General features: G+C 43.0%; 10 protein-coding genes, 1 long non-coding RNA gene and 1 pseudogene across 14 annotated transcripts in view; 10 read left to right on the top strand and 2 right to left on the bottom strand.

Moving 5' to 3' along the window:
- The window catches only part of cacng4b (calcium channel, voltage-dependent, gamma subunit 4b), a 13,627-nt gene extending 4,136 nt beyond the window's left edge, over window positions 1-9,491 (top strand). Inside the window, exons 2-4 of the mRNA XM_062483320.1 lie at window positions 7,187-7,270; window positions 7,998-8,138; window positions 8,769-9,491. Of these exons, the coding sequence (XP_062339304.1) occupies window positions 7,187-7,270; window positions 7,998-8,138; window positions 8,769-9,307 (764 nt within the window). The 3' untranslated portion in view covers window positions 9,308-9,491. The remainder of the gene's footprint in view (window positions 1-7,186; window positions 7,271-7,997; window positions 8,139-8,768) is intronic.
- A 6,743-nt stretch (window positions 9,492-16,234) lies between these two features.
- LOC134037790 (voltage-dependent calcium channel gamma-1 subunit-like) lies at window positions 16,235-26,413 on the top strand. The gene is made up of 4 exons (XM_062483310.1): window positions 16,235-16,741; window positions 23,854-23,928; window positions 24,622-24,759; window positions 24,861-26,413. Exons 1-4 carry the CDS (start codon window positions 16,501-16,503, stop codon window positions 25,097-25,099), a joined length of 693 nt encoding a protein of 230 aa, XP_062339294.1. The 5' UTR covers window positions 16,235-16,500; the 3' UTR covers window positions 25,100-26,413.
- A 19,836-nt stretch (window positions 26,414-46,249) lies between these two features.
- Window positions 46,250-52,458, top strand: LOC134037782 (hydroperoxide isomerase ALOXE3-like; annotated as a pseudogene).
- Window positions 52,459-59,592: 7,134 nt separating this feature from the next.
- Window positions 59,593-104,616, top strand: LOC134012214 (cytoplasmic phosphatidylinositol transfer protein 1-like). The gene is made up of 9 exons (XM_062451959.1): window positions 59,593-60,257; window positions 90,151-90,299; window positions 92,673-92,761; window positions 93,566-93,573; window positions 96,156-96,227; window positions 98,128-98,223; window positions 100,752-100,907; window positions 101,470-101,533; window positions 103,282-104,616. Exons 1-9 carry the CDS (start codon window positions 60,210-60,212, stop codon window positions 103,590-103,592), a joined length of 993 nt encoding a protein of 330 aa, XP_062307943.1. The 5' UTR covers window positions 59,593-60,209; the 3' UTR covers window positions 103,593-104,616.
- Window positions 64,485-67,500, top strand: LOC134037772 (uncharacterized). Of its 2 annotated transcripts, XR_009932576.1 has the most exons (4): window positions 64,485-64,580; window positions 65,157-65,226; window positions 65,896-65,963; window positions 66,930-67,500. It is a non-coding gene; the product is annotated as an uncharacterized LOC134037772 (long non-coding RNA). The 2 variants fall into 2 exon arrangements; XR_009932575.1 differs by lacking the exon at window positions 64,485-64,580 and having other exon boundaries at window positions 64,805-65,226.
- Window positions 104,617-104,790: 174 nt separating the features above from the next.
- On the top strand, window positions 104,791-107,825 carry slc25a19 (solute carrier family 25 member 19). Its single transcript, XM_062451923.1, has 7 exons — window positions 104,791-104,942; window positions 105,318-105,484; window positions 105,775-105,930; window positions 106,277-106,447; window positions 106,614-106,788; window positions 107,071-107,201; window positions 107,438-107,825. The coding sequence occupies exons 2-7, from the start codon at window positions 105,353-105,355 to the stop codon at window positions 107,615-107,617; spliced, it is 945 nt and encodes a 314-aa protein (XP_062307907.1). The 5' UTR covers window positions 104,791-104,942; window positions 105,318-105,352; the 3' UTR covers window positions 107,618-107,825.
- Window positions 107,826-108,771: 946 nt separating this feature from the next.
- On the top strand, window positions 108,772-112,461 carry mif4gdb (MIF4G domain containing b). Of its 2 annotated transcripts, none has more exons than XM_062451944.1 (6): window positions 108,772-108,911; window positions 109,804-109,933; window positions 110,071-110,180; window positions 110,295-110,450; window positions 110,556-110,648; window positions 110,799-112,461. In XM_062451944.1, exons 2-6 carry the CDS (start codon window positions 109,852-109,854, stop codon window positions 111,024-111,026), a joined length of 669 nt encoding a protein of 222 aa, XP_062307928.1. In that variant the 5' UTR covers window positions 108,772-108,911; window positions 109,804-109,851; the 3' UTR covers window positions 111,027-112,461. The 2 variants fall into 2 exon arrangements, with proteins under 2 accessions (XP_062307928.1, XP_062307935.1); XM_062451951.1 differs by lacking the exon at window positions 108,772-108,911 and adding an exon at window positions 108,943-109,217.
- A 913-nt stretch (window positions 112,462-113,374) lies between these two features.
- mrps7 (mitochondrial ribosomal protein S7) lies at window positions 113,375-114,906 on the bottom strand. The gene is made up of 5 exons (XM_062451935.1): window positions 114,833-114,906; window positions 114,145-114,336; window positions 113,992-114,055; window positions 113,713-113,880; window positions 113,375-113,616 (listed from the first exon to the last, which is right to left on the bottom strand). The coding sequence occupies exons 1-5, from the start codon at window positions 114,874-114,876 to the stop codon at window positions 113,395-113,397; spliced, it is 690 nt and encodes a 229-aa protein (XP_062307919.1). The 5' UTR covers window positions 114,877-114,906; the 3' UTR covers window positions 113,375-113,394.
- Window positions 114,907-115,096: 190 nt separating this feature from the next.
- On the top strand, window positions 115,097-121,388 carry gga3b (golgi associated, gamma adaptin ear containing, ARF binding protein 3b). Its single transcript, XM_062451838.1, has 17 exons — window positions 115,097-115,172; window positions 115,754-115,838; window positions 115,927-116,002; window positions 116,102-116,200; window positions 116,311-116,434; window positions 116,534-116,637; window positions 116,742-116,822; window positions 117,081-117,218; window positions 117,319-117,400; window positions 117,479-117,595; window positions 117,739-118,008; window positions 118,152-118,234; window positions 118,342-118,499; window positions 118,728-119,008; window positions 119,269-119,438; window positions 119,590-119,700; window positions 119,937-121,388. The coding sequence occupies exons 1-17, from the start codon at window positions 115,133-115,135 to the stop codon at window positions 120,045-120,047; spliced, it is 2,130 nt and encodes a 709-aa protein (XP_062307822.1). The 5' UTR covers window positions 115,097-115,132; the 3' UTR covers window positions 120,048-121,388.
- Window positions 121,389-121,487: 99 nt separating this feature from the next.
- nup85 (nucleoporin 85) lies at window positions 121,488-128,510 on the bottom strand. Of its 2 annotated transcripts, none has more exons than XM_062451861.1 (19): window positions 128,295-128,510; window positions 127,305-127,398; window positions 127,062-127,224; window positions 126,913-126,983; window positions 126,786-126,829; window positions 126,617-126,686; window positions 126,381-126,502; window positions 125,643-125,777; window positions 125,328-125,450; window positions 125,088-125,219; window positions 124,767-124,873; window positions 124,585-124,668; window positions 124,389-124,454; window positions 123,428-123,579; window positions 123,093-123,210; window positions 122,709-122,809; window positions 121,998-122,149; window positions 121,775-121,870; window positions 121,488-121,682 (listed from the first exon to the last, which is right to left on the bottom strand). In XM_062451861.1, exons 1-19 carry the CDS (start codon window positions 128,301-128,303, stop codon window positions 121,584-121,586), a joined length of 1,938 nt encoding a protein of 645 aa, XP_062307845.1. In that variant the 5' UTR covers window positions 128,304-128,510; the 3' UTR covers window positions 121,488-121,583. The 2 variants fall into 2 exon arrangements, with proteins under 2 accessions (XP_062307845.1, XP_062307836.1); XM_062451852.1 differs by lacking the exon at window positions 128,295-128,510 and adding an exon at window positions 127,688-127,897.
- Window positions 128,511-128,695: 185 nt separating this feature from the next.
- sumo2b (small ubiquitin like modifier 2b) lies at window positions 128,696-131,699 on the top strand. Its single transcript, XM_062451826.1, has 4 exons — window positions 128,696-128,834; window positions 130,081-130,212; window positions 130,833-130,904; window positions 131,088-131,699. The coding sequence occupies exons 1-4, from the start codon at window positions 128,814-128,816 to the stop codon at window positions 131,148-131,150; spliced, it is 288 nt and encodes a 95-aa protein (XP_062307810.1). The 5' UTR covers window positions 128,696-128,813; the 3' UTR covers window positions 131,151-131,699.
- A 318-nt stretch (window positions 131,700-132,017) lies between these two features.
- On the top strand, window positions 132,018-138,544 carry jpt1b (Jupiter microtubule associated homolog 1b). The gene is made up of 5 exons (XM_062451814.1): window positions 132,018-132,236; window positions 134,323-134,465; window positions 136,779-136,903; window positions 137,104-137,131; window positions 138,039-138,544. Exons 1-5 carry the CDS (start codon window positions 132,181-132,183, stop codon window positions 138,182-138,184), a joined length of 498 nt encoding a protein of 165 aa, XP_062307798.1. The 5' UTR covers window positions 132,018-132,180; the 3' UTR covers window positions 138,185-138,544.
- The last annotated feature ends 3,237 nt before the right edge of the window (window positions 138,545-141,781 follow it).

The following is a 141,781-nucleotide window of genomic DNA, read 5'->3' as shown; positions in this document are numbered from 1 at the left end:
CAGCAGTCCATCCAACACCTATTTGCACATGTCATATTGCACTATGTTGCCCTATTTTATATATTTTGTAAAAATGTTTTTATTCATATCTACCCCAATTCCAAAAAAGTTGGGACGCTGTGTAAATTGTTAATAAAAACGGAATGCAATGATTTGCAAATCTCATAAATTCATGTCATTCACAATGGATGATTGAAAACATATCAAATACATATTTTAGGAAAAAATATGGTCATTTGGAATTTGATAGCCACAACACCTCTGAACCAAGTTGGGACGGGGGTAATAAAAGGATGGAAAAAGTATGTGTTACAAAAAATAAATAGCTGGAGGAACATTTTGCAACTGACTAGGTTCATTGCAAACAGGTCAGTAACATGTTTGGATATAAAAAGAGTATCTTAGAGAGGCAGATTCTCTCAGAAGTAAAGATGAGCAGAGGTTCACCAATCTGTGAAAACCTGCATCTACATATTGTGGAACCATTTCCAATTTTCTGAAAATACGTTCAATGTATCATCATATAGAGTACATCAAATAATACAATTATTCTGAGAATCTGGAGAAATCTCTATGTGTAAGGAACAAGGAGGAAAATAAATTCTGCATGCCTGTGATCTGCAGGCACTCAGCGGCACTGCATAAAAAACAGGCATGATTCTGTAATGGAAATCATTGCATGGGCTCAGAAACACTTCCAGAACTCATTGTCTGTGAACAAAGTGTGCTGTGCCATCTACAAATGCAGGTTAAAGCTCTATCATGCAAAGAAGAACCCACATGTGAACATGATCCAGAAACACTGCCATCTTCTCTGGGCTAAAGCTAATTTAAAATGGACTGAGGCAAAGTGGGAAAACTGTTCTGTGGTCAGACAAATTGAAATGTAATTATTTTGGAAACCTTGGACGCTGCGTCCTCCGGACTAAAGAGGAGAGGGACCAACCAGCTTGTTATCAGCGCTCAGTTGAAAAGCCTGCTGGTATGGGGGTGCATTAGTGCCTACAGAATGGTCAGCTTGCACATCTGGAAAGGCAACATCAATGCTGAAAGGTTTTAGAGCAACAGGTTTTAGAGCAACATTTGCTTGCGTCCAGGCAACATATTTTTCAGGGAAGGCCATGCATATTTTAGCAAGACAATGTTACAACATCCTGCCTTTGTTACAACTGCATGGCTTCGTAATAGAAGAGTCCAGGTGCTGAACTGGCCTGTCTGCAGTCCAGACCTTTCACCAGTTAAAAACATTTGGTGGATCATGAAACTAAAAATATGACAAAGAAGACCCAGGACCGTTGAGCAGCAAGAATCCTGTATCAGACAAAAAAGGGAAAACACTTCTCTCCCACTCCAGCAACTGGTCTCATAAGTTTAAACACTTGACATGTTTTCTATGTTCTATTGTGAATAACGTAATGGGTTTATGAGATTTGTAAATCATTGTATTCTGTTTTGTATTTTATTTTAAACAACGTCCCAACTTCCCAACTACGGTTTAAGATGAAATTAATTATTTTCATGAACAGATTGACAACGTTTAGGCTGTGGCAATGAAGTTCAGGTTAGTAGTTAGATAGACTTTTGATTTAAGTAAGGGGAGTGCCGAACATGTTCTGTCGCCGTTTCACTTCCTACAGTTGTGTAAGCTAGATGTTTTTGTAGTGTGTCTCACGTAAGCTACAGCGTTGCAGTGAGCTACACTGGTTTGAAACCACAGGTAATGGTAATTTCACCAACAAATCGTTTACTAATGTCATAATAAACCCTACAACGAAAATGTATATGTGAGGAATGTTTATTTTAACGATTGAAAATAGATAACGCTACATCATAGACCACTGTAGTATGTGTTGCCCGGGCAACACAGGCTAATGTCATGATGCTAATACTTCAGTGAAATAGTAGACTACTGTTTCCGAAAGTAGATGTACTTCCTTAATAATATCAGCTTATATTGTACATTACACATCACAATTGTGTGTCATATCACAAAGTAAAATTAGTAAATAGTTATCACCTGGCCTCTTTGCTTGTGGCGTTTCTGCAGCTCCCTTGCAGTAAAGCTATAGTTAGCCTAGCTATCTCCCAGAAGTTAACGAGCTGCTAAACTAATATTCTGCTAGAGGTAGTCACGCGAGTTTTCGTGACGTTAGTGACGTAAGTAGCGTCATTGACTGTGGTTAGCAAGTTAGCCACCGTTAGCTTCACTTTTCGACACAAAAACGTAATTTCTACTTAAACCGTGCAACGGAACGTAAATCCCAATACAAGCAACTCAATCGCTACCAAGACGAAACTTTTGACACCTACGTTGTCTATGTAGGCCAAATATTGACTGAGTTTTAGGGGGGCAAAAATAAATAAAAACTAGAGAGGGTACAATTTCTGGGGAAATTGTAGGGTGTGCTTGCTTGCAAAGGGGTCCGTTTTTGAATGACATTTTTACAACTGATATTTCTGTATATGTTATATAAAAATGCATACTTATTATTTATAAAGATTACATAGATTTAAAAGCATATTTTTTTTGCTGCTCATTTACAACTGAAAATACGAGTGAAGTGTAGAATGAAATAGATGTCTTCTCATTTCCCCTGCAAGAGGCAGCCTCATCGTTGAATCAAAACTAATAAATTTGGCAGACCGGTGTAAAAATTTACCTAATCTCTATGATTTAAACGTCATTTTAAGTTTTTCCCTTCTCATGATATTTTCAGGCATTTAGCCTACTCATTGCATTCATTCATTAATAAAGAACCCCCTTTGAAGATTATTCTACGACGTTACCCGGCAGTAGAAGATGGAATCGCGATTCAAACAGTACCATCTGCTAACTGAAAATATGCCCCCAAAACGTAAATAAGCTTGACATTTATTTAGTGGAAAATCGCTCATTTATAAAAAGCTCACTGGTAGCGATCATTGTCAGTAACAACGCAAAATGCGATATAGCCCTGTGTGGAGAAGCTGCCCCGGTAAATTGTACTACTACGGTAAAGTACTAGACTACTGCTGTGTTCGTCTTGGTACTGTAGCGATTGCGTTGGTTGAATTGGATTTAACGTTCCGTTGTACGGTTTAAGCTTAAATTAATTATTTTCATGAACAGATTGACAACGTTTAGGCTGTGGCAATGAAGTTCAGGTTAGTAGTTAGATAGACTTTTGATTTAAGTAAGGGGAGTGCCGAACATGTTCTGTCGCCGTTTGACTTCCTAAACAGCTGTGTAAGTTAGATGTTTTTGTCGTGTGTCTCGCGTAAGCTACAGCGTTGCAGTGAGCTACACGGGTTTGAAACCACAGGTAATGGTAATTTCACCAACAAATCGTTTACTAATGTCAGAATAAATCCTACAACGAAAATGTATATGTGAGGAATGTTTATTTTAACGATTGAAAACAGATAACGCTACATCATAGACCACTGTAGTATGTGTTGCCCGGGCAACACAGGCTAATGTCATGATGCTAATACTTCAGTGAAATAGTAGACTACTGTTTCCGAAAGTAGATGTACTTCCTTAATAATATCAGCTTATACTGTACATTACACATCACAATTGTGTGTCATATCACAAAGTAAAATGAGTAAATAGTTATCACCCTGGCCTCTTTGCTTGTGGCGTTTCTGCAGCTGCCTTGCAGTAAAGCTATAGTTAGCCTAGCTATCCCCCAAGTTAACATATGCGAAACGAATGTTCTGCCAAAGGTAGTCACGCGTGTTTTCGTGACGTTAGTGACGTAGTGACGTTAGTAACGTCAGTGACTGTGGCTAGCAAATTAGCCACCGTTAGCTTCACTTTTCGCCACAAAAACTTAACTTCAGCCTAAACCATGCAACGGAACGTAAATTCCAATAGCTACCAACTCAATCGCTACCAAGACGAAACTTTTGACACCTACGTTGTCTATGTAGGCCAAATATTGACTGAGTTTTAGGGGGGCAAAAAGAAACTAGAAAAGGCTGTTCCTGCGAAACAGCAGTGAGAATGCTGAAAACCTGAATGGGGATAGCTGACCATGCTAAAAAAGATGAAAATAGTGAAAATTTTGTAGAAAGTTATAAGCTGAAGCTTCAAAGCAACCAAAAGGTATTTTTGAAAGGGGCTGGAGCAGCATTCCAACAATGATTTGAAAGGATTTACCATTACTTTTAAAGGGAGAATAATTTGCACAAAAACCTTTATATTTTAAAAAGTATAAAAGTGAGAAATTAGAAAATACCCGCAAGCTGAAATGAATTTCAAAAATGTGTGAGTGACACAAAAGAGGCAGTGTGGAAGCTGAACTGCATCATCTGCATCATCTTAACAAAGCTAAGAGCTAAAATAGCCTACAATGCGGGAGAAGCTGAAAGCTGAACTGTTAAACAGAAGTAGGCTAGCTAGTCGGAACAAGAATATTATCGTTTTAACAGCTGAAAATTATAGTTGGGATAGTAATAGCAGTAGCAGATGTAGCCTACCATTGAGTGCGTTTACTCGGCTTTCTTAGTAGGATTCAATGTGTTGATGGAATGAAACATACAGCAGTAGAGCCGATACAGGAAGACACGGCGACACTTTGTTGCAGAAGGATGATGGTGCAAGTTTTGTCCGTGGAGCATCCAACGATTAATAAAAAAGAATCATGTAGACGCGTTTATTGAGTAATCGCATAACTAATTACACATGTAAACGGAGTAATCGTATTATTGGCATAAACCGACAATTGCTAGTAATCGTGTTTCTCATGGTCAAGTAAACGTACCAATCACCTGTGTGAGAGACTGAGTGGTGCGTGTCTGTCGTTACGGTGATGGTGCAGCTATGATTGCTAACGCGCTGAGGGCAGAGAATAAGAGAAATGTAGCTAGAATCCACACCTCAAACAAGATAACCTAGACGCAAAACTGTACGTCCAATCCAAAATATAAGGATATTTTCCGAGACCCAAGACTCTGCCGAAACCAGAGATATTCTTTATATGTCTGTGCAGTCAGAAATACGACTCTACCTGCAGTTTCAAAAACGTGTTCCTTTTGCTTTCCTGGTGCTTGTTTGTTTGGTTGCCACGGTGATGGCGCAGCTGTGATAGCTAACGAGCTAGGCAGAGAGAAAAACGAACATTTACCTAGCATCCACACCTCAAACAAGTTGACCTAGACGCAAAACTATACGTCCAATCCAAAATATAAGGATATTTTCCGAGACCCAAGACTCTGCCGAAACCAGAGATATTCTTTATATGTCTGTGCAGTCAGAAATACGACTCTACCTGCAGTTTCAAAAACGTGTTCCTTCTGCTTTCCTGGTGCGTGTTTGTTTGGTTGCCACGGCGATGGAGCAGCTATGATTGCTAACGCGCTGAGGGCAGAGAATAAGAGAAATGTAGCTAGAATCCACACCTCAAACAAGATAACCTAGACGCAAAACTGTACGTCCAATCCAAAATATAAGGATATTTTCCGAGACCCAAGACTCTGCCGAAACCAGAGATATTCTTTATATGTCTGTGCAGTCAGAAATACGACTCTACCTGCAGTTTCAAAAACGTGTTCCTTTTGCTTTCCTGGTGCTTGTTTGTTTGGTTGCCACGGTGATGGCGCAGCTGTGATAGCTAACGAGCTAGGCAGAGAGAAAAACGAACATTTACCTAGCATCCACACCTCAAACAAGTTGACCTAGACGCAAAACTATACGTCCAATCCAAAATATAAGGATATTTTCCGAGACCCAAGACTCTGCCGAAACCAGAGATGTCCTTTATATGTCTGTGCGGTCAGAAATACGACTCTATCGGCAGTTTCAAAATCTTGTTCCTTCTTGCTTTCTCTGACTGATTTTACTCACCTCTCCATTGAAGTTAGTGAGAGAACTTGAAAGGCTGCTCTCGCTTCAAGGCTCATAGCTGAAAATCTGTAAATGTGAGCTCTTTAGTAGTTACATTGGCTGAAAGAGGACAATTTTTCCTACATTTTAAGGTATAACTTGTTTCTGTAAGTTAAACTATATGAACGTTAGAGGAATTTGTTTGACAAATTAGTTGAATATCAGAAAAAGAGCAGCAAGCAGAGTGTGCCACTCTGCTTGCTGCTCATTCATAAAAATCAAGAAGGAGCAAACATTTTAATGTATTTCAAACTGTCATAATTCAAAATTGGCTGAACATTTGAAAAAGCTGAATCATTTGGGAATAGCTGAATGTCTTGTGAACATTTTAAAGGTTGAATGGTGTCTCTAGCTGAAAGTAAGCTGAAGTAGTTACGTTTGAAAGAGGAGGAAGCTTTTTAATGATTTGAAAGGATTTACCATTACTTTTAATGGGAGAATAATTTGCACAAAAACCTTAATGTCTTAAAAAGTATAAAAGTGAGAAATACCAAAAGTCATAGCCATCATCTCCTGAAGGAGCTGAACGTTTTGATACAAAAGTTGTAGGAATCGGTTAAAGTATGCAGAACGAGTTAAATGCCAAAAAACGGCGGAAGAACTGAGAAGTTGAAAAGCAATAGTGAGAATGCTTAACAGCATTCTCACAATAAAGAGAAACAGGAAAACAATAGTGAGAATGCTTAACAGCATTCTCACAATAAAGAGAAACAGGAAAACAATAGTGAGAATGCTTAACAGCATTCTCACAATAAAAATAATAATAATAATATATATGTGAGAGAACAAAGGTTGTGCTCTCGCCGAAGGCTTGAGCACACCCAATAATAATAATATATATGTGAGAGAACAAAGGTTGTGCTCTCGCCGAAGGCTTGAGCACACCCAATTAAATTTTGTTCAAGATCGGCTGGCTGAACCAGGAAAGGACAAGCCATGTCTGCCAACTGTATCAGGTTCAGAAGGTGGGAGGGGATAGGTAGAAATGCAGAGTTTGTCATGGAAAACCTGCTAGCGAGCAGGTTAGGTTCACATTGTCAGTTACCATGGAAACTGATCCACAGTTTGCGTTACCTTTCTCTCTGGAACGGAAAACCCAGAGTTTCCTCATCTCAGGGTTACCCAACCTGGTTTCTAGAAAACCCCCCTGGTCAATAAATTCATGTCAATTTAAAAACAAATAGAGCTGATTGAGGAACAGAGTCTAACACCAGAACTCTTGGAGCTATGGAAGAAGAGAGATCTGAAAGAGGTGGGAAGATTTGGATGACAGCCTAAAAAAGAAGAGAACATGATGTTTCCTCTCTTGACCTGTAGGTATCAATCAAGGGAGCTGTTATCGTATCAACCATTTCCCAGATGATAACGACTATGACACAGACAGCTCGGAATATCTCCTGCGTAAGTTCTGTCTTCTTATTTTCTCATCTCTTCTTTCCTCTCCTCTCCTTTCTTTCTCACTTCCTGTGTGTACCTGACAGTACTTCTGTGTGTGTACCTGACAGCACTTCTGTGTGTACCTGACAGCACTTCTGTGTGTACCTGACAGCACTTCTGTGTGTGTACCTGACAGCACTTCTGTGTGTGTACCTGACAGCACTTCTGTGTGTGTACCTGACAGTACTTCTGTGTGTACCTGACAGCACTTCTGTGTGTACCTGACAGCACTTCTGTGTGTACCTGACAGCACTTCTGTGTGTGTACCTGACAGCACTTCTGTGTGTGTACCTGACAGTACTTCTGTGTGTGTATCTAACAGCACTTCTGTGTGTACCTGACAGCACTTCTGTGTGTGTACCTGACAGCACTTCTGTGTCTGTACCTGACAGCACTTCTGTGTGTACCTGACAGCACTTCTGTGTGTGTATCTGACAGTACTTCTGTGTGTGTACCTGACAGCACTTCTGTGTGTACCTGACAGTACTTCTGTGTGTATACCTGACAGCACTTCTGTGTGTGTACCTGACAGCACTTCTGTGTGTGTACCTGACAGCACTTCTGTGTGTACCTGACAGCACTTCTGTGTGTGTACCTGACAGCACTTCTGTGTGTACCTGACAGTACTTCTGTGTGTACCTGACAGCACTTCTGTGCGTGTACCTGACAGTCCCTCTCTTTGTCTGGACAGGTATTGTGCGTGCCTCCAGCATGTTCCCCATCCTCAGCACAGTCCTTCTGATGTTTGGGGGGCTTTGTGTCGGGGTGGGGCGCATCTACAGCAAGAGGAACAACATCCTACTAAGCGCAGGCATCCTGTTTGTAGCTGCAGGTGAGACACAAAGCCTCTATGGTGCCCTGAGGAACACACACACACGTACGATCACACACCCATATGAACTGTGTGTGTGATGGTGGCACAACTCTCTCTCACACACATTCTTTTCTCTCTCTCATAGTGTATGTATTTTTAAAAAAAAGAGACAGGCTTCACTGGACACCTTACTGATTTGGTCATCTGACAGGGTCATCTGATTACCATGGTTACAGATGACAGGATATGAGGAGAAAGAACTTTAATGGAAAGACGTCATTGGAGTTACCAGAGCAGGGCTGAAAGAAAAACCACATCAGCCAACTGAGAGGGTCACTGCTTCTTTTCAGCACACACAAATTAGTATCCCGATGACAGTGTAGAACATTGTTATGACATTTTAACACACCTCATTGACAGTGTGTGTTTCTTACTGCAGAGGGTAGCATTCTGCAATCACTGTCAGATGAAGTCCATTTCATACAGTGTTGAGTTCAACATGATATGATATGAAAACCAGTGGGCTGACAGACTTGTTCACACAGTCTTGCTGTGTCCTCCCCTCACCCTGATAAACACTTTCCGTGTGAGTCTCTCACCAATGTGCTCTCTGTCACCTCCCCCCCCCCCCCCCCCACCACAAAAAAGGCCTGAGCAACATCATCGGCATCATTGTCTACATCTCCAGCAACGCCGGCGACCCCAGCGACAAGCGCGACGAGGACAAGAAGAACACCTACACCTACGGCTGGTCCTTCTACTTTGGCGCTCTCTCCTTCATCGTGGCCGAGACCGTGGCCGTGCTCGCCGTCAACATCTACATCGAGAAGAACAAGGAGTTCCGCTGGAGAGCCCGCCGCGACTTCATATGCTCCCTCTCCTCCTCCTCGCCATACTCCCGGATACCGAGCTTCCGCTACCGCCGGCGAACCTCGCGCTCTAGCTCGCGCTCCTCCGATGCCTCGCGGGAGAACTCGCCTGTGATTGGTATGACGGCGCCTCCGCCCCTGCCTGGAGGCCCGCTAGGGGAGCTGTCTATGTACACTCTGACGCGGGATCCGCAAAAGGGCAGCATGGAGGAGAATGCCTACAGCCCGGTACACGAGGATTCTGACTTCCTGCAAGTCCACAACTGCTTCCCCATTGACCTGAAGGATGGGGTCAACCGGCGGACCACGCCTGTTTGAGTGGGGGTCTAGGTTGGTGACCAAGACCCCTGCGCAGGATAGCTGGGAAGGTAGGGGCCTGTGGGCCTTGGGAACTGTTGAACCATGTGGTACATCCTCCTGTGGGAGAGTTAGAAGCTCAGTGTTAGTACATAGAGAGGAGATGAGTATGCACCCTAAAGGGTGAGAAACCACTTGGCGCTACACATTTACATTTACATTTATTCATTTAGTAGACGCGTTTATCCAAAGCGACTTCCAAGAGAGAGCTTTACAAAGTGCATAGGTCACTGATCATAACAACAAGATAGCCACAAAAACATTGCGAGTAGCCAAAACATGAAGCACAAATTATGAACAACCAAAGTAAGTGCCAAAGGGAAGAACCATAAGAGCATGTAGTCAAACAAGTTACAATTAAACAACATGAACCGCTATAAGTGCAAGTGTACCTGTGGAAAAAACAAGCAACAATAATAAAAACAATATATCACAGCGAGTACAAAAATTTTAAATCAGTTACCACTAACCACAAGAGCAACAAGTCTCTAAGCAAGAGTCATTGTGATCCTTGAGGAAACTAACATCAGGTCAAGCGAACCATTCCTAAGTACCGTTGTACTCCCGGAACAAGTGCGTCTTGAGCCTTTTCTTGAAGGTGGAGAGACAGTCAGTGTCTCTGATGGAGGTGGGGAGTTGATTCCACCACTGGGGGGCCAGACAGGAGAAGAGCTTGTGTTGGGACCCGGCGGTCTTGAGCGGTGGGACCACCAGGCGGTTGTCTGAAGAAGACCGTAGGTGACGGGTGGGGGTGTAAGGCTGCAGGAGAGACTTGATGTAGACGGGTGCAGTCCCGTTCAGTGCTCGGAAGGTCAGTACCAGGGTCTTGAATCTGATACGGGCCATGATAGGTAGCCAGTGGAGAGAGATGAGGAGCGGGGTAACCTGGGAGCGTCTGGGTAGATTGCTACACACTATCTTGGAGTAAGCAAAGAGAATGTGGGTACTTTCCTGTGTGCTTATAGAGTCTTAGAGCAGAGCCCATTGTTCTTGGTGTAACCTACACTCTAAGTACAATGTTGTTCTAATCTGTGAAATGTGTTTTACTGCTTCAAGATGTAGACTCAGAATTTCCTCTATCTTATGTATATGATTGCAATTTTATCTGAGGAAAACCGCTGAAAAGAAGTCTTCACGTACACCATCATGACCACTCACATTATTGCACCTGTGAAGTGTCAACCACGGTGCTCAAATAAATCTCAACTCTGACTTGAAGTTTGTTCTAGCTCAGTGAGCATCTGCTTGCTTGTGTTGAGGACAGTGTTTTTGTTTAATTGAAGTAAGCCATTGTTGTCTCTACTTACTGTGCCTGCTAATTTGTGAGACAGCAGAAATCAACTACAACGAAACCAAAATGATGTGAGGAGTTTATCTTCAAAGAAGTCTAGTTGTAATTAAATCAGTATTATGGAAATACTGTCTAAAATCCATTCAAATACTTAAAAATGTTGCTCTAGTCTGCTTGGAGTGTCTGGTGTGTAAGGTTCACAGTTTTGGAACACGGTTTTTGTGTCTAATAAGAGCAATCAAGCTCAGGAAAGGTGCAACATTGTGGGTGTGGGACATCCTACATCCTCCAAAACTGAGACCTACCTTGTGATGACAAGCACCTATGACACAAAGGGACCTCTATGACACAAATCAACATGACAGCGAGATGCACAGTCCAGATTTATATATACTAAATATTTACTGTGAACTCTCATCATGAATACTGTAATGGATGTACAGGTATAACAAAGCCTAAACTTTAAACAGAACTGAATGTTCAACATTTCTTATAAGATTTTAATTTTCTGTTTGTCAACACACACTATGGAAGGCTAGCAGGCTGTCTTAAAATGAGAATGCCATACTAATACAATTGTCACATGGATGGAATAGTGTGCGTTGGAACCAAAATGGTCACCTCTCACCTATTTATTCATTGCTATGTAATTGTCCATATTTCTTCTATCATGTGCAAAAGGGACAAGATATTGTGATGGCCTGTCATGGAACAGAGCAACTGACAAACGTTTGGCCCCACAGGAAGTGACAGGGTACAGACTTCTTGAATAGTGTTGGAATACTCTTGAACTGTCCTTTGATATGCGTCAAAGACAGGGAATGAGAGCCTTCAGTGGCTGTCGGACTGCCTGTCTGGCTGCCTGTCTCCTATTCAAGGAGAGATAAAGGTGTCCCTGACAGGATCAGGAGAGGGGAACACACTTAGTCTCAAGAGCTTTGTGTCCTCAACCTGGAATCCTAGCCATCCTTGTCCTTGTCCTGCTTCTTCAGCTTAAGTTTCTCAGGAAAATATTGTATTATGTATTTAGCTAGTTTCAACTTCCTGATGCTTGGTGGATCAATTTCACATCTCTGTGTTTGGATGTTAGGCAAAATGAAGGACTTTCCATTTCATTTTTACTCTACAATTTGGGACTTTGGTGAAACAATGTTGTATACATTAAAAGCCATAGTGAAAATAGCTTAGGCCTTTTATAAGTGTTGTGATGTTTATGTTTGTATCACATTTGTATTCACATGTGAATAGTTTCAGTATTTCCAGCTGCAGAAAGAAAAATAATGGATAACTCCATTCTCCAAAACTGTTGCAGATTATGTCAAACAAGGTGTGTTTGATTGAAAAAAATGTGTTCTCTGTATTCTGTTTTATTGATTGTTTGTAAAAAAAAAAAGTATCCATGCCGCCATATTGAATCAGTATTCACTTTTGTAATCACGTACAGATGAAGGATGAATTCTCTTTTGTTAGAGTTAGTATTCAACAGCTCTGGATGTGCTTTAAATGTTTTGGACAGAAAGACTATTGTCTAGAAGTGCAGTGCTACGGTACAGTAATACATGTTGTTGTCCTCATGGTTCTCACCTCACTCAGAAGAGCCTCGTCTGTTATCTTGCTTTTCAGTTTTTAGCAACAAAGCCGACATGATGTTATTAATATAAATAAATCAAATCAGGGCTACGTGATAACTCTTGGGGCCTGGTTCTTGCTTCTGTGTCACAATGCAAACACTTCCACAACTTTCGGACACATCACAGCAGCAGAGCGATTCACAAATTGTTTTCCACTTCTCAACCAACAAATGGCCCGCTTTCTAAAATCAACTTTATTTACATACTGTACATGCATAATACATGTGGGCTGATTGATAGCCAAAGTAGTAGCCCACCTGTCCAGGAGAAGGGTTGCTAACTGTCAGCAGACCGATGCTATTATCTTCTGGCTGTTCCTCATCTCAGGTTGACTGGAAAGCAGAAGCATTTGCCATCTATGTAAGTTGGCATCTTTTCAACAATCTCTCTTCTATGCCTTTGAATACCCTATTGAATCTGTCTTTTACAGTACATTCAGACACGCCAGCCTTATAGAGTCTAGGAGTGGAAAGTCTGTGTGTGTGAGAGAGAGCGAGCAATCCCTTGCATTCAATACCTAGAGCAGACAGCGTGTGCGGTAGGAGAAAGCATCAGACCTCAGTGGAATACCTTCCCAGGAGTATTATAAAGCGTGTTTCCCAACAGGGGTGCCGTGTAAAAGTCCTGTTATAAAGGACCTCATTTGAATGCTTGCAGAACAAGGCCTTTTCTTCACGAGAGGATCCACAGAGCCCATTTCATTCTTACTGCACACAGTTGTATCACTGTCATTTTATAGTGAAATATGAACCACTTTGCCCTCTGAGTCTGCATTCTGTGCTGCGGGTAATAAATGACCCGGATTTCCTGGAATGGCACCGCTCCTAGATCAAAATGTTAAAATGCTGTCACTCCGGGCTAGAGACAGATACCAACAGAGTGACTTGATTTTTCACAGACCCCAGTCAACGAGGCCAGATAAATCTGCGTCACTTTAGGGAAAGTAGCACTGGAGCAGGACTATCATCCTCCAATCACCCGGGGCCACAGGTTTGGCTCAACTAATCAGCACCTCACTCTCCTTCTGTCCTTCTCCTCTCACTCCCTAACAATGAGCGACAGAGAGGTGGGAAGAAAAGATGGGCAGAGGACAGAAGAATTGGACCAATCAGTGGTAGGCTTCAGGAACAAAGGAGGTTTACGAGGATTCCAGATTGACCCCCTGGAGGGAAACCATCAGCTGGATAACACCTGGAGATCAAGGGAACATGTTGCAGACACAGATGGGTCTTTTCAGTGAATGGTGGTTGCCAGTTTTTGTATAGACATTTTTGTATAGGTTCATCAAGGAGGATAGGTTATCCACATTATCCACACTCATCCCAGTGTCTGGCACGCTGCAGGTGTATGAATGACCAGACCTGGGGATCTAGCAAAGGGAGTCATTTGATCTGTATGCTCTATTACACCGTATGTCTGATACCTGACAAAATAGCCTCTGATATCTTACACAAGGCATTGACATTCTCATTTTGTCTCTGTATAAAGTGAACTGCTATTCCGACTTCTAGAGCCCATATAGCCTACCGTGTAGGCCTATGTGTGTTCTTGAAAACGCTAAAGGCAACGGCTGAGTGAATGGAGGCCAACGTTTAAGCTAACCGATTTACTGTGCAATAGCCCAGTATTAACGTGACCCTCATAGAGATGGCCTTGGGGCCTGGATAATCTAATTTCACTTGTTGCCTGTCTTTAGCAAATGAATACAGTCTGGTCCCACTGAAGGCTCTCCTAACTATTCTGCCACGGGTAAAATTAGACACCAATTAAAGTTGTTGTCCAAGGGGGAAAATTGGAGGAGACAGAAAAGATGGAGGAGATCATGGAGGTTAAGTTCTATAGCCAGAGCTCTCGTGAGACGAGCCTGATACAGTATGTGTATTTGAGCGGAGTTTGTGTAACACACTGGCAGATGTTTGACTACAGACAGAAGCTGTCAATTTGCTGAACGACACTTGCAGGTGATAATGTGACGGGTCCCTCATGCTATTGTCTGTGTTGGGCAGTTCTCCTTCTTGCCTCCCATTGACAGGCGTCATCATGTGACGGTGTTGATCATAATCGCTGGCGACGGTGGGGACATGGGTTCCCGCCGTCTGTGGTGCTGTTGCCTGGCGACCCAGTGAGTGTTCGGTGCTTGGTTTGACACAGGGTCAGAGGGACCCTGAACAGATAGGCTGCGTGAAAATAAAAGTGTTATTACACAGACCAGCTGAGATGAACTCAACAAAAGGAGCTAGCACCAGGCCAATTCACACACAGGGAATCCAGGTGTACAAAAATGGTGATAAATAGAACTACAGGTTTTGGAAGAAAACTCTTTTGACAGTTCAGCCTTTGATTGTGTTTCTGAAAACCAAGATTTTCAGAAACCTCAGTTAAGGTTGCTACTTAACTGAGGTGTTTCACTGTGCACTCTCTCTCACTCTCCCTCTCTCTCTCTTATACACACATAGCATACAAGCAAACACACACACATACACACACACAGTAGCCCACAGTAATACAATGACATTACAGAATAATACAGCAGCAGATGCGTTTCTGCTAATACAAACCCTCCACTGTGCCAATTTGAAAGTGTAGTGTTTGCCTTTGTCATTTTGCTAAATCTGTCTTGCCATTTACTTGTTATATCAAGGGGCCATGAGAGAGTTGTTATGACAGAAAATGGGCCAGAGCCCTGCCCAAAGTGGGGCACGGCAGTTTATAAAAAGCACAGACAGGCATTGATGGCAGTGTTAGGAGGTATTTAACAAAGTAGTAGAATGGTTGAAATATGTCTATGCACACATGGATTTTATACTGTAGCACCATTACCTATCTGATACCCTGTCGTTTTAGTTTTTAATCCAAATTAAAACCCTTTGTTATTAATTGAATCATGTCATTCTGAGTATTCTGTCATCTTACCAATCTAGAGCATTCTGTCACCAAGAGATGATTAACATTTACTATCAGACGGAACACTGCAGCAAGAGTAGGTCGGCTGTATGCAGAGATTAACACTGGTTGCAAAAACAAATTCAGTCACAATCAATCAGAATCAGAATCAGAATCAGAATGGGATTTATTCGCCATGAAAGTTTGCACAGACAAGGAATTTGCTTTGGCAGGAAGGTGCATACAATAAACATATAGGGACCTAAAATTTAAATATGTGGACTATCTATACTAAGGGTACATAAACTAGCAGTACTAAGTGGAATTAGAATAAAATAAAATATACAATATACAACAAACCAAGGTTAACCTGTCAATTACTCTCAGCAACAGAACTGTTTTGTTTTGATAGGGCCTAGCCTCAACTTCACAAAGTCCTCTGTTCCAAGTCCTCGAGCACTCTCTCCCCTTCCCTAATTTGGATCAGGTGCAGCCATCAGGTGGAACCCCCCCCCCCTTATCAGACCTGTGTCCTCCTCTGATTGGTATAGAAAGTAGATCAGCTCTTTCAGACACCAACGCCACTAATAAAAGACAATCTCCCAGGTGACCAGAAACGCTGAAAAGGACTGGAAAGAGAATGAAATTAGATGATATTCCATTATGTAAATTCATATGTAAATGGTTTCAAATATGATTACGCTGGAGTGTGAAAACTTCACTTGGAGTTAACCTCTGGCTCTGCACCTCGAATTCCCTCAAAAGTCAAACTATTTTGAACTCCCTCTGACACCATTTAGACCCGGACCTCATAGTACTTTGGGAAGGTTGAAGGTGTCAGGCCAGTGCTAAACACTCCCATGACTCTCCTCCATCTGTACCTTGTCGCTGTAGAGCCCCAGCAAGGCTCGCAGAACGTGTACCAGGGAGGGAGAGGGACGGGAAGATGAATCTAGGGCACTGTTATCTGGCCCCTTTTCATCAAGCACTAGGTGGAGATCTGGGGACGGGCGAGCTGGAGAGAGACATTTAGAGGAGCTAAAGAACAGCCGTGGAGAAGACAGAAACTTGCTGTCGCTTCTCACTAACGTCTAGGAGTTGAGCTCGCCCCTCAGGAAGGACGCTTTTCGACAACGCCCGACGCACTCCGACGCGTACCTTCACCTCTTCACCTCCCACTCTGCTCTTCTCACACACTTGCGTACAACGCTCATGCACACACACACGCTCTGCTCCTCACGGTCACACTCTCCTCAAACACACACACACGTCTCTCACACGTATATTCCTCACACACACACAGTTCACTTAAAACACACACTCACACACACTCGGAGGCAGACAGCGTTATGTTGGAGGAGAAGAGCACCAAGGTGAAGCTGGCCTCCCTTGTCATCCTGGTGGGCATCTCCTCCATGTTGGCGGCGGTGGTGACGGACCACTGGGCCGTGCTCAGCCCCAGGGTGGAGAAGCTTAACAGCACCTGCGAGGCAGCCCACTTTGGCCTGTGGAGACTCTGCAAGAAGAGCATCTTCATGGTGGAGGAGGACCCTGAGGGCAAGGGCTGTGGCCCCATCAGTCTGCCTGGAGGTAGGGGGGGTGGAGGTCACTGTGGCCCCATCAGTCTGCCTGGAGGTAGGGGGGGTGGAGGTCACTGTGACCTTATCAGTCTGACTGGAGTTAGGGGGGTGGTCACTGTGCCACTCAAGGCTCACCAAATGGGTAGTCCAAACATGGTATTTCGTCTCTTTTAAGTAATTACCTCAATACGGGGGAGAAGTTGAAATCATGAACTACTCCTCTGTCGTTTTATGTAGTTACCTACTTGAGGGTAAATCATCCTACCCTGCTCTATGTCTGAACTTGTCTGTGAACTTGCCTGGAGTCGTGCTTTAGCAAGAGGCTCTAGATATTGCATGTGTGTGTGTTCCTCTGAAGATGTAATGTGGGAGATTTTTACCGCTACAACTGGTCCTGCAGATGGGTCTTTCCGTCAACCTCTTTTGCAGTTGATGTCCACCTGGTTAAAGTTGTTTACCCCTCATTTTCTTGCCTCGCTCCGGTTCGATTTACCTCTCAAGTTTTAAGGGCCACAGGCTACAGTGTGTGGGTATGATTCATTTTGTACCTTTGTTGATCTGAGTCTTGTATGAACTCCCCCCCCCCCCCACCCACGGTCCTGTTTATCCCAGCGCCCAGAGGGAGGAGGTTAGAAAAATGCTGTTGGGTCAAGCTCGTAATAACTGGTGTGATCGGGAGACGCAGAGCGGGGATTGTTCAAGCGTGTAATACATTCATTCTCGCACACATACACAGGCAAACACACACACACAAGCGTGCATGCCTTCTAAATGCCAAAGCATCTGTCCATTTAAGTGCACATTTGCACACACATGCGCACACACACACACACACACGTAAACAGAGGATGATCAGGATGTTGATCACGCTTTCTCTGAAAGGATGATCACCTCCCATTGACAGCGAAGACCGCTAAATTGGGCCTCCCATCTGGCTGTAGAGACACCCGAAGAGCGTGCTGCAGTAAGGCCACTATCTCATAATACATGCTTCTAAAGCAACTCATAGGTCAAAATGGCAGCTTTCAAGTTATTCTCCTTACATCGGACTTAACTGACTCCTGACACTACTTGAAACTGCTAGTAAGTGTATCTTAAAAAAATAAGCCAAAACGAACTAGAGCAGTCTCCAAAAAGTCAACAACAGGATTCTGTACAGCTCCAGGAGAATAACTTGTGTCTGAACTGCTAGTTAACCAGAGCCTTTTCATCTGGAGGGACCCCAACGGTTGGGGTCTGCTTGAAAACGTGCCAGACAGTCTGACTGAGAGATTTCACAGTCTCTCTGTTATCTGCCTCCTATCAGGCTGCAGAGTGGCGTGATCGACAGGAGACCCAGGCTTCATGCTTATATGTGGATTACTGCTGGCCTTAATGAAGTGTGCCTCAGAGTCTCCCTGGAGAAGTTAAGAGTCTGTGTCGTGTAGAGAGGGGAAACAGAGAAAGAGAAAGGAGAAAGAGAGAGCGAGACAGAGAGAGGGGGGAGAGGAGGGGGGAGAACTTGTGACAGCTGTCGGAGATAGTAGTGTAAAGTCCATAGAGATATACTGGGTCAGGTTTAGAGTTGAGCATGTAGGATAGTAAAATGTGTGTGTGAATGGAGGAAAGTGTGTGTTCTTGTTCATGTTTCACCTCGTTTATGTCAAAATAAATTCTCCCATTGATAGCAAGCTCACTCCTAATGTGGCATAGGGCACCCACAGAATTGTACAAAGTTTATAATCATCCCGTTTGTTGTACCAAACAGCCTCTGATTAAATCTTGAGCAACAAACAACATATTACATCGCAAATCATAACCCAGTGCAAGCCAAGACAATTCGCCGTAATAACATCCATCGCATTTTACCCAAACATGGTAAGTTCTTGTCAGCATTGTCGAGAGGCTTTTTCTCGTGTTTTTCCATCATCACCAATGCAATTACTCTGCTTTTGTCTCAGGGCCTGTGCAGCAGTCCTGTGAGCCCAGAATGAGTGGAAATTACCCTCCCACAAATGATGAACGGCAGCCTGAGTGCTGTTAAATCAAACAAACCCTCATATGAAGCCCCATCATCTTCTCTCTGGCTGGGAAATAGCAGCAGCCTTGGAGAGGAGAATATCTCTGTTATGTTATGAGTTATGTTCACAGTCAACCAGGGAAGAGAAGACTGATTGTTTGCTTCTCTTATTATACATGTTTTACAACACCGCAAGTTGGCTAATGGTAATCACTATTTTTAACATTAGCACCATCATGCTGGCTACTAGTACAGACCAAAGTGTCTTTGTCCATACACATACACATTTACGTGCACACACACACACACACACATTTACATGCACACACAAACATACACACACATGCATTCACACTCACACATGCACACAAGGGACCCATGCACCATGCCGACCCAGTTCTGAGCATTCTCAACGAGTTTTAGCAAGCCTCTCCATTCACATTGACCCAGAATCCTTGCGGTCATTCTGTGAGTGCAGTGAAAAAGGAAGGTGTTGTCCTTACCAGCCTCCCCCAGCCCTTCAGAATACACAATTGACCCATGGAGCAAACAAGAAACCATTTTCAGGGGTTAAAGTAGGGAGCTAATTTTTACTGTGCCATCGTTTAATGGACTAAAAAGTAGTGCGTAAAGACAGTTTGGCTACAGGCGGTCGAGGTTTAGTCGAGGGAGGCAAGGAACAGTGGAGATGACGATGGAATAAGATGTGTTGAAAGACCAAGAAGAAAAAAGAAGGGAGGAGTGGGAGGAGGAGAGGGAAAGAGAAGATGACTAAGCAGAGAGCAGGAGAGGGTAGAGAGAAGCAAAGGATGGAGGTATGTAGTGAGGTCAGCAAGACCACTCGGAGCCAACATCTTGCCACACCTGAAGAGTGATTCAATCACATCAGACAAACCTAATCAGCCCTTGTGACACCCTCAGTATGCTGATTACCCACCAAACGCCGATGCAAAGGAACCATAGAATTGGGGGGGGACCTCCCCAATCTACCTAATCAGCCCTCCTGCTAGCTTGCAAGCTTCAAAGGGCCTGATTTAGACAACACGTCTCCAGCAACCATTTGCTATCCGTTTCGGCGGCGATTTGAACAAAGAACATACCTTGATCAGAACTTTTGAGGAAAGTTCTTGAGACTTCACCTTTACCACAAGAGGACAAGGTGGAGAATTATGAGAGGGATATTTGTGTCATGTTTGTTACTTTGTTTTAACGTTGTGTTCACTGAAATCTTGATTCTAGTAACAACTCCTTCTTCCTGAAAGATAACCACGTCATTCTTGGTATCTACACAAAGCTATCATAATAAAACAATCATTCAACTATATTTTGTAACTGTACCAAGATGTCCAGAACAGTATTTGAACAATCGAATGAACCAGCCAGAGATCAGATCACACCTTTGGTAGGTGTGAAGGAAGGAGGGGGGAGTTGAGAACCCAGCTTCCCCCAATCCACATCTGACCCCAGACAGGTCCTCCCTCGAACTCTGAACTATAAAGCCCTAAGATGACCATCAATCTCTGACTCCAGCTAAACCGACCATGGCATGAACGCCATCGGGATTGGCGTTCCAAAGGACGTCGCCAAGCTTCTCCTGAGATTCAACTTCATAGTGAACGCGTCACTATCTAACCAAAAACGCAATTCCAAATGCGACTTCACTGAGATCCCGCAGACTCAGTCACATGACCCTGCGCAGCCGCGCTTTGACTTCAGATTCTTCAAATGGACCTTTGGCGCAAACCGCCCTCAACCTCATTGATCAACCCCTGATCATTCATTGTAAAGATATTTTGACGTGCGTGTTCACTGATGTTACGATTGGCTCTACACTTAGAACGAATTCATTCCTAAAGATGAGACTGATTATTACATATTAAACATAGGATTCCCTAATGTCCTAAACCAATATTATTACCAATATTATTACCAATATTACCAATATTATGTCTCGGGGCACCGAGTATTTCTATCTTTAAACGAGCAAACCCCGCTACAGGTAGAAGGAGGAGGGAGGATAAGGCCGGAGGAAGGGATAGTAACCCAAAGTGACAGGCGGCACAGTTTCCTAATTGATTTCCTGTCTGATATTAAACGTTCTCATTAGGGCAGCGAGGTCAATGATACGCACGGTAATATGGCTCCTGCACATCAGATACCTTGCAGTAACATGGAGGAGATGGTCTGCTGGGGCTGTCTCCATCAACATCTACAGTCTCTGGGCCTCCTGCTAATGAGAAACACAAATAATTGTGTCAAATGTGTACTGTATGTCTTACTAAAAGTTGAGCATGCTATTGGCTCCACATGCCTGAACTCAAGCCCTTCACAGGCTTGTTTAGAATTTCTGACCATAACTCAAGGGATGCATTATAAACCTATCATTGTTGTTATTAGTTATTATTTGCCTCTGGCAAGGCCCAACCAATATTCTCTGTCATATGCTGTATATTTATTACTTTCCCACCCCTTTTTGCACGACATAAACAATGTTGGTTTTAAAAGGTTTGTCTTAGTCCCGATTGCTTTGATTGTATCCGCGCAAACGTTCAGTTTGACGGTTTAGGCATAATTTAAGTTTTTGTGGAGGTAAAAAAAGTGGAGCTAACTAGCTAGCCACAGTCACAAACGTCAATAACGTCACAACATCACAAACCCAAGCGCGAGTACCTACACTACAGTAGCCCTAGAACATTAGTTTAGCAGCTTAACTAGCTATTTAAAACATCAAGACAGCTGCAGAAACCCCACAGGCAAAGGCCATGGTGATAACATGTTGCTATCTATGTTTCCAGGCTATGATATCAACATTCATGATGATCATAAGTCCAGGGCTCTCAAGTTTTGAAGACAGGCAAGAGTGACATTCTCTCCCACCCCCCCAGCAATGATTAATGCATCCATGGCCAAGATATAATTATATCATTATTTTAAAAGTGACCTATAACATCGACTATGCAAAACACTTAAATGTATTTAGTGCTAATAAAATTATTACACCTATTTGGAAAGAGATGTTTATAATGTGACAATATGTCAGTCATCGTGTGATAACGAAAACAGACAGGGACATTGCTACTGAGTACTGACACATAATGATCACTTCTAGTAAATTTGTTATATTAGCCTGTATTCCAGAAATACATTTCAAGATTATTAACGTTTTGGCTGACATTTTTTTAATTTGCAGAGGGTACTGTTTGAAACGCGATTCCAGCTAAGATACTGTCAGTGATAACATTGTAGGTTAGGACCATTTTTACACAAGATTGGCCAATTTCTTTGTTTTGATGTTACTTTTTTATGTGAGGCTGCAACATGGCATAAGCCTATGACCATTCTCTCTTGCACTAAGGGAACCCTGTTTCATTCTACACTTTCAGTAACAAAACAGACCCATCGACATCCGACACAAGCACACCTCACAATTCACCCAGAAATAATACCCTCTCTAGTTGTAGTTGTTGTCTGACTGGACACTTACACCATCCATCAGCACAGTGCAGTGCTTGTTCAGCCATGCTGCAGAGGCTCCTCTGGAGAGAAGCCCTCCTGAAAGTGATCTGCTCAGGGTTCCCTCCCAAACACTACCAAGCGCCCTCCATCATTCTCTCCCCATCCTCTTCCCCCCCTCCATCCTCCTCTCCCCCATCCTCTTCCCCCCCTCCATCCTCCTCACCCCCTCATTCGGTGTGCCTTTCCCTAAAACAAAAGAATCAAGACGAGCTACAGCAACCATGAAGTGAGGCAGCCTGTTGCTAGGTTACTCCACTTTTTAGTCATTTTGCGTCCTGGGTAACAAACAGCTTGTCTGTTGCCCAGATACTGCGCGCCCTCCCCTTCCTCTCTCAAAAAAACACACCTCTCCACCCTCCATACTCCCCCCCTCCCCCTCCCCCCACACAAAACACAAACTCACGCTCCTGTCTGTCTCTCAGAGTTCTCAGAGAACAATGTGGTGTCCAGACAGAAAGGGAAAAGCAGATTGAGTTTAGGACACATTTTATTTTGGGATGACACCAAGTTATAACACAGCAGTGATAGTAGACATGTTTCACGTCTCAGTCACCGACGTCCAGGGAGCAAACTAACAGCAGCCCGGATACAGTTCTGGGGTCACACATTTACAGAGATGGGCAGGGCCGGGGTGGGTAATCGGGAGAATCGGGAGAGTTCCCGGTGGGCCGCTTCACTTTTGGGCCGGTGGGCCGCTTCACTTTTGGGCCGGTCGAGGATTATTTTTTTTTTGACATTTGTCACGTTAGTCTATCTTCTCTTAAAGTAGGCTACACACGTTCCGCATTCTGACACCTCAGCCTCTGCATGGGTTGTACCATGTGAGGGAGTTCTCCCCTCCCAAATAGAGTTGGTTGGGTCCATAGCCCGACTTTTCCAAAAAGTTTTCTCAGATCGGCTACCGATAGCTGGGACGGGCGGCCCTACCGTAACGATACGCATCAGGGAGGATGGATGGGAGCAGGGCCGAAGTGATGGCATCACTAGACAAGGTTTTACCAATTGAAAAACTTCTGTTTATTTTACATAAAGCTCAAAAAACTATTTTGCGCTCAAATAATGGCCAAAAAATTCGCTCGCACGCTATGCGCGGATTAAGTGTAGAAGTCCCTATCTTGCATCACATCAAACCCATACGTCCTAAATTGGGGTTCCGAATGTTTACAACGTCTGGCTCCGTGCCTGATTAACACTCGGATCGTTAAGCAGTCTCAAAAATGGTATCAGTATAAAAAATTATACGATCCCTTTCATGATACCCCCCAGAAAAGTTCACTGCACCCCCAGTCAAAGCAGGCTGCATCCGGCCCTGTTTGGTATACAAAAAAATATATCTTGGGCCTGAAACTCCCAGGCTGAAAAGTGCTCCCACTCCGGCCTTGGAGATGGGTTCAACAAGTCTCCTTTTAGGCAACTGTCTGCCTTTTGGTTTAATGTTTTTTGTGTCTTTTTTTCTTGTGATATGTCTTGGTGCTCCTTCCACAAAATGACCGCTTGGCTCATGGATAGTGTTATCAAAAGCGAAGGCAGACACGAGCAAGACCATCACCTTCACCCTTTACCTTTCACTCTCCAATCAGTTTATTTCTCTCTCTGTCCCTCTACAGCTAAGAACTGCTCCTACTTTAAACACTTCACGTCGGGAGAAGAAGCTGAACTCTTTGAAGTTAAAACCCAGAAGGGTGAGTGTTCACAAATCTATTACTTTTTCAGTCCCACGAAAAGGGACGATTCTATGAAAGAACATACTCACATAAACAAACACACACAGATACACCCCTTCTAATATCCTTGATATTAGAACAGCCGAGGTAGAAAAAAATGAACAATATGAAACTCTCTTCTTCCCTCCTTCAGCAAAATTGCTACTCTCTCTCTGAGAGGGTCTGGTAATTTAAATCTGAACTGTGGTAACACATAGCCCCATCCTTCTTTCACTTAGGAGACCTAATGTTCCCAACCATGTAGGAAACCACATCCAAGCGCAGCCTAACCTCACACCCCCACTGCGAACATCCTGTGGAGCGTGAACAAACCAGCCTGCTCCTCTCGCATAGATGACCGCCGTTGTTTCCTTCTCGGGGTGCACACTCGGAGGAGCCGAGACAAGGGAGCATAGCCAGATAATCTTCATTGCTGATAACAGCAAAGAGATGGGGGGTTGAAAGGATTCCTACTGTCTTTGAGTTAGCTCTGCTATTCTCCTGCCTGTCAGCGGGACAGCAGATGGACTGGGGTATTGTCAGTGTGAGTTAGGACGCAGAGCACAGCTGAATGAGTTTGAACCTAAACTGGTTAGTTTAACCTTCCATTTCCTCCCAACCTTTCTCTCCTCTCTCCTCTCATTCTCTCCCCCCACTTCCATCCTCACTCAGAGTACAACATCTCGGCAGCGGCCATCGCTGTGTTCAGCCTTGCCTTCATGGTGCTGGGCTCTCTCTGTGTCCTGTGCTCATTTGGAAAGGGCCGAGACTACCTGCTGCGGCCTGCTGGAATGTTCTTCGCCTTCGCAGGTCAGATGTGTGTGTGATTGTATTATCTGTCAATGAACCAACCAGGGCTCTGACTTCGCTTGTGACCACGAACCTGTAACACCTTGACCTTTTACCTACAGGCCTGTGCATTATCATCTCTGTGGAAGTCATGCGCCAGTCCGTCAAGCGTATGATTGACAGTGAGGAGACCATCTGGATTGAGTACTACTACTCGTGGTCCTTCGCCTGTGCATGCACCTCCTTCATCCTCCTCCTTTCCAGCGGAGGCAGTCTACTCATCATCTCCATGCCTCACATGCCTCGCAACCCCTGGGAGACCTGCATGGATGCAGAGCCAGAGCCCATAGATGAGTGCTAAACTATGACGGGCCAGGCTGGACTGGATAGGCTGGTTTGGATAGAACGGGATCATGCAGGTTTATGGCCCAGTTTCCCAGACATGGATTAAGCCAAAAGTAAGAGAAAATTCAATGAAAATTCTACCAATGTTTTTAGTCTCGGAATAGGCTTAATCCATGTCTGGGAAAATGGGCCTATATATAACTAGATTGCAGTAAAATAAACAAGGAAGATCACAGACCAAGACCAGATGACATTACAGACCAAATTATACCAGACCAGATAAGACCAGACCAGACTACACCACAGCAGACCAGACCAAACAACAACTGACCTGACCAGATATGACTAGACCAGACCAGATTACAGCAGACCAGACCAAACTACACCTGACCAGACCAGAACAGACCAGAGTAGACTACACAAAACCAGATTATACCTGAACAGACTAGATCAGACTAAATCAGACCAGACCAAACAACACCAGACCAGACCAGACCAAACTTCATTAGACATGATCAGAATAGAACTACACCAGACCAGATCTGACAGAGCCATTGCTCTGCTTTATTGCAAGGGATCATAGGTCTTGAAAAGGCTAAAGTGTCAGCACATTGTTTTCACTCCCAGGTATTCTTAAGGTCATGCTAGTCACAAATTGTCTAAAGACTACACCACCTTGAATTATCCCAAGGTTCAAACACTTCCTTAATCCCATCCCAGCTACAACAGCCCTCCAAGACCTCTGCTCAGGCACTATCAAATATTACTGTTTAAAAAAGAAAGTACAACAGACATTTAAATAATCAATGTGGACAAAGTTAGGTTCAGGAAATGACTTGGTTTATATGTGTAAGTTACAAACACTTTTTTGTAACTATTATCTGCATTTATAAATACGATTGACTCTACATTGCTTCAATCCATGCAACTGGTGCAACCCAGTAATCAAGTGATTCTTGTTGTGAAAACATACTGTCTCTAACATCCAACTATTTTTTTTGCTTTATAGTACTGTATGTTGTTGTTTATAGTATGTGTACTTTTTCGTAATGTGATTTAAGATTAAATGAGTTGCAAATATTAAGTGCTCCAGTTAAATGACAACAAATGAATTGAATCTAAGTGATTGCTTGAACAAACAGAAAATAAGGAATGTTGTTGCTCGGTGGTCTGCTTTACATTTACAATGCATTTAAACTCTATACTTTAATATTATGCGTTGGCTTTTAGAGTTTGTAGATAACAAAAGGCTGACATATCTTGGTAATTTAAATCCGAACTGTGGTAACACATAGCCCCATTACTCTGTCTCTGTCTCTGTCTCTGTCTCTGTCTCCTCTCTCTCTCTCCTCTCTCTCTCTCTCTCTCTCTCTCTCTCTCTCTCTCTCTCTCTCTCTCTCTCTCTCTCTCTCTCTCTCTCTCCTTCTCTCTTGTTCTTCAATCATTGAACATGAAGCCAGCAGGCGGTGTGCCTCTCCATCATGAATGTGGTTCAGCTATAGCAGGTGCATGTCAAACAGTTCCCCCGAATAGTTATTAGAGGAAGAACACAAGTATGGCTGATAACGTTTTCCTCAAAGCCTCGTGCATCTATAGGAAGAACACACGGTTGTAATCTCTGTTTTAGGACTCCAGTCATGTGACCCTAGTCATGTGAATGTGCATACAGACGATGTTTGATGCAAATGCAATGGGGATGATGTTGTGTTGAAAATGTATGAACAAAGGTCTAAATTCACATTGGTTTGCACAATGACATCCCCAGCACAGTGAGAGAACATGCCACCTGATTTCGCACATTAGCCTATATCCAGCTGGAGAAGTTGTCATATTTAGGCATTCAATCATGGAGCAACAGGCATTGTTAGCATTTTTAGAGCTTTTTGAATGTTGATTTTTTGGACAGCTGTACAGTAGTAGCATACAGTATCAGTTTGAATAACACATCTAAATACTTCAGCAGCTCAGTCAAAACCCCAAGTACACATCTATTTGCTCTACCAAAATGCTGTGTGTGATATCCAGCTGTTTTAAATTATAATGGAAATCAAACAGTCCAAACTAGACGGCGTTTTGCTGAGTAAATCCCTATTTGCAATATTCTAAACAAACGTATCTGGAATTGTAAAAGCTCATGAGACTGTATGTTCATGTCTGTCTTTTTAAATTAAAATAACAATATTGATCAGTATGTTGTCTTTGTATTGTTGTATTGTGCTTTATTGTGCATCAATCCCACCCACTTGAATACACACACATTGGCCCACAGACAGACACACACACAGAGAAAAAGATACACATATACAGACACACAAAAACACACACACACAAGTATGTCTGCTTACTAATGCAAACACACACACACACAGGTCATTTCACTGTAGTCGTTGTTGGCAGTCATTCAGAGTCAACTGGGGTGTCTATCCAGTAGGCAGGTCTCCTGCTTGGATTGGGAGAGAGCTGTTACTGCCAGGAGCCATTCCACTCCACTACATCTCCTTTCCCTCAATCTACAGTCACAATTAATAAACTCATACACACACACATGCACACATGCACACACACAATCCTCTCGCCCTTTCTATTTGCTCCACCACGTTGTCTTCTACCTACCCTTTTTATTTTACATTTACATTTATGCATTTAGCAGACGCTTTTATCCAAAGCGACTTCCACGAGAGAGCTTTACAAAAGTGCATAGGTCACTGATCATAACAACGAGATAGCCCCAATATTGCGAGCAACCAAAACATGAAGCATACATTGTGAAAAACCAAATAAGTGCCAAAGCGAAGAACCATAAGAGCATGCAGTTATAAACAAGTCACAATTAAACAACATGAAACTCAGAGTGTACCTGTAGAAAAACAATCAACAGTAAAAATATTTCACAGCGAGTACAAGAATTTAAATCTGTTACAACTAACCAACAAGAGCAACAAGTCTCTCAATAAGAGTCATTGTGATCCTGGAGGAAACTAACATCAGGTCCAGCCAAGCATTCCTAAGTGCCGTTGTACTCCCGGAACAAGTGCGTCTTGAGCCTTTTCTTGAAGGTGGGGAGACAGTCAGTGTCCCTGATGGAGGTGGGGAGTTGACTCCACCATTGGGGGGCCAGACAGGAGAAGAGCTTGTGTTGGGACCGGGCGCTCTTGAGCTGGGTTGTCAGAAGAAGACAGCAGGTGGGGGTGTAAGGCTGGAGGACAGACTTGATGTAGTCGGGTGTAGTCCCGTTCACCGCTCGGAAGGTCAGTACCAGAGTCTTGAATCTGATACGGGCCGTGTTGGGAAGCCAGTGGAGGGAGATGAGGAGCGGGGTAACATGGGAGCGTCTGGGTATATTGAAGACCAGACGGGCTGCTGCGTTTTGAATTCTCTGGGTTGCGCATGCTGGGAGACCGGCAAGCAGCGAATTGCAGTAGTCCAACTTTGAGAGGACAAGTGCTTGGACTAGCAGCTGGGTGGAATGCTCAGACAGGTATCTCCTAATCTTCCGGATGTTGTAGAGGGTGAATCTACGCGACCGGGAGACCGCAGCAATGTGGGCTGTGAGGGAGAGCTCGTCATCCATGGTCACCCCGAGGTTCCTGGCAGAGGATGAAGGGGTCACCGTCGCAGATCCCAGGGTGATTGAGAGATCTTGGGAGATGGAGGGTTTGGCCGGGATGATGAGGAGTTCTGTTTTGGCGAGGTTTAGCTGGAGGTGGTGCTCGGTCATCCAGGCGGAGATGTCTTTGAGGCAGGCCTCGATCCTAGCTGAGATCCCCGGACCGGTCGGGGTGAACGACAGGTACAGCTGCGTGTCGTCAGCGTAGCAGTGGTAGGAGAAGCCATGGGAGGTGATGATTGGTCCAAGCGAGGTGGTGTACAGGGAGAAGAGGAGGGGTCCAAGGACGGAGCCCTGTGGGACACCAGTGGAGAGCTGGCGTGTGCCTGACACTTTGCCTCCCCAGGAGACCTGGTAGGATTTTCCCGGTAGGATGAGATCCACTGAAGTGCAGTGCCAGTGATGCCCATCTCAGAAAGTCTGGCGAGCAGGATTGGATGGTTAACCGTATAAAACGCTGCAGAAAGGTCCAGCAGAATGTTGACGGATGACCTCAAAGCCGCTCTGGCAGACTGGAGGGCAGTGGTGACTAGCAGGAGGGCAGTTTCTGTGGAGTGGCCAGTCTTGAAGCCCGATTGGTTGGGGTCAAGCAGGTTTTTCTGAGAGAGAAAGTTTGACAGTTGGTTAGATACAGCGCGTTCAATTGTTTTAGAAAAGAAGGTTAGCAGTGATACCGGTTTGTAGTTCTGGAGGACGGCTGGGTTAAGGGTTTTTTGGGGGGGGATTTTCTCCTCTATCCATCCATGTCTCTTTTCACTTTCTCTCTACTTGTGTCATGGTCTAATTATTTCAATCAATATCTGTCTTTTATTCTCCCTCTCTCCTTCTCTCTCTTTCTCTCAGTCCCTCATGTCTTAGTAGTCAACACATCACACCCTCGTCACTACATCTTTCTTTTGGACCTGAATGACACTGACAGTAATATTTAGTTTTTTCGTCAATCTTTCTTTTTTTTCTCACTGTTTGCCTCTTAGTTTTGACAGACAGCAAATTTACGCCTCCCCCCTCTCTCTCCTCCATTCACCAATCTTTCATTCTTAATTTGTCTCTCCCTCTTCCATCTGTTTTCTTCCCCTCATTTCCTCTCCGTCTCCCTCCTCTTCCTCGTTGCTTTATCTCTTTCTCTCTAGATGGTCTCAGTGACAGTGAACCATGAATTTGTCTCCTCCTCCTCCTCTCTGTCCTTCTGTCTTTCGCTCTCCTTCTTTCCCTCCCTCCTTCCTTCTCTCCATCTCTTCGCTCCAGTGCTCTCTTAAGCATCGGCTCTACACTCAAATGACCAGGATCCTTAGTAACGGGGGAGAGGAGATGGATCTGTAATAAGCCCATCCACCTAGTTGAACACACACAATCTCTCTCTCTCTCTCTCTCTCTCTCTCTCTCTCTCTCTCTCTCTCACACACACACACACACACACACACACACACACACACACACACACACACACACACACACACACACACACACACACACACAGGCTTAATTTCTCATCTCCTCAAATAACCACTTTCTTTAAAAGTGTTTCAAATGGGGATAAGAGGAGAAGCAAATGTATGTTTCAGGTGGAAGTCTTTCACTGACAGACACTTGTGGAATGCAAAAGTGTACCAGTTTTCATTTGATGATACCAATAGAGTGGGTGTATTTGTATTTTCCTTCAGCAGCCTGAAGTAGACACATACGTGTGTTGGTTTTTGAAGCTACTGAGGTCAGGAAGGCAGGGATAAAGGTTATGGAGGATCAGGGTTAGCTGGAAGGCTTTCCCATGTGCGTGCATGTGTGTAGACACTCATACATGTGGAACACACTTGCATGCACACATATTCAAATTAAATGTGTTTGTTTGTCACATACACCATCATACAAAGTACACTGTGCAGTGAAATGTTTTTTGCTGAATAAGTGTGCTAACAAAATAACAGTACATTTCATAAAATATTAAAATGTGTAAAGATATAAAGTAAAATATAATAATAATAATTAAATAGATATGTTTGTGTTGATGCTATTCACACACATCTTGTGTTCTCAGACAATTGCTGTAAAGTTCATTTTCAAATGAACTTTACTACCGCCCCTACTGTGGCAAAAGGTTGTTTCAGACAAACTATATAACATTCCAGAGAGACACGATTCTGGTAGAGTGCAAAAAAATGACAATTTATCACATATTTTAGTGAATCAAAAATGATCAATCCATGAAGTTTGAAGGTAATCCAAAGGTGATACAAAGTTTGTGTGTGGGTTGTCACAAAACTGTATGACCACCTTCCCTTCAGCAAGGATTTTCTGCTTCTCAACTTCCTACTTGCATGCTCCTGTAACTAGATAGAAGGAACTACAGATTGTAAATCACATATATCACATATATTCTCTACAGTATAGAACTAAATGTACTTACTAAAAACAAATGACCAAAAGCAGCATGCACAGTCAATATTCCATCTATATGCTTGATTTATGTAATCATTAGATTAAGAATGAAAAATATAGCTGCAAGCAGCGATGTGGGTTCCTCCGCAAAATGGCAAAATATTATAAACATGTACACTATCGAAGATCGAGAGTTGGAAAACAAGAGAGCAAAACTACTTCATGTTTGGCCAACAACAGGCTGAATGGGGATTTGAACTCATGAGCATAAGGTTACAAAGCAGTCTCTCTATCCTCTCTGCTACACACCAACTGCTGAGATATAGAACTGTTTCTTTGAATAGAAAGGGCAGAGTATTAGCTTTGGTCAACATTGGGACAAAGGTTAAGAAACAGTTGACATTTCAAGGTGAAATTGTGCATGGTATTTCAGAATGATGTCATCCTGTTTAGCTAAAAAGATAATCAAAATTATGACAGGCCAAAAGATAATGGCTGGATTCCAACCTACTACCTTATACTTTACAGATCACCATCCCAGCCCATTGAGCTATTCTCAGTGTTGAATATTATCATGTTCAGTTACTGTATAAAAAAGTAAGCTGTTTCTCCTGTGGTAAGCGTTGTTAGATTCAGCCAACGTTGAAACTGCTCTAATTCAATCATATTTTCACATACCAAGGTGAAATTGTTTGTGGTACTTCAGAATGATGTCATCCTGTTGAACTGAACAGATAATCAAAATTATGACAGGCCAAAAGACTATGGCTGGATTCCAACCTACGACCTTATACTTTACAGGTCAAATAAACACGCATTGCTATGTTTTACAACCGGAGGATTTATCGGGAGACTAGAAACCGTTTGGTCAGAATAAAAAATTAAAAACTATGCCTCTGACTGGTATTGAACCTTGATTACCAGCACAACATCTCAGTCAATTGAGCCATTCCCAGGCATGGAATACACAAAGTTCAATAACTGGATAATTAAAAAAAGCTGTTTCTCCAATGGCGAGCATTGTCAGATTTGGTCCAAGTTCAAACAGCTGTAATTCAGTCATATTTTGACATATCAAGGTGAAACTTTGCATGGTACTTCAGAGGCATGTCACCTTAAAGCTTATTAGGTTTGAACCATCCTTCAAAAATACATTTGATTTAGTGACACAAACATATTGAGGCAATGTGGACATTTACATAAATACACCCATTTCAGCCATTTTGTACTTGATTCAATTGCCTTAAGTAACGTTTTTAAATACGTCAATGATACATATCTGTACCAAATTCAAGTCAATTTCACCTTTGGTTCAAGAGAAGAGGAATTTTGAAGGTTTTCCCAAATTATCACAGTACAGGAAAATCCATCATGGCGGACGTTATGGGTCCTTGAGGCTTTTTTGTTCTTCATGAAAAATGAGGCATGCACACCAAGTTTCAGAAGAATTGGAGCAATGGGGTGGAAATGCCATCACTTTGAAAATCGGACATTTGGGCGTGGCCTGTGGCGCCCCCTATGGTCCGATGTGGCCCATATTTGGTGTGGGGGTACCCACTTGGATGTAGTATCAATGTGCCAAATTAGAAAATTTATGACAAGGGACTTTTTGAGATATTGGGGCGCAAGGAGAAGAAAAATAATAATAAATATAGCTGCAAGCAGAGATGCGGGTTCCTCCGCAAAATGGCAAAATATTATAAACATGTACACTGCAGAAGATCGAGAGTTGGACAACAAGGGAGCAAAACTACTTCATGTTTGGCCAACAACAGGCTGAATGGGGATTTGAACTCATGAGCATAAGGTTACAAGTCAGTCTCTCTATCCTCTCTGCTACATACCAACTGTTGAGATTGTATGAATAGAAAGGGCAGAGTATTAGCTTTGGTCAGCTTTTGGACAAAGGTTAAGAAACGGTTGACATTTCAAGGTGAAATTGCATGAAATTGTGCATCGTATTTCAGAATGATGTCATCCTGTTGAACTAAACAGATAATCAAAATTATGACAGGCCAAAAGACTATGGCTGGATTCCAACCTACAAACTTATACTTTACAGGTCACCATCCCAGCCCTATTCTCAGTGTTGAATATTGTCATGTTCAGTTACTGTATAAAAAAGTAAGCTGTTTCTCCTGTGGTAAGTGTTGTTAGATTCAGCCTAAGTTGAAACTGCTTGTACATTTCCTATAAAAACGGGACAACGGGATGACTGGGTTGCTGCTGTAAAGAATAACTTTCTCATCGTTTTTTTAAACAGGTTGTTTGGAGTGCCATAACTTGTCATGGAAGGGAATTTTAAATCATGCCTAGCATCAGTGGGAATGTGTCCTGGCTTAGGTTACTGAAATGAATTTGTGCAACAGGCAAGGGATCCACCTGAACAATCAATTGACTTCATTAGAGAAAACCATTAGAGTTATCTCTACCATGCGTAGACTACAAGTAGCTAGCTACTGTGGTGAACCTGGCTTGTGTTGCAGTGGTTTACACAGTCTTGCTAAACAGATGTGTTGTGATGGGCTCAAATAAACACGCATTGCTATGTTTTTACAACCGGAGGATTGATCGGAAGACTAGAAACCGTTTTGTCAGAATAAAAAAATAAAAACTATGCCTCTGACTGGTATTGAACCTTGATTACCAGCACAACATCTCAGCCAATTGAGCCATTCCCAGGCATGGAATACACAAAGTTCAATAACTGGATAATTAAAAAAAGCTGTTTCTCCAATGGCGAGCATTGTCAGATTTGGTCCAAGTTCAAACAGCTGTAATTCAGTCATATTTTGACATATCAAGGTGAAACTTTGCATGGTACTTCAGAGGCATGTCACCTTAAAGCTTATTAGGTTTAAACCATCCTTCAAAAATACATTTGATTTAGTGACACAAACATATTGAGGCAATGTGGACATTTACATAAATACACCCATTTCAACCATTTTGTACTTGATTCAATTGCCTTAAGTAAAGTTTTTAAATACGTCAATGATACATATCTGTACCAAATTTCAAGTCAATTTCACCTTTGTTTCAAGAGAAGAGGAATTTTGAAGGTTTTCCCAAATTATCACAGTACAGGAAAATCCATCATGGCGGACCTTATGGGTCCTTGAGGCTTTTTTGTTCCTCATGAAAAATGAGGCATGCACACCAAGTTTCAGAATAATTGGAGCAATGGGGTGGAAATGCCATCACTTTGAAAATCGGACTTTTGGGCGTGGCCTGTGGCGCCCCCTATGGTCCGATGTGGCCCATATTTGGTGTGGGGGTACCCACTTGGATGTAGTATCAATGTGCCAAATTAGAAAATTTATGACAAGGGACTTTTTGAGATATTGGGGCGCAAGGAGAAGAAAAATAATAATAAGAAGAATACCAACAATAACACTAGGTTCCCTCCTACCGGAGGAACCTAATAATAAGAATACCAATAATAACAATAGGTTCCCTCCTACCGGAGGAACCTAATAATAATAAGAATACCAACAATAACACTAGGTACCCTCCTACCGGAGGAACCTAATAATAAGAATACCAACAATAACAATAGGTTCCCTCCTACCGGAGGAACGTAATAACTTCTGTTGCGAGTTGGCCCTTACATACTGTATGAACTGTAAACCACTGTTGGTTTTGAGAAGTGGTTCTGGAGGATGTAGCGAAGGATTAAAGGGAGAGGGGGGTGTGAGGTGGGAGTGGGTGGGTAAACTATTGCCAGTAGACACACGTACGTAGGGCACACATGTACGTATGGGGCGTCATTCAATCTGGCCGTTCTGGAAAGATCAATTTGAACAGGCAGTTGGTTTTGTGGTGCCGCTGTGTGGAGGTGAAGGACTCTGTGTTGTCTCTCCCTCTTCTGCTTTCCTCTAACACTGTCCTTGCCTTTTCTATTATTTTTTAATTTTCAATTGTATTTTTCTTTCATTTCCAAACACACTCTTGATCTTCCTTTCACTTGTCTTTCTGACTCCGTCTCTTGTCTTTACAAATCTCTTCTCTCAGAAGACCCCATTGGTAAGATCTCTGTAGAGCTTCTAGCCTTGGGTGACATATGAAATGATGGGAGGTAATGAGATGGCGGGTGGGGGCAGTGGATATTGCTTTTGTTTCATATGCTTTTAATGAGTGGCGCCCCTGGTCCACAGAAAGCAACGTTTCACCCACGATTACTTCAACCATCAATCACAACACACAAATTGTGCTCTAAAATGGTTTGGTGTCATTAGAGATTGCTATACTCACAGTCCACAGTCTTTGGTCCGCTGTTTTTCAAGACAAGCATGTCCATGCAGTACATGATGATACAATCTGCAGTAAACGCTAACTAACACACAACAATCTGCAGTAAACGCTAACTAACACACGCTTTTAGCATAGCTTCCCTCTCACTCTGTAAAATCTCTTGGAGTGACTCATACATGTGGGTGTGAGAGAGACGTGCACTTTCACGGTGATCTCAATAATACCTTTATTTCCCTGCATTAAAGGTACTTCACCTTTCAGAGAGAACGGTCACCATGGCGACAGAGAGCTTTGGTGGCTAAATTAAATCAAGTAGCCCTGTTGTTAGCTGTGGCACATGGCTCTCTGTCACTTTCTTGGTTTGGGGGTCAGGTGAGCACACAGTGATCACTTCTGTGGGAGATATCTTTCATGTCTGTCCCTTGGGAGGAGTGTGAGAGGAGATTGGAGCCATTTACAGTATTGTGGTGGAGCTACCAGAGAGGGTTGGTTTAAATGGCATGTGTTCCCATTTAGTAGGAGTGGCATATAGAGTCACATTTGAAAGAGAACAAAGAGAATTTGATTAGGGAGAGAGAAACGAGAGATAGAGTGAGGGGAGAGACAAAGAGATGGAGGGGGAGAGGGGAGAGGGATAGAGAAAGGGGAAAGAGAGAGACAGGGGGGGAGACACACAGAGAGAGAGAGACAGAGAGATTAGAGAGGGGAGAGGGCAGAGAGAAAGAGATAGAGAGAAAGAGAGAAAGACACAGGGAGAGAGAGAGAGAGAAACAGAGAGAGAGAAAAAGAGAGGGGTAGAAGGGAGAGAGAAAGAGATGCAGCTCTTTCACAACCAACAGCTCAGGGGGTTGGACAGGATCTCACACCAGACAACAAATGCTCCTCAACGCCCTTCTCTGATGAATCGAGCTGCCTGCCTCCATGATGAAACTATATCTCGTGAAGTTGATTCAGTTTGACATCTTCCTCCCCACTTCCATCCGTCTTCCTCTCCCATCCAGTATGACCGGGTGAACATGCCTGAGAGATGTTTACCCACCTAGAGTCTTTCCTGCTTCAGAGTTAATTTACAGTTTATTTTGTTTGTAAATTACACACTTTTAATACATAACAAACAGTCATTCCAGCTGATAAATTACTTATACAGGGTTGTCTGACCAGTGTTTTGTGGAGGTTTGCCAGAGATATCATCCAGTCTATGATGGTGTCTTCCCTCTGTGCTACGTGTGTCCAGCGGAGCTCCAATGCATTCAGCAGAGCCCCATCCAGGCCAGGGGTGAACCCTAGCAAAGTGCTCTCCTCTCTGGGCAGATGAAGGGAGGTGATGGGGCCGCACACCCAGGACACTCACAGACACTGTTACATGTGGGCCTACACACACACACACACACACACGCACAAAGGTGTGGATGAATCATCTGTCCGTGTTTCCCAACTGTGACAAACCTGCCAATAACAGTGTTTTGACTGCAAATAGAACGATGCTGTTCTCAAAAAACTAAAACCCTCACTGTAAGATTTTCTGTTCTGGTTTGGCTAGTTATCATCCCAATGAGATCTGGCAGAGAACCATGCCCCATCAGTTTCTCTGGTATGTAAACAGAGACGTTACTGTGTTTGTGTTTAATTGGCGCGGAGGCACAGCGGTGTCGAAACACCTCAAGCACTACGCTTGTTTCCATCCAATCAGAAGAGTCCCTCAGGAGAGCAGCACATTCATTATTAATCCACGCATTTGAACCGACTCAGGTGACTGAGCCCTGTTATCAAAGACAAAAAGACGCTTATGCAGGGTAGAGCTGGCATTTCCCCTAGCAGTGCTCATTTCATACACCATTTGCTGGAGGGTATTTGTCACTAATATGCAAAGCAATGAGGCCTGTCACAAACATTTTAAATACAGTACCCAAGACAAATCCATGGGGATGTGAGAAATGGGTGGGAGAAACGGGTGGGAGAAATACAAAAATGCTGAATGCCGTTGTTTCCAAATTGCGTCAATGAATGTGTACACATACCCAGAAAAACTTGGTTGTTTAGGGTACGTTTGGGGTGCAACTCAGAGCACCGATTTGGAACGCTGGATATCTATGTTTCAACATCACAGCATCCATTTGCACATTTTTGTTTTGATCTCCACTCTTGATGCATGACTATATTCAGCCTCTAGTCTGCACCTCTCTGTGTCACCTACCATCTCTAGAGGGGGGGATCCCTCACTGAACTGCTCCTCCCAAGGTTTCTTCAATTTCTTCTCTTGGAGTTTTTCCCTGTCTTCCCTGAGGGTTTAGGTTGGTTCAGCTGCAGTTACATGGGCGTGTGTGAAGTCCTCATTGACATTGCTAGTAAAAAGGGCTATATAAATCCAATTTCATTTGTTTATCGCTCACTGGAAAAGAAGATGGGAGAGACCAGAGGAAGAACGATGATTGGGGGGAGAGAACAGCCTAGTTGTTGAATATACGTACAGTTCACAGCGACCCTGTGATTTTTCCAGCAAGCAGAGAAGATGCTCTCGTCTAGAGTGGTGACACTGCTGCGCCTGTGTGCCTGTTATCCTTGTGTGTGTGCAGCTGTAGGCCCAGAACAGCCCACAGCACTCAACCTTGGTTCTACGAGGAACTTTATCATTGTGGGGATGGGTTTGGTCGTTACTCAGGAGGTGAGGGGTGTGGGTGCGGTAGAAGGAGGGGGGTGGTAAGGGGGAGTGTGTGTCTCTTGCGTCATGGTCTAGACAGCACCTTGGAGCACTTCAGCTGAACTCATTACCCCATGTCTGATGACGTCTCATTAACTTGCAACTTAACGCTCTATCTCTATCTCTCTGCTTTTCTCATTCTCTCCGCTTATCTCTCCTATCGCGTTTTCTGTATAGCTCCCCTGATTATCCTCCTTTTCTTCCTCTCTCTCTCTTTACACTCTTTCTACTTCTGTCTTACGATTCCTTTTCTCTTTTTTCCTCTCTGAGTATAAGGTGTCTGTGGTCTTAGGTTTGATCATGGATCCACACACACTCTTACACATACACACAAACACTCTCACACACACAGATTTAATTGTCTTGACCGGGCCTTTGAGGTGACATTTTCTGGCAGGCAACGATTGGCTGTCATCTGGCGACCAATGTCTCCATGGCAACCAAAGAGCCACTGCTAGAGCTTGATAGACAGTCTGATGGGGAAGGCCCATAATGCACACTAACGGGGCAAACTGATCTGTCCCTTAAACCCCTCACTCTCCCATCTCTATTACCAGTTGGGGAGAGAAGTTCCACTATTAAAACATCCTGCCATACTTGGGGCCATATTGAATGGGCTCTCATTTAATGTGGGAGGTGACCTCTGTGAGGTTCAAAAATATCACCTCCCCTTTATAGCAGTAGCTCCCTGGAAATGAGATTTCATTATACATTATGCAGGGTACAATCATCAGCCGCCAATGGAAAAGGCCTGCCACCTGGATGACTGTCTGACCTGCTGGAATGACAACGTGGATGGAGTGGGTGGGCAGTATTAGCTCACCATGCAGCTCCTGTTGAACCAGAAAGACAGCCAGAAGATCCAGACAGGGAAATGCGTTGTTAGGTAACCATGGCAACGGCACATCCTACTGTCGGTCATACTTCGGAAAGGTCACATCTGCACAGTTGATATTGTTAAGCTTGGACATATTGTACACATGAACAGACACACATCTCACACACGCACATACACACACACACACACTAGTGAGTGAGTTTGTCCAGGTTGATAAAGCATAAAAAATGGCCTTTCAATCTTTTGATAATGATACTTGGTGGCCTAATCGTGTCCTTAAGGTTATATTCCTGGTAACTAGAATCTTTCACATAATCCATCATGATTTCAGCCAAGTAAAGAAACACAGAAATCTGTCATGAGGCAATGTATGTAGATTTTATGCTGAACAATTCCTCACACACAGATGCTACTTTATGTTTATTTTTTTATAAAAGTAACTGCATTTCAGTGTTAATTCATGTGGAAAGAAAAGTCAAAGTTAAAAGTCAAGGCTTTCATCGCCCTTCCAACAACTTGCTACCACAGGTAAGCATATTTTGTCCAACTAGCCTGGCAACAGATATTCTGTGATATATTTTGCAGTGCTAGTTTCAACACCACTTACATCTTGGAGGGGTATTCCATCTTCCGACTGCTATAAATGAGGGTGTTTTTGTCATTCATGAAATCACAATAACCTTTAAAAAAAAGTGTGTGTGCATGTGTACTTGTGTCTGTGTGTCTGTGTGCGAGGGAAAAATTATACATGCATGCGTTTTATCGGTTCAAGTATACATGTGTGTGTTCTTCCTAAATGTTCTGTTGTCTCAGGGGAGCAACAGGTGTTTCATGTGACAGGCTCCAGATGACGGCCAGACAGTTAAAATATATCACATTCATTCCACAAAGAACCATGTATTCTACCCTGCTGCTACATGAGTCATGTCCTATCATTATGATACACGGGTGGCTAGTAATTTTTATTTTAGTTGTAGTTATATGTGTGTATAAAATGGAATCTGTTCAAGCCTATCTGGATTTATGAGTATTGAATATGTATTTTTCAGTTTTGACGGCAACACAGGGCTTGGGGACAGTGAGCTTTAGTAAACCACAGCCGAGACGTGTGACAGAGACATCTTGGAAAAAGGCCTTACCATGAACCCCTTGGTGCCATGTTAGAGTCCTGTGAGAGACCATGCCGAACACCTTGTTTGAGACTGCTGTTTGGACAGGAATGGCGGGCTGAGAAGAGAGGTTAAGGAAGTGACACGGCAAGCTAATGATGTTTGAGTGTGCAAGGCAAGGAGGCTGGGTCTCTTAGCAACAGCTGATCTTCTTGGTAGGCGTTATGGAGTCAGGCGTATGCCAGAAGTAATAAACACAGCTTCAATGTGTCTTTAGCTCAATACATGTACTAAAGGAAATCGATTCCCCCCCCCCCCCCACCCCCCAGTGACTACTGGGGGGGGGGGTTATGTGTGTGTTGTGTGTCTTGTGTGTGTTGTGTGTGCACGCAATCTTCCTGACAAATGTCTTAATATTGCTTTTCTCCAAGAAAGGCCCAGGAGGCAGTGATTGTGTTGGATAGCTTCCAATGATTCTTGTCACATTCATCAGCTAGAATATGTAATATAATTTTCTTCCTTTTACAATTATACCCATACCCCACAAGTCTCTCTGTGAGGATGTCACTTGTCTAACACTGGCACTGAACTCCAGCTCAACATGAAGCAAATTAATTTATACTCAGTCATCTAATCAATTGAGAACTCACTTTTGCATAATTAGACAAAAGGAGAACTCCAGAAAACATCTCATGTCTGTCTGTCTTTATCTGTGCGTGCGCATGTGTGTAAAAGTATACACATACATATGCATCTAATGTTTGCATGAGCATGTTTAAAGACCATGTCCTCATACAGTTGAAATCAAGCAGACTGCACCCTCTTCTAGGCTCCAGACTCTAAAACCTGGCATCATTAAGGGGATCAGTAACACATAATGACCCTTGGGATGAAATATAGCTCTGTGGTTATTGTTACCGAGTAACATTGGTTCATTTAGTTAAAGGTGACATGACATGAAAACTTCACTTTAGGAGGTTATTTAACATTAATATGAATTCCCCTAGCCTGCCTTTGGTCCCCCAGTGGCTAGAATTTTCGATCGGTGTTTATCAAGCCCTGGGTGTTCTTCTCCGCCTTTCAGAAAATGAAAGCTTAATTGCCCTGTTTGAAAATATCCTCTTTGTTACGTCACAAGGAGGAAGGTTACCTCTCCTCTCTCTGCTTCGCCCGCCCAGAGAATCTGGCCCGCCCATAAGAAACTGAGCTACGACCGTGCAAGTGTTTTTATCCTCGAGAGACATCATGGTTTGCAAACGAACGAAGCATTACATTTGCTCAGTTTGGATGTACAAAAGGAAAACTAAAATATTTTTACAGTTCCTTCATCCGAGCCTCTGAAGATCCAGTATCTTAATTTTATTTTCTCTGGCATTTGCTGTCTGCGCCGAACACTTCAGCCACGACTGTTTCCTCAACTTGAGCTAATACAAAACTGGCCTTGCTGAAATTAAATTCTGGATCAGTACTAACTCTCCTTCGTCCAGGTACTAACCTCGGACAAGTAAGTTAACTAATGCTATATCATTTTGTAGCTTTACTGTATATGGTTACCAAGCTTGCTACCCTTAGAATGTGGCTGTAACATTAGCTCTGCAGCTAACAGCTGAGTTACTGTCGCTAATGGAAAGGTAGATAGCATCAAGTATGTGTGTGAATACACATGCTGTAACGTGAGTGTTGTACACTTCTTTGTTATTTGGATAACCGTTCTGCTGTTGGTGTTATGGCGCGTGCGATATCCGCCTTTCCCCTCATTGAAATGACTGTGTGTGTACCTCTGCAAACCAGGGTTATCAGATGAGAATGGGCAAATTCGAGGCATCTTACAGCAACGGGGCTACAGCCATTGCGATACATCCATTGTAAACATTAGCGCCTGGTGCCGCCCCTCCGCTCCTCATTAGCATTTAAAGCTACAGACACCAAAACAGCGCGTTCTGAGGAAAGCTCCTTGTGGGACTGCTAGTAGGGGCTGTAATTCTGCACCAAGGCTGAATTTCGGTGAGGGAGGCTAAACGACTGTACTCAGAGAGACTAAAACACCAATTCTCTGCAAACGACTCTGCTTCTGTCTGGAGAGGGCTCAGGCAGATTACCAACTACAAGCCCAGAGCCCCCCACTCCACTAACGACTCCCGCCTGGCCAACGACCTGAATGAGTTCTACTGCAGATTTGAAAGACAATTGGACAGTCCTGAACTACCCCTTCCCACCCAGGAGGCCTCCCAGTCAACACGGTGGAGTCCTTCCGCTTCCTAGGCACTATCCTCTCCCAGGACCTCAAGTGGGAACTGAACATCAGCTCCCTCATCAAGGAAGCACAACAGAGGATGTACTTCCTTCGGCAGCTGAAGAAGTTCAACCTGCCAAAGACAATGATGGTGCACTTCTACTCAGCCATCATTGAGTCCATCCTCACCTCCTCCATCACCGTCTGGTACGCTGCTGCCACTGCCAAGGACAAGAGCAGACTGCAGCATATCATCCGCACTGCTGAGAAGGTGATTGGCTGCAATCTGCCTACCCTCGAGGACCTGCACACCTCGAGGACCCTGAGGCGAGCGAGGAAGATTGTGGCCGACTCCTCCCACCCTGGACACTCCCTGTTTCAGTCACTCCCCTCCGGCAGAAGGCTGCGGTCCATCAGGACCAATACCTCACGCCACAAAAACAGTTTCTTCCCTTCCGCTGTTGGCCTCTTCAACAAGGCCAAGGGACCACACTGACTCTAATGACTTCTTGCTTAAAACACACTACTTTTTGCACTGCATTACAAAATGGTATCTTGTACATTTGTATTTTTTGTAATATTTGTATTTTTGTATTTTTATATTGTAATTTACGGCAACTTATATTTTATTTTATTGTATATTTAATTCTATTCTAATCCCACTTAGTACTGCTAGTTTATGTACCCTTAGTATAGATAGTCCACATATTTAAATTTTAGGTATATGTTTATTGTATGCACCTTCCTGCCAAAGCAAATTCCTTGTCTGTGCAAACTTTCATGGCGAATAAATCCCATTCTGATTCTGATTCTGACTTTGTAAAGCTCTCTCTTGGAAGTCGCTTTGGATAAAAGCGTCTGCTAAATGAATAAATGTAAATATTCTTACATTTAGTCATTTAGCAGACACTCTTATCCAGAGCGACTTACAGTAAGTACAGGGACATTCCCCTGAGGCAAGTAGGGTGAAGTGCCTTGCCCAAGGACACAACGTCATTTGGCACGGCTGGGAATCGAACTGGCAACCTTCTGATTACTAGCTCGACTCCCTCACCGCTCAGCCATCTGACTCCCTGACATCTGAATATAGTCTTAACAGCTGAAATTATAGTTGGGATAGTAATAGCAGTAGCAGATGTGTGCATTGAGTGCGTTTACTCGGCTTTCTTAGTAGGATTCAATGTGTTGATTGAATGAAACATACAGCAGTAGGGCCGATACAGGAAGACACAGCGACACTTTGTTGCTGAAGGATGATGGTGCAAGTTCCGTGGAGCATACAACGATTAATAAAAATAATCATGTAGACGCGCTTATTGAGTAATCGCATAACTAATTACACATGTAAACGGAGTAATCGTATGGCATAAACCGACAATTGCTAGTAATCGGGTTTCTCATGGTCAAGTAAACGCACTCAGTGGCGTAGTAGAATAAAACAGTTCCATTAGCAATAGTAGTAAAAGAGATATTAGCAGCACCTGCAGAGTCACCTCTTGTAAATCGTATTAGGTTGAAATACTATCAAACTCTGTCTTGTGACTCCACAAATCAGCTAATACCAGAGCCATAGAAATGGCTCTGGCTAATACCAATCACCTGCGTGAGACTGAGTGGTGCGTGTCTGTCGTTGCCACGGTGATGGTGCAGCTGTGATTGCTAACGAGCTGGGCAGAGAATAACAAATACATTTACCTAGCATCCACACCTCAAACAAGTTAACCTAGGCGCAAAACTGTACGTCCAATCAAAAAATACGGATATTTTCCGAGACCCAAGACTCTGCCGAAACCAGAGATGTCCTTTATATGTCTGTGCGCTCAGAAATACGACTCTACCGGCAGTTTCAAAATCTTGTTCCTTCTGCTTTCTTTGACGAATTTGAATTTGTCACCAGATTTGCATTGGTCTCTATGGGGCGAGAGTTGGACATTGTCTCGCTTTCGTGGGGCTCTAAACAAATGTGTAAGTCTGTTGGATTCCAAAGACAACTGTCTACGACCAACACAAAATTAGCTATCTATTGATTCAAAAATGAAGCATGAAGAGTGAAAATTGTGACAATGCTGGCAAACTAGAAATACTTTTTGAAACTGATTTCGAAGCTCCCCTCCACTCCAAGCGTTTCAGTCAGCACTCTAGGCTCTCACATACACACCCATGTAAATCTCAGAAACGGTTTGAAAAACTTTGAAAATTAGGGCTAGCCATGATCTAGTAACTTAAAGGCTGGTAGTTGATTGAAGATAATAATGGGGATATGTTTAAGATTGAGATTGGACTCAAATTACTTACTTACTGTAAGTCGCTCTGGATAAGAGCGTCTGCTAAATGACTAAATGTCAAATGTGGGTAATTGGATGTGTAGGCCTTCATGTTATTTTTGCTTAGGGTTCACTTCAAACATTAAAAGAAAGGGTGAGGTAGCAGACTTGGGGTCCTTTCACTGAGGTGGACCCCAGTCCTGGTGCCTGTAGCCCCGAGGCTACAGGCACCATGACTACGTCAGGTCAGAGCATACTAGGCAGACAGTCACATGCCAAGTTTAGCTTGTGTTTGTAGGCCACACATATAAGCCTACACAAACGTTTTTTTTCCGATTAAGCCTCACTTTAAAATGTTGCTTGTTGATTCATGAGTGTTCTTGTTTTGATGGCTGTGGCATTTATTGTGTGAGTATACACTAATAGTTTTGTTTTCATGCAATATTCATCAAAGGATCTAACCTCTAACCTGGTTAGACCCAGATTATATATTCATAAAAACAGAGTGACCAATGTCTCTCCAGTTTGTGAGTACAGTATAGTGTGTGTAAGAAAGAAATGAGTTGCAATTCAGATGTAGAGACACAGTCTATTCATAGTAAATGTAGAATTTGATTAAAGTAACCCTAGTGGACCATACTAGGCCACACTGAAGAACTCAGGCTTAAGTGAATTTTAAATTCTATTTCTCATCAGCAATCATATGAATAATTTACACTGTTTAGATGCCAGGCTAAGGTTACACACACATTTTCAGTCTTGGTGTGTGGACCCCCTGAAGTGTCCCTGGCCACCCCTTGGCCACCCCATATCTAAAAGTCTGGTTCCGCCACTGGTTACAGGCTGTGCATATATGTGTGTATGCGTATATATGTATATGATTACTTTGTATCGTTAATAGTTTGAATATTCCCTTTGTTTCAGACCACACAGACAAACAAACATATGCAAACCCACAGTTGTTGTAGTAAAATAAATGAAGAATACCTGTGCCTCGTCTTCTAGTGTTCTTACCGACACTCCATGGTAACAACTAAAACCCAATCTTGAGCCAACACACAACCTCCTCAACATTAATTCTCGTTCTTTACCTATCAAGGAAGCACAATGACAAAATACTTTTTTTTAAGGGATTGTTTTTTTAAGGCAATTGCATTGTTAATATTTAACCCAAACCTATATATATAAAGTAGAAGGGGAGCAGTTATATTCTGTTGTTAGAATGCTACTGGTGGAAGGGCTTTGGGAATACCTTTGAATTTAGATAAATAAAACTGTGATCTGCTCATGTTAACATTTGTTTCCTGGTTTTATTCGTAACTATCATAACACCTTTATTTAAAGTTCCATGGAATCTGTAGGTGCCACTTATTTGCACAGATAAAAAAAGGGGCAATTCTGAGAAAAATATTTCCCGGAATCCAACCCAACCGTTCTTCAACAGGTGGGAGCTATCAGAAAATACTTATTATGTTAATAAGAACAAAGAGTTGCTGTATTATTTCTTAGAGGAATACTCAAATGTTAATGTTGTCTTTTTTATAATATAATTTGAACCATCTTCGTCAATTTATACATCATATGTCAGATTTTAAACAAGGAAAAGTAAAAAATATTTAGAGTGTAAATCTAAAAACTTAACTGATTTCGGAAAATGTTCTCAGGCCTTTCTATCCAATAGACACCGTTAATTTCAACTAGATTAACCTGCATCAATTATTATTTTTTTAATATATAATAATTATAATAAAACAATATTTTTCTACTACTTTATTTTTTACAGATTGACCATGATGTCCTTCTTGGTGACTGTGTTTTTGGGTGACAGGTTGTGGTCTGGCACATTCAATCGTGTTTACATCAAGCTGGTGGGGACGAATGGAGAGAGTGCTCGTCAGTGGGCCAGTCCTGTCTGTGGATTTCAAACAAAAGAGGTAAAGCGAGGGTCCGACCTGGATAGATATTCTGCTCAATCGCACTTTAATAATTTGACTTGTGTTGGGTAGTTTTCGCTTAGCACAGTTAATGCAGTGGGTGGTTCAAAAGAATTCAGAAACTCCACCCGTCTAATATGGAATCCAACAGTTGTGTAGGTTATAGGTGATGACTAATGTCTTATTGTGACCTTTATTATTATCGACATTAGTATAATTCAAATATTATTACATTATGAATTAAATATAATAACTTAATGTCTGCTTTTTTCTTCTGTTTATTACCGCAGAGTCTACTTGCAGATAACAATGACCTTGTTCTGTGTATGCATATGGATACCAGTGTATCTGACATGACGATAAACAAACTTACTAACTAGCTTTTCCAGAATGTGAAGTCATTCATTGTTTGAAAGTTGTCATATTCGTTTTCAAGTTGTCATTCTTAAAAAAGACTCATTTGAACTGCACATTCTCTTTCACTTGCTCTTCTTTCCCAGTATCAATTCATTATTAAGTGCTCCACCTCCCTTGGTGAGCTGATGGTGCTGGAACTGGACAAGCAAGCTCTGGTACTTTCAAACAAATGGTTCTGTGCCAAAGTCATAGTGGTGACCCCGGAGAATGACACGACAGATTTCCCCTGCTACAGGTGGATCTCAGACAACAAGGTCCACTACTTCAGAGAGGGCAAAGGTCAGATGGTTACACACACAGTCAAACAATACACACCACACACATTACAGACATGACTGGAGGAACTGGAGGTTAACTAAAAAAAATGTTTTCTTTGTACAGCTAAAAGAGCGTTTGATGACGACATCCATCCTCTGGTCAAGTCCTGTAGGGAGAAGGAGCTTGCAGAAAGAGCCCAGGACTACAGGTGCAGTCATAGGGGTCAGGGACTACATGTTAGGTCATCGGGGGTCAGGGACTACAGGTTAGGTCAACAGGGTCAGGGGTCAGGGACTACAGGTGAGGTCATGAGGGTCAGGGACTACATGTGAGGTCATCAGGGGTCAGGGACTACAGGTGAGGTCATCAGGGTCAGGGACTATAGGTGAGGTCATCAGGGTCAGGGGTCAGGGACTACAGGTGAGGTCATCAGGGTTAGGGACTACAGGTGAGGTCATCAGGGTCAGGGACTACAGGTGAGTTCATAGGGGTCAGGGTCAGGGACTACAGGTGAGGTCATCAAGGGTCAGGGACTACAGGTGAGGTCATCAGGGTCAGGGACTACAGGTGAGGTCGTAGGGGTCAGGGACTACAGGTGAGGTCATCAGGGTCAGGGACCACAGGTGATTTCATAGGGGTCAAGGTACAGAGTTCAGAGGATAACCATGAGGGGTCATTAAATCTACAAACATATATACATGGACTCAGTAAATTGAACAAGATGTATATATCATAGCATGTCATAACATTTCATTCTGTGCTGTTCTTCAGATGGGATTTGTATAAAGAAGGTTTACCTTACGGCATGAAATCTGAGAGCCCCATGTCTCTGCCCTTCGAGGTACGATTCTCTTTCACCAAGGAAAAAGAGTTCCTCTTAATAGCTGTCACAGAGTAAGTTTCATATATATTTTTTATCTGTACTGTATGTCTTAACAGAATACCCCCACCAACTTAGCTTTTCATCTACTTGGGTCCAATTTTACTTAAATCTTCACTGAATCCAAATTGATTTCTGTTTTGAAATACGGTCCTGAAAATGTGTATTGTTTGTGCAATAATGCAGCCACGTAAAAATGATGCTGAAGGGTCTGCTAAACCTGGAGGAGCCCTGGAAGAGCATCGATGATATCAGCAAAGCTTTCAGCTCTCACAGAACAAGCATGTCAGGTGAGGCTGCTGTAAGAGATGTCTGCTTAATTTTCACGTAAGCTAGATAAGTTAATGTATGGCATGTCATAACTAAAGTTTAAGGGATGCTAGAGAGGATAACATTTCGCGGAAAATAGTGAATTCCCAATTTCTCAAAAGCTAGAGATGCCAAACAAGCACCCGTGCTTCTGATGTCAACAGGACTAGGTGGGGCATGGCGAGACTCAACAAAACCCAACATTTTACACATTTTATAACATCATATTCTGTACCCAACAGACTACGTAAAACAACACTGGAAAGAGGACACTTTATTTGGCTACCAGTTCCTGAACGGAGTCAACCCCACGATCATCCGACGGTGCTCCCAGCTACCAGAGAATTTCCCCGTCACCGATGACATGATCAGGGCCTCCCTGCATGGAGCGAGTAGCCTAACTGACGAAATCAAGGTACTGTACGTCCTATCTAAGGGTTATGTAGCACAAAATATTCTTTCGACGAGAAACTCCAACCAAGTCCCCCAAAGATGTTGTTGAAATTCCGTTCATTCAGCAAGTTGTCCCCTCTCTCCAACAGAAGGGGAACCTCTATATAAGTCCAAGATGTCAGATTAAACCATTGTGATACTCCCATCATTTTTTGAACTATGTTTTCTTTTACCGTCTGTGTGAGTATGTCTTCCTAATAAAAAACATAGACTATATTTCTTTGTACCTTACCTCTTGTCTCTGCTCTCCACAGCTGAAGCAGAAGCCAGGTGAGGACAACCCCATCTTCTTCGCCACCGACTCAGAGTACGACTGGCTGATGGCCAAGATCTTCGTGAGGAGCGCACACTTTAATGAGCACGAGCTGAAAGTCCACCTGTTGCGTACCCACCTCCTCAGCGAGGTGTTCGCTGTGGCCTTGCTGCGCAACCTTCCCATGGTGCACCCCCTCTACAAGGTCAGCAGGTTGGAGGAAATTGCCTCCATGTTGTGATAATTGTTACATGAAACGTTTACCAATATCAGGTTGTTTTGTAAGGTATTGTTTGCTATGTCAAAAGGCAAAATCTGTACACCATTAATCTCCAGCAGTTTTTAATATTTATTAAATGATTTGTCCTGTTTCAGCTACTTGTTCCCCATACCCGCTACACCCTCCAAATCAACACCCTGGCCAGATCTCTGCTGATATCAGAAGATGGAGTTTTCACTAAGGCAAGAACATTGTACTGTTACTATACACAATGCAACACATTTAGACATATTCCAATTATGTAGAAAAAAGGTTTGTTTTGTATAAAACAAAATCTATTTCTTTTAATTTTCTGTTTAGTATTCAGCGTCGGGTGGAGAGGGAATGTTAACTATCCTGCGGAGAGCAGTGTCCTCTTTGAGCTACAGCTCCCTCTGTCTGCCGGAGGACATTGCTGCACGAGGTCTGGAATCCATCCCCAACTTCTACTACAGAGACGACGGGCTCAGACTGTGGGATATGATCCTCAGGTGTGTACCGTATTTTCCGGACTATAAGTCGCTCCCAAGTATAAGTCGCATCAGTAAAAAAATGTGTCACGAAGGAAAGAAACATATATAAGTCGCACTGGACTATAAGTCGCATTTATTTAGAAATGTATTTCACAAAATCCAAGACCAAGAACAGACATTTAATCTGGAAAGACAAGTTATTCAACTACACAATAGCACACAGAACAACAGGCTAAATAGTTGTCTGGTATATTTACGTAACAAATGAACAGTTATTCAGCTACAGCCAGCGAGTCCAACAAGCTAGTTACCGGTAAACTAGTTCACAAAGGCTCCCAATCTCATTCCACATCACTGAATCCATTGAATGCGGCTGTACACTGTAATGTCAGTATGAATTAACATTTAAAAACATGTTAAATTATATATATTTTGATATATAAGTCGCACCTGACTGTAAGTCGCAGGACCAGCCAAACTATGAAAAAAAGTGCAACTTATAGGAAAATACAGTATGTTGCTGTGGGATATGATCCACAGGTGTGTATGTTGCTGTGGGATGTGATCCACAGGTGTGTATGTTGCTGTAGGATATGATCCACAGGTGTGTATGTTGCTGTGGGATATGATCCACAGGTATGTATGTTGCTGTGGGATGTGATCCACAGTTCAATCAGGAGAGACCAGGTATGAGTAGAGTGATGTTTATTACGGACTGGTAATTGTACTACAAAGTTTGGAGCTTAGACCCCGTGGAGAATCATAGATCAGCGGGCGCCTGCCCGACATCCGAGAAGAATCCCCCATGGAGTCCAGACACTGGTGGCGGTGGCGGCAGCCGACGACAAACGAGTCGAGGACAGAGACAGGAACCGGGCGGCGACGGGGAGGTGGAGGGTCGCGCACTTGATAGCCTGGAGAAACTACACGGGGAGATAAGCTTATTAAAAGGCACGATCATGTGATTCTTCGACAGCATTAATTGATAGACGAGAGCGATGATCGAACCGAACCATATGACAGCCCAACATAGGAAAGAGGGAAAGAAGAGTTAGTAGTGAAACATTGTCGAAGATGCCCGAGTGCGGGGAGCGGTCTTGCCTTACTGAACTTGCGCTATGCTTCATGTGTGTATGTTGCTGTGGGATGTGATCCACAGGTGTGTATGTTGCTGTGGGATATGATCCACAAGTGTGTATGTTGCTGTGGGATGTCATCCACAGGTGTGTATGTTAACATTTACATTTAGTCATTTAGCAGACGCTCTTATCCAGAGCGACTTACAGTAAGTACAGGGACATTCCCCCGAGGCAAGTAGGATGTCAGTTGTCACAATGTCAGTTGGCATGACCGGGAATCGAACTGGCAACCTTCAGATTACTAGCCCGATTCCCTCACCGCTCAGCCACCTGACTCCTATGTTGCTGTGTGTTCTCTGGGGCATAGGTTTCATTGTACATTGATGGAACATCTAACCACTTTCTGAAAACGTCCAATCTGTTCCCTCCACTTTTTATTAAGAATCATATTGAACGGCCACATCCTCAGTTATTACAAAAAGCTGTCCCACCCACATGTGAAAACAAACCTATTCCCCTGGTTCTCTGTATATACCCCGAGGAGTTACTCATGTGCTTGTGGTTGTGTCCTGACCAGTTAGTACTAGTTAAGAATGTGCTTGTGGTTGTTCATAGGCTTGTCCAGGGAGTGATCGGTCACTACTACAAGTCAGACTCTGACGTGCAGCAGGACTCTGAGCTGCAAAATTGGATCAAGGATATCTTCATCCATGGATTCCTGTCCAGGTTCAACTCAGGTAACACAGTTCAGAGCAGAATATTTAACTTATATTGATGTATGGGTATTGTCTTAAACACTAAGGGTTATGTTGCCATCTTTCCTAATCTCCATGTCACATCTCACATGAATCATAGCAGGGAATCAATGTAATTGACACTGATATGTTTCTGCCTTATTTTATTAGAATATATGCATGTCTCCTTTAGGCTCTATAACATTCAATAAAAAATAATAAAAAATGTTGTGTCCATTTATATTTCGTTTCAAGGAGTCCCTGAATCTTTCGACACAGTGGTGGAACTTGTCAAGTTTGTCACCATGGTAATCTTTACAGGATCCGTCCAGCATTCGGCTGTCAACAGTGGACAGGTAGGATTCTCTGTAAAAAGTTTGAACTGAAAACTGAAGATTGAAAGCAATTCCAAACTGTCTCTACAGTCATTTCTTCCTCTGTAGTGATTTAACAACAACCTGGTAATAACAATTAGCTGTTTCCTTAGTACTCTTTAAAGTTCGACTATGGCGGTTGGCCGCCCCACACCCCGATATCCCTGCGACTGCCTCCTCCCACCACTAAGGGGCAGAGTTCTGAGAGCACCATGCTGCAGACCTTGCCAGATGTCAACACCATGGCGAATGGCATGGCCACTATGTGGCATGGCCACTATGTGGCTACTCAGCAAGCCGTCCACTGACTTTGTAATTTGAACAAAGACACTGACACCTGTCTTGTGAGACAGATGATTATCCACAACTGACATATTCTTCACGTCCTGGCCAGGTCCCTCTTGGTGAATACCCCGACGAGCACTTCAGTGAGGATGCCCCCTGCACCCTGATAAAGGAATTCCAAGCAGAGCTGAAGGCCTTCAGTGAGTCTGTCAAGGCCAGGAATTCCGGTCTGGACGTTCCCTACACATATACATGGATCCTGAGCTGGTGGAGAACAGTGTGGCCCTTTAGACAGCAGACAGGGGCCTCATCCTGCATCAGCATCTGGTACCTGCTCTGGGTTTAGATGTGATTAGGATGGTAATAGCATGTTAGTTGTATCAGAATATGCTCCTGTTGGTTCCTGCCTAACATTCACTGTAACATTGGATTAAAGTTTTCATTGAGACGATACATTACAAAAGTGAATATGATTTATACATGAATGTAAACCGAATGCTGATATTTTGATCCAAATCAGAGCAAAAACTTTTTTTGCAGCTCAATACTAAGATGTTTCACAAATGTTGGTGTTTGCCACATGTTGAACTATGAGAGTACGAAACTCTCAAAAATTTTGTCAAGAATGATTGAGTAACTTAATTTCACCAGAACACATTTGTTAGAAACTTCCTGCTTCCTTGTCATAGTATCAGTTCCTTCTGTTCATGCTCACTGATTAATAAGTAACACAGCAACTGATGTAAGTTCATTTGAAGTACAAAAGGAGAAAGTTCTGCAGACAGGATGTTTTTTTCTTAGCAAACATCTTGACACACTGCAGCTTCCTAATGCGGATGGAACTGTTATTTATTACATATTTTATACCTTAAGAGTTATTAATAATCACAAGTCTTTAATGTTTTACAAATATTATCTGACTTATTGCAAATAGGATAAAAAGGATAGCAGTTATAGTTCATGAGGAAACAATATTAGGTGGTGCCACACCCGATAATGTATCAGTGTACTGTTATTTGGATAAGAGCGTCTGCTAAATGACTAAATGTTATTTTGTGTTGGATTGTCTTGTTAAATTTGCATTATAAATGGCCTCTTGAACTAACCCCTCTGACAGACCTGTGAAGCCACGATATGAGCCAAATTACCGTATTATTACTGCGGGTTCCTCCTCAAAATGGCAAAATATTATAAAAATGTACTTTGTAGAAGATCAAGAGTTGGACAACGAGAGCAAAATGACTTCATGTTTGGCAAACAACAACAGGCTGAATGCAGATTCAAACTCAAGAGCATATGGTTGCAAGTCAGCCTCTATCCTCTCTGCTACACATCAACTGTTGAGTTTATATGAATAGATAAGGCATAGTAATAGCTTTGGTCATTGTTAGATCCAGCCAAAGTTTAAACAGCTGTAATTCCGTCATCTTTTGACATATCAAGGTGAAATTGCGCATGGTACTTCAGAATTATGTAATCTTGAAGCCAATACGGGTTGAAAAACCATCAGTCAAAATTATATTTGATTTATTGACACAAAGATATTGTGGCAATGTGGACATTTACATAAAAACATCCCTTTCAGCCATTTTGCATTGCATTTCTTATTCCATATCACCCTATAGAAAGACATGTATTATATATAACACATTTCAAGTCGATTGGATCAATTCCTCTTGAGCAGAATGGTTTTGAAGGTTGTCCAAAATTTGGACAGTACAAGAAAATTCATAAGTCTGACGTTATGGGTTCTTGAGGCATGTATACCAAGTTCCAGAAGTATTGGAGCAATGGGGTAGAAATGCCATCACTTTGAAAATTTGACTTTTGAGCCTTGCCTGTGGCGCCCCCTAAGGTCCAATGTGGCCCATTATTGGTGTGGTGGTAGACCTACCCACTGGCCTGAAGAATCAGAATCAGAAAGGGTTTTAATCGCCATGAAAGTTTGCACAGACAAGGAATTTACTTTGGCAGGAAGGTGCATACATTAAACATATAGGAATCTTAAAGCTTAAATATGTGGTCTAACTATACAAAAGGAACAAAGTCTAGCTATTACTAAGGGGATTTAGAATAAAAAATAAAATATAAAGAGCCATAATTTACAATCTAAAAATACAGATTGTACAAAAAATACAAATAGTGCAAATTGCAAAGTGGCAAGGTGTCATTGTGCAGATAGTGATTAAAGTCATTAAAGTCAGTGTGAGCCCTTGACCTTGTTGAAGAGGCCAACAGCAGATGGAAAGAAACTGTTCTTATGACGTGAGGTTTTGGTCCTGATGGACCGCAGCCTTCTGCCGGAGGGGAGTAGCTGGAACAGGGAGTGGCCAGGGTGGGAGGGGTCAGCCACAATCTTCCTCGCTCGCCTCAGGGTCCTTGAGGTGTGCAGGTCCTCGAGGGTAGGCAGATTGCAGCCGATCACCTTCTCAGCAGTGCGGATGATACGCTGCAGTCTGCTCTTGTCCTTGGCAGTGGCAGCAGCGTACCAGATGGTGATGGAGGAGGTGAGGATGGACTCAATGGTGGCTGTGTAGAAGTGCACCATCATTGTCTTTGGCAGGTTGAATTTCTTCAGCTGCCGTAGGAAGTACATCCTCTGTTGTGCTTTTTTGGTGAGGGAGCTGATGTTCAGTTCCCACTTGAGGTCCTGGGAAAGGATGGTTCCCAGGAAGCAAAAGGACTCCACAGTGTTGACTGGGGAGTCACACAGGGTGATGGGGGTGAGTGGGGCTGTATTCTTCCTGAAGTCCATAACCATCTCCACTGTCTTAACCCTCGTGCTGCCTTCGGGTCACATGACCCAAAGGTTCATAACGAACCACCGTTGTGTTTACCCGATTTTACCCAATACAAAAACAAATTAAAATAATTTTCTTTTAACCTTTGCAATGTGGGGGGTCTGAGACAGCCCAACGGTTAAAAGAATATGCTTCACTTTGTCTTTGTATGCGGTAAATCTGTCGCAATACGAAGGTGGGTCACAATGACTGATGGGTCAGAATGACCCGAAGATAACACAAGGGTTAAGAGCATTGAGCTCTAAGTTGTTCTGGCTACACCAGGTCACCAGGTTGTCAGCTTCCCACCTGTATTCAGACTCGTCCCCGTCAGAGATGAGCCAAATGAGGGTGGTGTCGTCTGCAAACTTCAGAAGTTTGACAGACAGATGACTGGAGGTGCAGCTGTTGGTGTACAGGGAGAAGAGCAGAGGAGAAAGGACGCTGTAACATTTGTGACCAATAACATTTTGAGTTATTGTGGCGCAAGGAGAAGAGGATTAATAATAACTAGAGAGGGTACAATTTCTGGGGAAATTGTAGGGTGTGCTTGCTTGCGTCGGTTGCAGGTGGGTCTGTCTTTGTTGCAGGTGGGTCTGGGTCTCTCTAAGTTTTTCCCTTCTAGTGATATTTTCAAGCATTTAGCCTACTCATATTGCATATTTCATTAAGAACACCCTTTGAAACAGCTGCGAACCCCCTTTGAAACAAGCTACTGTAACAACGTTGTCACTGGCAGTATATTTCAGATGGAATCGCGATTCAAACAGTACCGTCTGCTAACTGAAAATATGCCCCCCAAAACGTAAATAAGTTTGACATTAATGTAGGGGGAAATGGCTAATTCAAAATAAGTTTGCTAGAGGCAAGCTAGCTGCTGTTGCTCCACATTTCACTGATTGTTTGAAAGCGCTGGAAATGAGAACGTTTCTTTGACATAAAATTTACTGTAGCTGTGGCATTGAAGACAGTAGTACTGTCACAGTACTACACTGCCAGTGGGCGAGCCGAGTCTGACTGAGGCTAACGTCAAAACAAGCCGCGGTGTCACTCAAATTCCAAGTTTGACACAAATCACAAAAATATGCTGACCCGCTGGCTGTCTTCGCAATCGCCATATCTTTAAAACACTGCCCTCCTTCTGATTAAACAGCTGTGTAGCGTTAGATGTTTTTGTAGTGTGTCTCGCGTAGACTACAGCGTTGCAGTGATCAACACTGGTTTGAAACCACAGGTAATGAAAATTTCACCAACAAATCGTTTACTTGTAATGTCATAATAAATCCTACAACGAAAATGTATTTGTGAGGAATGTTTATTTTAACGATTGAAAACAGATGCATCATAGACCACTGTAGTATGTGTTTCCCGGGCAACAGAGGCTAATGTCATGCTAATGCTTCAGTGAAATAGTAGACTACCGTTTCCGAAAGTAGATGTGGGCCTACTTCCTTAATAATATCAGCTAATATTGTACATTACATTTCACAATAGTGTTTCACATCACAAAGTAAAATGAGTAAATAGTTATCACCCTGGCCTCTTTGCTTGTGGCGTTTCTGCAGCTGCCTTGCAGTAAAGCTATAGTTAGCCTAGCTATCCCCCAAGTTAACAGATGCGAAACGAATGTTCTGCCAAAGGTAGTCACGCGTGTTTTCGTGACGTTAGTGACGTAGTAACGTCAGTGACTGTGGCTAGCAAATTAGCCACCGTTAGCTTCACTTTTCGCCACAAAAACTTAACTTGAGCCTAAACCATGCAACGGAACGTAAATCCCAATAGAAGCAACTCAATCGCTACCAAGACGAAACTTTCTACACCTAGGTTGTCTATGTAGGCCAAATATTGACTGAGTTTTAGGGGGGCAAAAAGAAATAAAAATAATAATAATATATATGTGAGAGAACAAAGGTTGTGCCCTTGCCGAAGGCAAAGCACACCCAATACTAAAACCAACAAATACAATAGGGTCCTCCTACCGGAGGAACCCTAATAAGCAATTGAATTGGTCATCTGGACCACATGATGTATGAAGGCTGGCTGGTAATACAGATGGATTAAAACATAAGAATTGTGGAGTTTTAGTGGGATTATTCAAATTAGCAACCTGTTGTCTATTGGGTTAGCCAATAGCGTTGCAGAAGGCAATAACGAGAGGCGATGGGAGCGATAGATGTTAATTGTGTTCAGATAGCCCTCCGACGTGCGACTTTACATTCTCCTATGTGCTGGTTTACTAGCCCCAGATCCCCTGTTTGACATGCTAGCTAACGTTAGCTAAAATTAGCTCATGGTAGCTTAGACTGCGGTTAGATTTTTGTAGTATGCACTGCAGCTCAATGTGCAGTTAGTGAGGTTAGTTACATAGGCCTACTGCCTACTGTCTTCAGTTAGGCTACTGTCTTATGTTTCCTTACAAGTCCTCCTGTGTATGAAATATGTAGGCCATGATGTGATAACATGGTATGTTAATATATCAGATATTATAAAATGCAATTCAATGTGGAAGTAATCCAAGTATTCAGAATACATTACTCAGATTGAGTAATGTAACAGAATATGTTACAAATTACATTTTTGGGAATGTATTTTGTAGGCCTATTCTGTAACAGAATACGTTTTTGATCCAGATCAAAACCAAGACTGGATTACGTGATCTAATCCAATTTCAGAATCCTTTTATTTTGAACATCCCATTTTTAAGATTTGATCCAATCCAATCCCTGAAATCCTATCAGATCACTTCTGAATAACTGGCCCCTGTAGATTGTAAATTGGCCAAGGGTCCAACTGCAGACCTCTCTCCTCAGGGCCCTCAGACCAGAACTCTCTCCTCAGGCCCCTCTCATCCAGGTGTTACCACCCCCACTGGTCAGTGGATGTATTGTATTTATTATATGAACAGTTACAGTGCATCTGGAAAGTGTTTACAGCGCTTCACTTTTTCCACATTGTGTTGTTACATCTTTATTTCCTAAATTAATTCAATTATGTTTTCCCCTTAATTCTACACACACTAAACCATAATGACAAAGTGAAAAAGGTTTGTTTCATATTTTTTTATAGATTTGCAAATATTAACAAATTTAACATGTACTGTACATAAGTATTAACAGCCTTTGCTCAATACTTTGTTGAAGCACCTTTGGCAGCCATTACAGCCTCAAGTCTTTTTGAGTATGATGCTATAAGCTTGGCACACCTATTTTTGGGCAGTTTTGGGACATCTCAAGCGCCATCAGGTTGAATGGGGAGCATTGGTGCACACTGCACAGCCATTTTCAGATCTCTCCAGAGATATTAAATCGGGTTCAAGGCTGGGCCACTCAAGTACATTCACAGAGTCGTCCCGAAGCCACTCCTTTGTCATATTGGCTGTGTGCTTAGGGTCGTTTGTCCTGTTGGAAGATGAACCTTCGCTCCAGAGTGCTCTGGAGCAGGTTTTCATCAAGGATGTCTCCGTACATTGCTGCATTCCTTTTACCCCTCGATCCTGACATGTCTCCCAGTTCCTGCTGGTGAAAAACATCCCGACATGATGCTGCTACCATGCTTCACTGTAGGGTTGGTATTGGCCAGATGATGAGCAGTGCCTGGTTTCCTTCAGACATGACGCTTGGCATTCAGGCCAAAGAGTTAAATCTTTGCTTCATCAGACCAGAGAATTTCTCATGGTCTGAGTCCTTCAGGTGCCTTTTGGCAAACTACAGGCGGCTCTCATGTGCCTTTTACTGAGGAGTGGCTTCCATCTGGCCACTACAATACAGCTCTGATTGGTGGAGTGCTGCAGAGATGTTGTCCTTCTGGAAAGTTCTCTTTTCACAGAGCAATGCTGGAGCTCTGTCAGAGTGACCAGGTTCTTGGTCACCTCTTTGACTAAGGCCCATCTCCCCCGATCGCTCAGTTTGGCCGGGCGGCCAACTGTAGGAAGAGTCCTGGTGGTTCCTGAAACAACAACATGTGGAAAACATGAAGCGCTGTGAATGCTTTCCGGATGCACTGTACGTTGAACTTCAGTTTTAGCATCAATCATAAATCAACAGTGTTTAACATTAAAAACATTTGCAGTCACTTTCCAGATCAAAAGCCAAGAATTCAGTTGCATGGGGCCTGGAATTACACATCTGCTATGAGAGATAAATCAGCAGTTGCATGAAAACCGAAAGTCAATTCCATGCTTCTGCACTTTCATAAACGGTGGGACTGTGGCACCGTCACTGTGCAGAGGGAACACGATTTATAATTTAGCGCGAGTGTTGGAGGTGTGTCATGTATTTTTCCGGGGGAAAAGGCACTTCTGTTTTTTCAAAATAAAAGACATTTTGACTCTTGTGTTGGCGGATCTAATCTAAATCGAAAGCCTACAAATGGGCATTTAGGTACTTTATTTGGATCCCCACAATAGTGATTGGACAATATAAATACAAGAATCAACATAATACATATGTGCATAACTTAAACCAAGTGTAAACCAAAAATGAAAATTAAGATTTCAATGACTAAATATTTGATAGGAAATAACCTAGATGCGTTTCAAATAAAATGGCAGTTTTTCCTAGAAGATGCGTCTCCGGATAAACAGACATAAAGACTGAGACAGCTCGTCTCTGTGGCGCGTAGCGTGCCCACATCGGCGGTGTACTGTCACTGAGAAGTGAGGGGAAAGGAAGCTCACTGGAGAGGGGAAAACGCTGAACTCAACAGTGTTCCACTGCTCACCGCCAGACTTACAGCCTTACATCAAGGTTCGACTCGTCCGACGTACAACATGGGCTCAATAGGCCTAATATAGAGCTGGGTATCCGTGTATGGGACGCATACTTCCCTTTTCACTTGGAGCAGGAGCGCGCACGGAGCGCACAACCCGACAGTTCAATCGAGAGATGCGTTTTGACTAGTGCACCCTTGTTTAGGCTTTCAATCGAGGACTGAGGTTGCGGTGAACTTTTGTCATTCTATTAGACAGTTTTAGCTTAACATTTTATTCTCCGTTCTTATCCATTTCCTCTGCACCACGATGATGTGCTTCCTATCAACTGCTCGGTAACGGATCGTTTAGAGCGTCTGTGGAAAAGAGATTAAATGCATACGTACAGTATTGGATATGAAATGAAGATCTAAAACGTGTCTCTCCGCCTTATTGCTATGACATTTTTCGTGCACTGTCAAATGCTTGTGTTGCAATAGACAGCTCCCTATAGAGTGCTGAAGGCCAACGTCGTTTCAACTTCAAATCCTTGAGTGAACTGTCAGAAGAGGACTATGCTGATGAAGGAATACAGAATATGTATGCCACTTACAGTGGAGGAGGTAAGTTAGTTTACCTAGTTTCTTTCTCGTATCTGTGAACTATACAATTTTACCCTGTAGCAAATATAATAATCATGTTATGTGGTGTTTCTCTAGAAACAGTGTTTTTCAAATGTCCCCACACTCACAATGAATGTAGCCTACTCACTTGAGCTTTTTGTTCACTTCACTGCAGTAACTTTCTTAACCAAGGGATGGCGCTGTCGCCGATGGTAAATGCCAATGGAATATAGATGCTCAATCTTTATAAGATCAAAATATGTAATATTTGTGGAGGAAATACGAAATACATGGGCTGGTTTAAGTTTAAGCACTGGGTTTAAGTAAGAGTAGACCTATGTGTATTTTCAAAGAAGTGTTGAGCTATTGTACTTGTTTAGTCCACCTGTTGATTCACCAAGCTGCTGTCATCTTTGACAAAGGGGTGAGTTAAGAGGAAAAGCTTTAGGTGAAAAGAAGGGGAGGAGCGATAAGAGATGCCTTGCAGAGAGGAGTGGAGGTGAATAAGAAGTAGTAAGGAATGAAGAGGATCGTTAAGGAAACTGTGCTGCATGACCCTTATTATCGTTTAGACCTACATCATGAAGTTGTGATAAACTTCTGTGTTTGCTTGTGTGTGCGTGCACACGTCGGCTACTACTGCCAGCCATGATAAGTGATAAAGAGAGCCACCACATCCAGCTACTGTAGCCTACACATGCCTTTGAAGTCAGTTCTGCTCATCTACAAGTGCAACTCCACACAGAGCTCTGTCTTCTTCAGGCTGTGATGAGATGCAAGCTGTTTGATCTCCAAGCCACCGCACATTATCTTCAAAGAGCAAAAAAATAGTGTTTCTTTCTGAAATAGTCATCTCCATGCCCCCACATTTACATCCCTGAGGATACCACTCAGGGCTCAGACAATGTTTTGTGCTGCTACTGTACTGTATGTACTGTCTTTGTGTTTCATAGTGGTCCAATACATGGTAGCCCCTTTCATTTTGTCCTCTAGAGGTCTTTTTGTCACATAAAGGCGTCCAGATTTGTATCTGTGATTCTCATGGTGGTGTTGTTTGTTCTGAAGAGTTATTGTTTACTTTGAATAATTGTAGTGTGAAGGATTTGAGAAGGACAGCGGGTCTAGAAAGTCCTGGCTATTCATGCCTAAATATGGTGCCTCCAAGACTACAACTACACATTTCATCACATTTAAATTATATTTCATTATCCTATATTGCAAACGTATGTGTTGCATACTGTTAAGAGATACTATAGAGGAACCAAGCGTTCAACACACAGACACAGACAGAGAGTTAAGTTCCAGAGGATTTAATTAAGGTAGTTTAATGACAAGGTGGGTAGGGCAGTAGCCAGGCTGATGGGGCAGGCAGAGTAGGCTGGGTAGACACTGGCAGGGTAGGTAAGGCTGGTTGGTAGGCAAGCAGGGAAATCCTGAAGACACAGGAAAAAACAGAAGTTAGCAGGACAAAAACATTTGCAAAACTCAAAGTGAGCTTTAAGTGGCACCAAAATGAGGCATCGAAATATGCGTTCTGATTTGGTTCGGTACATACCGGTTATAAAGGTACCGTTGGGTTTCGGTAACCAACCCTAGGAGACCGGAGCCACACCCACCACAAGTACACACACACATAAACAAACAGGGAGAGAGGGAGATACAAGCTGCTGCTAGGAGGCAGGGGCGGTTCTTGGGGGGGGGGGGGTCGTTGCTAACGTGTTGTGACGTTAGGCACTGAAGTGGCTAGCAAAATAGCTACTTTAGCACTTTTTGCCATAAAAACGTTGTATTCTCCTGAACCGTGCAACGGAACGTAAATCCCAATACAAGCAACTCAATCGGGACCAGTACGAACATTTTGACACCAACGTTGTCTATGTAGTGCAAATATTCACGTTTTTTTAGGGGTAGGGGGAGAGAACAAAGGTGGGACCCTTGCCGTTGGCAAGCACACCCAATTAGATATACTACACTGTAAAAAATAACCGTTTTTTTTACCATGAAATGCACTGTATTTTTTACAGATATTTCCTCTTTTTCCATAAAACAATGATATGCCTGCGGATTTACCAATATTTGATGTCAAATAAATGTTACACCCTTAAAATCACAGGCATTTTACCTTAATTTAAGATAACATGAATATGATGTTTATTTAATGACAATTCATTGTAATTGTACAGATTCAAATGTAATTTTACATTACATGGGAGGTAATATTTAACAGATTTTTTCAGGTTAATAATAATGAAGAAATGCATGTGAAATTACAGAAATCGTTGGTCATTGGGTTTTCTTTAAAATTGTGATTTTATGTTTTTTAAACTAATTAGTAGTATTTGTACAGACACAAAAGTAATTTATTATTGGGAATAAACAGCAGAAAGGATGCACCCATGCTTCCCCTGGCAGGACAGAAATATCTATATGGTCCAGTGCCTCTTTAATGACTTCAATGCATGTATTGTCACCAAGCCTGCCTCACGTTTAAAAAAAATAGTCAAGAGTCTAAACTTTATGTAACACCTTTTATTCCATATTACAAAAACATTGGGCCAGTATCAAAAGTGCTGTGTTGAAATTTTTAAAACAGACAATGGTCTGTTAATTACTGTGTTAACAGCTCTAAAACAAAAAAAATGCCAACATAATAGTCAATAGCCAACTGTCTTTCTATGAGTCTGTGACCTTCATGAACTTCAGGGGACTCTGGGGCTCTTGACTTCTGGATCTCTTCTAGACAAACCGATGCTACCATGCACATTATCCTCCTTGGAGATAGAGAACATACATTTATTGAGACATGGTTGAGGTGTATTTGTCTTCACAAGAATGGATGGTGGATACAAGTTCTATTCATCATTGCCCATTAAACAGAACTTTGTTATGTTTTAGTACAATATATAGTTGAGTTGTACTTGTTTACTTAGAGTTGTTTAACTGTAAATGTAAGCACCTATTGTAAGTAAGGAAAGAAACTGTTCTTATGACGTGAGGTTTTGGTCTTGATGGACCGCAGTCTTCTGTGTGTCCAGGGTGGGAGGGGTCGGCCACAATCTTCCTCGCTCGCCTCAGGGTCCTCGAGGTGTGCAGGTCCTTGAGGGTAGGCATATTGCAGCCGATCACCTTCTCAGCAGTGCAGATGATACGCTGCTGCCACTGCCAAGGACAAGAGCAGACTGCAGCGTATCATCCGATGGATGATCTGATCATAACAGATCAGTGATGGAAGAGGTGAGGATGGACTCAATGATGGCTGTGTAGAATGCACCATTGTTGTCTTTGGCAAGTTTAATTTCTTCAGCTGCTGCATGAAGTAAATCCTCTGTTGTGCTTTCTTGGTGAGGGAGCTGATGTTCAGTCCCCACTTGAGGTCCTGGGAGAGGATAGTGCCCAGGAAGCGGAAGGACTCCACAGGGTTTACTGGGGCTGTATTCTTAGTAGTCCACAAACATCTCCACTGTCTTAAGAGCATTAGCTCTTGGTTGTTCTGGCTACACAAGGTCACCAGGTTATTTTAACTACTGATAGTGGTAGGTTATCTTGCTAACACATATCCAAAAATGCACAGTGTCCAAAACACTAAGAACATTATTCTAGTTTTCTAATACTTTACCATTGTGTTGGCCGGTAGGATTTGTAACGCAAATAGGCCTAATGTCAGTTTTCTGGTCATTTCCACAAAATTATGCATAAAGTAACTCTGCGATTGGGGCCACTATAAAATGCATTCTGAGTAAAACCTTTCACATTGGCACCAACCTTTTAGTCCAGCATATGATCTGGACAAGTCATGGGATAAAGCCCCAGTTTATAAAAAAGTAACTTATTTGTTGCACAAATTTACCCTGTAACCAACACAGAAATGTATGATATGACTTGTGCTTGGTTTGGAAAGATGTACATTTTTTCGAACATATAGGGGTACAAATGCAATAAGAAAGATGTCAGTGTGTGACCCATGGTGTGACCAAATTTATGTTGGGAGATGGGATGACTACTGCCTCAGGGCTGTCAAGGAATTTCCTAGGAGATTAGAAACAGTAAGTCTATTGTTATTAATGCTAGTAAACAGAAAACTCTGTGAAATCAACAATGAATTGGACAGTAAAAATATTTATCTCGGAGACAACATTGAATGTTGATTTTTGAATGAGGAAGGTTCACACATGCGCAGTGGTTGTAGCAGTAGCACTTTGCTTCTCCCAACTGTCACTGCCGCACATGGCGCGAAAACCGGAGAAGAATGGAGGTTTCAGCTGCTCCAGAAGTTATAGTATTCAGGAATTATACTGACTGAAGAAGAGACAACGAGATTCAGAGGTAACGTTAATGTTAAGCTGATATAGTGCGTTATATGTTTTTCACAACCTTTTTTTGTCAAAACGGAATGGACTTTTACCAAACTGAAGGCAAATTGCTAGCTGACGTTAGCATTAGCTATTTAGAGTGACTATTAGCTAGCTCAGGGGTTATAGAGCTCAGCTAGCGTTAGCTATCTAATGTCAGTTAATTAAATCTGCCATTTGCAATCCTAAAATTCGGTTAACGTTATGACCTGCATGACTAATGTGTGGCTTTGTAGACCATCTCTACTATAACGTTATGTTGATTTTATTTTTTTCCTCTTACCTCAGTATAATGTTAGCTGCTAGCTAGCTAGGTCGGTAGGAAATATTTTATGAAAAACGAAGGCACTTGTTCAATGTTAGTGTTGTACATAGTTGATAAAAGCATGTTAATTCATTAGATAATTAATTGTGGAGCTGGCAAAGTGCCGCTGTACAGAGAACTGTCTAAATAGGAGTGTTTTGTTGAGTAATGTTGAGTTAGGGGAATTGTGTAGGCTAACTTAAGTTTGGTTAAGTGAAGCCCTCGTGTGTTTTTCTGTTGCTGCAGATTTACATTTTCTCACACTCTACATTGTCACCTGGAGTCAGCTCTGTAACCGTGGCCCCAAGTTTTTGTGGTGAGTATTACATGAAATTGCAATTGCCATTATTGTTGTGTGGACTGTTTATGTCAAGACCGTTGATGGAGGTTCTTTCTGTCACAGACATTCACTTGCATGTATTTCAAAACACAAAACCTAAGGCGATGAAAAACAATCTGATCTCGGTAATCATGAGTTTTAGCAACGTTTTAACATGGGAGTGAACTAGTGTTGCACAGTAAACCTGTACTAAAAAGAGACACTTACATTGCTTCAGTGTTCCTGTGCATACATGGGAGACTCTGACAGAACGCTATCTCTGTAGCATTCCATCCAGTCCAGAACCCGGGGTCCTGAAGTCTCGACTTTTACGATACTCAAACGATGCGATGTTAATATACCTCTCTGATCTAACGAGTCTGACTAGCTGTCGTGACCTCTCAGGTGGGATTTGGCTACGATGGAGAGATGGTTGTTCTGCTAAGTTCTCCTGTCTCTGCACAGGAACTGCAGTGATCGTTAAGGAGCCTAATGACGAATCATGGTCAGAATTATGTTGTCCCATGCTACACCCCTTCACCAAGTTTCATACAAATCGGGCTGGTAGTTTTTGCTTAATCCTGTTCACACACAAACAAACCGACATTCAAACACTCACACGGGAGAAATTGCTTGCATGATACTTGTGTTTTTCTGTTGCTGCAGATTTACATTTTCTCACACTACATTGTCACCTGGAGTCAGCTCTGTAACCGTGGGCCCAAGTTTTTGTGGTGAGTACTACATGAAATTGCAATTGCCATTATTGTTGTGTGGACTGTTTATGTCAAGACCGTTGATGGAGGTTCTTTCTGTCACAGACATTCACTTGCATGTATTTCAAAACACAAAACCTACGGCGATGAAAAACAATCTGATCTCGGTAATCATGAGTTTTAGCAACTTTTTTATAGTAGGAGTGAACTAGTGTTGCACAGTAAACCTGTACTAAAAAGAGACACTTACATTGCTTCAGTGTTCCTGTGCATACATAGGAGACTGACAGAACGCCATCTCTGTAGGATTCCATCCAGTCCAGACCCGGGGTCCTGAAGTCTCGACTTTTACGATACTCAAACGATGCGATGTTAATATACCTCTCTGATCTAACGAGTCTGGCTAACTGTCGTGACCTCTCAGGTGGGCTATGGCTGCGATGGAGAGGTGGAGAGATGGTTGTTCTGCTCGGTTCTCCTGTCTCTGCACAGGAACTGCAGCTCTTTTGCACTGATCGTTAAGGAGCCTAATGACGAATCATGGTCAGAATTATGTTGTCCCATGCTACACCCCTTCACCAAGTTTCATACAAATCGGGCTGGTAGTTTTTCGTAATCCTGTTCACACACATACAGACCGACATTCAAACACAGAAGGAAGACTGCCAATGGAAACTAGCCTTTTGGATATAATTGGGTGCATTTACATTTTAATGTTCATGAATGTACACTGTCCCTCTTGATCAAATAAATTGAATTGAAAAAATTGAAGAGAAAACATTACCTTTCATCCTGCAGCGGCTTTGCCTGGGTCGGAGGTCATAAACAGTGGGGCATCGGATCTATTTACGTTTTTTTTTTTTTACTATTTTCGGATATGGTTTGTCCTTAATGGAAGGTAGAAATTATTAACCGGTTGTTTTCAAGCCAAGTGAAAAGATGCTGAACATATCATTAAAGAATTGTATCTTTTCTTTTGACCAGGAAATGGCTGAGACCGATTTCCTCAGTGCCATGGAGAGAACGACAGTGGGGATCTATGTTGTGAAAGACACTGCCAGCAGTGAACCCTCTGATGTCAGGATAGTCCTCGAAGGTGTGATGGTGCTTCAAGATCTTGAGAATGTAGCACTTGCTTCTGCAATGTTGTTTGGGCTCTTATGCCTTGAACATGCAGCACCCTACAAAGCTCCGCTACACCTTTGAGGCATTTCAAAAGATCATCATGGAGCCTCAGCATCAGACACTTAATAATATGAGCCTGTCAGCTGCAAAAACAGAACTTTTAGTGACACTAACTGACCATGCACAGTTGCCCTATATAACGTTGCAGCCCGGTTCACAGCAATCTTGCTCAATGCTGGACCAATTTTCATGAATTAACCACTAGATAGCCTAAATTTATATTGATTGGCTGTAAATGTAGCTGTTTTTTAAGTATGCTTGTTTTTCCACTGTCCAATTAACATTTTTATATCTATAATTTCTTTAAATTGACTGATTAATACTGTAAATGTGCTGACATTCCTTTTTGATTAAAAGTACATATTCAGTATTTATACATTGTTGTAGTTTTTTTTTAGTTGGCACAACCACAATTCTACAGGGAATCACTGTTGGTACACAGGGCATTTTCATAAATTAACTACTAGAAAGCCTACATTTACATTGATTGGCCGTAAATGTAGCTATCTTTATGTACTAAGCTTGTTTTTCCACTGTCCAATGAACATTTTTATATCTATAAATTCTTTAAATTGACTGAGTAATACCGTAAATTTACAGACATTTGTCTTGGGGTTTATGTATTTCTTGCGTTTTTATACATTTTTTCTTAGTCATTCTACAAAAAAAAAAAAAAAATCATAAGAAATTACTGTAAATAGACAGGAATGTTTCATGTAGCAACAAACAAATGCCCTAAAATTACGGAGATTAACCTTAAAGTTAGTTGTTTTTAAATGTATTTTAACATAGTATTTTTGTTTTTCTGCGGTTTAATTAACATTTAAGAACAGTACTAAACTGTAATTTAATTCATTTTGGGTGTAGACCATGCACTGTATTTTTACAGCTTATTACATGTAATTTTGTGGTATGATTATTTACTGTAATTTTACAGAATCGGTCTGGAAACTTTGCTGCCAGTGCTTTCTCTGTTTTTTTACGTGATTTTTTTTTACAGTGTATGTGAGTTTTTCTTCTTACAGTAACTGGAGGCGTGATTTTAGAAGTCGATCTTAACAGCAATTCTTTTAATTTTGTTTACCAGTTGATAATCAGATCTTCCAGGCAAGGCATTTCATTTCATAAAAAAATACACCACCCCCTCGTCTACCCATTAAAGTGCAATCAGTCGGTGTCCGTCCAATAAAATGTAAGTGGTCTTCGTTGGCATCCAACTTATGATGGATCTAGCCTTGGATTTAACTGTAACTATGGGAACTGTATGACCAGAGCCACAAGCTCAACCTTGTGGTTTAACTAATTAATTATATGTTCAGTGTGGTGGCCTCACTGTGTAAAATACAGTTGACTGTATTCAGCTGTAGTTATTTTCTGTCTCATGTCATCACAGAACATTGGTTCAGACATAATAATGTATAAACATATATCTATTTTAACCATTGCCATTTGGAGTTAGAAAATAATCTCCCTCTCTAAAAATATTGATTGTAATCTAGCCATCATCGCTCCACCATCAACCCTTAATGGTTTCTGTGGCTCTCATGGTGTTATTACATTTATGTCACATCATCCCAGCGCCACTTTCCTCTCCCACAGCGCTGCCTATTCGCTATTGGCTATAAACAAGATGGCCATCCTCGGTTCACTTGTGCTTGAAGATAATATTTTCCCTCACAACCATGCTGCTAGACAAGCTACAATAGATCTGTTTATCTCGTAGTAATTGGACTGTCGTTCAGCCAGGAGTTGATGCTCCTGGACTGTAGTCTCACTGCTCTCTGGATGTGTCAGAGACGTGGATGGACGGCCTAGCCTTTCTAATGCTTGTTTAAAGCAAACGTGGTGTTTCAGCCATTAGGCAAGTCGTATAGAAGATTTGGGTTAGGTTAAAGCACACACCAACATTTTTCCTGACCAACCTGTCAGCTCAATAATATTATCATTTAGTAATGATAATCCACTAAATCAGAGCATGTATCACATATACCAAGGTCACATTAACCATTTGGGTAGATGTTTCATATTAATTGAGCCTGCGACTAAAGCATGGGATTTGAATACAAATGATCTAGAAATGTTAAAATGTCTTGGTACAAGACAAGGACTTGTCGTTATTATCTGTTCCTCTAATAAACTGTTCTGTTCTGTTCCCTTAATAAATAAAAAAACGGATTCAGTCCTTCATCTTAGGTGTCAGCTACATTTTTATGACTGTCTTACCCTATTCAACATAGCTCATGAGGAGTCACGATCTGGACATGGCTCATCAAGTGGCCTTGCATCATTCAGGCAATGCTAAATAATACTGAGGGGTGTGATTTTTCACACCCGGAGATCATCCGTGAAGAATATCCAGCTTGTTTTGCTCTCTTTTCTAATAGACCTTAAAAAGCCTAGCGACACAGCATCGAATTTACTGAAGAGAGAACTCAGGCAACAACTCAATTTGTTTGTTTGTAAACCTTCTTGTTTTTCTGTATTGTGTTTTGCTGTGTGCTTTGACCCTCGCACCAGTTCCCTGGTATCATTAGCTTCTGTGTTAAATTTTTCCCCACAGACCTCTTAACAATCACAGTTTGGTTCATCTTCAGACTGCTCCTTACCTGCTGATGACTGTCTTCCATCTACTACAGACAGAACTCACATACACTTCCATGGCACCTAGTGACAGATGGTTAATGAAGAGGGGATGGCTATTCAGTGTGTGGGAATCTGTGGGTACGCAGATGCATATCTGTGGTGACATGGCATGCTTTTCTTTTCAAGGGGATACAGCTGACTAAAACCTGTTTCCCGATGACTGTGATGTACCCTCAGGACGTGTTCAGCATTCAGCTCAAGGGTCACGGTGTGAGAATCATGTGCTGGTAAAGCTTCAATTATGTGTGTATGTACAGTGTATAGACAGGATGTCAGGTGGAAGATCAGTCCTCCAGACCCTGGGCTGCTCCTCACCTCCCTAGGGAAGCCTTGAACTCAGGACCGAGACTGGGACTGGGCTCAGACTTACAAGATGGAGTGAAGCTCAGTCCCCAAAACCTGGCAGACGTCAGTTGATGGATGCAACGTGTGTGTATGTGTGTGTATGTGTTTGGGTTCTGGTTGTAACATTGAGTGCAAGTAAGATGCCGGGGTCCTCTTTGTCGTGTCTGTACCTGAGAAGAGAGAGGTCTCCTAGATCGTAGGCAGGCTGCTTAGTAACAAGGCCTACGAGCTCCTTGTGAAAAGACAGAACACAAAACCACCAGCCTGTCATTGTTACCCAGGTAACTCTTTCAAATGACAGGGGAAGGGTCGCTTCTGCATAATCTGTTTAATCAAGCTGTGGGGTCACAAGAGCCATGTGCTCGCTAGCCCTGACGATCGTCACTGCGGGGATAGTAATCAGAGTGGTCTGGTGTCGCTTCCTATACACCTGGTCTGGACTAGGGTGAGTAGAGGCCCGTGTGACAGGAAATATTCTGACTCGACTTCAACAAAATGGTGCTTGTTGGTGTTTTTATGTCTGTGTGTGTGTATTTGTGTAATTTGGTAAGCAAATTGAGCCAGATAGGGCACCAGAGCAGCTATTATCTTGATGTTGAGGTGGAGTGCACTGAGTTAGACACACAATTTGACTCATTAGAAAGCCATTCAAAAATTACACATTGTGTTTTTACTGGTTAGGTTCCCCCTTATTTGTTGTTTTTCGACCAGCTGTATTCCATTCAGGTCTGTAGTAAAGAAATCAAGCCTAACACTATGATTTATGTCCTCCCTTTTAGCCGTCTGGAGGACACGGTTCCATTAGTACTTGGCTAATGGAGGATGCGGACCACAAGGCTTTTGCCTCTAATTCAGTTGAACTGTGGAGCCAGGTCAGCCCGCCAGCAGGTGTGTGTGTGCTTGTTTGTGTGTATGTGTACTTTGAAGTGATGGTTTTCATTGTTAGGGTTTCTGGTCATCACCAGGCAACACTAGCCTTTGGATTAGCCCCAGTTAGGCCTGAGAGAGTCTACTAAGCCAGTGGCCATAAGATAGGCCCACACTGTGTATGTGTGTTCACCCTAAGGCAGCTGGTCTATGAAAGCTAGACTCTGAGCTTGTGTGTGTGTGTGTGTCACCTGACAGCAGTGGGGTTGGTGGTGGTGGTGGTGTGGGAGGGGGGGGGTCAGGCTGAGAGGTGTTGACTGGGTCCTGGAGGAGATATGTTTAATACAGGAACATGTGCAGCTGCTTGTCTGGCTCACAATTGATTCACACATCAAAGACACCAGTTCAGAATATTACTTAGAGACTCCACAAGAGATCAGAGAATTAAAGAGATACCTGCATGGAAATGGAGACCCTCAAGATTATGTGTCTCTTCTAAAAGATAATGGAGAATAATATTCTCTCTTTTATTAATGTCTGGTTGTCTTTATAATGCTGTCATTGGTTTGCTTTTTGGTGTTTGCTTTTCGGTGTTGCCAGTTAACAGTATGGTAATATTGAAGCAGTGTAGTAGATGCTTATCATCCAAAAATGTCAATCTAAACTGATGGTTGCGTAACAATTCCATTTCACTATCATTTCTGCATCGTCGCTTTCCAATACAGGAAATGAGGATCGAGTTCTCACCAGTTGTCAAGCATATGCTAATAAGGGTTGTCATGGTGACGCCAAACCACCTGACCTTTGAACTGTGAGTGTGCTTGTTATCTTCCTGTCTGTTGTTTGAAAGGTGCACTCAAGGCTAACAGAAGGGACTGTGCCAAGGAAATTCAAATTAGAAGAGAACATGTTTTGAGTGTTGGCTTGATTAACTGTAATCCCTGCTATTGACTGTCTCTCAAAGGTAATACAAATGTGAGATTTTTAAATGTATTTTCATTATTATTATTATTTGACCCAAGATACCAACATTTAAAATGACTACCTTGTCAGCTCACTGGCCTGTCAATATTCATCTGTAAAATCAATTTTCTACTTGAAATCCATAGACTGGTAGCCCTCTATCATCAAATAGAAATTCAAGTTTCAAACTCGAAATTTCAAATCCAGAGATACGGTATGAAGGTGTGCAGCACAGCGCTGTACACCTCTCCAGCTCCTCCAGTGAGAGGCCATTAGCATGGAGGAGCCTTAACCAGCCAGCGGTGTGTAAAGCATTCCAACCTCACACTGACACTGACCGGCTAAATATAGATCAAAGCTTGGGAGTGGGAAAAGGCCATCCCTCCACATCCAACCAGGGTTTGTTCTCGGAGGCGTTCCTGAGCCACTGTGCTGCTTTCATGAGCATGACCCAAGGATCATTTGTACAATGAGGAGAGGTTCAGTAATCAGAACTCACTTGCGCACACACACACACACGCACATCCTCACCCACACACAGTCACTATTCTCCACGCACAGATGCTCAAGCAGTGTGTTCCTTGTTGCTAGGGAGCATTGTTACCGGACCTATTTTTGATTGAGGCTTTTCTTTTTGACGATGAACTGATTGTCGGTGCATCACATATGAGTAGTGTGTGTGGGTGGGTGTAGGTGTGTGTATGTGTGTGTGAGTGAGTGGGTGTTCCGAGGACCATTTTATTCATATCAATCACAGGAGACCCAGCAAGTACATAGCTCCCATAGGCAAGCAATTGGCTCATATAAAATGTTTACAATCATTGAGTGTGTGTGTGTGTATGTGTGTACATGTTGGTTTGCTGCTATCCACCCCGTCCAGTGTGTTCACACCTTGTCAAGCCAACCCTGTGGGTGAGTAGAGATTAGAGGGATGGAGAGTTCATTTCTTCCTGCAGGGACGTGATTAACTTGACCACTCCCAACTGACCCTCTGGCTACACACTCACACACCCCTATGCCTGGATGCACACACACACACGCTCACACATCCAGTACTTCAATAGTGACATCCACATACAGCTGACTGTCAAGCAACACTGAACTTACTTTGAAGCCAATGCTACAGTCTACTAGCGCACCATCATTAAAAAATCACAATAAAAGTCTTTGCTTAGGGTTTGTTGTTTCTGGACAACGTTTCTTCCCTACTCCAGCCTGCCCTGCTCAGCGTGGTGCAGCAAGGCCTGACTCAACGCTCCCACTCAGGACTGGGCACAGGTGGTGCTGCCAGCATGAAGCTGCTCCTCCCTCCCTCTGACATCTGTTGCTTTAGTCTGTCTGCCCCCAGTAGACCCAACAGATCTGCGCTAGAGCAATCCTGCTCTGTTTTTTCCTGCTCTTAGCATGCAAAAAATAATACAGATATGTTGTAAGTAGGGCTGAAGTGAAATGCTTGGTTATACTGCTTAAGTTATTGTACCCACAGAGACTAGTCCCTAAAAAGCCCCATAAATGACCGGCACATGGACACACACACACATATGCAAACACGTCTAGCTAATACTGCTGGCCTCACAAACTTAAAACATTCAGAACACCAAGGTCATGGGCAGTGTTGGCTGCCTGCCTGGGGGTTCAGATGAGAGCTGTGTGTGAGTATGTTTGTGTACATGTGTGTACGTGTGTACGAGCAGAAGGAAGGGTCTTAACCAGCTGTTCCCCATGGGGTTTGAGGCCAAGCGTATTCAACTATCCCTTTTTTCTTCATATCCTAAATCTCCATTCAACCATCCATCCATTCAACCATGCACCTACCTGGCTGTATCCATCCATCTCTCCATCTACCAAAGTTATTTTCTCTATTAAAAGTGAATATTTAACCCCACCCCCAAGGCAAACTCTGTCATAGATTAGGTTGAGACATAGGTGAAGCAGCACTGCCTTGGCATGACCTGGCTGGGGAGTGGAGGATGAGGGATACCTGGAACCACCCGCCTCCTACCCCCTCCTGCAGCAAGGGTTCTTCACACCCAATCAGCTGCTCATAGTAATCACACAAACACACTCACACACACAGGCACACTTGTGGGAGTTCTGATCTGCTTATAGGAAAGGAAAGAGAGAAAGAGAGAGAGAGAGGGAGGGTAAGAGATTGATAGAGATAGGTAAATGTGACGCAGAGACCCTGGAAATAAAGTCTAGATCAGAATCACAGTTGAAGAGAATTTGGTCTGTGCTTGATTGAGTAGGGAAAAAATTACCTAGACAGAAAAAAAACATATTTCTGAAGCATGCTGAACTGGTATACTGACAGACAGGACAGAGAGTACTTTTGGCGATGACAATGCTGTCTGATGCTTACAGTTCAGAGTGATACAGGACATCTGTATATCTACACATCCTGTAAAAGTAGTTTGAGGACAGTCCTGCGGTGGGTGCCCAGTTTGTATGCAGTCCCAACTCTTCTTACTTCAGCTGAATATTAACAACCTCTAGCAGCCTTACCATGCATCTGCTATGAGACCAGGGAGGTAGCGTCTGTCAGAATATTTCAATGTTATTAGGGAGACTAAGGGTAAACTGTCACACAAAGTGGCTCAGAAGCTTTGTCACTTTGTCAGCACTGCACCAGTTTGTCAAGCTCTTTGATCACCCTGACGGACGTAGTCTGCATTCTTTTATATCATTTCATTGCTATCTTTTGGCGTCCGTTTAATTGGCCTGTTGCTCCAACAGCAGACGGGCGTGTGGAAACTCTTAATTACTGCTCAGTTCAGAACCGAAAACTGTTTTACCATCTGAAATGTTTTTGGTCAGCAGTAAAACACATACTCAAAAATTGAATATTATTAGTTTGAAATTTGCTGAATCATTTTGAGTCTGAGGGTCAGATGTTCTCCTGCAGGGCACCAGAAGCCCTTTTCTGTTTGAAACCGGTTCTCCACCGGCTCTTCGTCGATCTACATCCTTCTACAGTTGCCAGACTTGTTCTACCCTTGAATAAGGCAACCATAACTCCGTTAGAGTTCACAATGTTACTGTATGTAAATTCAGCAGTGTGTGACCAGGTGAGTAATCAAAACCCATTCATCACTGGTTCACACATCGAACAGGATGGAGCTGAACTGTATAGATTGAGGTTTGGTTCCATTCCCGTTGGTTTGGACGACTATTCAGGGTGCAGCGGCTGGTTTCAGGACAGGAGATGGAGAGTGGGCCATGCAAGTGTGCTTTAGAGATACACGGCTTGATAATAGTGTAGGCTTGTCATCTGTGTACAGTACTGACATGGAGCAACAGTGAATGCTTTTGGTAGCAGATTTGTTTTGTGTTTTTGGGGAAGGATATGTGTGTTTGTGTGTGTTAGGAGGGGGGGGGGGTACATGTGCGGGGGTGTACTGTGTTATTGCCTGTGTCTGTGTGTACTGTGTGCGTGTCTGTGTGTACTGTGTGCGTGTCTGTGTTGGAGCCTGAATTATGCTCAATCTGCACACACCACCTGTAGGACTGTTTGACAGCAGTGCTATCCGACGGGGGCGTCCGCACACACACACTGCTCCCTAACAGTCTGGGAATCACGACGCCCGCCCACACAAACCAGCCACTTCAACATGGCTGATTAATACTCAGTCAGACAGCTCCTTAATCAGCTCTCCACCAATCAGGTTCTACTGATGATGCAGATCTCCAACTCCACATTAGTCACCCACACTGTCCCAGAAGCACACTTTATCAAGGGCTTTTTAGTACCTAATTGAACAGCCACAGCCTTCATGCAAATGTGTGTGTTTGTGTGTTTGTACGTGTGTGTGTGATCAAGATACAAGACTAGACTATTTAGAGGTGAAATATTGACAGTCTTAATTTCCCAGTAATTCCCTGTGCCATGACTTTCCCTGGGTTTGCACAGAAAACCCAATACAAAGTAACCTTTGCGTTACTTTGTATTGGGCCACATGCTGTTTATCAGAGACCACCCCAGTTGTCACTCCCCCTTGAGGCCCAAGCCAATCCGGCTACAGAAACAACCATGGAATTGACACTGTCACCTGTGGTGGACTTCATTTCCCAGGTATCCAATCTACTGTACATTCTGCATAAGGGATCAAAGTGGTGCAGTGGAGTCTCATGCAGGGGCAATGCCAGGGCCCACGGTCATACTTTAGAGATATATATTTTCGCCTTTATTGAATAGAGACAAGAAATGCATGGGTGAGCGAGAGGGGAAGACATGCAGAAAAGGCCCGAGCCGGAGTCGAACCCAGTTGTCTGTGTTAGGACCTCAGCCTGTGTGGTACGCACTCTTGGCTCATGGTTGCGCTAACCACACTGTGCACATCCTCACCATGGAAAACCATTGTTACAGGTAATGGGTTGGTTGCCATGACAACCCGTGCCTCGTCCCTAGACAATCATTGCCCCTTATGTACAAGAGGTTTCCTTTCATCCCCATGCTCTGAAATTATAATTGGGCTGGGTAAATGGATATGCATTTTGGAAGATGATAGCTTTCTGAGATAGAAAGATTGTCTACCAGGTACTACTCAGGTACTACAAACATGGGTCAAATGGTATGATCGGATTACTGTAACCCAAACAACCACAATCAAAACAATGGAATAGCCACATTAGTGTAAACCCTGCTTATCTGAATGGCTAGTTCTGGCCCTAGGTCTGTGTATTATCTAAATGTGACAGTTAGCCTCATCTAAGGTTGAAGGCTGGTTGGTCTCCAGCTGCCCTTCTCCTGGGTAATCATATAATCTTCATTAGAGTTGCTGACCTGTGGCGGCCCATATCTCCGGTGCTAATGGTGTGTAGTCTCTGCGGGATTGACCAGGAAGGCTGGATAAACTCAGCAGGTCAGACACTGTGACCCGGTGTCAGGGGGAGAGATGTTTGTCTCTCTCAGGGCACTCCCCTAGAGGCTGTTTTACTCCCCACCTGTCCCCCTTGTTTTCCGTAATCAGTTTGTGAATGCAGGGGTTGTTGCAGATCTGTCGTTGCCTCCGTCTGACTGGAATGTCTGAGGGCTAACAAAAGCTTTCCCCAGTGTGTGTGTGTGTTTGTGTGCGTGTGGATCATGAGTCTGGGAAGGTCTTGTAGAGGCCAGTCTAAATTTAGTATCCTGTACGCGGGTAACTGTGTTTGTGTGAGTGGGCTTGTGTTTAAATGTTTATATGTGTCTATGTGCTTATATATGTGTATGTGTGCTTGTCATTTTCGTGACATTGCAGTTTTTTTCAATTTGAAAACCATTGTTATCCTGTGAAATGCATCCTGCTCGTAATAATAAGTACTCCACTAGTATTATGACAGTATTCACACAACACACTTTGTCATTGGCTGGCAGGTTTCCAAAGTTATTCTGAATGTACTTTTACACCATCAGCCCCGACCAGGGGTCATTCCTGATCCAGCCGGGAACTTGAACCATAGACCTTCACTGTGTGCCACACAGATAACACTCCCCTGGGGATTACAGCTAACACTCTTTGTTCCACTTGTGTAAAAATGCAGACCACTCAAATAACCATAACTTTGTAATTAAATGCACAGTAAACACATGCAGTTGGCAAAAATATGGAACTTGAAGCAACTTTCACAAACCAGTCACTTACTGTAAACATCATAATTTATCAGTCGGACTTAAGTGGAGCACAAAAGAGAATCGTAAACGGGCCTGTCAATTTAATAAGGAGAAAATACGACACAGCTCATTGGTTTTAAAGTGTGGGAAATTATTATTATTTGGTTGGGAAATGAGAGGATGTTACTGTAATGAACCAGAAACTATTTTAATGTGAAAACGGAGGCACTCCCCCCATGGCAACACATGGCTTGGAGAGGGAAAGACAGACAGACAGAAAACTGTTCAATCAGGCTCAATATCAATCTCCACCTATAAGCCCCTCTGAGTTTTGATTATTTTTGTAACTACACTGTATCGGTCTTTGTGGCCTTGAGTCACACAGGGTCAGGCATGTATGCAGCACAGGCAACATTCAGACACACATGTAAGCTGACCCTGGCCGAGTGGCACTCCTGGGTGAGGGTCAGGTGTTCTCTCCACTACATTCTTTCCACACACCACACAGTCTTGTGACATAATGGGCACCAACGACTTAAAGGATTGGTCCTGCCGCTGTAGGGTGGCACATATCTTGAAATAGCAATTTTACTACATTTTCATGGGACGTTTGTCTTGATATTTGGTGGGACATGCGTTGGGCTGATTGTAAAATGCCAATGTGTTTTTAATTTATTTCATGTAATCAGTTGGAGGGTATAGTGGATGGATGAGCGTATAGTGATGGTGGTGTAGCAGTGAGTGTATGCTACTGGAAAAAAGGGCCTTGGAGATAGAATGAACCAATGAAACACACCTGTGTCAGCAGACGAAGAAATAGAGAGAGGGAGACAGCCAGAAAGTAACCCGGGAACCAGATCAATTTGCCGGCTCATGCTTTTTTTTGCTGTAGCAGATGGGTCTGGTCACCATCCTATTAAAACAGATTTCCCTTCAATTAGAATCTGGACAGGCCAATCACAACCATTCATCTGAGATTGGGCGGTTTTAATACGATGACTTTACAGAGTCGCGCCGTAGAGGCATTTTCATAAACTACAAAGAGGCATTTTCATTGCTCCGATTGGTTGTATCTATCCAATTGCATCCAGAGACATTGGTTTGCGCCAGTTGACAATTCCCCATGGAAATAGAAAATGAGCTGAGAGGTTCCAGAGGAATACGGGTTTGCGAAAGGGTCTGGCAGTGCGAGGGGAAGGGGCGGGGAGGCTAACTGGAAAGAAAGGGAAGATTGCATCCACACACCTGTCTCTCCTAAATCCAGCAGGGTACAGGAATACATCTCCCTTTAAATCCTGACCCATACCTGAGGGATCCACACATTTTCTCTTCTCCTAAACTGACCTTTTCACAAGCACAATCCCTTCCACCTTTTCTCCTATTATGTCTCTGTCGGTCTGCCTGTCTTTTGTCTCTGTCTCTTTCTAATCCCATCTCTGTCTCTCTCCTCCACCTCTCTTGAATGTGCCCACCATAACCCCAGAAACTAACAGCATGTGTTGGGATCACAAACAACATAGAGTAAACAAACTGCCTCCTTTAAAACGCTATTTTTACAACACTACACAGACAAACACACACAGACAAACACACACACACCAAGCTTTATTAAGACCCTCACACAACCAACGAAGGTAAACACTGAAGCCGAAGCAAGCACCCAGGCCCCAACTCACATGACCAAACACATTGACTCATGTGAGCCTTGCTGGAATGCTCCTGAGCTCTGTGTGTGTACAGTGCGGCCGGTGCTGTGGCCTTTCTGCATCGACACAGACCATTAGCCAAGTGTTCCGAGCTACAGCGCAGGGGGACAGGGTGGGGATCAGGAAGGGTGGTGGGATGGGGGGGCAGGGGGGAGGCGGGAAGGGAGGATGGGTGAAGGCAGGGTGGGGGGCAGGGAGGATGCGTTAGGGGTAGGGAAAGTGACGCTTGAATGAGAAAGAGAGTGAGATGCACTACAGTGAACAGAATTAATTAATTATAGCCAATGGACAGTAGGAGTGATGGAGAGATTGATATGTGGAATAGATCCGGGAAAGTGAGAACAGATAGGAAAGTGGGTATCTAAACAGAGGAGTTAACAGTACACAATGACAACGCATAAATTCTCAGTTTTTAAAAATTAAAATTGCTCAACAAAAAATACATTCTACATAAAGCTATACAGAATATTCAAAAGCTAAATAGCTTATTTTAAACTGTATTCCAAGGGTTTTACTATTGGTACAAAATTGTGTTATTTTCACTTGCAGATTTTATTCAGTATGAGGGTTTCAAGTCTGAAGTCCGTAGGCTGGTGAAATCTTTCTCCTCTTCTCTCTACAATTTTCTTTATCTCCTCTCTACCTGGGATGAGTGCCTGTGTAGTGCTTCCATGCAGATGGTCTACTGTATACAGCGCACTCCTCATGGATTATAGATGAGCTGGTTCTCCTTCAGAACTGGAGGATGGCCGCTGCAGTGCTAAAGACTTGGATGAGATCAAACTGGCTTACGTAACACTAAAAGATACTTGTTTGCTGTAGCACTGAATCGTGTGTGGAGAAAAGGATCACCTAGTTTCCTGACATCCTTGCCATTGGTGGATAAAAGTGAGACAAGCGGGTAGATTTTCAGCCGTGCAATGCATCCTCCTCTTTGATTTGATAGATTTTGATGACTCTTTTGTTTGACTGTAATCAGTTTCATTCTCAAAAATGTATTTATTCCTATAAAGGAAATGTTAGTGTGAACATCATCCACGACAACAATTAAACAATGTTCATAATGGCATAACTACAGTACGTTACAGGCAGGATCGGTCAGTTTAGCAAACCTAGCAATTTTGGCTTTAGTTCAAAAGGATTCAAACCAAAATATAGCTGCAAGCAGCAATGGCGGATTCCTCCTTCAACGTGACAAAATGTTGTAAAATTGACATAATAGATAGTTACACTGGGATTAACCAGAAGACTTGAAACTGTAATTTCTGTCATAAAAAAAAAAAGTTTATACCTTTGCCTGGATTAGAACTCACCATCCTTCACACATCAGCACTGCGTCTCATCCTACTAAGCCATTTGATTGTTCAGTTTTTGTATCAGGAAATAAGACATTTTTCCAATGGCAAGCATTGTCAGATTTGGTTAAAGTTCAAACAGCTGTAATTTAGTCCTATCTGAATATGGGACATAAAAATGGGACAACAGGATGACTGGGTTGCTGCTGTAAAGAATATCTTACTCGTAGTGCTTTAAAAAGGTTGTTTGGGGTGCCATAACTTGTCATGGAAGGGATTTCAAATCATGCCTAGCATCAGTGGCGATTTGTCCTGGCTTAGGTTACTGAAATGGATTTGTGCAACAGGCAAGGGATCCGCCTGAACAATCAATATACTTCATTAAAGCTAACTCGGTTGTGAATCTGACACTACCATGCATAGACTCCAAGTAGCTATCTACTGTGGTAAACCTGTCTTGTTTTGCAGTGGCTTACACAGTCTCGCTAAACAGATGATCGGAGTGTTGTTATGGGCTCAAATAAACACTCATTGCTATGTTTTAAAACCGGAGGATTGACCGGAAGACTAGAAACCGTTCTGTCCAAAAAAAGACTGGTTTTGAACCTACAACCCTACGTTTACCAGCACAACATCTCATCCAATTGAGCCATTCCCAGATCTGGACTTTGCCATTTTCAGTAACTGGATAATAAAATAAGGCAAGCATTGTCAGATTTGGTCCAAGCTCAAACAGCTGTAATTCAGTCATATTTTCACATATCAAGGTGAAACTTTGCAGGGTATTTCAGGGGGGTGTCACCTTAAAGCCTATTAGTGATTGATTATTGATTTAGTGACACAAACATATTGAGGCAATGTGGACATTTACATAAATACACCCCTTTCAGCCATTTTGTATTTGATTCAACTGTCTTAAGTAACGTTTTTAAATACATCAATGATACATATCTGTACAAAATTCCAAGTCAATTAGATCTTTGGTAAGAGAGAAGAGGGATTTTGAAGGTTTTCCCAAATTATCACTTTACAGGAAAATCCATCATGGTGGACCTTATGGGTCCTTGAGGCTTTTTTGTTCCTCATGGAAAATGAGGCATGCACACCAAGTTTCAGAAGAATTGGAGCAATGGGGTGGAAATGCCATCACTCTGAAAAGTGGACATTTGGGCGTGGCCTGTGGCGCCCCCTATGTTCTGATGTGGGCCAGTCTATGTTTGGGCGGTATTTGTGGCATGTTGTATCAATATGCCAAATTTCAAAACTTTTTACCAATGAGTTCATGAGATAAATTACACACCTGTATAAATTACAATAATAAATATAGCTGCAAGCAGCGATGCGGGTTCCTCCGCAAAATGGCAAAATATTATAAACATGTACATTGTCGAAGATCGAGAGTTGGACAACAAGAGAGCAAAACTACTTAATGTTTGGCCAACAACAGGCTGAATGGGGATTTGAAATCCTGAGCATAAGGTTACAAGTCAGTCTCTGTATCCTCTCTGCTACACACCAACTGTTGAGATTTTAGGAATAGAAAGGACAGAGTATTAGCTTTGGTCAGCTTTGGGACAAAGGTTAAGAAACGGTTGACATTTCAAGGCGAAATTGCATGAAATTGTGCATGGTATTTCAGAATGATGTCATCCTGTTTAGCTAAACAGATAATCAAAATTATGACAGGCCAAAAGATAATGGCTGGATTCCAACCTACTACCTTATACTTTACAGGTCACCATCCCAGCCCATTGAGCTATTCTCAGTGTTGAATATTGTCATGTTCAGTTACTGTATAAAAAGGTAAGCTGTTTCTCCTGTGGTAAGCGTTGTTAGAGTCAGCCAACGTTGAAACTGCTCTAATTCAATCATATGTTGATATACCAAGGTGAAATTGTTTATGGTACTTCAGAGTGATGTCATCTTGAACCCTATTAGGTTTGAAAAACCATCATTCAAAATGACATTTGATTTAGTGACACAAACATATTGAGGCAATGTGGACATTTACATAAGTACACCCCTTTCAGCCATTTTGTATTTGATTCAACTGTCTTAAGTAACGTTTTTAGATACATCAATGATACATATCTGTTCAAAATTTCAAGTCAATTGGAGCTTTGGTTCAAGAGAAGAGGAATTTTGAAGGTTTTCCCAAATTATCACTGTACAGGAAAATCCATCATGGCGGACCTTATGGGTCCTTGAGGCTTTTTTGTTCCCCATGGGAAATGGGGCATGTACACCAAGTTTCAGAAGAATTGGAGCAGTGGGGTGGAAATGCCATCACTTTGAAAATCGGACTTTTGGGCGTGGCCTGTGGCGCCCCCTATGGTCCGATGTGGCCCATATTTGGTGTGGGGGTACCCACTTGGATGTAGTATCAATGTGCCAAATTAGAAAATTTATGACTAGGGACTTTTTGAGATATTGGGGCGCAAGGAGAAGAAAAATAATAATAAGAATACCAACAATAACAATAGGTTCCCTCCTACCGGAGGAACCTAAATATAGCTGCAAGCAGCGATGCGGGTTCCTCCGCAAAATGGCTAAATATTATAAACATGTACACTCTAGAAGATCGAGACTTGGACAACATGAGAGCAAAACTACTTCATGTTTGGCCAACGACAATAGGCTGAATGGGGATTTGAACTCATGAGCATAAGGTTACAAGTCAGTCTCTCTACCCTCTCTGCTACACAGCAACTGTTGAGATTTTATGAATAGAAAGGGTAGAGTATTAGCTTTTTATAGGATATTGAAACTTCTTGAGTTGATCTCTTTCCAGAATCTCAGTCAATGCACAATTAACAATAGTGATGTGGGCAACGGGGCTAGGCAGAGCTCACGTTGCTAGGGTTAGGGTCAGCTGCTTGCGAGAATAGCTTGTGATAGTACAGCAGCCGACTCTCAAAATGGCGATGACCCATGCTGGGATTGCGTGACGTCAACTCCCGGAGCTCTATACTTGGCAGCTGTTCTCCGTTTTGCTCCTAGATTCAGACCTAGCCCCGGTAAACTGTAGAGCTAGCTCTGCCGCAAGCACACCCCACCCTCTCTAGTTCCACTTGTATCTCTCTTTCTGTCTCTTTCTTTTCTCTCTCTATCTCACTCTATTTCTCTCTCTCTGTCTCACTGTCGCTCTCTCTGGGCCCGATCTTGCACCCAGCGCAATTGACTTTGTCAACGACGCAAGTATCATTCCTAGTTTGCACTTGACGCAAAGCTGACTTTTCCCTCCACAGACGCACGTCGAAATGACCTTGCGCTCCCGTGGGCGGTTCAGCGAAAAAGGAGGCGTGTTCCGGCGCAAACGTTCCCTGGTGCTATTTTGCAGTTTCCGAAAAACAATTCCGCCACTGACCAGGAAAAACGTGGTCTAAAGTCAATGGCGCATTATTCAGATGCTATTTTAAGGGCGCAAGCTTGGTCCGTGCACACTGCTGGCGAGGCCAGGGTCTTCTTTCTGCGAAGCTACGTTACATTGTTTTGATTTATGGCGTGTTACATTTCTTCAATGATTATAAAAAGATTTTCATGAGAAATCTCTATGTATGTGAACATGATTTGTAACAATTGTGCCAATTTTCTCCCATGCCTGTTTAACCGAAGCTAATTTGGGTGGGTTTCTTCTCCCATCTCCATCAGAATCAGAATTCGGTTTATTCGCCATGTAGCCTATGTTACACAAACACGGAATTTACTGTGGCAGGAAGGTGCAAACAATAAACATATATGGGTCTTAAATTAAGTAAAAAAGTACAATAGTTAAACAAATTCCAAGAACCAAACAATTTAAAAAATAAAATATAGGGTAGGCTATATAAAAATAAGAATAAGAATTTGAATGAGCAGCATGAGCGGGCAATTTAGTGCAATGAGAAAACAGCTCTGCCTTTCCCATACAATGTCACTTGTCTATCTGTTACGGCCCTGACTAGAACGTCGGTCTCCTTGGCTGTGAACCGCTCCTGGCGTGCGCCTGGCAAATCCGCCGTTATAATAGCAATCTGCCATGGAACAAGCGCTGCTCTTAAAGGGAATGTGAGATGACGCTCTGATTGGTTTATTGCACGTTACGCCCAAACCACACCCATTAGTAATGTAGCTACTTCGGACCTACTCATTTTAGATTTGCGCCAGGCGCAAAGTCATTTATCCCGCCGGCAAAATAGCAACCGAGCCGGAGTCCCGCCCACAAAGTTACTTGCGCTTTGCGGTTTGGTACTTGCGTTTCAGATCGTCAAAATAGGGGGGTCTGTCTTGCTACTCTCTCTGCTGTCAACCAATCCTCAGACTTTCAAAATGGCTGCCTAAACCCCCCAAAGATTTCCCCATTTCTTGAAATGCCACACTGAGAGGTGAGAGAACAGTGCATCAACACTGTTGTTATCCTGGAGTCGTGATATTGTATGTTTCATGATACTTCAGCTGAAAGTTACAGTATGAGAGAAAGAGAGAAGAGTGAATTGGACCCACCCGGACGAGGGGTGAGGATGATTAGAGAGAAAAAATAGGGGTAGAGATAGAGGACACAGGAAAAGAGAGTTGTTCTTACCCTGCTGTGTGTCCAAACTCTTTCATTCCCCTGGGATCTTATCTGTCCTCTTCTCTCCTCTTACCTCTCCTCTTCTTTCTTTCTCAAACTCTCTCCCTCTCTTCCATGTCTGCACATAAACACAGTCCTTCAGGCTACCCCCAGGGACTATTGTGCAGCCTATAGTGCATGGACTCAGCAGTTGTCCTTTGTGAGCAATGTGGAGTTCTGTCATCTCTGACAAGATGACATCAGACACTGCATGATGCTGTGAGAGAAGATGGCTGGGAAAAGACACAACTGGCTTCTCTCCATAAGTGGCCTGTCTTTAGCGCATCATTAGCTTGTCATCTACGCTGGTCACTGGAGGCTCTTCAAGGCAGGAAAGTATTGAAGGTATGACCTTTGTGGGCCGAGGGATGATACCTGATGAACATGCCTTGAAGCCCTCATGTGTTTCGAACCAATGCCCTTCTCGATCAATGGAAAGCAATGGATGTCCAAACCCATACTGTTTCCTTACATGTTGGACAAAACTACTAATATGTGTACAGAATGTGCAACGAGGCGTGAATAGTGTATATATACATGACTGTATATCACATAACCCGATGTTTTACAGTAGAGAGATGAAGGTGAAGTGGCAGTTGGGGAGCCGCTGCTTTATAGTGTGGGAAGGAGGTGTGTGACGTACACACCAGAAGACGCAGTGTGTGTGTGCGCTTCCACACGTAGGCACTTCCACACTTAATGACACGTGCACTTATACAGGGGTCTGACACCCCCTTTGTAAAGCAGAACAGACGTCCCTCCTACTCTCCCTTTGTGCCCCCACCCACCCTACCCCCCCCCCCCCGGACCCCCCCCCCCACACACACACACAAACACCCCTACCCACACACACACACCCACATCAACTTCTGTGACAAGGTAGAGGGCCACACACATGCCTTCTGTTTCTCTCTCGCACACGCACACACAAACACACTCACACATGCAAACCCACACACAAATACTAGTTTCCGCTGATGCAGGAGTTTGGCAAGCTGCTGTCAGTGATAGATGGAGTGCAGGTAGCACTGCTCTCTCTGCTCAGTGCATCACCATGGGTATTAGCCAATCACCCCTGTCACAGGCCTCACTGCTGCAGGAGTAAAGGCACCTTGCCAACCACACACCACAGACACAGTCACAACCACACACACACAACCACACACAGTGCCCTCTAATTTATGACTTCCACTCTCAGCATGGACTCTATTTTATTCCCACTGCAGCTTTCTTTCATGTCATGCACTGCTATTATTCCTTTGTGCTGCAGACACACGCACATGCTCACACACACGTCCATTAGGTGTCACTCCACAATCACTAGATAACTTTTCCCCTGCCAATTACACACACACACATGCACACTCACACCATCATTCAGTGAATCTTTCAAGACCTGGGTCCTGAATCTTTCAAGAACCTCAGCTACTGTAGTCTATCAGACACACACGCACACACACAAACATACACTCACAGATAATCTTGATCCTTCAATGGTCTTGGCTGGGCAGGCCTGTCTGGTCTAATCAAGGCTCCAATGAATATGGATGGATGGGAAACCTGGGAAAAAAAACGACCTCACAGAAGACTGACCCTTCCTCTTCTCTCTCCAACAGCTCATTTTGCAAGGGCTAGGACTGTACAGAATGGAGCTGACCTCCGTGCTATCACTTAGAATGAGCTCTCTGTTACCGTGCTCCTTGTACAGTACACATCCTGTGATAAGCCTGGGCTGTGTGGCGCAGCTCCACCCTGGGACGCTCTCAGTACCTTTTATTACCATTGGAGCCCTTTGACGAGCTCCGTAATGGAGCGCAGTGCCATTCATCACAATGGGATTGCTGGTGCAGCTCCGCATTAGGGCCGGGTGCGACATTTTTAACGGAGTTCCATGATTTGATATATGAGATTTAGCACCACTCTGTTTACTGTGCCTCTCATGGAGCCGATTAATCAAACCGAAGGCTGAAGTACAGGCAGTAAACTAAAGTGCGTGTTTCTCATTTAGTGCCAAGTTGCTTTGCAGTTTTCCCTTCATGGCTCAACTTCTGCTGTTGGTCTCTGTTTTAGTGCCAGCATCAATGTTCAGTTGGTTGAAATTTTTGTGTTAAATTCATTAAATATACGTAAATGTTCGCAGTTTCCCCTTGAATAGATATAATGGGTTATAGTACAAAGGACAAGATGTTTGTAATTCGGTCAGATGGCAAGTTGTTGTGTAAGACAGATTGTAATCAATGAGTCTGTCAGTCAGGCAGACAGGCATGAAATGACCATGTAAACAAAATAACCAAAAAATGGCCAGCTTGTATCTATCAGTGCCATATTTCTACTGTACGTCCGCCTCATTTGTACTCTACTCTGTACATACGTGCGCACACACACACACACACACACACACACACACACACACACACACACACTCTCTATCTCTCTGTCTTTCTCTGTCTATCATGCATTCTCTCATGGACATTGGAAACCCAGACACCACCAATCTTCATCGAAGCTTAGCCATTTATCCTGTAGCTAAGGCTACCAAGTGTTCAAAGCAATAATTAGCATGTCTGTGTTAGAATTTTAATTACGTGCTTGTGATGTTCAGCCATTGTCTGAGCTATGTCAGAGACGGTTTGCGCTCCCACGCGCCAAGCTGTTCCTTGGCTCCAATATCATAACTGCAGTTCCACTTTGCAGTTCTGCTGTTGTGTCAGAAGATAGGGAATGTGTGTTTGTGCTTGTGTGTGTGCGTGTGTGCGTGACTGAATGTGCGTTTGAAGGCGGTTAATGTGAGTTAATGGCAGCTATTTATTTTGCCATTCAGTATTGCAGATTCCTGGTATTGCGACAAATTGTCTCACCAAGGACAGACAATTGTCTGACTATAACTGTGGATCTCCTCTGGTTGTTGAATGCAATTCTTAAATGATCAGTATGATAAAAAAGGACATTGGCCTACTGAGTCAATTCTGCTCCTGCACAAATCTAACTACTATCGTCCTGTTGTTGACTAAACCATCCTGAAATGGATGGTTTAGTCAATATCCAGGCTAATGCCACTCTTATCAACAGGAGGAATCCTTTTTTGCTGTAGGGTGATACACTATGGTGGCCATTATAAGAGACAGTCCCTGCTTTAATGAGATGTCCATGTCTTTGTAAGCTATTGTGAAAGGAGTGGAGGGAAAAATAGACTGTGGTGAGAAAGATACTAGGAATTTAGAGAGGCATACATGAATACACAGATTGTTTGGCCCTCCATTGTATCCTGCCCAGAGCTAGTCCTTCATCCCTGTGGCTCCACTCATCTTTGGAACATACATCTGTCCATTGCCTGAGGAGAGACAGAGAAGAACAGAGAGACAGAAAGAGAGAGATAATGAATTATTCAGAAACCACTTGAACCTGGGAGAGAGCCTTTCTTACCTCTCAGTCCTGTCAGTTTGCTTTATAAAGGGAGATAAAATAAAGAAATAGCAATCTAATTAATCAAACCAGCCCTTAGGTTAGAGACAGTTGGAGATTACGGTAATGAACTGCAATACAAAGATAGGTAAAGGCAACAAGATGCACAGAATATGTCCGACAACTGACTAAATCACTGCTCAGGGCTCACTGACTTTACGAGGTAAATGTGTTTTCTCAAAGCTGGCTGGGTCATCTTTTTGTATTTCTAAATTGGCGGCTTCGATAGAAGCGAATATCTCTCACTCCCCAGTCTGTCTCTTTATCTCTCTCTCTCTCGTCTATCTTTCTCTCGGCTCTCTGTCTCCTTTCTCTTATCTCTCTCTCTTTCAGGTTTTCCACCAGTTTGATCAATGGCAGTTAAAAATGAAGCCAAGCACCACTGATCTGAATTATTCAATAGCTGTTGTTGCTCTGGAACTCAAGTTGTATTTCATCGCCTGCTGTTTTTTAAGAGAATCGAGACATTTTACTTGATTTACTACAATGTGTGTGTGTTTGTGTGTATGATTTAGTTTGACTATGTACATGGTTGTATTGCTAAAAGGATGCATGCTCTTTTTGTGATTCTGTTTGAGTGTCGGCTTAGGTTATAAACATACAAGCAGTGCCTCATAAATATTCACCCAAACTCCAACAAAAACACATTTTATTGTGGTTTGTTATATAAGGAAACAAGACATTCTGTCTGTCACATTGAAGCTTCCTGGCATAGGGCTCCTATGTTTGTTCATCAGCTATCATGTTTCATGACCTTCTACAGCATGTTCATCTAGGGTTAGTTTAGGCTTTGGCCCTATGTCAGAACCCTGTGGTGGGTTTCTATGCCTTTCCCCAGATTAACACAGTTATCCTTGGAAGTCTGTGGTGGGTTCGTAAACCCTTCCCCAGATTAACACAGTTATCCCAGGAACTCTGAGGTAAAACCTTTCTGTTCAGCCTCCAGGTCTGACTGGACTTGGCATGTGTGCCAAAGCAGTATGGATTTCCTGGCCTGGGAATGCCAGGCCTGAAAGCTCTGGTAGCTGAACGGCTGTTTAAAACCCCCACCACTCCGACTCAGCTTTTCCACTCAAGCTGTACATTGTTGCCGTGTGACACCTTTCCCCTCGCCATGGAGGAGGTTATACAGTCATACGTCCAAGTGGGTCAGTGGGGTGATGAGTGAAGGATTGTGGGTGTTGACGGCAGGTCACTTGGGGGATTACCTATAGTCTAGCATTGGCTGTTGCTATTGTTCTGTTGTTTGGAGCTAACCTGGGAAGACGAATGCCTCTACCAGTGAGGTGTGGATGACTCTTTTAATCTGTGAGTTTTGTTGTTATGGCAACGGTTGCCAGTTTTGATAAACCTGTGGCGGTGTGCAATCCTGGAATGCTCCTCATGTTGCTGATTCCAGTATTTTGTTTCCTTTTTATCCCTCTCATAAAGTTTTTATTAAACCTCCCTGGTTGAAGATGAACACACTGTTTCACTCAGTAATGGTCATGTGTGTGTGAATGTGTGTGTGTATTTGTATGTGTGTGTATGTGTGTTTGTGCGTGTGTGTGTCTTCCAGTACAGGATTGGTCAACTGTACATGATCAGCAAGCACAGTCATGAACAGAGTGAGCGCGGCGAGGGGGTGGAGGTGGTCCAGAACGAGCCATTTGAAGACCCTACTCACGGCCAGGGACAGTTCACCGAGAAGCGGGTGTACCTCAACAAGTGAGCGGTTCCCTTTCAGGTCATAGCTTTAGATTACGTGAAGGTTGACATGTCAACATCTATGCAGTATGGTCAAGGTTGGTGGGTCAACCTTCACCTCAATGTTGATGACGCGTCTCTCAGTCACAGAGGAGCAGTCACCATCAATCTATCCTTTCATCCACCTAGCTACCCATCCATTCATTCAACTATCCATCCATCCATCCACTTATCCATTCATCCATCCATCTAGAATTGGTTTTGTCATGAATACATTTCGTCTTCTGTCCTCACATTTATCCCTTGCGCACAAGACTGACTGTCAAATCACATGATGACAATGAAATGTCATTTCATTACCAGCTACTATTTCAGCATCCTCTTGTTTTGATTAACATGCTAACTGCAAGAAATTCAATATTTGATTCTCCATTATGTAAATGTAAATTGAGTTTGCGGTTTCACGCATCGATGAGTCTGAAATATCCTGGCTTCATTAATTCCTTTTCTGTGAGTGTGCCCTGACTATGATCTGATCTCACACTTCCGCTCTCAAAAAGATGGAAGCGTCACGCAGATGCACCAGGAACGCGACAAGTTGCGTGTTGACAATCACACATGCACAGTCATATTTAAGTGTTCCTGTCTCCCTCTCCTCTACCTCTCTATCAGCTTTTTGTAGGTCTACTTTTTTTCTTTCCCCTGTTTCCCTCCAGATGGACAGCCAGAGGCGTCCTTCAGGCACTGAAAGAGTGAACCCTCCCTGGCCATTTTCCTCTGGGAAATCTATCTGTTCTAATTGGTTGGCCTGCCCAGAACAATAGCTCTGCATTGATTCTACATTGATCTGGTTCCCAATGGAGCTGGCCCAATCGATGATTGTGTGTGTTTGTTTGTGTGTGTGTGTCACACAAGGCTTATCTCTCTCAATCATTGGGTGAGAGTGGTTCATGGTGGTTGAGCCCATAACTTGGATGAAAGGCAGAGCCTGGTCAGAGATCACCTTTGGCATGACTGACAGGTGTACAACCCTTGCAGGAAGCACACTACATCAACATCTGCAAAAGAAGAAGAAAAAAGAAGGGATCAGAATGACCGAAGAAATTGACCCTGTTACCATTCTAACCCCAACCTTCAGATTGTAATAGACACATTGATGGAGAAGCGTGTGTTTTCTTTTTCACAGAATAGTTTTTCGGAAACTGCAAAATAGCACCAGGGAATGTTTGCGCCGGAACACGCCTGCTTTGTCGCTGAACCGCCCAAGGGAGCGCAAGGTCATTTCGACGTGCGTTTGTGGAGGGAAAAGTCCGCTTTGCGTCGAGTGCAAACTAGGAATGATACTTGCGTCGTTGACAAAGTCAATTGCGCTGGGTGCAAGATCGGGCCCCTAGAGTGTTAATGTGCCTATATGAATTCAATCAGCTGTGCATTGGGACGCCCCTCGCGTTTGAAAATGTCCATAAGAGACAGTGCAATGAAGTCAACCTTTTCATACCAGTCCTCTATGAAAACCAGTCAATCATGTCAAGCTGCTAGCTCAGGGCTACTAAAGACTGGGATCAACAAGATAGCAATATGCTGTCACCGAACCAACTAGGCTGACAAAGATAAAGGGAGTATGGAACAGATAGACAGGGAAGAGTGGAAGAGAGAAAGAGATGGCATATTTGATAGATTTTGCATGGAAATTCACTAGAAATTCAAAGTGGTCCATTTCGTTTACAGCCTGCTCTCAGTTGATGGGGATTTTGCATCTTTATGACTTGGCTGATGCTTTATATGGCTGCGGTCCAGTTCTATTGGCTGCACGGTGAGAACTGCGGTGTTCCGTCCAGTTCTTTGACTTCAGGCCTTCCCAGTCTGCCTATCCAGTACTGTTTCAAACCTCACAATTATAATCATCATGACTTAATCACTGATGTACTGCAGCCACTCCCCACCCATTACTTGAGTTCTACTTTGCATATTGATTGGACACTCTTGAGACTTAATGGGGGTCTGATTGGTTGTTGGTCCAATCTGTGGGTTCTAGAGGTCTATTTCTGTTACATAGTGATAACTCTGTCTCCCCCCTGCTACCAGTGGAGACTGCACTACAGGGAGCCTTTTCCAATCAGTGTCATCAATGGAGCCAAAATGGCTGCAAGCTCACTGCCCCAATTGGGCTCCTAACAGCTGGTTGCCAAATACAGTTTGATCAGAGTGATGAGTCCAGTGACATACTGTAAGGGAAGGACAGATAGAAATGTCCCTCTTCTCCTCCTTCCTCATCTATGTCCATCATTCTCTAACTTCTTTGAATCCCCCCCTCCAAGTTTTTTTTCCCTTCTTCAGCCTAATCTTCTCTTTGTCATTGTCATCTCTCTTTCTCTCTTTCTCTCGCTCTTTCAGTAAGCTGCCAAGCTGGGCAAGGGCAGTGGTGCCCAAAATTTTCTATGTGACAGAGAAGGCATGGAACTACTACCCTTACACGATCACAGGTAGGACTGCATGAAACCTACATGACATGTCTTTTACACACATAATTCAGCAGATCTGTGTAATATCATCTAAAACAACCTTTTTCCCTCACAGTTTGGTCTTTTTATCTCTCTCTCTCTTTCTCTCTCTCTCTCTCTCTCTCTCTCTCTCTCTCTCTCTCTCTCTCTCTCTCTCTCTCTCTCTCTCTCTCTCTCTCTCTCTCTCTCTCTCCTGTGATTAAGATGTGCCTGCTCTGTCAGTTGTTGCTGGATCGTTTTTCGGCAGAAGTCACTGACACATTTGTGTCTAATTTGTTCAAAGCCAGACACAATGTCATCAGTGCTCTCTCTCTATGTGCTCCCCTGTCCTCCTGCACAGGACACAGCTCAAACACAAGTTGATCCCAAGCTCTCTCTACCCTCTCTTACTCACTCACTCACACACACACACACACACACACACACACACACACACACACACACACACACACACACGCACACACACACACAGATACAAACCCACACCTATTCATTCCACTCACATACAGACATAGTGTGTATGTATTAGAATACTAACAAAGTCTGGTCCAGCACAAATCAAGAGACTACAACAGTCAGGTGGGAGGGAGGGTGTGATGGATGGGGATATGACAGGCAGGACACGATGGCTTTTACTATTATGGTCTAGAATCTTGCTACTATTGGGTTTTCCTTCTCAGGTGTCCTTTAACTGAACTGTTGAATGATGTTTGATGTTGTTTCTCCCTCTCTCTGCCTCCTCAATGCGATTGTATCCTGCTTTGAACTCTGCTCCTCCATCTTCAGAGTACACGGTAATTTGCCCTCTATGGTTCACACACACACTGGCGCACACACGTGCACACACATCAGGCACCCACGCACTCCTGAACACTCACGCACAACGTTTCTTCATCTGTAACGTATGTAGAGCATGCCAGGAGAGGTCATAGTGAAATTAGGAATAGAGAAATAAAAGACAGAAGGAAAGAAAGAAAGAAAACATCACTGCATGCAAAGCTCAGACATGGTTGCAGGTACAAGGCATGAGTATTGTGTAAGATACACTATATTGCCAAAAGTATTCACTCAGCTATCCAAATCATTGAATTCAGGCGCACAAAGCAAGGGCCATAAAGACATGGATGAGCGAGTTTGGTGTGGAAGAACTTGACTGGCCTGCACAGAGTCCTGACCTCAACCCGATAAAACGGCTTTGGGATGAATCGCCAGGCCTTCTCGTCCAACATCTGTCTGACCTCACAAATGCACTTCTGGAAGAATGGTCAGAAATTCCCATAAACACACTCCTTAACCTTGTGGAAAGCCTTCCTAGAAGAGAAGCAGTTATAGCTGCAAAGGGTGGGCCGACATCATATTAAATCCTATGGTTTAAGAATGGAATGACACTCACGTTCATATGTGTGTGAAGGCAGACAAGCGAATACTTTTGGCAATATAGTGTATCATAGTCTGTGAAATTCAATTTATCCCACAAATCCCTGGAATTGTGTCAGACCTAATGTAAGACATGGGATATAGTTCTGTCTTGCTCTCTCCAGTGTCCCTCCAGCAGTAAAGCTACTGATGTCAAAACTCTACACACAGACTGCTGTTGTGAAATCCTCCTCCTCTCCCTCTTCTATCTTGATATGATGGGCATATAACTTTGTTAAGATCTTCAGTGCATTTGTGGGACTATGGAATGAAATATCAATGGATGTGTCGATACTGCTAAGGATTGTAGAGGTTTACTTTCATATTTCATAAGTCAGGTTTTCAGATGCTATATTTAGTCATAGTCGATATGGCTGCCACAGTCTCATCCATGTATGAATGTGAAGATGTGTTTCAGCTGCTCATAGACACACACAGGGTTTTTTTTATATCTAAGAAAGATACTTGTGCAGCATGTCCTTATTCAGGGCAGGTTAGTGCATGTCTGTGTGTGTGTGTGCACGCGTGTGTGTCCATGTAGCCTTATGAGTGCGTGCTCTGCAAGCATTCACGCTAATGTATGTGTGTGCACACACACACACGCGTCTGCCCCTCGCGAGTGAATCAACCAAACAATCCCCCAAACAATCCCCTAAACAGTCAGGGGGATTGCGGCAACGGATCGATTCACTGACCAATCAGAGCTCTCTGTTTTCTAAACACGAGCCAACCCCACAACTCTCTCTGCGTGTCGTCCAGTCAGCCAAGAAGCAAATCGAGCAGTCGAGGGAGGGGTGGGGGGGCGTTGGTGAGGTCCACAGGGAGACAGAGTCAGCACACCGTACTGTGTCCAGCATTAGAAGCTCTGGGTGGTAGCAGACCACCAATGGAAAGGCTCAGTGTGTCAGTGGTGACACTGAATGAACGTTTGTTCGAACTTGAACCGATGAAGCTTATTGATTGCAGTGATGGCAGAGGAGGAAGATTATTATGTGTGATTACACAGTGATATTGTATACACATCTATGGGGATGATAATAAAAGTTTTAATGACAGGTAGAAGGAGGGAGATAGATAAGGTGGATTATAGGAAAAAGAGGAGCAAAGACTAGGATTTGGAGATCAGTAAATCTTCTGCAACTACGGTATATCATTAGAGAATATATCTAGTTTTTCTGTTATCGTTTCCCTTCCCCACTCTCTCCATCTCTTTTTCTCTCTCTCCCTCTCTCTTCCTCTGTCTCCCTCTTTCTCTCTCTGTTTTCTCCTCTTAAATCAGAGCCCCACTGAGACCCAGGACAGACTTGCACAACCTCACTGCAGAGTAATTACGTGGAAAACACTCTCGCACAGATATGCGCGCACACACACACGCGCGCACACACACACACACACAACCCCCTGCCACTAGCTCAGCTTTTCCCCTCCCTGCTCTGCCACGGGGCAGATTGATCCCATCCTGTTATCTCCATCTTACTGGGACACACACAACATGTTACGTAACTGAGGTGCTATTGAGTTTTATTGTAATTGAGAATGTAAAGGGTTAATCTAATCAAAGTGGTGTGTGAGAGGTGATGAGTGATGGTTGGCTGGCCCAATGTGATGGGATGGGGGCTGGACTGTTGGTGGGGGGTTGGGGCAGTAAATCTACAGGCAAGAGAATTGTTGCTTCAAGCAGGAGCCCCCCCCCCACACACACACACATACACATACACACATACATCTAAAGCCCATGAAAGACCTTCGCATGTAGCCTGGTCACAAAGTCTCAGCCTGATTGTCTTAAATGTATATAAAACAGGAACACATGTTGTTGTGGCTGGTTTGACCTTTCTAAACATCTCCCATGAGCACTCAGAGCTCCGTCAAAGCCCAGAGTGTAACAATGATGTGATGACTGTAGATGTGGTCTGCAGTACATATGATGGAGTTGCTTGGTTCTTTTCCCTCCCTGCAGTGCTCCTTTCTGCCAAAATTCTCCATTCACATAGAGACCAAGTATGAGGACAACAAAGGCAGCAACGACAATGTGAGTGTGTATTAGATGCTTTGTGTCGAATGTCTGTCCAAGCTCAGTGTTCGTTTGTGAAAGCATAACGTGTGTGTCTGCGTGTGTGTTTGTATGTGTATATGTGTGTGCATGTATATGTGTTTGTTTCGGTAGCAGCTCCCCTAAAACGTACTGCCTCCGACACTCAGACACACACACTTCACCCATCGCACATCTGATAATTGTCTCCTCATCCCTTATTACTTGACTCCTTCTTCCATCTCTCCTTTTTGACAGCCCTTCGGGGGTGTAGACTCACCTTCAGTCTTAAGAATAATTTCATCAGTAGAAGAAAATAAAATGTCATGTTCAACTTCAGCAGATGTAGTTTGTGTGCACTGCAGATGGGGTTAATTTAGGAACGGTGCATACAGTATTTAAATACTTCCCTACTTTGTTGACTTGTAGATTAACTGTAATCTATTGACATTTATAGTTGAGGGGTTTCAAAAGTTATATTATTATTTATATTACCTTTATATCTCTGCCTAAAATCAAAGAAAGGTAATCTTACTGTAGCTCACTGTATGGTAAATAATCTGATTTTAAGCAGTTTTGATGACCCTCACCTTCAGAACATTTGAATCATCGTCTCTTTATTTAACTCTCTGTCTTCTCTGCCAATTCCGGATGTAGAACAACTTCATTCATGCCGCGGCTCTTTACAAACGAAAAAGGTGCTGTTTGGTGGTGTTGGGAAGGGTGGTGCTAAATCCCCCCTACCAAGCTCCTGCTCTGCCATCCCGAGTGAACCCCCTCTCACGCTGAGCTAAATCCCCCTTTGACTCTCACTTGCGTCAAACTGATGATGCAGGCTTTGATGGGGAAGAACCCTCTCATCTGTTCAACCCAGCGCAGCACCCCCCCCCCCCCCCCACATACACACCCACCACCCCCCTTCAAACACTCTAGTTGTCATCAGATTCGCAGAGGTGGCAGAGCCGAGGCTTATGCAATGCTATTCCTGGCCAGGGGCACCAGCAAGATTCCATAGCCCCACCTAGTGGTTGGTGTTGGTCGCAAACTTGTTCTCTACAGTGTACAAAGTCTGAAGGTAGCAGTAGTTTAATCTTTGTCTATTGTCTAATCTAATAAAACTATACAGTCTTCTGAACTGCCATCTAAGGTGTGGTTCAGTGGAGTAGAATCTCTACATATGTCTGCCTGTCTGTCAGTCTACTAATCTGCCTGTCCTGCCTGCTTATCTGTCTGATTTCTTCCCGTCCCCCCCTACCCGTCTCTCTATACAGTCCCTATCTATATACATTCCTCTCTTATTCTCACTTACCATTCCCCCCACTTCCGAGTCGGATTTGACCTACAAAGCCATAAAGTAGCACTTATCCTAAACCCACAGTCTATGACTCAACCTGTTCTTAGATGATGCCACCGTCAATCACACACAGATAGTCACCATTGCTTCCTGTCTCTGTCTGAGTCACACTCGCTTCAACAACTATCCACGGTCACCCTCCACTGTCAGCCAGCAAGCCAACCCATTTGCATGTGTCGCCCGGAAAACTTGAGGTGTGAGTCACACTCCTTGACACAAAGCGAAAGCTTTTTAGCGTGGTATTGGTAACAATCAATGGCTGACTCCAGAGGTTGGTTCAGCCTACCCAAGGATTGCAGCAATTATATTTGAGGCACTTGCGTCATGACACACCGTGCGTCACTTCCTCAAAGTCAGGGTCTGAGGTGATTTTGCATGTGTAGTTTCTCTTTCATTCTCACTGTCTCTCTTTCTCCATATTGTTCTCTCTCCCTCTCTGTGTAAATGTTCACAGCTAAAGGACACAATACAGGATTCCCTAAGATTTTTTTCCTCCTCATTTTGCTTTTCTCTCTTCTCTTTTTAACCTTTCTTTCCCTCCCTCAGATCTTTGAGAGTGAGCCCAAGGATGAGGAGACGGAGGTGTGCTTTGTTGACATTGCCTACGACGAGATCCCTGAGCGCTACTACAAGGAGTCAGAGGTGAGGCAGGTCAGAGGTCATCCCTGCTGGAAAATCAATGGAGGAAATTGATGGAGAGAACCGAGGGTTTCGTGAAATACTGTAGGATCAAGAGGGTAGGGAGTGGGGGAGGATGGTGCATGGGCCCTGAATCCTGCTCCTTTTCTATCTTTTATTTATTTTATTTAACCTTTATTTAACCAGGAAGTCTCATTGAGATTAAAATCTCTTTTTCGAGGGAGACCTGGCCAAGACAGGCAGCAGCATAAAAAACACAGAGTTACAGACAGAAAAACACAGAACAAGACAAGTTAAAAGAAACTAAAAGCTAAGAGCTAAGAAACAGTGACGTAGAGTTAATTTAAGAAACATTTACATATTAGGGAACCTGCCTCTTTCTTTCATTCGAGATTTAAAAGTAGTCAGTGATATTAGTTCCCTGAGCTTTAAAACATTCTGCAACATATTCCATGATGAGGGGGCAGAGTACCCAAAAGCCCTTTTTCCCATTTCCGTTCTGGCATTTGGAACAGTGAGCATAAAAAAATCCAGAGATCGCAAAGAATATTGTCCGACACTTCTCTGGTTGATGCAAACACACAGGTAGTTAGGGAGCAGACCAAGGATTGCCTTATAAATAAGGGTGTACCAATGAGAGAGCCTACGGGTGGCCAAAGCAGGCCATCCTACCCGAGAGTATAACTCACAATGGTGAGTCAGAGCCTTACAGTTTGTAATGAACCGCAGCGAAGCATGGTAAGCTGCGTCCACCCTACGAAGACAGTTATCAGAGGCATGCATATAACGATCTGCCACTGCCACATATCTGCCACTCTGCAATACAACCAACCGCCCATACACCCTCACACACATGCCTCGCTGAGACTGAGCGTCACCGTAGCGGCGACAGAAAACCACTTCCTTTGTTGACTGTTTTCTCATTAGCATATGTCACAGTCATGGCCAGGACCCTCTACGTCCTCAGCTGATACCTGGCATCGCTTTCACCACCATCCGCCTGCTCCTCTCCTTCATGTCCAAGTCACCTCACTTCAGGGTGACATGGGGATGAAAGGATGATGAGAGGGAGGAAGGGAGGGAGGGAGTGTGGAGGTTGTCCATAATCAGACGGAGGGTTGTTATCTTTCTCTGACAGCTTCACTCCTCTCTGATAGCTTGCTGACTATTTGTCTCTCCAAACTGTGCGGGCGAGCGAGAGCGACGGAGAGAGAAAAGAGATGGGCTTTGTATGTGTGTATGTGTGGGAGTTTTAAGGTGGTATCACAGGAGTGGTGATAGTATAAGGCCTGTTATCATGACACCAAAATGAGCTGACAGCCATGTCTCCTGTCTGATCCCAGGTCTGTCTCTCTCCCTTTTCATCCCCTTACCTGAGCTAGGGAGTCAGGTGGCTGAGCGGTTAGAGAATCGAGCTAGTAATCAGAAGGTCGCTGGTTCGATTCCCGGCTGTGTCAAATGAATTGTGTCCTTGGGCAAGGCACTTCACCCTACTTGCCTCGGGGGAATGTCCCTGTACTTACTGTAAGTCGCTCTGGATAAGAGCGCCTGCTAAATGACTAAATGTAAATGTAGCTAATAATAGCAACAAGATATTTCTTCAATGCTAAAACGGGAAGCCAACCAGCCTGTCTAGGCATATTTGGTATTGAGAGCAGCCATTATTTAGAAGACCAATGGTGGCTGTGATTTTAATCAACAGAGCAAAGTAGCTTATCTTCTCTGTACCAAACCCGGCTGATCTGACAACAGAAAGGATGATTTGGAGACACAGATTCAATCCAAAAGACTGAGATAAGGACTTACACTGGCAGAGCATTCTGATGTACTTTTCTTTTTATAAACCAGAAACCATGCCCAAGCTAGCTTTGCAACTTGACTGCAGATTCGTGCTCAAACACTAGCTCCTCCTCCTCAATTGGGCCCAGCATTATCCGACAAAAAGCCACGTCTCATCTCCAATCGCACCACCCTGAGCGCCTCCACAAGAGTGCCTTGGTGGACATGTAGAGTGACACTTCCCTTCACACCCGCTCAGCAGTGAACTGCACGACCCCCTCTAATGAGTGTTGCCTGTATAATTAGCCCAAAGGGAAAAGTGATTAATGTGTGAGTGTTACTGTTTGTAATGAACGACCCCCCCCCCCACACACACACACAGGGAGAGAGTGTGCCCCCCTCATTTAGCACAGTGTGACTCCAGAAACACTTCTTGATGGGGGGGTCATGTTCTCCTCTGCTGAGGACAAACACAGTGGAGGCGTGAGGTAGACAGAGGTCGGGAAGTTGGAAAGGATAAAATAAAAGTGCAAAATTATGTTGAAGGAAAATCTTCATATGAGAGAATGGAATCCGTCTTTTTGATACCAAATAAAAGATGCATCAATAAGAAAGCAGATATCAGATTATTGTACGGTACTGTCCTGACGGTATCAGATGACATGTTAGCTTATGCTGGTCTTTGAACAGAAACTTTATGTCAACATGGAAATGTACTGATACTCTCTTTTGGCCCTCATGGGGATCTGTAGGACTTACGCTACTTTAAGTCAGAGAAGACATCTAGAGGTCTACTGCAGGAGGGCTGGATTGATAGCCAGGAGCCCATCATGTGCTCCTACAAGCTGGTGACTGTTAAGTTTGAGGTGTGGGGACTGCAGACACGGGTGGAGCAGTTTGTCCACAAGGTCAGTCCGAAAAATTGCTATGCTCTCAATCAGTAAAATGCCATACATACACAAAATCACACACAGAACAGAGGAACACAAGTCACACATACACTCAAAATACAGACAGACACACACCTACACACAGCAAAGATGGGTGACAGTCAATGTCAGAACCTTTCTGCCACAGGACATCCATCTGTGACAGATATATTTACTCCATTTGCCGAACTTTTCTTTTCCTTTGCCCCCCACTCTCTTCGAGCTGTCCCTCTCCTTGCTCCAGGCTTTCTTTCTCCCCTAGCACACACACACACACACACACACAGTTACAGGTTCATTACTCAGATTGTGACACCAGCCATGCTTCACATTTATCAATGTCCCTGAGGAGATATGGTAGAGAGACTATATATTGCTGCACATTCACTTTCACCACCTCCAAAGTTCTCTGTGTCTTACTCTCTCTCTCTCTCTCTCTCTCTCTCTCTCTCTCTATCTCTCTCTCTCTCCTACCTTCCTCTTCTTCTCCTCTCTCTCTGCCTCCACCTCCTACCCTCCTTCCCTCTATCTCTCTTCTCAGGTGATTCGAGATGTCCTCCTTCTTGGACACAGACAAGCCTTTGCCTGGGTTGATGAATGGATTGGTATGCTTAAATCTATGTCCAAATCTATCAGTACTTCCAAGATAAATTGTCTGTGTACAAGCCCTGTGGGTGTGCTCTCACACATGTGTCACACGTGTGTGTGTGTCTGTGTCTGTGTGTGTGTGTGTGTGTGTGTATGTGTGTGTCTGCAAGTGTTTATAAGCATGTGTTCTGGGACATGGACTCCTTTCTAAATACATTTGAATTTGACTTTACAGTTAACCTTCATTACAACGATTGATCTTTTTTAATAGAACTACTTTTATGTAAAGCCCCCTGACAAAGCACGACTTTCATTATGGTTTTATTGATTTGCTTTTCCTAACTCTGTCACTGGCTGTGTTCATTGGACCTATAAATGAATCTGTGTAGGCACTTTAAACACAGTAATTACACGTCTCCTGCCCCTTTACCAGCTGACATTCTTCGGTTAGCTTTGTGAAGGAAGTTAAGCTTCAGAAAACATATCTTGTGTGTGTCTAGCCTGCTGTGCTTTGCTTGTAAAACAACATGTTTTGCTAGTCCACCTCAGATGCTGTACTTGAAATGGTGTACAAATCTTTGGACTGAGATTCTGTGTGAAATATATTCACACTTCTGCACACTAGAAACTGTGCTTGCACCCCAGGTTTGTGCATTCAAGAAAGAGACAGCACTAGTGTGCAGTGTGTTTTCAAGACAGGAGATTTCAAGGCCACACTAAAGCTAGCCCTACTCACATGCAGAAGCTGAGTATACATAAAGTAGCTTTAGGGAAATCCAGTGTGCCTCATTCCTGGACACAGCTCCATGTTGTGTCCGTACTATGTCCTACCTTCTGCAAAGCCCTATAGGAGACCTAGTACAAGGTAAAGTGTCAGCTATTTTACCCCAGAGCACCCTTCCCTTACTCACCCTTGCTTCTTTAGCATTCCTTATGAAGGCCAAATCAAATACATGGATTTCAACAGAGAGGACAATAAAAACAGCCATTCCGTTTCTATTCAGACACCTGTTTGAACGCTAGTCTTAGAACCCTGTCCAAATACATTCCTTATCTGTAGAAGCCAGCTTCCACTGTGTATTATCCCAGCCTTTGCTAATCTGGCTTGTTTCCCACATATAACATGACACCATCCATCTCCTCCACTCACGTTACCTTAGGCTAGATTATCCCCTCTGCCATCCTCAACTTGGACCTGCTTCAAAGGCCTACTGTCAGCTTAGAAAGACCTACCTAACAGAAGGTTGCCGCGGCGCTCTGCAACCTCTCTACAGAACGACATGTTGCAGTACACCAGACAAATGCATGGAAAAGCCAACATTAAAGTTTGCCATGCCTAACAACAGCATTGCTTGAACTCACTAGTGGACAACCATGACACATGCCATGTATTGTATGTCTTTACATTGTCACTGCTGTTGATTTGCTTCTTATTCCACTATTTAGTGTAATCAGTTCAGTACATTATCCCGAACCAAATTCACTTCACTGTATTCTGCTAAATGCTTGGAAGTTTCTTTGTATGGCCTTTGTATATACACACACTCACACATGCACAGATACAAACACGCACGGACAAACACACACATAGTCAAACATACAAGCAGTGGGTGTGTAGAATGTGTGAGACTGTATTCACACATTAAGGATTTTCCCACTTGGATAAAAAATGTGTTTCTTAGGTTGACGTAAACAGATGCCTCTGCAGTCCACATACAATAGACAGTCACATGATCCTATTCTCTCTCCTTTTGTTCTGGTGAAGACATGACCATGGACGAGGTGAGACAGTATGAACGCGCCACCCAGGAGGCCACCAACCGCAAGATTGGCACCTTCCCGCCAGCTATCTCCATCACAGAAACTCCTCTGCCCTCCCATGCCCGTGGTGGTCCCTCCAGCGCCCCCTCCACCCCTCTGTCCACCGAGGCCCCCGAGTTCCTTTCTGTGCCCAAGGACCGGCCCCGGAAGAAGTCTGCCCCGGAGACTCTGACCCTCCCTGACCCTGGCCGTAGGGACTCAGGGTTCAGACTGCCCAGTCTCTTCTTCTGGGGCTCCAGTACTCAGCCTGAATGAAAATTGAGGGGTGGAGTTCCCTGACAACGTTACGTGCAATTTAAAGGGGATGGCTATATCTGTTATGTACCTTCAGCCAATTCAAGTCAAAGAGTGGGATCGTAGACCCAGACATCAGGAAGGAGGCTCCTAACTCACCTCTCAAGCCTCCTCCTATCAGTGTAATGGGGCGCTAACCAGCATCACCAGCCAGTAAGCTTAGGTGGTTAGAAGAACCGTTTACCTTTCTCAGATACAGTGCAATCAAGTGGGATTTAGTGTGTAGTCAGATTCAGTGTAGTGTACATTCCTGTAAACCTTCTTTTCAAAGTACCAGTCTTTTTTCATGTCTGATTATATCTCAGGGGATGTTGCCTAGATACATGGAGATGATGTTAAAGAAATCAATCATCAGTCCGCACACTTAAGTATTTATGAATATTGATACATTTGTCTTCTCACTCAATTTTCCCTATTGTTTTTGAAATCTCATTTTGTAATTTCACACATTTATTGTGTGTTTGGATTTTGATGGGTTCATGTGAGTTGTTGTGAAACTGTTAAGTAACATGATGGAATTATGGGAAGATTGAGCCCTGTATTTTTGTATATATGTATATTAAATAATTATTATCTACTGTGCAATGATGGAGTAATTGATGTCTCCCAGTGCAATCAAATTACTGTAACTTGTGCATAGAAGGGAGGAGATTAATATGTATGCTGGAGGGTCACTCTGTAGTTGGTTCTGGGTATTGGTTTGGTTTTCCTGACAACCTGTCTTTAATTGAAAATGCATGGTTTTGAATACAGCTTCTGCTTTTTCTGATTTAAACTAGGGAACTCTGTATGTGAAATAATTGTACACTATATACTGTTTTTCTTTTTGTATTTGTCTGCTAGTTGTTGTAATTTGGCTTTTGGAGGTTATATTTGGTAAAGCTGCTTTAATGCTCAGTTCATTTGCAAGTAAATCAGTCAACTTTATATTGCAGGTGTCTGTTTCTATATACAACAAATAAATACATTATCACATTTAAAGATATGTTTCTATATATTGTTGTTCATATTTATTTGGCCAGGATTATCTTACGTGTCGTCAATTATAGACATTCACAGTATTGGTTTTAGGGTCTGTGTGTATGCGTATGTATGCATGTGTGCGCATGTGCGTGTATGTACTTTTATTTTGAAATGTCCACCCATTGCCATCCGGAACTACACGCTCTTGCCAGTGATTCGCATTGTACCAAGCTACAGTAGTATGTACGCTAAGTGAAACGCCAGAGGTAGAATGAAGCTGTAGCCTTATCTCTATAATGTATCCTTGTACGATTTTCGACATGTCTTGTAAGGACGTGCAGCCTAAAGGTGAGTTTTGTACACTTTCGATCAGGTCACAAAATCCATTTCAAGGATGCCTGGCTTGGTTTAGCTTAGTTAGCTAGCTGCACTACTCAAGGTCCTGACTCCTAATACAAGTTGTTTGATGAGTTCAGTACTGTTTGCTTTAAGTATGTTAGACTACGCCTTATCATATTGTATGTTTTGTGCAAGTGTCAAAATGACTGACATTGAAAGTGTCTTTTCAGTAAGTGCGAGTTTCTACCTAGGATGTAGCAAGGTTGGGTCAATAACAATTCGACTAGTAACCAAAATAACACATGTACTAATAAACTAATGTAACTCATCGACTCGTACAGTAATTGACGGAATAACTACTAAACGACGTATCCCATCCCTCAGACGGGAATATTGTTTAGGGCTGCTGCTGTGGGGTGATGGTAGGCTATGACCCAGGGGCTCAGAGTCCTACTCTGGCTCCAGAAGAGGCCGCTCTTGCTGGGTCAGCTGCTGGCATGGTGACACGGGCACTCATCAGCCCTCTGGATGTCATCAAAATTAGGTTCCAGGTATGTAAAAAAACAACAACAAAAAAACAAAAAAAAGAAGAACATTGATGGTAACATTGATGGTTTTCATGTTTGGCTGTTTAGTTTTGCTGCATATTTCTGATGTGAGTCACAGCACCACACCCAAACCCTGAGACACTCTTAGCATGCCCAGTCCCTCAGAGCTCACTGGTTACCATAACAACTGCCTTGTATTGTGTGTTAAACATATTATGTCGTACTGTGTCTAAGTCCGTGCAACCTCACATTCACATTTATGTCTGCCCTGTCTGAAAGTCTGCTCCCCCCAGTTGCAGATAGAAAGAGTGTCGTCCCGGCAGCGTGAGGGGAAGTACTGGGGTCTGTACCAGGCCTCGCGCAGTATCCTGACTGAGGAGGGGCTGCCTGCCTTCTGGAAAGGTCATGTCCCTGCCCAGTTCCTCTCTGTCTGCTTCGGAGCTGTCCAGGTAGGTAAGACATGCTGTAGGCTGCTGTCTGTACACTGTTTGGCTGCGACTAGCAGATCTGTCGCTTGGTTGGAGCTACATTCATCTACATTCTATTCATCATTTTTAACATTAGAAAATATATCCGACTTATAGCAAGGGCACAAATAACAATATGAATAAGCACTGAACTGTCCTGGGATTTATCCTGGAGGCAAACTGTAATGCCTTGACATCTAGACATATCACATGATAGTTAATTAAAGGGCATCACATGGCATGCTCTGTTTTACTACAATAATCCTCTTGTATTTCATTGGTTGGCACTGCAGTTCCCTAAGAGACCTTTTGGCTCTGTCTTCTCCAGTTTGCCAGCTTTGAGGTTTTGACAGAGGGGGTGCACAATAGTACCCAGTACAACAGTCAGACCCCTGGGGTGCATTTTGTGTGTGGGGGACTGGCTGCCTGTTCCGCCACGGTGGCCTGTCAGCCCCTGGACACCCTGCGCACCCGCTTCGCTGCCCAGGGAGAGCCTAAGGTGAGGGACAGAGGGGACCTTAATTAATCTCTGTGTGTTATTACTGAAGTTTTGAAAACTGTTTAATGCCCATGCTGGACTTAAAGGGATATTTACTTTCAGACTGAGGCACAAACGTTGGACGGTGCAGATCTTTCTGTTGTCGACATCCGTCATGTTTTCTCAGGTTTATCCGAATCTGAGACATGCTGTGGCCTCTATATACCGCACTGAGGGAGTGCTGGCTTTCTACAGCGGCCTTTCTCCTACTCTGGTGGCTGTCTTCCCCTATGCAGGAATGCAGTTCTTCTTCTACAATGTCCTGAAGAAGCTCATGGGGCCACCAGATAAGGACAGTGGCGGTTAGTTCAAATTATTGGCGCCATGGGTCATGGCAAATACACACACACACTCGTGCACATATGGAATGTGTATAACTCATTGGTTACTTTTATGGAGTACTTGACTGCAGATCAAGAAGTTCCAGCCACTACCTACCCTCATCAATCGCTTTACATAAAAGCATCAGCCAAATGAATACAATATATAACAATGTGTTACAAATATTCCATCAGTTATCAGGTATAGATTACAACCAAAAATATTGTCCCCTGTGTTAGTATTTATGGTGTGTCTTTCTCTAGGAAACCTCAAAAGCTTGGTTTGTGGCAGCTGTGCAGGAGTGGTCAGCAAGACCCTCACCTACCCCTTTGACCTCTTCAAGAAGAGACTACAGGTAGCGGGGTTTGAGGAGGCCAGAGTCAAATTTGGACAGGTACGCACGCTCCTAAGGTTATTCAACCTGCCATTGTCGTAATTGGCTGTCAAGGTTAAAGGTAGATGCAGATCATGCAATGATGTTTATTGATCCATGATGTTTACAGTTAATGACAGAGAAATACCAGGGAGTTATTTTGTGAGGGGGTGGGTATTACCCACAGCAAATCTACCGTTAAGGAACGTAGACGGCAAGGGCCTGTTTTGAAGGTATGTTGTCTCTGTCATGTCCAGGTGCGTAGGTACAAGGGCTTTGTGGACTGTGTACTGAATATTGCTAAAGAGGAAGGCATTCGAGGCTTCTTCAAGGGACTCTCTCCTAGCCTGGTGAAGGCAGCTTTCTCCACTGGTTTCACCTTTTTCTGGTATGAGTTCTTCCTAAATGCCATGCACAACCTCAAGGGCAGGCGGTGAGCTATGGGAAATACACCAGGGACACTGGAAGAGGATGGATTGAAAATGTAAGATGAAAAGAAAAAAGAAAAGAAGAGGGGTTTGGCGCAGTCACTCTTATGATGTAATCTACATGCGATGACCTTGTCAGCATTCAAGTCAACGTCACTGTTAAGTCTCAGGACTTTAAAGTTAATTTGAGAGATGAAACTGGGTACTTTATTTTTACGTGTGAGGAAATGAGTTAAGTTTGTTCTTTGTGTCTTACCAGACAATGTTTTTTTCTGAATGTGTTCCCATAACGTCATGAATCATCCTTTCATTATTAGTTATACACGGAGTGTATGAACCAGGGGTTTTCGCAGTCAGATAGTCTAAATCTAAATTTGCCGTTTATCTGTCCAGATGACCAGTTTTCAACCATTAGGCCTGTTTGCGTTCACTGACATGGAAACTGAGGGATAGAAGCACGGCAGCATGTTGAATGGGTTAAGATTCAGCGTAATACTAAATATTGCTATACTATCTAAAGAAAGGGACACAGACTAAGATATTGGGGGGGGGGGGGGGGGGGGGGATTGCCCAAGTGAAAGGGAATTGTCAAAAGTTGTCGTTTTATCTCTTTCCCTATTATCTACCTGAGTTGACCTATTTCTGAACATATATGTTTTTCAATTATAATTGTACTGAGATCATGCATTGATCTTATATTGACTAAGGATAAAGTTAGTTTCCTTTCAACACTATTTTTTATCTCTACATATCATGCCTGATATTTGTTTGTTCAAACCTTCTCTTTTTTCTAAGACCGTTTAAGGATTTATTTATGAACCTGCATCTCAAGAACTCAATGCCTACTTTTGTACTAATAAAGACCGTCTGATCTATACAGTCTATGGTCTGACCATATCCAAAACTGTAACAAAATTGTTGGTCCGACAATATATTGCACTTTGTGTATGCTTTGCTGGAAACTGATGCTCTGTAAATGTGTTGCAGGTAATACTATATTTTGAAATACATGTTTATTAAAACTTCTCAAACGTAAGTGATGGGAGTAATGATACAACAATGTCATTTAAGGAATTAACTTTCCTGAAGGTTCAGTTTCTCGTTTTAAATGCTTTGCACTTTACGCTCAACTGAGGGCAGTAGCATCCAGATACACGGTTAGGTGAGCCCAGAGCCATGACAGATTTGGAATTAATACTTGGAAAGTTGATTGGTCGTCAATTCTGCGCACGCGCCCTGGGATCACAGGAAGGAAGCCCAGGTTGTGTGTGAAATGCAGACGTTTCGTCTAGTTGAAGTTTAGGTCAGTTTGACTATTGAAAATTATATTGTTTTCTGTCTAGTGCTTGTGATTTTTATGAAAATCGTTAATAATTTATTGTCAAGAAAATGTACTAGACTAACCAGATTCTGAAAAATAAGACAGCCAGCTAAAGGTAGCTGCAGCTGTGCTAACGCGCAAACATTTTGACGGACTACCAGTGTGGCTAGCTAACGTTATACAGTTGATACGAGACCGACCAAGCAATGCGTGTGTGTCCTCCACCGACTAGCTTCGCTAATTAACTTTGTTGTGATGTGACATTTGCTCTCTTGTAAACTTCAGCTGGTTAGTAAGATAACGTCCGAGCGAATTGTTATTTACATTTCCTTCTGCCACCGGTGATGCTATCATATCACCGACTGATAATATCTATGGTCATGCTTCCATCGTCAGAAATAATGAGAACGAATTCCGGTCCAATACATGCTTAACAAAAGTTGTGCTACTGCAGGGGAAAACAGTAGCCTATTAGTAAATTGTTGCTAGCATTGCATCTAACGATAGAAGTGAAGCATCCATTAAAATGAGCATGAGGTGAACTCAATGTGTTCGCTTAATCCCTCACATCCCCTCATGAAAGGTCTGGTAGGCAGCCACATTGATGACTACACAGATTTGCTGCCTAGCTTTTGTACTGAGACAAATTGTTCTGTGGTTCTGTTTTAAAGAATTTCGCCCTTTTCCAGCCTCGGTCGTTTTTGTAGTCCACCGTGTATGTTAACCTCATTCGAATACTTTGTAAGGCGATCGTGGCATGTGAAATTGGTCGTTTTGTAGTAACATTCATTTGACCTTAACACTTTTAAGGTGAATGTCATAATGTACTTGCTCATTCCAAACGCCACTAAACTACTCTGCATTGCATGTGTAGCTTAGTGTGACAACTCCCTGGTTGTAAGTGGATGCTACACTACATAGTATGGAGAACTCTACTAAAGAGGACTACAAGATCCAGTCATTTGACTTGGAGACTCAGAAACTGTTGAAAACGGCACTGAAAGGTTAGTTCCTCTTATTACATAGAAAACTGATTAAATGTAGTAATTTTAAAATGGACTGTTTTACATCAGTCTGTTTTATGTTGCAGTGTGTTTAGTTCTTCATTTAGCTTATTCTCAAAGCAAATCTTTGTCCTCAGATCCCAGTGCAGTGGACCTGGATAAGGTCTCCAATGTCATTGTGGACCAATCTCTGAAGGACCAGCTCTTCAGCAAAGAAGCTGGACGCATCTGTTACACTATTGTTCAGGTAAGTAGTACTACTGTCTACAATGAACTTATGTCAATAACCAGAATCATCACTGACAACTGATGCACACTACATGACCTCTCTATTTGACCTTGCTCTCTACTGCCCTCTCAGGCGGAGGCCAAGCAGAACAATGGCAGCGTGTTTCGGCGGAACCTTCTGAACCGCCTGCAGCAGGAGTTCAAGGCCCGGGAGGAGACACGGCTCCGCTCGCTGCAGGAGTGGGTTTGCTACGTCACCTTCATCTGCAATGTTTTTGACTACCTCAAGGTGAGAGAAAGCTGCATTGTGTGAGTTTTGCGTCTGCTCTGCCAGCTCTGTCATTGATCATGTTTACATTGAACACTATGACCTTCTTGTGTTCTAAATTCTCAGGTCAACAACATGCCCATGGTGGCTCTGGTACACCCTGTGTTTGACTGTTTGCTCAGACTGGCTCAACCTGATGCTCTGAACAATGAAGAGGAAGTAAGTTCCTACACAAATACAGTAGTTCTTCAAATCTCTATCTACAGATGAATTGCTTTCAAAGGGTATAGATGTAGACAACGACAGTTTATTTTAGAGTTAAGGAATGCTTCAATACTTCAATCCGAAACGCTCCCGGCTTGACTGTAGGTGGACTGTCTGGTGCTGCAGCTGCACCGCATCGGGGATCAACTGGAGAAGATGAACTACCAGCGGATGGACGAGCTCTTCTTCCTGCTGCGGGATGGCTTCCTGCTCCTGGAGGGGCTCAGCTCCATGGGCCGGCTCCTTCTGCTGGAGATCCTGGAGTTCCGGGCTGGTGGCTGGACGCTCAGTGACACGGCCCAGAAGTACTACTACAGTGAAGTCTCCGACTGACCTCGGAACGTGCACCGACGTAGGGGAGGAGGCCTGAGGGCAGTGTGTCTTGGGCTGCTTAGCTGGGTTGTTTTGGTGTGAGGATGGTTATGAAGCTGGCTGAAGCGGCCAATAGACTAGCCACCAGACGACTAGGGTATGTTCTTCTAGTTGGAGTAATTGATCTTCTAGTCGATTGGAGTAAGAGATCTTTTCCTTTTAACATTTTTAAGTTTAAATGTTTCTTTTAAGAATCAATTATGAATAAGGAGAAGGCAGGGGTTTGGGCAGTGGACTATTAAGATTGTTGAGAGTTGAGAAAGAATATACATTTTTGTTCAAACTGCCACGTGGAATGTGCAATTGACAAAAAAAGGACAAAGATTGTTGTTGCTAAGATTTTTATATTTAGTTTGCATTTGGTGCATTTAGTACTTGACTGAAGTTCACATTCCTCTTGAAGGCAGATTTTCTTTTAAATGCCTTTTATTGCTTGACATTCCAGATTTCTGAAACATTTAACAATTTTCACTTGAGGCATTGGAATAACATACCTGACAGACAAATACAGATTATTGAAGGAGACTGAAGTACATTGATTTGGTTTTCTGAACCATATTTTATGATATTTTATTATATTTTTTGTAGTTTTAAAGGTGAAATAGGAAGAAACTCAAGTTTTTTTGTTCTGAGTTGTTTGGGAACAGAGTCCCAAGCCACTTCTCAATGGCATAAGTTCAGCAATTTTTTGAAGTGGTATTGACATTTCAGAGACAGTCTGGCCTTTACATATGAACACAGTTTTTCTGTGTAGGAATGGAAACACAGCATTGGACGATGTTCATAATTTGAATTGTGGACCAAGTTTTCAAAACCTTCATGGCAGCATTTCACTTAAGGTGGATATTGACAATAATTTCCTATTTAAAATGTACCAATGGACCATGGTTAGGCTAGGTTGGGATAGGCTACACACAAGGGGTTTTCCAATGGTGGTTTGTGCAACAAACCTTTCTGAAGCAACTTTGGTGATACAACAGGTGCCAATGTACTGACAGCAATACACCCAAATCAGGTCAATGCTGGCAAAAAAACATACAATTTTACTGGTGTTTTTTATACCCAAGATTTCTTATTTATAGAGGTATATTTGGTGCTACAAAATTGAAGATGCAGTTATCTTGTTTAGCTACTGTTTTATTTGTGTACACTGCCACAATACTGACTATATAAATTAAATAAGCAGATAATACTTTTTACAGATTTTCTAAAATGTTTTCTAAAATGTACCTGAAGATCCCACCAGCACTAACACTTTGTTGACATGGATGTTCCACATAGTAGTTTGGAGTATTGTTACTTTTCTGATTTGAACAGTGTGCTGACAGCTGAACAGAGATCATCAAAGCAGTGCCTTTTGATTCACTGCACACAGGCTTGGAACAATTGCAGAGCTTTTTCTGGAGAATTTTTTTTGTTAAGTGACAATAGCTACCATAACTAAAAGATGTTTAACACATATTGGGCTGTTTTTATTTATTTAATAGATTTAAGTAACCTGTACTTGAGCTTAATTGAGCTTTTTCGCTAGTTGTCGGTGGTAATGCAGACTTACCAGTAGTAACAATGTGAGCTACTAACCAAGTTGCATGACTGCTAGTGGGTACTGCCTTAGGTGTAAGCCTTCTAGTCCAGATATACTTTTGGGGTTCAAGTACATTCTTTATAGCTTTTATTTTTAAGATATATTTGTGTATTTATTACAATATTCAGACACTACATCACCACTGTAATAGGGTTGCAAGTGAACTAGAAAAGTTTTCCTGATGTCATGTCTTTTCTATCTAATTACCAAATATTCTGGAACCTTTTTTACATGTACCTATTCTGAATACAGATGGTTCCTTGGTAGGATGGGTCTTAGACTTATATTTTTATAGAAGCATTGCCATCAATAACTTGTTCCAAATGAAAAGTTCACTGCTTGGTTTCCATTTTTCAGTACATTGATTGACATGTTGATTTGTTAAAATAAATCAAACTGGGTAAAATGTGTAGAACAGCTTTCCTTTTATATGTTATGTATATCAGTGGTTATGTAAATGCATTTCAATAATCAACATTTCACATTTACAGTTACTTCACATTAAGTTTTTATTGAGCCTTTCAAAATATTAAAACAGAAACACGGTGACAAATCATTGTTTAGATCACTGTGGAAATACACCATTTTGAATATATCACATCACTTTATTTACAATATCTGTCAATACACAGACCAGATGTCGAGTTGTATACTGTGAATCCACTTTCCCCTCAGACACTTGGAAAGACAACCACATGAAGCAGTTTGTTTCCATTCTTGAGTCACCTTTTGAAGTTGATCGATTTACCACCAGCGATAGTGGGCATAAGCTCTGTTGGCTTCGGCCATCTTGTGCATTTCATGTTTCTTTTTGATGACGTTACCCTCCTTGACATAGGCAGCTAGCAGTTCTTGGGACAGTTTCTCGTACATGAGTGTGCGTCGATGCTTGTTGTCCCTGCACTCTCCAATCATCCACTTCATAACTAGGAAACGCTTGCGGTTCTCAGTCAGGGGGATGGGCACCTGCAGGTGGGTCAGACACAATAAGAACAATTAAAAACTATCTACACATTGTGCAATCGCAACCAAAAATGTCCAAGACGCTTGAGTGAAACGTACCTGGTAGTACTTGCCCCCTTTCTGTATGCTAGCCAGGCCAATGACAGGTTTGCAGTTCTCCAATGCTTTGTGAAATATAGCGTAAGGATTACACTCTATCTCTGCCTTGTTACCATCGGGAGCTTTGTGGTACTTCTCCACCTGTTTCCTCTTTATGGTTTCCAAAGTCTGTGGGGAGAGAGAGAGATACATGCTCTTGCCAAACTCCTATCAGTGGCTGAGAATCAAATTGTTGAAAGCATTCCAATACACAAGTTCCAAGAGAACAGGTTCCCTTACCTGATTCATAATACCTCTTGCTGTGACCTTGTCGCCATCTTTCATCATCATGTTGATGAATTTGCTATAAGAAAAATTAATAATAATAATTTATTACGATATAGGAGATAGAAACTACAGGGAAACTGCATCCCATTTCATGTTTCCTCTTACTTCAAATCTGGTTCTTGGAATAAGGAGCTTGTGACCCCACTTGTTGCTGCCTTTATCGGACTGACAGCCTTTCGCTCGCGCTCCTCCTTCTGCTCAGCCGTTAATTCGTTCTCCGGAATTTCGTACACGTCTTTCCGAGGGTCTGGCTCCAGGTAGTATGGATTGTATCTGCTCCATCTCACTGAGAACACTCTGGTGAGACAGACGTACGGGTTGTTCATGTTAACTGATTACATACTTGGAAAGCATTCAGAAGCACATCTCCATACAAGCGTTGTACGCAATGAGTGAGATCGAGAACTGAGGTTCAGTTAGCCATCCACCCAGACTTTCTTGTACAATTTTCTTACTTCACAGTCTAGCTGTTCATATAGTCTGCTTGGGTAGCAGTGATTTGTTTCTAATACTGGGTCTGGTAACCATTTTCACGAGATTAAACACATATTTCAGATTTCGCATTCCTAGTGACTGACAAACCAAATAGGCTCTTGACAAACTACATTGCCAACAACATCATTGTCACTGTTCGAGTGTACCAGGCAAGGGATACTGTACTAGCAAGCTAGGTAGGACAGTGACGAAAAAGTAATCTTGTTAACTAACTACAATGCAAATACTATCCTATAAATGACCAATGAGATGCTCTATAAATATTATATATTGTTTTGTCAGTAAGATAATGACTTGCCTCGGTGTCCAAGGTTTTAATAAACCTGTTATGGTCGCAGCCATCTTGGATAATGTGGATAGAGATTGAGGACCCCAGTTTAGTATCTGTAGCTGATGCCTTCAAATAAAATAAAAAAATTAAGAGAGTCCCTATTATTGTCAAGAATTAACATAATTCTGCCAATCGATATTCTAATATATCTTATAAATGAAAAGTTCAAATTTGAGTACATATATGTATTGATTATGTTTATTCGGTAAGATTGATTCACTGATTCTCGCGCACACATTGGTGACATCACACGATGTTTGTAGTGCTATGGCGTACCAGGAAGGGGAGACGCTTGAATCTTGGCTCAGTAAGTGATTCACTTAGTTAGCCATTCATTTAGTAATGATATAGTAATTGTCCTAATGCATTCCACTGAATGAACAGCGATGCTGTCTTTATGCTAGCTGTCGTACTTTCTTCAGTTATCTAAAGGCAACTGCGTTCGATGTATTTCAGATCTAGGATCTGTGCTCCCCACATCATTCATCCCAGTAAAAGAGAGCTAGGAACTGAATCTGGGTCTGTTTTCTTTGGCGAGATCTAGCGTGTCAGTCAGTCTGACATATTTCTTGGGATGTGGAACTAGACAGTTCTACTTTTTCAATTGGCAATTGAAAAGAGTAGCAGCTATGTTGATTTGCCTAAAACTAGGCTATTGTTCGAGGACCAGCCCATCTTTTGCTCCGAAATGGCTAAAGCACATACGTGGGGGGATGACAATCCCTGCCTTGTGGAATTGATCACAAGACAGGCTGTAAAAGATAAATGCTATTGAATGGCAAAAGGAAATGGTTAATTTCATGGCCTTTGTGAGATCTTTTCAATGTTCAATCTTCTCGTCTTAGCTGAATGTGTAAGGCATACTTGTGCTTTGCTATCTGATCACAGATAAAGCCACCCATCCAAATAACAGGCAAGAGGACTGGGAGTACATCATTGGCTTCTGTGACCAGATCAATAAGGAATTAGAAGGGTACAAAGTATTTCATATAAATGAATTTTAGATGTTAGCCTATGTGAGCAAATGTTGGGATTCAGTCTAACCTGCACTCTTTGTGTAGGCCCCAGATAGCTGTAAAGCTGCTTGTCCATAAAATCCACTCGCCTCAAGAATGGGAGGCCCTTCAGGCATTAACAGTAAGGACCTTATTAATAGACTCTGTATCCTTTCTCTTCCTACTACATAAAATACAAATCAAGTCCATGCTGACTGAATGAGAACCACCTCACTTGCAGGTATTAGAGGCATGTATGAAGAACTGCGGGAGAAGATTTCATAATGAAATTGGAAAATACCGATTTCTGAATGAGCTGATCAAAGTGGTGTCTCCTAAAGTGAGTTGACATGTTATCCTGTTATGTGTGTATGTTGTTAGTGAAACGATATGCTATGTGTCTACCATGGGTCACTACCGAAGCCACATCCCATTTCCCCTCCCCTGCAGTACATGGGGGACAGTGTGTCAGAGAAGGTGAAGATGAAGATCATTGAGATGTTATACAGCTGGACCGTGGTCTTCCCTAATGAGGCCAAGATCAGTGAAGCCTACCAGACCCTTAGGAGGCAAGGTGAGAGACAGACAACACCGTCTCACATTTCCTTACATCACAGCCAATATAATGAACCGATTTCAGAGCAGTGTTACTTCTAACCATCATATGGTCCAGGTCTTGTAACTGCAGACCCAGATGTGCCGGTGGACAAGACCCTGATCCCATCGCCCCCTACACGCCCCAAGAACCCTGTGTTTGATAATGAGGACATGGGCAAGGTGAGATAGAGGCAAGGCAGACTACAGCTGGTCTGTCTGCTAAAGATTGGGTGTTTTATAGGTTTCACGGTTATGAACGGACATGTGTGTTTGGGTATGTGTAGTTGCTTGCAGAGCTTCTAAGGAGCAAGAATCCAGAGGACCTCCAGGAGGCCAACAGGCTCATCAAGAACATGGTGAAGGAGGTCAGAGAGCAATAACACCTTCATGCTTCCTACAGAAATGACCAGGCACTATTCCAATAGACACATGGTTGTAGATCAAGTTTCAATGGGAAGAAATCTACACCTAGCTATTCACGTGTGCAACAAGTCCTACACATTGGCTAGTCACAGGAGTTCACTGCATGTATCATCAACGCAATACTGTTAACAGTCAATAGGACCCAGGGTTGATTCCTGTATATGTAGTAAGCAGATGTAGTGACACTGCTGTTTGTCCAGGATGATGCCAGAGTGCAGAAGGTCAGCAAGCGCATACACACCCTGGAGGAGGTCAACATCAATGTCAAGCTCCTGAGCGACATGCTCACGCACTACGACAAGGACAGGTCCTCTGAATCCGACCGAGAACTCATCAAGGTGTGTCTTCAGCTTGTGTCGCGTACATGCCTGACAGACACACGCCTCACACCTCTTTTTGCTTGAAGATTGAAAGTCTTTTTTGTCATTGTCATTTCAGGAACTCTACAACCGCTGTGATAAACTGAGACGTGCTGCTTTCAAGATGGCCACTGAGACGGAAGATAATGACACAAATTTAGGTGAGATTATCGTGTAAATCTGATGTTGTAGTTCAACAGTGTGTCCCTGTACCACATGTTAACCTATGGCCTTTGCAGGAGACATCCTCCAGGCCAGTGATGACCTCTCACGGGTAATCAACTCCTACAAGAAGGTTGTTGACGGTCAGTCAATCAATGGGGACTATGAGGAACCTAAACCTGTTGTTGGTGATGGTGAGGGGACCACACACAAACACATACACACAAGGAGAACTTTTTTGAAATGTTTTAATGTGAGACACTTTCACACACACTTTCTCTCTATGTATGCTCACCCTCTCTCTCTCTGTATCCGCCGCTCTCTCTGTCTCGTACAGAGACCACAAGGAGCAGTGACTCCACAGAGACCTTGATCGACCTGGCTGGCATCGATGTTCCCAACCTCAATCCTGCTCAGCCTGCCCCTCTCCCACAGCTCTCGGACCCCACCTCGGCCAATCCCCTGGGTTTTTCCATCCCGGTCTTGCCTCCTCCACCAAAGAGACTGGCTGGGCTGCATGCCAGTCAGACCAACAGCCCCAGCCATTCGGCCACTGACAGGGCCTCCACTGCGCTGTCTCTCCTCGATGATGAACTGCTTTGCCTGGGTACTCGGGAACTTCTGCTTATCAAACCCCTCTCCTCAATGAATTATAGAAAGCAGTATCTCCATAACTAATGGATTAGTCTAATCTTTCATTTGGGTTCTGACATCAATCATATACTTACATTCAGCTTTGTCAATTGTCAGGCCTGAATGATCCAGCCTCCTCACTTAACAGCCACTCCAAACCAAAGCTAGATGAACTATCCAATCAGTGGACCTCCTTACAGGTACAGGTTCATCTTGTGATCCTCCCAAGAATGTTTTTTGCGACAGCATTAACAAGCAAAACACACTGAGATATTGTTGGGAAAACCTCTTGTTCTCTCTTTCGCAGGCCCCTGAGCCCGGTGTGGATCTGTTTGGCAGCATGTCAGGGTCAGTGTTCTCTCCGGCCCCTGCCCCGCAGACCTCCACAGGACCACCAGCCCCGGCCTCCACCAGCCTGCAGGACCTGCAGGATCTGGCCATGCTGGACTTTGGAGAGCCCAAGAGGTGTTCTGGCTCATGTTACCTTGCCTTCTGTACTGTGTTAACAGCTTCCCCAGTGACAGACTGTTCCTGTTTCGTAACCAAGTTACATGTCAAGGGAGATTCTCCTGCCAAATGTCTTTGTCTTGTCTTCAGCCTGTGTCTGGGAAAACTTGTACTACCCTGCTCATGTACTTTGTGTTTTACTTGTATTTTTCAAACGGTGCTCATTCTGTGCTTTTTAATCGCCAGTTTGCCTGTCCAGATGAACACTGTCGGTGGGTTTGGAATGGCAATGGGCGTGCCACCCTCCATGGCCGGGCATGCCCCCGCTGCCTCCCTGCTGCCAGGCACCATGCCAGGCTCCCCCGCGGTGTCCCATGCCAAGGCCCAGATGCTGGGTTCAGCCCCAGGCAGCCCCCTGTTTCGCTCCTTGTCCCCCATCCACCCCTCCCTCCAAGGGGGTAGCCCAGCCAGAGGGCCTGAGGTGTCCCTGTCCAACGTGCATGTTCCCCTGGAGGCCATCCGACCCAGTGAGTCCTGGGGAAGGGAGTACGAGAGGAAGGGGTTGGGAGGTTTGGGGCTGCTAAAGCCTTCATTGAACATTATTGTTGTATTATTATTGTATTGTAGTATTGCATATACAGTACACTGTGAATGAAGTTCAGAGTTAACAACCTTTTGCAGATATGCATGTGTGCAGATACACATTGAAACACAGTCCAGATCCATACCTCCATGTCAAGATGGCATCCAATCCCGGTCTGTGATTGGCCTCTCCTTCTGTCTCCAGGTAGAGTTTTGCCAGTGACAGCCTATGACAAGGATGGGGTGCGTGTGCTGCTCAACTTCGCCTCTGACTGCCCCCCTGGCAGACCTGACGTGCTGGTGCTGGTGGTGTCCACGCTCAACACAGCTCCTCTCCCTGTTCAGAACGTGGTCCTGCAAGCCGCCGTGCCCAAGGTAGGACATTCAACACGCCTGTTATCACAAAGCCACACATTCTCATAGGTATATAAACATGATGCATGGTGCATATGTAAACACACATACAGTATAGATCCTGTATAGACATCCTGCAGTTACCACGTGAATCCCTTCTTTACACTCTCAGTCTATGAAGGTGAAGCTCCTGCCCCCGTCGGGGACAGAGTTGGCCCCCTTCAACCCCATCCTGCCCCCAGCCTCCATCACCCAGGTCATGCTGCTGGCCAACCCGCTGAAGGTAGGAGACTTCCTGTACAAACAGGAAGTACAGTACTTGTTCATTTTGGGAGCATCGCGCCACCCAGTATACAACGAGATAGTGTTTGAGCCGTGAAGAACATTTTGTAGAATGGTCCATCATGCCTCTCGTCTAACAAATGTTTTGATTATGAATCTATATGAATTTGAATGAATATATATATTAGAGGCACCTGGATAGATATGTCGGTTAAAACGGGTGTGTATGTGTTGCAGGAAAAGGTGCGTCTACGGTACAAGCTGGCGTTCACCCTGGGAGAGCGAAAGTGCACAGAGGTGGGCGAGGTGGACCAGTTCCCCCCTGCCGACACATGGGGACACCTATAGCAGAGCCCCCTTACTACCCCTTACATCCACCAGAGTGGGACAGGGCAGGTTACACTCCATGATGGGGTATGGTAACCACATACCTCAGAGAGAAAGAGAGAGGGTGGGAGAGCACTGCTGCAATGATAACAGAACAACTACAGTCACTGTCAGCCAACTATTCTGTAAATGTTTTTTTATGTCGTTTTCAAGTTTGATTTCTGATCCATTAACGCACAGATAGCTTAAAACGTCCTTGTAAGTCCATTTAAAATGCTCATTTTATTGTATCTCTTAGCGAGATGATTTAAGATGGAGAGGTTCTGCTTATGGTGTACTGTAAGCTAGCTGCTAAAGAGTTGCAGAACTATTAATTTACTTGAGTTTAGCTCAGCCTACTGAATATATACTTCAAGCTATATATTTATGATGAGAGTAATGTTTTCATATCATTGGGAAACTATTTAGTTCAACTGACGTATCAGACAGCAAGTGCCAGCTCCAGTATTTAGATGAGCTTGTGTGTGATAGGAAGACTAGAAAAAGTGGGTTGATATTTTGACTGGATATCCAGCGATCATTCTCATTACATGCTTGTGACATGATTTAAGTGAATCAAATTGTGTTTGTTATACTGTATTAGTTATTTGGTTTTCTGGGCCATCTTTCAAAGTCAAATATGACTATGTTGCATCTTGTTGGTCATGCCATTACTCTTGGCACCATAAGGGTATTTATAAATTGACATCATTCCTAATTTTGGCATGCTGTACTTTAAGAGTACTTGTTTACGTTCCCAGATTCTCACCATCTTGTGTTATCGTGGAGTATTTGACAGGAATCACAGAAGCTAAAATATGATTTTGTTTTGTTCCATTTACCTTTGTCAGCATTGGAATTATGTATTTTATTTATTTTAACATTTTAGTATTTCAGTGCATCACTGAACAAACCAAGTTGAATATAGAGTGAACCACAATTACAAGGGTGAAGACATTTGTAATTAAATGACAGAATTGCAACTGTGAAATTGGGTCATTTCTAGTAATTGTGTAAACAGTGGGTGATGTGTTAATGTATGTGTATAATAAAAGATAACTTATCTGCTAGGCGCTGAACTATGTTTTGCTAAGGACACGTCTGACCTTAACCCACCTTCCACCTCTTGGTTGGTCTTGACCATGGGGAATTAGGAGAAACACATAGGTGTGTGTGCTGTACATAGACGTACTTGTGTTCTGCTGTAAGAGAGGTGAAACATACATCTATGTGTAATGTAGATCTCGGAAGACATTTTGTTTGTACATACTGTATTACATGTGTGCCATCTGCTGCATGATGAATAAATAGTCTTTCAAAAGATTTTCATGTGCTTTGATGCTGTGTAGCTTTTGGATGTTCAGATTCAGGGTGTCACTACTATACTCCAGGATTCCTACATTAGTACATAACATGTCAATTATGAAAATCCTTGTTTTATTATCAAAGGACACATTTTGATCACTTTATGTACAGTACAAAAATATGAAAAACAACTTTCTTCCAAAATGGCCATCATCAAACATCCACAGTCCCCTCTTTCACGATAGCCATGGCCAGGTTGCGGGCGAGTGCTAGTCTCAGAAGCTCAATCTTAGTGGCCTCAATATCCTCATCCTGCAATACGACAAACACACAGAGATAAGAGTGGAGACCATCTTTACCAAGGCAGGGGAACACAGAGGAAGCACATGGAGAAGAGCTGGTACCTGTTTGGGTCTGTCAGCGTTAGGCAGGCTCGTCCCTGAAGTGAGCTCCTCCAGACAGAACATAAGCTCGTGGGTCTGGTCAGCAGAGAAGATCACCTGGAGGACATGACACAGCAAACGGCATCCACAAAATGAGGAGACTTCAGACTTCCTCATCTATAAGCAAATGAGATACAAAACAGCAGTGACCCCCTCCCCCCAGGTCATGGGTGAATGAGATGACCTCTTTCTGTTCCAGCAGGGGCAGGGCATCTGTCAGCAGGGTCATCCAGAAGCTTCGGGGAGCAATTTTGGCCGTCATGAGGGAGAGAAGGAGCTTAGCGGCCTGTGAAAAATTCTTCTCGCCGTACAGCCGGTGGAACTCGCGGTACTTCCCTACATACGCGCACACATGATATGAGCAGAGAAACGTAGATTAACCATGTATACTGTACGTACGCATGTCATAGGACACAATCTCAAGTTTTCAGTGGTCCAGGCCTGATTCTAACTGACATGACTTACCACATGTAACTACATTCACTGCAGTACATGTAAAGAATCTGAGGAGAAAGAAATCAAGCTCAGTTCTCAAGGGTCTGTTCAACCTCCATAGCTGTGAAACTGACATTCCATGGTAAAATTCCCTGGCCGCCCCAGCCCACCCGTACACTACAGGTTATTGGAAATCTTTGCATTAGCAGCAAAAGGAGAAGCATGAGGTCAGCACTCTGCCTTATCTAGAACACAGTGCCTGGCTCATGTGACAAGGAATGAGTGTGATAATAAGGCCGGGAGACATTTTATCTGATCTAATGTCCCTCGGTCACCATTCAGGCTCAGTCTTGTACAGAAGATAAGTGGATGACTGAATCACGAGTTCACAGTCACCATGTGTGTGTGTATGTTTGTGTGCGTTTCTATTAAGTGCTTTGAATGTAGCTAGGTGTGTTACCCAGGAATGTGAGTCTGTCACTGAGCAGCATGGACGATCCCAGGTTGTCAATCAGGTCCAGATCAGAGAAGGTGCCTTTGGTGCAGTAATCCTGAAGGAACCTGACACGTGACAGGGCGGTATAAAAAACAGTATTAGGATTCAAATTTTAAATACATATTAATAAAGGTGGAAGATAAACCATAAAAAAAAAACATATACTAGAGATATGTCAATAAGACAATAAAAGTTATTGAAGGTTTTTGAGACCCCAGATTCAACTAACAATGTCTGAGATACAATCAGTTAACTATATACCTACTATAGACAGACATACTGGTTCTAAGTAGCTTTGAAAAGAAGTTTGTACTGAATGACTAAAATGTCTAAAAAAAAGAGAGGGACCTCTCGGAGATGAGCGTGGCGAAGGCTGCATCTTTAGCTCGGATGCTCCAGGAGAGAGCCGAGCCCAGGCGGTTGTTCCTCAGAGCTCTCTTGGCCATGATCTTGCAGATGCTCCTCACTGGCAGTGCAGACAGACAGCGGGAGATGCAACCAGGTTATAGTCATTAAGAGCACAGGAGGACAATCAGATGATTGTGTCTGTGGTAAAGTGGGGTGCGTGTGTTTTAGAGGGGGGAGGGAGATTAGGATGCTTGTGTGCGCATTTGAGAAGGAGGGAAAGACCGAGAGAGTGAATGATGTTTGTTTGTTTGTGTGTGTGTGTGTGTGGTGCCCACCTTGCTCAGTCATCTGCCTCTTCTCACAGATCCTCAGCACCTTCAGGGCTTTGCGCTCCGTGTCCAGAGGGACACGCTCAATCTGCAGCTCCAGGTACACACGCCCAAACTCCGTACAGTGGTCAAAGTAGTCCACCGCCAGCTGCCACAGACTAGGAGACACACGAGCACAGGGAACAGGTCGCTTACACGTGGAAATATAGCGTTACGATCGCAGTCCCAACACTATGTGCTAATCCTCGACCTTCCATAATATAGTAGGCAGACACCAACAGGTGATATTGTGTGATCAGGCACTGCTATATTAAATGTCAGGCTTGACATTAAGGCTTGTCCGGGACAAGTGGATTTTTTTGTAGGGCAAGAGAAATGTACTCGCCCCACTGGACAAGTTAAAACTCAAACAAAATAAAATGCTATGCGTTATGTGCCACTCATTACGTCTATTTTACCGATTATATTTTACCGTATTCTGCATTAGCAAAACACAAATTATGAGTTATTATAAAATAATTTTGTAGAGATAACAATGGATTTTGCCACTAAATGTTGTTGTTAACTTTTAATTTTTTCTACAATTTCACTTTCTACCCGGCAGAGGCTGATTTACCAAGGGATCCTTTAAAAGGTGTATACTTTACAGTTGAATATTAGCTGATATTTAACTACGTAAATTTAACCGATACAAATGCAGCTAATGTTTGCTAGGTACACAGCTGCCGACACTAGCTAGCTAACGTCAACACAATTTTTTTATAAAATGATAAATCCTTACCTGGACAAGTGAATTTTGTGCATGGACAAGTGAAACGTTAATGTACTTGTCCAAAGGACAATTGCCTCAAATTAGCTGAATGTCTTAAATTGCTATGTGATTAAATGGATGTAGTCATACAATCAGGTCGACTCTATTGATCAGGTCTGTGATACAGACATCCTCAGTATATTCTTGATGTCTCACCTGTGGTGTGTAAAGAGACCTGAGGCATACTCCAGCAACAGAAACTCCCTCAAGTTAGAGCCAAAGCTGAAAGACACAAAAGCAGACCCGATCTGGTTAGTTATAGTATCCTCACATTGTTGTATAGCCTCTGGTCATGCTTGTACAATAACAGTTGATTTGAATGTACGCCTTGTGAAATTGTGGCATTTCTTACTGTAGATTGTGAGACTGGAGCAGTTTACAGTGGTCCAGGAGATCCGTCAAATGTGCCACAAACCACCAGTTGTTGAGAGCGATGCTAAAATCCAATAACAGCACACAAAGTTAATAACGAAGGAAAGGACAGGAAACTGCTCTTTGTTTGTGCCTGTGTGTGTGTGTGTGTGTCCTCCTGACCTGCAGTCCTTGATGACCTGGTGGATATCAAACTCAAACGCCGCCAGCAGGATACTGTCCAGAGGCTCCGGAGCATTCCTCATGTCCAGAAACATGTCCATACTGGACTGCAACACACACACCACCAACTTACAGACACTTTAAAACAACACACTTCAAATCACACAATAAACCTAATTCGATTACAGAAACATCAATAGTAGCTTAGAATCTTGCTTATAATTTAAAACCTTACAAAAAAGGGTACTTGTTTGTAGTTTTCCTGTCATACAACAGCATTGCATGCTGGGTAATGTAGTCGTGGAGAGTGTGTTGTAGTACCTGTGCATAGTAGTGCAGCTCTGTAGGCTTTACTGTTGGGTGAGAAAAGAGCAGCCTGGAAACCAGAAAGTGATACCAGGTACTCAGCAGCTCCTTGTGTTCCAGTAGAATATCCTCATCCCCTACCAAGATCTGCAAATGATAGATCAAACATTATCTCAAGGAAGGGAGGAGGAAAGGACACATTTTATTGGAATGTGGCTTAGGTTCCGGGACCAAGACCTTACAGATGACACTGACCTTACAGATGACTTCCAGATGGGGGTTGCTGGCAAAGGAGTTGTCCTGGATACAGCGGTCCACTTCTTCGTGCCAGTGCCTCCACTTGACGTCAAACTCGGTCAGCGTCTGGGTTCCTCCAGGCTGCGTAAAGACATGGGCAGTTTTACTTAATGGGAGAGGCCACGACTTGATGGCTTTGAATGAGGTGTTAGTAGACACATAGCAGTGGTGGTCAAGCATAAAGTGGTCAAATTGGGATTAAACGGATGTTTCCAAAGCATAGTATTCTGAGCCTTAACAGGCCGTAGACCATTGTAATAAGAAGTACTGTACATTGTAGATGGGCATCTTTGTGAGGAGGTTGTCCATGAGTTTGAACATGACCCTGGCCGCAGGCTGCAGAGTGGCCTGCTTCACCAGGACCTGCCTGGCCTCGTCCATCCTCCCCTGCAGCACGTAGCTCAGCACCTGCATTTACCAGGGGGAAGGGAAACACACGCTTGAACAGTCATTTCCATAGAGGGAGTGTGTGGGTGAGCATGTACACGTTAGCCTGGTCCTAACCAGACTCTCGTACATTTCATTTTTACAGAGTCTGGGCTCTCTCCATTGAAAAGCGTTGACTTCCTTGAAGGCGGGTACTCTGTTGAAGTTTAAAACTATTGGATCTGCCCAGAGCCACTCTGGATCTGCCATAACCAATCGCTAGCGTTCGCCTTAGCCAACTCCTTCACGACTAACGGAGCTAGCTGGAAAATCAAACGAACCCCGTGGGGATCAAAGATTGTTCTTGCTCCGGCTTTAACTTCTGGATATTCGGCAGCGTTGCCACAACGGACCGAATGGCTTCGTTCGCATCTTTCTCCGCCGCCATTACGGAACTACAACACAAACTAGAGCACGACATCATCGTCATCGTTCTCAGCCACTCCCTCTGTTCGCTGATTGGACAGGTAGAAAATTAACCGGAGACATCTGACTTACGTACCTCATGTCCAGACCTAGTACAGAAGCAAAATCTAAATTGAGCGGAAGTACGTAGGAGGGCAGAGCCAGGCTATGTACACGTACCACATCCCAGTAAACTGGGTGCTCTGTGGGGCTCTCACTCTGCAGCACCTCCATGGCCTTCTCGTCCACGTCGGCCTTATGCAGCCTCACCCAGTCTAGCAGGTGGAGCAGCAGAGTGCCAGCTGTTTGCACACAAAGAGGTCAGAGAAGGAATCATGCCTTTTAGGGTTGTAGGATTAATGACACGCTCACATTAGTCAGTCACAGGGGGAGTGGCTTAAGTTTCAGACACAAACCTGGAGCCGCGTCGATGAACAGCACCTCGCACAGATTCCAGATCATCTCTATAGCCAGCAGGATCGACACCTGTTGTCGACATGGAAGGCATGGCTGTCACAAATGCTTGCGTTTGTTTTCAACAAGATACAAAGGGATTTGTGGAGGCCTTAAGACGCTTCTTCTTACCTGATTGCTGTATTGCAGGACCAAAGCTGCATCTTGTGTACACACTGGAAAGTACAATTAGGCTGTTAAAGAGAAAGTGTACCAAACACGTGACCAGAATAGTTGTTGTTATGCTGCCATACCGCACCTGCAGCCTGCTGAAGCTCTTCCATGCAAGCTCGGATCACTGATCTGTAGTTTTTGCTTATACTGACAAATCTGAGGAGGTAAAGATGAACAGTTATAAAAAAAGTTATCAAGCTATAAGAAAAATGCTCAATGTTCAAGTGAACTAACTGGGGTTTCTTGTTCTTGCTGGGCTGATCTTCATTGATTCTCTGCAGTCCAACAAAGATGTGATGGGACTCATTGAAAAGTTTTCTTAAATTGGGTGAATATATGTCCTCATCTTTCATGACCTCATGGATGGGGGAACACTCCTGCCCTGAATTCCCAGCACCTGATAAGAACAAGAATACAGACATATAGGTTTTTCAAGACAACAAGCTGGTGTAATGGGAAATTGATTCAAATCACTACCTGAAGCTTTATAGATGGTCTCATAAACCAATATATCTCCTGGACCCCATTCAAATCCCAAGTGCTTCTGATAGCTGTTCACCCCTGGAATAGCCTGTGAAAGAAAATGGGGTGTTCAGTGTGAATGGGTTGATACTGGTGTCAATGCACACATTTTGGTGTTATCTAACTTAGCTAGTTTCTCTTTATACCGCTAGCTATACAATAAACCTATTACATCTATACAATTAAAACTTGGTCCACAGCCACACAGATAGTTTAAGCATCCATGTGGTGATTTGAACCACACTGCACACTATGACACTTGCTAAGGGTAGCTTAGCTACCTACGTTAGCAAGCTAGATAGTAGCGATACATAAATACCACGGGTCGGTCTACTTACTGTAGTTATTGGCTCAACATCTACTTCCTCCATTACTAATAACTATGGTACCAAAAAGAACGCTGGCCAATAGTATCAAGTTAGAGACGCAAAGAAAATACTATCAACATTTCAAACTATGAACTACAGACAGAAGGCGCCTCAATCATTCAGCGAAAGGACCCTTGCGCATGTCATAGAAGTCCTTTGACGTGCCTGACTACAATCCCAGTAAAGGGAGTAGTGAAGACACCCCTTTCTCAGTCTCTACTCACATCATGGCTCACCCTTTCAGGGTCATCATGAGATCTACTAACTTGATGTTTAATGGGTGTGTGAAATACAGATGTACTGATATATTGGTTTCGAAAAATAGTGCAGGGAAGATTGAACATTTGCAATTAACCTTTTGTTATTGTAAAATACTAAATTATTGCTTTATAAAACATACTGATTCAGATTTTAGGTGCAGATGTGTCTTGCGATATTAACCCCTTCTAAGGGTATCCTATGCTAAACGTTCAGTGAAGGCTATTTTACTTACATTTACATTTAGTCATTTAGCAGACGCTACTTACTACAATAAGTCACAATAATAATTCTTGATAATGAAATTAACTTCACTTACATGGATCATTAAGAGAGCTTTATGTTTTGGGGTGTCTGGGGTGCTGTAATGGATTGTGGATAATTGGTTGGAAATGTTGAGATCATGACATGAAAACAAGATGGCTGCAGAAGATCTGTTCTCTGAGACAATGCCTCATCTCTCAATGTTCTTAGTAAATATTTTGATTCAAACACATTTCTATTTTCACCCGAGTACATCATTAAACCAATAACCTATTACACTGTGTATTTTTTATGTGCACACTAGAAAAAAGCTAACAAAACAAAAGGGAATGTTGTAAATGCGCGTGCACGTGTGACCGATTGCTACTTTAACGCGCACCATGACACTCCCGCTAATGCCAAGACTGAGCACGTTTCCTCGTGACCGATCCTAAGCCAATAAAAAGAAAGCTGATGGAATGCGCGTGGATACGTGATCGCGCACGCAGGGTCAACATTTTATCCGAGAACGAGTACGTGCGCGCTCACGTCCATTCTTTGTGTGGCGGCGTAGAGAAGCGCAAATAGAGTAACCATGGCTGACGAAAAACCCAAGGTGAGTTCCTTGAAAATGTGTATACATTTTTTTTGCAATGTCACATAGATAAGTTAAATAGACAATAGAAAAAAAACACTGGATAATTAAACAGTCCTGATCTTATCTTATTCAAGTTATTGCTAGATAAAAACTGCAACTACTTCATTGGATACACCGGAAGACATGTGAACGCGCTTTCATGGGCGCGTAGATTGCTCCTTGATTCCCAGCCAACCAGCTGCGATGGAAAGTAGAATAGAATAATATAGTAAAATCTCTTCGGAATCTTATATTTTTTGCATACTTTGGCGTATAAATTAGACTCTTAACTTCTGATAAAAAAAATGTTTTAAACATCAGCGCTGTAACTTATCAATTGTTGTTTACTATAACTTGACCCATTGATTGCCACATTAGCTTTTAGCTAGCTTAGCTTCCTGTGGGTTCTCTTCCCAGTGTTAATTTAGTCAAACAATGCTTTGAATAACATTAGACAAACATAAATACAAAAACGACAATGGCTGGTTAAAACTACTTAAACAAATTACTCCTTATTCACGTTCACTACAACGTAACGACTAAAAACCTACCACTGGACCTAGCAAGCTAGTTTTCTTTGGGGTTCCAATCGAGTTCATGCACCATCAACAGAAGTCGCAAGTTCACCATTGCAATCTTGTCATCGACCAAAAGGGTACTACAACTATTAGGGTAATCAGACGTCCCAGTACTGTAGCAAAGTATTTAAGACTAGGATTAACTCAAAATTGACTACAAATGAACACCCATGCTTTAACAATAAGTGTCTGAATAAAGTAGTTGATCAAGAGACTTGGATTTGTGAAATTGAATGAAGGTTGTGTATCTCCATTCCATTGAGCAAAAATAATACCGTATGACATATTTATTATAGTGCCGTTTACTATTGATGTTGTATCCCAAATCTTGTGAAACACGTTGAAACATGCTTAACCTGTTTATTCATTAATAAATGGGCAATTATTCAACCACTTGATATTGGTATTTTGTGGTGGTTTGCATGATATTAAAAAAACGATTAATGTTTTTGCAGAAATAATCCTGCGTGGCATTAGTTACTTAGGATTTACTTCAAAAGGTCTTAAATTATGTCTCACTTACTGAAGTATGTATTGAGAGCAAACATGATAGATAAAATGCAAATATTAAATTAACATTAGGCCATATATAGTTTAGTTCAGCAGGGGCCTTTTACTAATAAGACCTTTGTGTACTTCTGTTTCAGGAAGGAGTAAAGACTGAAAACAACGACCATATAAACTTAAAGGTGGCAGGACAAGATGGCTCGGTGGTGCAGTTCAAGATCAAAAGGCACACGCCGCTCAGTAAACTAATGAAGGCATACTGTGAGAGACAGGTGAGTATGGCAGGTGCCCTTTGCATCTACACATTCTTATACATAGTCTATAGATAATACTATATTAGTTATATTAGTGCTCCATATTGGGTCATCACCACACTGTGAAATGGAATTACAGATCTACCCTGATTTTTTATAACACATCTGTAAGAACTGTGTTCTTGATGTACAGTGACCTCATTGGCATGAAACATATTTCTGTCCTCTGTATGTCAACAGTCTTGCATGTATTCCTCCATGTCCACTGCATACTTAAAACTGTTCTGTAATGCACTGATATAGGATTCTTTGTTTCCTTGCTGCTTACACCAGCAAGTGTATGTGATCAGCATGTGGTAAGAGTATAAAGAGTTGCTTGAGCTGTTTTAGCGATGTGCTAGTCCTCCCTCATCCAGGCCTGCTTGTGCCTAATCTCATTGTGGAGTGTCTCCATAAAATGGATCTAATGTCTCACATAACCACTGAGGCCTTGGAATGAGAGCAAGCTTCACTCACTTTCAATAGGAAGTTTTTTCTTCCCTCCCAATGCTGCTGTTTCCTTTTTTTGTTGAAATGAGTATGAACATAGGTATGACGAAAATTATGGTACATTTACATTTGTGATTCTATGTCCACAGGGATTGACAATGCGGCAAATCAGGTTCAGGTTTGATGGACAGCCAATAAACGAGACGGACACACCTGCACAGGTAAGCTTTGAAACTATTGGTAGTCTGATTTGTATATTTTGAAAGAATGCATACTGTATTTGTTAAGGTAAAGTGTATTATAATGCCAGGTTGTTGTTTTTTTACAGTGGGTTTGGTTTGGATATTTATAGGCATTTACCAGTTTTTGGTTTTACATTAAATTACATACTTTTTTCCTGACAGTTGGAAATGGAAGATGAAGACACAATTGATGTGTTCCAACAACAGACAGGGGGCTTCAACTAAGTACCCCACAGATTCCAACAAAGTTCTACCCTTATTTACCCTTCTACCACACCCTACTTCTACCCAGACCGCTTCCTTGAGACTTGTGTTATTGCCATCCCAGAATTAATGCCATGCAGAAGGAGGTGTCATTGTCACAGTTATATATAACTGCTGTTGTATAGTGTTTTCATTCTTACTTTTGTTTTAATCCTGTTTTGTACATAAACATCCTCATCAGAGTTACCGTTCAATAAGTTCAGACCATAATGTGGCAAATGTTGCAGGACCTGAAAAGTGGTTACTGGTTAGCATTCAGAGATCATATGTAGACTGGCTGGTTTGTTGTCCAACTTTATTTTCTGTCTTCTGCTTCAGAAAATTGGTTTTATATCTTTTTTATATAGTAGTGGTTGTGTAGAATAAACTTTGTCTCGTTCATAGTTTGACAAGGCCATACTTTGAATAAGGAAACCCTGAAGATATGTTTCAGTTCAACTTAACATCTGTATTGTCTGACAAATGTCTTGTTTAAATAAAGTTATTCTCTCTTTTTAACCAAACTAATTTCATTTTGACTGCATCTCAGAGCATTCTACAAGAAAATGCAGTATAACCTGATCAACATCTTAATCCCAACGCCTGTGGCTACTTTTTATGACGGGTAGTCATGTCTGTATTTTATCCGTATCTAAAGCAATTTGATAAAAGAATTGCACTCGGTTTCTTGCTTTGTGCCAGCACATCCCACTGTGTGGGTGGAATATCGTTGACATTGAGTGGCGGCTCATGCTACCAATCACAAACAGGGTCTTTGAGATACTGTCCAACCAGAGCGACTGGAACTGTTGTGGGCTGTTACTTTGTGGTAAGGCATAACTTGTCCGAACGCCCTTTTCGCCTGTCTCGTGCGTACTTCAAGTAGAGTCGGGTGGAGTCTGCGTCCTGATTTTTGGCATCTGTGCGATTAAGATTTGGCAAGATACACATTTTGTATTTGTACTTTCATCAATTCAATTGCAACGCAAAGGCAGTGAATAAGACCCTCAAGATGACGACGACTACAACATTTCAAGGAATGGAGCCCGGGGCTAAAAACAGTTCCAGGTAGTCATGAATCAGAAAAATCTTCATGGACAAACAAAAGAAATGGGGTTCAGGCAAGCCTGCTAACCACCAGCAACACCACCCATGTTAGCCAGACAGCTAGCTAATATACTGTAATCTAGTTAACTAGAGCTAACCGTCTTATGTCCGGGCTGTCGATTTTTTGGGGGATTTAACTGAACTCGTAGGAAACGTTATCTGGCTCATTAATCTGACGCTGTGAACTCTTTTCCTAGCCAATGTTACTGTATCTTGCAAAGTATGCTACACATGTCTAGCTCAAGTTGGCTATCTAATTTGGCAGTTGCTACACTTTCTGGATACTGTACGTAGTCTACAGTAACTGTCTTTGCAAACGATAGCCAGACACATCGATGATACTGTAGCTGGCTAGCTACAGTACAAAATCTAGGATAGATTGTGCTTCCTTTGTCCTTTTTTGGTTTTATAGTTAACAATGCGGATATAATTGTCACGGAATATTATTATTTATTTTAGTTCAGTCCAATAGCCTACCACTATATTTAAAGGATAGCGGTGTGTTCACCGAAGTACCGAGCTAGCTAACACAAATTTTGAACTTTGAAGTCTGCCAAAGCACTCGCTGCATTTTCTCTTCCGACAGTATGATGCAGCTCATTGCATCTCAGTCTCTGTTGCCACACAGTCAAAGGGAAGTGTCGACAATTGTGTCAAATAACTGCTGTTAGATAGTTGGGTATTTATTTTAGGCTACATGTCTCACCAAGTTAGCTAACCATCCGTACTCCAATTAAGTACTAAAATATCGAATCGTCTTTCATCAACTGTCGGCTTGCCGCCAATGCAGGTCATTGGGTGTGGGCTCAGCTAAGCGCCTGCAAATCTTTACAGTTGACTTTATCTTTGCCGTACCAAAGCTTCTAGCGTTAGCCTTGTTTGTCAGCCTTGCTGCCTCCGACCATTGCATAGTCTCTCAGTGACATCTCATTTTCAAGTTTACAACGAAGGCATTCAAAATAGTAAAATATTTTGTCATTGTACAGTATGCATTGCTGTTAGCAACCAGTATTTCCAGTCTTCAATGTAGAGCTAGTACTAGTGTTGCTGTTTTAACGGGTGTGCCGGAGATTTGGATTTATTTATTAATCGGGTCATTAATTAAAATATTCCCCTTTTCATGCTAGGGTGGGGTCTCCATAAAGCTTTTTCTCTTCGCAGCCTGTGTGGAAAGCATGAGCTCATCTTAACTAGACAGGAGGTGAAGCCTGGTTTAGGCATTATGATTAGCTAACCTAGCGTGGGGGACGTTCACTGCCAAACGCAAATCCATTTTCTAGTCTTGTCACCGTTTCCCCAGTATTTCTGGACGTTTTTGCCCGTGCTGTTAGCGAAGTTTTTTTTACTGGGTCCAGTTTGCCTCTTGGACAGCTGCTCGGTGTCAGCTGGTGGATTCATCGGCAGTGTTTCTGAAAAAAGGCGATGCCGCGGGAGGGGTCGAGGAATGGCTCTGCAAACACATCAATTTCTGTCGTCCACCCGACTGTCCTTAGGACACTAAAGGGATTTTGGGAAATGTTTTCCTTCTCATTATCGTGTCTTCTTTGTTCAGTCAGAGGAGGACAGAATGTTGTTTGAAAGTAGGGTTTGCCATCCCTTGCTTTGGATATCCTATTCACAATTGCCAAGCTAAATTCTCGTTTAGTTACCGTGGCTGTGACTTATAGGCAGTATATAGGCTGAATTTGCTGGCACATCTAATGTTGGAAATGAAAATGTAGCCTAGACTGGAATGAAAATGATCTTGGTCACTGCAATGGAATCTCGGCTGGGCTCAGAGGCGGAGACTAGAGTCAGCTGTAGGGGAGAGATTGTAAGCATCTGACAGCCGGTGCTCAGGGAGGGGAGAATTTGTGGGTAGAGTAGGAGAGCAATGAGGTGTCATCCATGAGCCACTTGAATTATTGTATTGATTTCTTCCATGCAGCTGATCACAAGTGTTACATGACTCTTTTGTATTTGGATTAACCTGGGGGGGGGGGGAAGAAAGGGGAGTGTGTATGTTTGTTTGGCTGACAGAGAACATTAACCCTCTGTCATCCCACAGGGTACTGCGGCCGCCGGGCGGAGCATCCAACATATCTTTTGGCACAGATGATGACAAAACGCCTGTTCGCAAAAACAAAATGGCGTCCAACATCTTCGCAGAACCTGATGACCCCCACGCCCATCGGAGGAACAACCCACCTGGTAGCCAACATTACTTCTCACAGAAGCTAGTTCAGTTTTCTCACTGGACCTACAAAACCTGTATTCAAATCCTCTCCTTTTCCAGGATTTGTTTGACCCCGCCAACGCTTCTCCGTTCATTAAAGAGAATTGTTCCTCACTATCAACCTAATACCTACATTAAATCTTTAGTGTTGCTTATTTACAATACTTAAATAAACATACATTTCTGTTGGGATGCAAGGATGCAGGTTGCCTTACCATGTTCCTGTTTTGCATGTCATAATACTCTGTGTAACTAAAATCTGAATGAGTTCTAAGGCACTTATTTATGACCGGCTATGAGCCGAAAGCATTGTATACCAAACAGACCATGGGTGAGAACTAGACCTGCCTTCCATGTTTTTACATTATCCAGTTTGTACCAATCATTTTCCTAAATGTAGTCTAATCTAGGGTCTGGACAAGTCATCTGACTATTCATGACTATATTTTGTGGAACCAAACCATTCATGCATATAGACCCATATAGTCAGATTCCTAGTCTAATGAAATCCAGATTGAGTTGACAATGTTGTCTAAACCTTGTTTTGTCAGCCTAGAGTCTGGTGTGCCCTATCATTCTGGAGAATGGGGTATTCACCTTGACTTTTAACCTCTGAGGCACAGCTGCTAGCACTATGTGTCAGACTCGGTTTTCCAGCTTTGCTTCAGTTGTCTCAGGGTCAGTTCAAGTTCAGTTCAGCTGCAATGTCCACCTCATTTTTATTTGGCCAGATAGTCCTGAGTGGTTGGCCTGTGTTGGCTTTAAAGCTGGCTTGTCGGTCTGATGAAATGCACCAGTTTAACCAGAACTTGAATAACATGTTTCTTGTCAAACACGTCGGTTTTTAAAAAGTGACGGCCTAGTTTGTATTGTTGTATTTTTTTCAGTCTTGGCTTTGCTTGAACAAAGCAAGGCCACTAACTAAGGTTCAGAATCCCAAGACTCCTCAGACTATATTTTTCTCAACACCAGTAATTATATATGTGGTTGTGGGGTGGTTATGTCACTCCAACCACCTCCATTCTGAGACCAGGACAAGCACTTTCCTATGTATCTACTTGAGATATTAGCAATGACCCATCCAATTCTGCTTACACTATGCTTGAGCTGAAATATAAGCATAGATTTGTTTAGATTTTCCATTAGCCTTATTTGTCTGGTGGGTTGAGCCAGTTAGTTGCCTGGCCCCACTGTGTTTGCCCAGAGATGATATTACTGTGGCTTTGTTCTCAGCGTCTCCAGAGCCACTCTGCAATCAGAGTGGAGATTCACTACTGTAGCCAGGGACTGCTGCCCTCTGATGTTGTTGATCTGTCAACCCCAGTAGTGGTACACGTCTCACTTTCCCTTTTGTCTGGACTGTATGTAGCGCTTGTTGAATGTTATTATCACAGTCAATCTAGGCTAAATGACACTTGAGGCAAATCCATTGTGCAGTCTTCACTGGCAAACATTCACTGTCTTCACTGGCAAACATTCAGCGCCTCGATGGTCTGGTTAATTAAAGCAGAGTCTGGATAGAAGAGTCCTTGTTGAGTCATAGTGCTACTTAATGCTGATTCATGCAACTTGATTAGAAAGTGGCAATGTAGTGACCTAAATGGTTTCCTCTGTGTGTTGGTTTGTCTGTGTGTGGGGTTGGGCTGTGTGACGGTTGGTATACTGATTGTCTGGACAACATCCACATTTAGTGTTTTCCTTTTGGGCCTGTTCTGGCGTCTGAACTATCCAGGCAATCGGATTTGGTGCTGCAAACATGGTTTTCAGCCTTTTTCTCATGTCAGTTTGGCAAATGCTCTCTGGTGACTTTGAGCTCTGTGAAATCTGAGCAGATGAAATCCCAGTGAGCGTGAATCAGCTCCAGTCGCTCAGGCTTACTCTTGAAAATTGACTGTATGGTAGTGGAGAAAATGTCTGCCTGCTTCCTTGCTCTCCCTTCTGGATGTGAATTATCAGCTGATCTTTTTTGGCTATCACAAAGTGTTATAATGAAACAAATGGTAGCTGACTGTTTTACAAGAAGCCTGAGGATCAGTGTTTCAGAACTTGCTAGCACTACCACTCCCAAAAAAAGCTCAACAAAATACTAAACTGGGGGTGGTGGAGGAGCGGCCTATGCTGCCTGTCTTCCCCCTTCTCTTTCCCTGCCTTTCTTGTTACACTTGCCTTAAAACGGTACAATAAAGCTTTAAAAATGCCCCCAAAAAATATATTTTAAAAATGTATATGCACAAAACTGGGGGTAGTGTGTAATGTGAGCTGTCGTTGACTGGGTCATCTCTCTGCAGGTGGGCAGCCCACTGGGATCTTGTGTGGGGAGCCCTCGGCCCCCCTGAGACGCTGCCCGCAGCCCCTCCTCTTCCCCAAAAACGACGGCCTAGAGCAGACCTCGATCTGCAACTCTGCTGCTAAGGTAGTGATAATGCGATGAGTAACGGGCAGTATGTCTCACGACTGACTGTTGCATGTAGGATGTAATTAGAAGCACACTTACTGCCAGTCTTAATGGGTTCTCTTCTCTAGCTATGGATGGTTTTTAGTTCCATTTTGTGCCCCACACTGAGCGCCCAACTGGCCACGTGTGACTAACTAGCCGCCCTGTTGCTCTTTCAGGTTGAAGTGCATGAACAGGCTAATGATGGTAAGTACAGTGTCCTGAACCCCCCACAAGTTGCCTTTTTTTTCCCGCTTATTTGATTCAAACCGAGTAATATTTGTGTTTGGACCCTTATAACTGTATGGGTTTGATAGGAGAAGAATCTGCACTCCACCTCCCTTTATCTGTCTCCTGTCTGGAGTAAACAACTGGGCATGACACACATTAGCCAAGTAGCGTCCACAGTGAATGGTCTCATAGACTGTGGCAGCCCAGATAATCCACTCTTCCTGCCTTTCCCCCAAAAAATAAAAAAAAGAATGTAGGTCATATCCCTCCCACTGTCTACAGTGCATTCAAACGCTATGTATCATTGTCCAGGTTTGTGTGTTTGCTGTGTTTTAAGCCACTGCTTGCGGTCATAATGAATGATCAAAAATTCACTTTGATGTGTGGACCTTGTCATGACAGCGCCATGGCCTCTACTCAGCCACCTGTTCTATAACACCACTCATAGGAGGACTGTTTAATTCCCAGAACGATCTGTTCTGGTTCCAAGTGCATGTTTTAACCCAGCACACTGTTTGGGCAACAGTTCAAACACTCAAAGTGAATATTATACTGTATTTTGGAACTGTTTCACATGTTTAAATTGGGGAAGCCTAACTTGAGGTTCTTGCTGCAAGACTCTACAACCATGTCAAACACTGAGATCTTTTGAGAACTTAGTCCTTAGTACATTTTCCATTACAGAGAACGGCTGCTTCCATTAAGGGCTGTGAAGCACAGTTGATCACTTGCTGGGGTTGAGAAATGTGTTCAGGTCCAATTCATTTTACTAAAGCTTTAAACAATTGAGATAAGAAACCCAGGCCATGGGCGAGGGAAGACATTTGAAGCAACCGAATCCTGTGGTGACTGTTGCTTTGTCTGGTTGACCTGTGTGTGACAGAATGTCCTGAGGACGGTGAAGCCGAGCAGGAGCAGAGGGAGGAGCCATCACTGCCCTCCGCTCCCTCGGGAGCCAGCCCTGCTGCCTCCTCCGCTGCTGGGCGAAGAAACCCCCCTGGTGGCAAGTCCAGTCTGATCCTGGGCTGAGACCACTCCTCTGAACCTTTTTTTTTTTTTTTTTTTAAGAATTACCCCCACTTTCCTTGAAAATTCCCCCACCCCCCAGTGTCTATGTTCCACCGCCTCCACACTCGTATTCTCCTTCTCTCCCATCACCCCAAACTTCAAGCCTTTTGTTTTTACCCCTTTTCTATATAAAAAAAACTGTTGACAAAAGCACTTTATGTATCTCCCCTCCCTTTCTGCCCATCCTGTAGTGCATCGCGCCTGCTGGAAAAGGCATGACGTTTAGCTTGTCTCATTCTCCCCTGTTGTAAATGAAAAAGTAATTAAAAAAAGAATTGACGCGTGGATTTCTAAATACAATAAAGATTGATATGAATTGGATTTGATTTTTCTTCTCCACATCCACCACATTCCGTCCACATGGTGGAGCTGCATACCGAAGTTTCCCAAAAATGGTAGGCAAGAAAATATTTTGCCCAATGTTGTAGTTGTCTACTACAAAGCAGGGGGTGTCGTTAGACCCTTTTTACTGGGGCACGTGCCCCAGTATAAATCTGCTGTGCCCCAGTAAAATCTAAAGTTTGAGTTTTAACAATTACTTTTAGCCTGTGCATTAATTTAGATTGATAATCCCGGAAAAAAGAAACGCAGTATCCCAATCAACGCTTGTAAAATTAAAGCAGTTTAACATGCACGCAGAATTCCATGTTAGCGCACTCTTCTGAGCTTGCCAAATAGCCACTGCAGCACGCACACAGAAGTCCAGGTGTTGGACTCGGCACACAAGTCAGAATTGAGGTAGGCTAAGAAAACATTACAAAACTAAAAGTTTCTAAATGATAGGCCTACAGATCATCTTATTTGGACTAAAACATAAAAACAATATTACATGAAGCTCAAAAAAACAGTATTTGTGCTCAAATGAAGTTGATACTATTGACTATTGAGTTGATATCAAATTTGCGTCCCTGAACTGTGGGTTAAGCAAGGGGAGTTTCTATAGCCGAGTAGTGCATTGTGCGCAGCACGCTTGGAAGAAAAAAAGGGATATGAATAGGGGCCTGTGCCCCAGTAGAGTTTTATGTCTAACAACGCCCCTGCTACAAAGGTGTAGTTGATTGTGTTTCCCACCGTATTATCAGATCAACCAGTTTTTCACAAATATTTTGTGTTTACACAGCACAACTGTGTTATACTCTTATTTTTTATGGTAGTCCCCTAGTCTCCACCCAATTGCACAACCTCCAAGATTACGTTTTTTTTTTTAAGGAATGAAACATGCAAGTCTGTAATGAGCATTTTGTTTTAACAAATTACTAAACATGATTATAGGCTATTGATTTTTTATTGAAGTGTGGACGTGTAATTGGGGAGTTTAGTGATTGCTTAAAACCTACTGTGTACAGTAGTTTTGAGTGATAGACTAAAAATCGTTTCACCAGGCTACCTGACACTTATAATTTTATTGGTGTACTATATTATGAGTTAATGAAGGAGATACCACAGAATGGCTTTCAACTGTCCACTTAGCACTTGGCCACATTATTATATTGGTGACATCTGAAAGCATGGCTAATTCACAGACATCAAACCATCCAAGATCACTTTAACCCTCCTGTTGTGGAGTGTGTTGCCAGAAATGACTGACACCTAATGCTGTGTTGGATCAAAGTTCTTGTGAACGTCACAAGTTTTGAACTTCTACTGGCCTATAGGCCTCATCATATAAGTAATCTTTGAGTAAAAAAGAAGCACATACATGTTTTAGGCTTTAGCTAAACTCACAATGGATCCCGATCTGTACATGTAGACTCGTTGAACTGTTATTGTTACTGTTAATGTTATTAAATTTCTGCTGTTAATTTGTGTTTTGTTTATTTTTTTAGGCCATTTTAATCTATGCTGGAGTTGTATACATTTGTATCCAATCTGACTCTTTCTCAGATAGACCCCAGACCACTCCAAACTTTACAATTTTCATTGTGTTTCAAATGTGTTCTGCAACAGGACAAGGACTTAAGTAGCAGGAATATGCTAACCAAGGGCACGTCTGCATGCCAATAGACAATGGTTCTTCCAAGTGATCCTCTGAGCAAATAGCCACGACCCACAAGTGATCCTCTGAGCAAACAGCCATGATCAATAGAATCTTAACGCTGACCTGTCTGCAATAAAGTCCCTCTCTGCTGTGGGTGCAGATTATCACACGATGAACACTGCAGCTTTTTTTTCGCTTTGTGGCCAGAGGGAGGATTGTAAAATGTAATGTAATGCCCCCACCTCTCGTATGCTAAAGTCTGGAGTTGCTAGACAGAGTCTCTGCTTGATGGGTCTCACACCTCATTGTGTAACTTACTGTCGCATTGCTAGTCATATGTTTATAAGTAAGGGTCAATATGTGGTCTGATTGGTGGTTCTTGTGTATAAAGTGAATTGTGAAGCATTGTTCTGTGGATTCTTCATCTCCTGAGGCTTTCTCCTCAGCTCCAGCTTGTCCTTCTCCTTCCTCACATCTTGCTTTCTCTCTTTGGTTTACAATAGTCAAGGTAGTGTAGGTAAGAGTTAACCTTTATTTTGTAACATGTTTGCCTTGTAATTGATTTCATTAATTTGCAATGTTATTAAATATATATTTCATTTAACCTTACTCTTGACCATTCTTGCTCTGTTTAACCCTTAGTCAAATAACTGCAATTTCCATTGGTATTGACATAATTTGGTTAATGTTAATGAATAACTTAGGTTTTGTTCAGTTTCCCCTCTTCCTTCAAACATAGGGGAATTAGTTTTGGTTGTTTGGACAATATTAAACCACCTACAAAAGCCCTCCTTTAGTCTTGAGTTTAAATACCTTCTGAGTCTTTAAACCATTCCCCATTTCTAAATGACTTGCAGACTTTACTGCTGCCCCCAGTAGGGCTCCTCTGTGAAGATGGCCATAGCATGGGGAGACTAGAGCCTTGGAATGAATGGATACAGCTAAATCTTGACGCCATTAGTGTTGAGGTATTTCATAGTTGGTTCCTCATTAATTCTTTATTCCAAGAACAATCGGGCGGAGCTGCAGGAGACTCTGAGACCTATGCGCAGTATAAGTCACTGCCACCAAGAAATCACGCAGTCTTGACACTCCTACTTTCCAGCCAGGGCAGTCTTTTTAAGACCAGGAACGTCTCCCGCTCTCTGACATTGCTCTTTGGTTCTGTCTCTCTCTATCTGAAGGGGGAACTTGTATCGCAGTTCTCCGCCATGGATGTCGAGACAATGTCCCAGTGGGTTATCAATGGAGTGCCGGTGCAAGTAGAACCATACACGCCAAGACGAATGTGTTTGTATTGTCAAAGAAATGTGTAGTAACTTACTACCGAGTCTTCCTGCCTGGAAGATAGATGCTAGTTATGTGCAGGTGTGTGCGGTTTGTGGTCATGGGGTGTCTGGCCTGTGGGGCTGCTGATTCTCAAACTGTTTCAGAGCAAGAGGTCTAGACGTGAGGACTAACTCTCACATTCTCACTCTTTTTGTGTTTGTGATGAGAGAAGGATGGCAAGGATAGCTTCCCTAAGCAACATACTGTACTTCCTTCACCCCTAATTAAAAGACAGATGTTTTCATAAAACA

This window comes from Osmerus eperlanus, chromosome 2 (genome assembly GCF_963692335.1).
Source record: "Osmerus eperlanus chromosome 2, fOsmEpe2.1, whole genome shotgun sequence".
NCBI classification, from domain to species: Eukaryota; Metazoa; Chordata; class Actinopteri; order Osmeriformes; family Osmeridae; genus Osmerus; species Osmerus eperlanus.
This window is presented reverse-complemented; position numbering and strand designations above follow the sequence as displayed.

What these genes read in the sequence shown, in the direction of transcription:
- LOC134037790 (XM_062483310.1), top strand. Translation starts at nt 16,501, where the DNA reads ATGTTGGAGGAGAAGAGCACCAAGGTGAAGCTGGCCTCCCTTGTCATC. An exon ending in CCCCATCAGTCTGCCTGGAG is followed by an intron (nt 16,742 to 23,853) that starts GTAGGGGGGGTG and finishes GTCCCTCTACAG; the next exon opens with CTAAGAACTGCTCCTACTTT. An exon ending in AATGTTCTTCGCCTTCGCAG is followed by an intron (nt 24,760 to 24,860) that starts GTCAGATGTGTG and finishes TTTTACCTACAG; the next exon opens with GCCTGTGCATTATCATCTCT.
- LOC134012214 (XM_062451959.1), top strand. Translation starts at nt 60,210, where the DNA reads ATGCTGATGAAGGAATACAGAATATGTATGCCACTTACAGTGGAGGAG. An exon ending in GCTACTACAAGGAGTCAGAG is followed by an intron (nt 98,224 to 100,751) that starts GTGAGGCAGGTC and finishes GGGGATCTGTAG; the next exon opens with GACTTACGCTACTTTAAGTC. An exon ending in CTGGGTTGATGAATGGATTG is followed by an intron (nt 101,534 to 103,281) that starts GTATGCTTAAAT and finishes GTTCTGGTGAAG; the next exon opens with ACATGACCATGGACGAGGTG.
- slc25a19 (XM_062451923.1), top strand. Translation starts at nt 105,353, where the DNA reads ATGGTAGGCTATGACCCAGGGGCTCAGAGTCCTACTCTGGCTCCAGAA. An exon ending in CTGCCCAGGGAGAGCCTAAG is followed by an intron (nt 106,448 to 106,613) that starts GTGAGGGACAGA and finishes ATGTTTTCTCAG; the next exon opens with GTTTATCCGAATCTGAGACA. An exon ending in CCAGAGTCAAATTTGGACAG is followed by an intron (nt 107,202 to 107,437) that starts GTACGCACGCTC and finishes TGTCATGTCCAG; the next exon opens with GTGCGTAGGTACAAGGGCTT.
- mif4gdb (XM_062451944.1), top strand. Translation starts at nt 109,852, where the DNA reads ATGGAGAACTCTACTAAAGAGGACTACAAGATCCAGTCATTTGACTTG. An exon ending in GTTGAAAACGGCACTGAAAG is followed by an intron (nt 109,934 to 110,070) that starts GTTAGTTCCTCT and finishes CTTTGTCCTCAG; the next exon opens with ATCCCAGTGCAGTGGACCTG. An exon ending in TCTGTTACACTATTGTTCAG is followed by an intron (nt 110,181 to 110,294) that starts GTAAGTAGTACT and finishes CTGCCCTCTCAG; the next exon opens with GCGGAGGCCAAGCAGAACAA.
- mrps7 (XM_062451935.1), bottom strand. Translation starts at nt 114,876, where the DNA reads ATGGCTGCGACCATAACAGGTTTATTAAAACCTTGGACACCGAG. An exon ending in CAAGAGGTATTATGAATCAG is followed by an intron (nt 113,881 to 113,991) that starts GTAAGGGAACCT and finishes CTCTCCCCACAG; the next exon opens with ACTTTGGAAACCATAAAGAG. An exon ending in AAGGGGGCAAGTACTACCAG is followed by an intron (nt 113,617 to 113,712) that starts GTACGTTTCACT and finishes ACCCACCTGCAG; the next exon opens with GTGCCCATCCCCCTGACTGA.
- gga3b (XM_062451838.1), top strand. Translation starts at nt 115,133, where the DNA reads ATGGCGTACCAGGAAGGGGAGACGCTTGAATCTTGGCTCA. An exon ending in AGGCCCTTCAGGCATTAACA is followed by an intron (nt 116,003 to 116,101) that starts GTAAGGACCTTA and finishes CCTCACTTGCAG; the next exon opens with GTATTAGAGGCATGTATGAA. An exon ending in TCAAGAACATGGTGAAGGAG is followed by an intron (nt 116,823 to 117,080) that starts GTCAGAGAGCAA and finishes CTGTTTGTCCAG; the next exon opens with GATGATGCCAGAGTGCAGAA.
- nup85 (XM_062451852.1), bottom strand. Translation starts at nt 127,720, where the DNA reads ATGGAGGAAGTAGATGTTGAGCCAATAACTACA. An exon ending in ATCTGGAAGTCATCTGTAAG is followed by an intron (nt 125,220 to 125,327) that starts GTCAGTGTCATC and finishes TATCATTTGCAG; the next exon opens with ATCTTGGTAGGGGATGAGGA. An exon ending in GAGGCAGATGACTGAGCAAG is followed by an intron (nt 123,211 to 123,427) that starts GTGGGCACCACA and finishes CTGCACTGCCAG; the next exon opens with TGAGGAGCATCTGCAAGATC.
- sumo2b (XM_062451826.1), top strand. Translation starts at nt 128,814, where the DNA reads ATGGCTGACGAAAAACCCAAG. An exon ending in AGGCATACTGTGAGAGACAG is followed by an intron (nt 130,213 to 130,832) that starts GTGAGTATGGCA and finishes CTATGTCCACAG; the next exon opens with GGATTGACAATGCGGCAAAT. An exon ending in AGACGGACACACCTGCACAG is followed by an intron (nt 130,905 to 131,087) that starts GTAAGCTTTGAA and finishes TTTTCCTGACAG; the next exon opens with TTGGAAATGGAAGATGAAGA.
- jpt1b (XM_062451814.1), top strand. Translation starts at nt 132,181, where the DNA reads ATGACGACGACTACAACATTTCAAGGAATGGAGCCCGGGGCTAAAAAC. An exon ending in TCTGCAACTCTGCTGCTAAG is followed by an intron (nt 136,904 to 137,103) that starts GTAGTGATAATG and finishes TTGCTCTTTCAG; the next exon opens with GTTGAAGTGCATGAACAGGC. An exon ending in GCATGAACAGGCTAATGATG is followed by an intron (nt 137,132 to 138,038) that starts GTAAGTACAGTG and finishes TGTGTGTGACAG; the next exon opens with AATGTCCTGAGGACGGTGAA.